At 47.1% G+C, this 122057-nt stretch overlaps 1 protein-coding gene and 1 pseudogene across 1 annotated transcript; both read left to right on the plus strand.

Annotated features, from left to right (window-relative positions):
* The first annotated feature begins 9272 nt into the window (after positions 1-9272).
* On the plus strand, positions 9273-35975 carry LOC146191630 (glutamate receptor 3-like; annotated as a pseudogene).
* Positions 35976-54479: 18504 nt separating this feature from the next.
* On the plus strand, positions 54480-120004 carry LOC146191631 (uncharacterized). Its single transcript, XM_084600357.1, has 19 exons — positions 54480-54641; positions 55816-55968; positions 56376-56578; positions 57465-57656; positions 61947-62037; positions 71125-72409; positions 73406-82054; positions 83774-90243; positions 94717-95177; positions 95241-95317; positions 96608-96720; positions 98680-100062; positions 100186-101751; positions 102299-102494; positions 107307-107423; positions 110567-110750; positions 114461-114661; positions 118782-119011; positions 119808-120004. Exons 1-19 carry the CDS (start codon positions 54480-54482, stop codon positions 120002-120004), a joined length of 21930 nt encoding a protein of 7309 aa, XP_084456483.1.
* Positions 120005-122057: the final 2053 nt, after the last annotated feature.

The raw sequence follows: 122057 nt of genomic DNA on the forward strand, positions 1-122057 counted from the left end.
GTGTCTCTCTTCCCTCTACACTCCCATCTTTCCGCCGCGTAGCCGCGGGGCCCGCAGCGTCGCGCAGCGGCGTATGAGGGGACCGCTGCCGTAAGAATGGATCCGGGAAAGCAAAGGGAGCAAAGGGAGCCGCTTTCCTTTGCATCGGATCGTTTTATCGGCCGCGACTGTTCTCCCGGTCTGCTTCCACAAGCGTTGGAAGCAGCTATGAGGGGCGTGAAAGGATGGGTGTGGCGAGGGAAGTTGAGAAGCCGGGAAGCAAGCTGCGGAAGTAACGGGTGTGTTCCTCGCCTGTTTTAATGTAACTTAACACTAATGACAAAGGCGAGGTGGAAGTGTTTGCATGATGTCAGTGCACTTGTTTAATTTAACCGGTCGGTGGTATCAGTTCCAGCCGCAGCGGTGCTCCACTAATCGACGCATTGGCTACCGTGTCAACACGGAAAGGATTTTCTAGTGATTTCAACCTCATGCCGCCCTCAGTTACGATCAGCTAATTTTCTCAAAGGAGGCACAGATATTCGTTTGCTTTGTCTATAAGAAATACACCTGAAGTACATAAATAATCTTACCGTACAACTGCTACAATGAGTTTTATAAAGTTGATAGAATTAATTTTAAGCGCCAATAAATGTGAATAAGGCAGACATCACGAAATAATTGGGTCGCCAGTGAAGTCAAGAGTGGGTAGAATTGCATGTACTATGTACATTATTCTGCCACATCGCTATATCAATATACCGTTAAAAAAAACTAACATTGCAGTCAACGTAGTAACCGTTCATGCACAATGTAGTTGGGGTGTCAAGTTATCTCATTCGCGAACTAGGTGCAAATTAAGAAGAAAAAATATTATTTGTAATTTCAATTTTCACACAACACTTTTATTTCTATCATAAGAATGTGCAGCCTCATTAGATCTTGTTCTTATCATAGCAAGAGCTCACTGTCTTTCTGTCATTTCTGATTAAACATCAGCAAAATGTACCAGCTGTTGTATGGAGGAAGCATTTCAGTATCAGTAACTGCTCAATTAAAGGGAATAAGATTACTGATAACTCCAACATATGCAATGCCGCCCATCCTCTAAAAGCGTGCTTTCCTTTTATCGTGCCGAAAGATCACGACAAGGGCAGCTTTAAAATGTTATACCTATCTGCGGCGATTCCTTTTATTCTGGCTTCCACAAGAATGCCTCATTTTGTAATATGTGTAGGAAAATATCGAACACAATATGGGCTTCAATAGGGCTAGTGCCCAGCACACGCGACAAGAGTCGTGATCAGTGGTAAGGGTGCTCGACTATTAAGCCGAATGACCTATAGGTTAAAACCCGACTGCGTTTTGATAGTGGTAAAACGCAAGACGCGTGCACTTTGCGATCTCTGCACCTAAAAACCCCCACATGGTCGAAATTATATCCAGCACTTCACTAAGATGTCCCTGATAGCCTGAGTCACTATTAAATGTCAAAGCCGATTACCCAAGAGCAAAATGCGCAATAATTAAATAAGGACGGCTTTAAGCGCATGCCTAAATCTTTTTCAATCCACTATCATAATCGTGTTCATAAAATTGTCCATTCAAATTGTTTTAAGTTAGGAGTTCCTCAGTTCAGTAAAGAACGCTGAAGCCTGAATACAGCTGCTCCAGATTTATGACGCATTCGGTTGGGGGGACGAGAGCATGAGGCATCGAGCATTGCAGAGCAGTAGAGGAGCACGCCGAGCGAGGGTGTAACGGTCCTCCCACGGGTACGGGAACACTCTCTGCTTGTCGAGAGCAGCTCGCCACGACCACGTGACCGCACTTCCCTTACCCGCATTCAACGCCTGCCCTGCAGTGGCGGAAGTTGCAACCGAGGACAGGCCAACGCTCCGTGTAGAACCGCTTGTTTTGTATTCCTTTGTTCTCACAGCGGGGCGATCTGCCTCCTTTGGCCATTTCGACGCCAGCAGCGACTCTCAACCATTCATACTGCTCCTGAGCAATGCTTTCCGCTCGCCGAGTCCGATGCTTTGCAGCCGCCATTTTAAGCGTCGCCGACTCAAGTGAAAAAAAAAAAACAAAAACGATACGGATATGACGCTTTATGCCATGTGACTTCATCTACACTCGCTTTAGACGAGGGAGCAGCCGGGAATGCACTCGGGTGCTCTCAGCGGAGGAAACGGCCTCCTCCTCTACCATTGGCAGCCAGCGATTCTACTCCTGCTCTCCCACTGGAGGGCACCCGCTTGTCTGAGAGCACTTTCGAAGTGCTCTCGAGTGCTCCTGCTCTCCCACTCGAATTCGCCATTAGAAGCAAGATCGTCTGTTGTTTCGGAACATGGCACCGTATCGTTAATATCATATTCCGCACTTGGTGTGTAGTCAGCAAGCGTGAATTGCGCCTAAAGATAATTTTTGTTTTGATTGTCCCTAAGCAGTATACAGTTGGTAAGCAAATATCGTATTTTCAAGCAGTAAAACATTGAGTCTTTCAAAGTCAGATTCACAAAAAAAAAAGTCGTCAACATCACTTTTCTTGGAGACGTCGGAAGCAACCAAGCCAAGCATGGATTCAGCGAACGACTTTTCAGCCTCCGGAATCCAACGATTCCGCTGCAGGAGTTTCCGGTCCCGCTTTCGTGAAGACACGTTTTTCGGCAGCCACGGTAGACGAGGCGTTATTTCGCCGCATTTGGGTTACTCGTCGACCTCTACCGCATGCGCTTTTTAGTCCAAGCACTGAAGAACAGCCACCGTGAAATTCCTGCCTTATTTCAGATGGGAGCTGATGTTCATAAGACCGCATTCTAAAATGTAGTAGGCGCAGTTAGGCCGCATATTTTTTCTTTTACTTTATCTGTCGAGCAGGGTTTGCTTGGCTGTGACGAGAATTCTTAAACAATTAAATAATATGCGTAGTCAGCACCCAGAGATGGACTGCAGGAAGCAAAATTTCAGCTTTTAAACATGTGTTCTCCGCGGGTTGTTGTCCAGGAAATATGGCAAACATGTTTATACCGAGAGAATACATCTTTATGTGCTATCGTTGGTACAGTTTTATTTCGAGCAGGAACTATTTTATTAATTCAAAATCTGGTGCAAGAACCTTGTTGATACCATCGAAACTAGATGTACTTGAGCTGGTTGATACATAGCCTGGGTGACGTCAGCACAAGAATAGGCAGAAACGCATTAAAAACGAAGCACTGCTCCACTTTTATAAACACCTGCACTTTGAATAGAGGACACCATTATTAAATATGAAATGACAAAGACGCAGAAGTTCTGTTTTGCCACCCTCAATGTACGACACACACACACAAAAAAAAGAAGTCATTTCGCTTTTATTTATGTTCTGCTTCCCGTAAATACAGGGGCTACTGTCCGCGTATGGTACTTCGTATTTAATGTGTTTGATGTCTATTCAAGCGCTGACGTCAGTGCAGTTGGACTCCACTGAAATTGCAAAATATCGGGGTTAATTTGAATTGAAAAGCATTTATTTTCAGCTTGTTGAACGTTCGCATTTCTTTCAAGCAGCAACAAGAGAAATGGATATGGCATCGAAGTCGTATTTTAGGCTAGTACGCAATTATTAGCGTGCTGCCATTATTCGCCGAGGAATACCGTGCCCCAGAGCGCGTGGCAAGGCAAACCAGACGGAAAGTAAGGAGTAAAGTTTCAATACTAATGTCAGAAAGTTAAAAATTGCCTGATTTCGAGCTCAAGGGTGCTCAGATCTCAAGTAAGGTATTTCCGGCCTGGTTTTCTGACTAATAGAAATAATGCAGCATTATTGCTATTAGTCAGAAAACCGGCGGAAATACCTTTCTTGTGATTGTGCACATTGAGCTCGAATCAGGCAATTTTTTAACTTTCTGACATTGTATTGAAACTTTACTTTTTAGAGCGAGTTTTACTTTTCCTGAGGACGCCTAAGCCTCCACATTTTACGGGTATGATGCGAAAATGTGAGTGGCTTCCGTTGGCGGCCACACTTTTTGAGGATCCTCGTACATGTACTTATTTAGGTTTGGTTTAGTTGGTGGGATTTTACGTCCCAACTCTTTCCGCTTTCACTTCAGATTTCTTCCCTTCCCTTACGGTGCAGTTCAGGTGTCCACAGAACAAGTGTGACAGATACTGCGCCTTTCCTTTCCTGCGAACGATTCAGGCTATGAGTGACGCCGTAGTGGAGGGCTCCAAAAGTTTCGACCACTTCGTGTTTTTTTAATGTGCACTGACATCGCACCGCACAAGGACGCCTTGCGTTTCGCCTCCATCGAAAAGCGGCCACCACGGCCGGGATTCGATCTCGCATCCTTAGACACAGCAGTCGAGCTCCCTAACCACTGCACCACCGCGGCGGGACACATTCACTCTTTTACTTGCCTAATTCCTAATCACTTAATTTGTGCTTCCGTTATCTCGCACACACTCATTAGCATATTCGTAAAATAGTTCATTATGTTTAACCCCCCCCCCCCCCCCCCCCCCCCCGCATATATATAAATTAAGCCCGGCTTTATTCGAGCCGTATTAAAGTGCCTGCGTTGCCTAGCAGTAGCACCTTTTACTCGGAACGCTAGCATCCTGGAGGGTTCGATTCCGTCTTAAAGCAGCCACCCGATTTGAGGCTCTTGCCAACACGCATGTGTGACGTCACACGGTCAGCGGAGCAATCAGTGCCTTGTCACCTGCCAGAGGCATGCTCGTTATTTGCTGCCCACGCGTTTAAGGCTATCGCTTTAAGATAAGGAGCTCCCTGACAATCACCCGCCGCAGTGGATCAGGCTTTGGATTGTTGATATCAAAGTTTCAATTTCGATACCAGCTGCGGTGGCTGTATTTTATGGAAGCGAAAACAAAAACAAAAAATCAAGGGGATACTTTTCAGCGGCTCGCTCCGCAAATCATCATTCTCGTACGTGCACCTTCCTATTAATTTATCGCTGTATTTGCTTTACTCATGCAGTCCACTCTCATTACCGCTAAATACGAAACATCATAACACACAACAGGACACTTCACTTGAATCAGCCTCTGCCGACAACTACAGCACGAAAAAATCTTGCACAATATCGACCATAATTTCCATCTGAATTATCAGCTTTCGTATCGCTTCAATAGAATTGCGGGCAACTAGAGTCAGCAAACCAAATCGTAGCAGATATGTTTCTGTAGTCGGATGCCACTAAAGAAAAAATGAGCAGATCCGCCTCAAAAGAGACCCTTCAGCCAAAGGAGTCGACCAAATTTCCATGACGCCGCGTTTAATACGATACAGTCGTGGTAAATCTGTTTTGATCCATTTTACTGTACAATGTCATGTTAGCAAGTCCCGGGACATTATCCACGACGTCATATGTATCGGTTAATGCCATGGCCTTCTTTGAGTAGCATTAGCCGCTTCGTTATTGAGTTGTATTCGAGTGTAACACCACCCTAACAAACCTGCTTATTGTTCGTGGCAAGATTGGTTTGGTTTGGATTGTGGGGTTTAACGTCCCAAAGCAACTCAGGCTATGAGAGACGCCGCAGAGGAGGACTCCGGAAATTTCGACCGCCTGGGCTTCTTTAACGTGCACTGACATCGCACAGCACACAGGCGCCTTGCTTTTCACCTGCATCGAAAAGCTGCCGCCGAGGCCGGGATTCGATCCCGCTTCCTTAGGAACAGTAGTCGAGCGCCGTAACCACTGCGCCACCCCGGCGGGGTTGTTCGTGGCAAGAGTACTACGCCCTAGATTGTTCAAGGGGCAACTCTATTACACAATGCAAACCAATACCTGTAAACATTAAAAAAAAAAAAAAAAACTCCTTTCAGCTTCGTAGTTCCGAGAGCGCAATGAACGTTCCTCGAGCTTTCCGGTTCTCGCATGTCGATGCGCTACTCTTTTGTTTTTTTGCTTGAGTGTGCTGTCGCTTTTCGTGATCAACGCCACGCTGATCACACGTCTCCATTGACATATGTTCTTGTTTTCAATAATTAGCAACATTTTTCTTTCTTTTTCAGAGCTTGCAACGTGTGCGCTGTTTTATGCTCTTCTGACAGACAAGAAAACGAAGTGTTCGTTTACGTGTGAGTGGAAGGCCTTCATCAAGTTGCTTCCTTTGATGATAATAAGGGAGTAATTACTCATTGCATCCACCCAAGCGCAGCCATACAGTTACAAAGAAAAGCCAACAGCTTTCTCAGAAACTTCGTAGTTAAAGAAAGATTCGTTCTCGCCCTACCGTCTGATCTGCTGACCGTCCTGGTTAGCTCAGTCGGTAGAGCGACTGCCCCGGAAAGGCGGTGGTGCCAAGTTCGATTCCCGGATGAGGACGAATTTTTCTTTAACTACGAAGTTTCTGAGAAAGCTGTTAGCTTTCCTTTGTAGCCGTATGGCTGCGCTTGGGTGGATGTCAATGAGTAATTACTCCCTTATTACAATTCTACTCCACCTTGGGGGATTCCCCTAAATGTTTTCCTTTGATGATCTGCCACATGTATTTCATGGCAGCTCTTCAATGCACAATGAAGAGTGAAATGACCCCTCCTGGTATTTGGGGCACCATCGTGACACCGAGTGCATGCGTTTTCTTTTTTTGTTTTTGGTGTCTTCGCATGACACGAACCATGCCACTCCTCTCGGTGTTCTCCACATACTAATATTAATGTGTTCCGCTCTTCTTGGCTGCCGTGGGTGGACTCTGAGGTGCACCCAGTGCCTTTGTTCAGGTTTACCGCCCACATTTATGCAACCTTTCAAATCTCATATGACATCACTTTTTCACTGCAGCCATGCATTCATCGCGGTCTGAACCTTCTGCGGAATTTGCAATGAGATGCAGAAAACAACTTTTCCATCTGATTATTCTACACCAGAACCTTCTTGGGACGACAATCTGCTTGTTTTTCATATTTCACAGAAGTAATATATCACACGATTTCTCAAACGTGGATTCTTCATCGAGCTGTACCATGCCCCATAAACAGGACCTACCTTGTGGTACCACACCGTGTCATACCACGCCATATCACAACATACGCTATACTATGTCGTGCTGTGCGATGCTATACAATATCATACCATATCATATTCTACAAAATCATATGCCACGCCATGCCTTACGATACCATACAGTATCACACCATACCCGTTTTTACTTCGCTCTCTTGCCAGCTGTAAGTAGTGTGATGGCATTCTTTTTGCGGTTTTCGAAGTTGTGCGCCAAGAACAATTTGCGCGACGACAACTAAACCCTACGACCGGCTTTCTTTAGCTTCTTTCTACAAGCGAGGTCGTTGAACTGTCGCGCGAGCGATTCGCCTGCTATTTGCCCGCTTGGCAAAAGCCCCGCCGGCTAGCCGTTCATTACCTTCGCCCTGCTCGATTCCCGGAGATTCGGGATGATCCCTCTCTGCGCCTGTGGGCCTGGTATTGAAGCCCCATACCCTGAACGGGCCCCCACTTCCAGCCTCCCTCTGTGCTCCCGTTCACTCCTGGTTAGGGACGAAGATTAAGCGTCGGCGCTCGCTGGCATGTCAAATCCCCTTGCAGGCTTGAGTTGCACCTACGAGGCTTCAGAGTCACGGTGGTTAGAGAATTTCTTTCATCATGAATGGGCGGAGGAGAGCTAATTCTGAGCATACGAGTTCACAGTTTCCTCTCATAACAAGAATCATTGCTTTATGCGATAACTGAAGGAAAGGGACTGGGGAGGAAAATTAAACGGCAGAAAGTTGCACCATCCACTTTCTCTGCCGACTGCTTGTTGTTTACTTCGCAGGTCTGGTCGTTAAGAGACTGCTGCACTTTGTCCTGCATTGGGGAAGAATTAATTTGCATAGCAACATTATGAAGCATGCATTTATCTCTCCCTCGTTTAAGCTCCCCTTCTTGAGACGCAATGTTGGACGTCACAATGGCCACCCTCTTGGAAAATATGCACTACATTCAGGAAGGAAGGACGATTTTCGCAGTCGATAAAATTTGCTCACATTATATAAATATACAAAAAAAAGAAAAAAAAATCCCATCCAGACAGATAATGGTTGCAATGACGGATGGTAGCTGACAAGTGCAAACGGAATGCCTAGAAGAGCCAAGCTAGTCTCAAGGACACATCAAAAACGCAACAGAAAAACTCCCTGCCACCAACGAAACAAAAGTACCGCACGCTTATGTAGAGTTATTATCGGCGAAGAAAGACAAAAAGATATGAGAAAAACTGGTACCATGCAACAGACAAAAATCGTCGACATTTGCCGCGACAGCGGACGTGACTCGTATAAGCGGGAGAGCTTTATGCCGCAACTGTTTTTTGAGCAGGCAATAAAACAGGCGGGGATGACGCGCCCGCCAACAACAATAATGCAGCGACCGCCGTCGCGCGCATTACGAGCGGACGTGTGAAAAAAAAATACAGCGAAAGGACAAAGTTGCACCAAAAAAACGTTTCGTCTTGTTTGTTTGAAACAGAGCGACGACGCTTGTTGAGCGGACCTGCAAAGCGAAAAAGCAACCCGATCGCCGGCCGGGATCGTCGCGCGACTGCAGTTCAGCGTCAGAAGCGTGCCGCCACCGCCGCTGCCACCTACCAGCCGGCGCCATATTGCTCCGGCACGCCCCCTTTCCCCAAAACTCGCCCTTTCGGGATCGCCACCCTCCCCCTTTTCTCCCGATTTTTTTCTCCTCCCGAATCGGGAAGCCTCGCTCTCTCTTCAGCCACACCCACGAACAGTTGGAGCTCCCGCAATGGCGGCCATCGTCTCCCCAGTTCGCCGCGGCGGACGCCACTGAAGCGAGCCCGAGCGCTTCTGGGATTTCGAGGTGCGCTTCCGTGCATCGTCCAGGCCCGCTGTCGTCCTGGGATTCAGACCAAGCGTCGTTGGGTTGGACGCGGACCTTTGTGCTCGGAAGAAGCTTCCATCGTTGTGCTTCGAGCGTTTCGTGGTGAAGCTTCGGGACCGAGAACAGGGGTGAGAGGGAAAGACGGGCAGCCCAGCCGTGCCGGTGGTGTGTGCTCGTGGCAGGTCTGGTGCGCGCGCGCCGCGCCGTCTTCGTCGGACATGGGAGGAGGCAGCACGCTGCTGAGCCGGCCGCCGGTGGCTGCGCGGTGACAGCGGTCGACCAGGTGCGCTCTTCAGCATCCTCTTCCCAGTCGCGGGAAGAGCAGGTGTGCGGTGTGTGAACGTGTGCGCGCGCGAGTGTGTGAGTGGGTGCCGCGAAGGGAAGAACGCTTTCACCGTCGTTCGCACACGCTGTGTGTGAGCGGTCCTCACGCTGGCTGACATGGGATGCTGCGGAGCTCGCCGCTGGTTGGCCAGTGCGTGGCTTCCAGTTTTCTTCTTGTTCCTGGCGCTGCACCACCGTGCAGAGGCACTGAAGATAGGTAAGAAACCTTTTTTCGCATGTGCGTCCAGTATACCAAATGTGCAGTGCAATGCACCACACATTTGTCCCCTCTGCACGAGCTGGGCCCTGCACAGAGCTTAGCGCTGTGCAGTTTGGTTTATTTGTGGTCTAGGTTTTGGAACATCGTAATGTGCATGCACTTAGTATGAATCGCGAGTTTTACTTCATACTCACCAGAAAGCTCAGCACTGAAGAAGGTCGAGTGTGTCGCTAACGCACACCGCAACTTGCTGCTGTAGGGCTTTAAATGAATGCATTGGAATACTGTACGATAACATTTGCACTTTAAGAAGTGCCAGAGCATGCATTGTTCGAAACAATATTAAAAACTTCTGAATCCATCAAACTGCATTAACAAGCACAGTCGACGGTCCTGTTCATGAGAATAGAGAGTTCTTGAACTCTCGGTCCCGCCCAAGCGTACCAACATCCTTTAAAATGCACATTTCGTTAGTGAAAAGACAGAACCTTCAGAGAATTTATATATTAAGGTCGCTTTAACGCGACAGTGCTACGTTAATATGACGCATAATAGGCGGAATTGCTACGAGTGTAGAATTGATAAGGAATTTAAACTTTTTTTTAGAAGCTTTGGGCATAGTTTATCAATCTAGAGGTTCATTAATGTCCCTAAGGACTGTATTGCGCTGTTGTGTGGATGAGAAATGTCTTGTGCCTCCTGACGGACTGTAGGATCTAGATAATTCATGATTTCCATTCTATACTGCACTAGTCGGATGATGCTCTCAATCTACAGACGTTCAATTTAAGATCACACATTTCATTGAGGTAAAAATCCTTAAATGCAATTCCAGTAAATGGTAGATTTTGCAAAAGTTAAAAAGTCTGTCATTCAGTGACAAGGATCAAAGCTAGGCCACAAACCTAGCTGTGTAATTTGTAAATCTTAGGTATAGACTGATCGAATGAACCCATAAATACGCACTGTACGTTTAAAAGATAGCCCACGCTTAACAGAGGCCTTTTTCTCCAAATGGGTACACCATCCAAGGAGGATGTTTATTTCATTTTTCACGCTTTGATCTCCGCTGGGTTCGGCAAAGTAGGACAACACCATTATGTATACGTTCGTATTCAGGGAACCTGATATACAAGCTTAATTACCGCATATCCACCTGGAGCCAAGTAGTCAATGGACGCTGACACGATATGTTTGAAATGGAAGATTTTTCCCTGGAGCTCGGTCTTTCGCTTTTCTCGCATCAGTGTTGTCGATTCCGTCTTAGATCTAAGGCGCTCGCGGCCGGCTCCTTCGCAGCCCGCCTCTTTTACGAGGCCACATGGAGGCAATGCAGTGCGGTGGCGCTGCTCGTCAACGGAGCAGAAAGAAGCGCTCCTTTCGACCCGGGGTCAGGGACCGCGTGAGCCTCCTCAGGAAAAAGATCCGCCGTTGCAGCGCGTGTCTACATCAATGGCAGAGCCGCTAAGGCAGCACTCTTCGATTTAACTGCATATATTGAGAAAACCGAAACCGTCTTAATGCTGCAGCAAATGGGCAAAGAGTCCTTGCTTGACTCATTGCGTTGCGCTGCTGCTTGGGGCTGGTGCTTCGAGCAAACGCTCGCCCAAGAGAACAACCGACTTATATTCCCAGTGATGTGTTCCTTCTCAGGTTGCAGCAGATTTTTACTGTATTTCGCCCTCGTTCGGTCACTGAAAGACTGATTCATTCATCCGAAAAAATGAGTTGTTAACCTAACAGGCAACTTTTTTTTTTAATTCTTACCTGCGTGGGATACAATGTATAGAGGAAACATTTAGTATTATTTTTTAACAAATATTTGTGTTCATAGCACGTCTGATGCCTTCAGAGGTCTTTGCAGGCGCTAATTATTTATAACACACTGGCACAAGGAATCAGCTTGCTGGTTTGTTTATTTTAAGTGATTTGCCCGTACTTGGATTTCTCCTCGCAATTTTTGTTGCTCTTCGGCGATATAGCTTCTGTTCAGCTTCATGTCTTCCTTTTTGTTTTTGTCGCTCATAAGCAAAAGGGAATAACTACAAGCGGTTTCTTCTCAATATCCCTGTCCGTTGTCGCAATCATTCTTCCACTGCCTACGGATGTGCTCGAGCAAGAACCGACACTGAGTATTCCACTCCAGCACGGCTGGAAAACAACAGCCCAAGGAAACTCGAGAAGAACACTGAACTTCATTAGTTTGTCGTTACTGTCACACAAATCTTCATTAGCTAGCTCTAACTTTTCAAAATGTTAATAGCGAGTCTTAAGCATCATAGTCTTTTTGCTTGGGGCAGAAGCACTGAATGCGCTCAAGCTGTTTTCTTCATGTCGCGTAGCATTGCGCTCACAAACACTCCTTTTTTATCGGTACTTTTCTCTGGCTAACCTTCTCGGCCTTGCTCCCTCATTTTTCCCTTTTGCGCCTTGAATAAGTAACGTCCAGGTTTTAGAGAAGAGTTACCTCTAAAGACTGTTTAGCGAAAATTGTTGCGCTCCGTTCATTGGTGTCAGCCAAACTTCTGGAAAACAGTTGTACGTTAGGACTAAATGCTGGGACGTCATACGGAAGGAATGCTTTCTTTTTGTTTTGTTTGATTTGAAACTACACTGCTCAGCTTCAAGTTGCAATTTAAAATTTTAAAATTCCTCTCAATGTCTACATCTGCATTGCAGCTGTAACCTTCCAGAGCAGAAAAACAGGAAACATAACGTTGCCTCCACACACACCGTTTCTAGTTTATTATCTGCGTTTAGGCCTGAGAAAGCTTGGAGTGTAACAGAAAAGCTATTTCTTCCGCATAGTAAAAGCATTAAAATGGAAAAAAACTGGCAGCATTTGGTAGATAGAAAACAGTATTTGTGTATTTTCGATTTTGCTTTATGATACGCCCGAAAAAATAAGTAGCTTGTGTATAGCTTTTTTTTTTTTTTCAACAAAATATAGAAACAGTGCAGGCTAAGTTTAAAGGAAAGTGGACTGTTTCCAGAAACAAGCCGTATGTTGAAAACTTGGTGCCTTCTCACCGGCAATGAAAGATAGATCGAGAGACATGATCAGGTGTTTTCAAAGAAAGGTAACCAGTGATGATTCTTTGCCCTTATGTGCTTCCTCAAAACAAAATGCGCCCATTTTCGTCCAAAGTATCATTTTATCAGCCAAAAACGTCTGTTATCACATGCTGAAAAGGCACTCAGATCACATTCCATCCAGAGATAAGGTACTCAACTTTCACTTTGAGGGCATACTTCGCGCTATGCTGCCTCTTCTGCTAACTATTCGCGAGTCTTGCACAATTATTCTTCCAGTTACGACCAGCGAACAATTATACAACGGCTAAGGGACGAAGGCGTTGCAATGCTAACCACGACTTCATATGTTCCCTCACTTCAGCGCCTGCTGCACTCCCCTGGCGGCACACCAGAGAGAGAGAAAAAAAAAACTGTACATGGAATTTCTCTGAGCCTTAAAGAATCCCATCTTTTCGTTCTCTAGTCAGTTCTCAGGTCGTGACTATGGCGGCGGGTGCGTGGAGTGTGCATTTTTCCGTACGTTCTATCGGGGACTATTCTTGTGCAAGTCTAACTACGTGTGGGAAGTTTTATAGCGTGCGGTGAATTTAGCTCATATTCTCTGGTCAAACCAGAGAAACTATCAAACCAACTCAACGTGGAAACATTATTTGTTTACAACGGTGCAATATTTCAACTTGCCATCGCATGAACTGTAGAGGAGAAATGCTTTGCCAGAGAGTTCGATAGTATTAATTTTAACTTTTCTCATTGCTCGCGAACACTTCCTGTAACCATCAACGAGTCCCTCCTCACAACAGGGGCTGCTAAAGAAACAAATGCGAAGTTTATACCAACTCCTGATGGTGTCCTGCAACTATAGTCACGTGAAAACTGAATGTTGTTTCCTTCCTCTCGGGCCCCACTGCAATATAACAAGCGCCGTTTCGCCACGCTACCAGATGCTCATTACACCCTTGTTCGGCCCCAGTTGGACGTTTCGCACCAACCCTTAGAAGAGGGCAATGAGTTGGAAATATAAAGGACAGCCAGGTAGATGAGGCAGGAGATCATTCGCCATATAGTGCACTGAAGCACCCAGAAATAGGAAATCAATTCCTACGAAAGGTACTTGAGACTTTACAAGCCGCGAGGCTTCGAATGCGCTGTACAACTTTTTGAAAGCTTTGACCTTTTTAGACGTAAAGCTCAAGCTACTTGAGCATAAGGCTAAGAGCCTGAGAGGCAGTTCTTCGTTAGTTTTAGTCCATTTCTGGACGCTATAGAGACCTCCGATAACCGATATATGTGCCGTCGTTTTTAACCACGAAGCTCTTTGGAACTTCGTTGCCAAGACAGAAAGAGCACTCTTTATTGCAGGTATACCTCCAATATGAAGTCGTCTCTCTGTTTTTCTCTTTCTGCAATAAACTAATGTTAAAATGTCGGAAAGGTTAAAGGAAATATGAGCTGTGCACACTATTGTGGGTTCAGGCACCTGCTAAAAATAACGGCAGTAAACACAGTCGACATTTCGAAAGAAAACGTCATCATCCCATCCGCCTCTTTATTGAAGGCACCTCTGTGTGTATCAAGCAATGAAAGCAAATAATTCAAGGCCACGAACAAAATAACGATGCGGGAAACATTGCACTTCTGAGGCGATTTAATAACGCTAAACGACTTTTCGGTAAACTGCTCAGCGTGATTTTTACATCAGGTAAATCTTTTGAACACCGTTGTTGACGCGAAATGCAGAATAGAGGATGGCAGCGCTTTTTGCCTATTGCGAAAGAATCCCAGAATATTCTAGATGCGCGAATGTATTTTTAGAGACAATAGCGTGTGTATGACTAGCCGAGCAACATCGTGGATATTGTCGGACCAGCTGAGCTACAGGCTGACCTTGGTGACCCCGACGAGAAAACATCATCTACGTTTAGTGCTCCGTTGTTTCTCATAGTTTTATTTTCTTTAACTCTGTCTGGACAGTTCAGCTCACAACAATAGCAGCAGTCCATAAAGTCAGGTTCAACCTCGCAAATATAAAGCAAAAACCAGAATTTCTCTGCGCGATTAAACTTCGAGAGAAAAAAATCAATGTAAGGGTTCTTGGATTCAAAAAGCCCTTTTTGTCTACTGCAGCGTAATTTATGCTGGTACTAGCTGTCTTCGTCTATAGCAATGGTTACGTTTTGGGAAATTTAACAATTCTAATAATGTTTTATTATCTGCATCCCTTTAATATAGGAATTTTATTTTTCACCTAGCTGTTGTTTTCTGTACACCTGTCTGACCCTGAACCATTACATTAAGCCGCACCTGAGTGCATTGCTTGGCTGCGCAAAACTAATGCATGGATATTCTTCCCTCACAGGACTGGTGATGGGAGTTAATCAGCCACATCGTGTCGTCACAGCGTTTCGTGACGTCATTGAGTACACCAACCAACGTGCCCCTGGAGATCGCTACAAGATCACCCCACTAACAACCAGAGTGTTCGACAATGACACATTCAACGTCACCAACGACGGTACGTTGCTGTCTGAGATTAGGATGCTTGAATTTTTAGCATCCTATCATGAGGTCTCAGGGTTCTTTTTTGTGTTCTAAAACAAACAATGCGCTTGTCGGAGAAACCATTGCCATTTTACACAATTAAGGGTCACGAAAATTGCAGCTCTGCAGCTATACAACTACCCGTCAAACCCTGAATACAAGATCCTCCACCAATCGCTCCAGTCTATGCGGTGCAATATGGAATGATAGAAAAGAGCACAGATGACCCTCGCTGAAGTTGCTCTTATAATGACTGTCGGAAATTTGTGCCGTTGAATGGAATATCAACGTTAAAAAGAAGTTCAGATTAGAGTAAACATCACTCATTCACTTTATGAAACAAAACATGTCGTCTAGATTTTTGCACCTTACCTGCTGCGTACTTCAACAAAAAAAAAAAAAAACATTAGAAAAGATGCCCAATAAAAAATAATTCCTCTACAACCAGGACAATGGGCGAGAAAATAAAAGCTGGAAGCAAGTGTAAACTGGATACAATTCATCACAAGACGCTGCTGCTATAGTCAGCCTCTCGGAAATCGATCGTTTTGAATTCTCTTCAGCAGCTGTCTCAACCTGTTTTGATACAGTGTAATTGCAAAAAAGAAAAAAAAAGTGTTTCACTTCATTTTCTTAAAATTTCGAACCGCCTACTTTGCAGTAACAGCCTCACTACATTGCCTAGCAGCAGCTGTGTATGCAAGCCGTGGCCTTACACACTGCAAGGCCACGCCGGTTGCAAAAATCACATGTCACTGTTTTCAAGCTGCGTAACATTCCATTCAACCTCTCCCATCTTCACGGATTGAGAAGCTCGAGTTGGGGACTCCTGCCAAATGTGTCCTGTCACGTGGTCGCGTGAGGTCGCACAACCCTATTTCTAATCAATGCCCGGCCCCATCAGCTGCCAGCTACCACCTGCCACAGACATTCCGCGACGCCAACAACGCCAACGCCAATTTTTTTTGAAAACGGAGCTGTTAACACTATCGCGCAGAAATCGCAATTAGACACTAACCTGATTATATTCCGGTAAACTGCAGCCGTCGCGCCCCCCTGTCTTGCATATCTCCGCACGCGCGAGCGTTACCTCCAGAGCCAAGTACCCGAGCGCGCCACACGAGCTTGACCCCGATACGCTTACCCGAGGCCCTGTTACCTGCTGCATATTCAACATCAGTATAAAATAGTGTTACAATAGTGTTCACGCCTGAATGGCAGCGCTTCTCTTGTCGCTGTCTGAGCTGCCCTTTCGAACGACGCAGCCTGCGGTCAGCTGAGCTCTGGCGCCGCTCTGCTCGTGTCCCCGGACGGCGGCACGGTGCTCGAGGCACTGGCGGCCGTCTCCTCTCGGCTCCAGGTGCCCCTGCTGAGCGCCTCGGGGATGCGAAGCCCAGCCTCGTCACGGCTCACGCGTTTCGGCATCACCCTCAGGCCACAGGCACACGGGGCGCTCGCTGCCTTGGTGCACAGCCTGCGCTGGCCGCGTATCTACTACATCTACGACGCTGCCGAAGGTAAGTGAGTGCAACACTTTCGCTCTATTTTTTTCTGCGCAAGCAAAAAAAAAAATTGACGGCATATACCCCCCTACACATCCCTTTTATTTCTGCGAGTATGTATCAGCCATTCCTGCATGTAACTGTTTTCACTTATATAAAAACTATGCAAACTAAAACCCACTGTACCTAATTAGCCCACATTGAGCCTTCACTGATATCGAAAGTAACCGCATGACTAATCTACCGTCATAAACGTTCAGTAATAATCGCAGCTGACGAGCGAGGTTAGTAATACTCCCGACTATCTAATGCCGCACAAGCAACCACCTCATCATGCACATGCTTCAATTGCTGTCCATCGTAGCCCTGCAATTTTCGACAAATACTCTAAGCCCATCTTGATTGATGAAATTAATTTCGTCGGGATGGCTCGAGACGACCTACATAGAATAGGGTGCGGGTTGAGAAGTAATCATCACCGTCCCGCCAGCATCATTAAACTTTGCAAGGACTTGTGCCACCTGTTCGATGGCCCACAGCAAGTTTTCTTTGGTGCTCCTTAATGAGAGGTGCGGCGTAGCCACTTCAACAATGCGTCTCTCCGCGGCAGGCCTGGACAGACTGCAGGAGATCCTGGCCGCGCTGCCAGCCGACTACCCTCTGGAGGTGCAGCACGTGCGCCGGATACGCGGGGAAAAGGCCGCCTTCGAGTTCCTTCAGGAGCGGGAGAACCAGGAGTGGGACACGGACAAGTTCATACTGCTCGACTGCAGCCTGGAGACGGCGCGCCGCATCGTGCAGTACGCGTACGGCAAGCGCCGAGCCTACTACACTTTCCTCTACGCCAGATACGTGAGTCGAACCCGAACTAAATAGCCGTATGCGTCCGGCAGTTTCGATAGTTTCTTCTATCTTCCTGGAAAAATATTACTTGCCCCCCCCCCTCCCAAAACAAAAAAAGAGAGTGAAGAAAAGCGCTGATCAATCGCTTCATTTTTTCCTTTACATTTACTCAAAGATTCTTTTAATGATCGCTCAAGGCTCTGCCTTTAAAAGTCATAAGGCAAAAAAAAAAACGTATTCAGGTGTTTGTTTCAAGTCACTAGCTCATATTTTAAGGTACTGCCATCATCTTTCTGTAGTTACTTGATGCTCGTGACCAAAATTTTGGGAAGAAGGCATTATTTCGTTGACATTAACATATTTACAAGCGCAGTTATTTCTATTTGATAGCGAATGCTGTAAGCTCTGAGCTGGGCTAGTTTTAATCGCCGCGAAACAATCAAACGCTGTGAAAACAAACCTCAGACCAAGCAGAACTCATTAGATAGTTTTATTCCGCTAATATTCGCCTGTGTGTCACAGTCTTTATAATAACCACAGTCTTTAGTGTTTTTATTTCTTTTAACATTTCATTGTTGGTATTCCGACATGTTGATCTTTCCATACCCTCCACACGGGCGCTCAACAAAGTGTCTCCTCTGCAGACGCTTCCCGAGCACTGGCAAGACACCAAGGTGTACGACGAGAGCAAAGTGCTGGCGCTGCGAATCCTCCAAGAGGAGGCCAGCAGCCACCACAGCGCCGTCAGGGCGGCCAGCAGAGACTCCTACTACAGCTCCTCCGAGAGCGTCACGGTAAGCGAGGCCGAACCCCAGGACTTCCCCTTCGGACTAAAACGTTTCGTGTATGGCACGCAGAACGTCGAGCACTGCCACAACGAAGACTGGCTTAAGCTCCTGGTGAAATGTGAGACCGATAGAGTGCGTAATATCAGAAAGCTGGTCGCCCAAATGTTTCGAGCGATTCATTAGGCCATTTCAACTTCCCATGCAGTCGAAGTTGAGGGTATTGCCGCAGGAGTGCTTTATACCTTAGTCTCGAGCGTAATCGCTTCCTACAAACTGCACCTGACGTGCTGTCACTGAAAGTGGTTGGCTCTTGGACAAGTCTTTCCGTGTTTATTTTGTACAAATTCGTGTAGACATTGCGACACAACGTGCTACAACATTTGCTTTCTTTGCGGCTAAAGCATCACGGGATAGCTCCTGGTGATGGCACCGCCCCCTTTCTGCAGCTTTCAGTGGCGCCCGCTTCATTTACTTCGCATGGTCCCTGATTGCTGCTCGCTTTTTCTCCGGATCTCCATGCACAGAAAACTTAAGTAGGCTTTCCCTGAAGAAGCGATGCAAGCTACACTAGTACTGAAGAATTAATTCTCCTATCCCGTTGCATACATAAATGCTATCAAGACGGCATGCTGTTGACAGTATCATTAATGTACCTCCTGTCCTACCGAATGGTAAAGATACAGAGTGTGAAACATTACTGTAGAGGCGAAAGAATACACTGTAGGGTACAGGATGTGGCATCGCTCAGGCTGTTCATAACGTAAATGTCACCTGTTGATACACGGGAGTCATTGATATATGAGTGCCGCTCCCTTTTTCTTTCTGCGACAGATGTCAGCAGTTTCATATTTGTCATATTTTATTTCCTTTTTGACGTATTCTTATTTTTATTTATTTTCAAATTTTTGCTACACAAGTGCGATTCATAATTCATCCTTTATTATTCTTATAGACTTTAATTTCAACGAGGTATCTTCAGTATTTTGTATTCATTTTGATGAACATTAAATTTTTCGTTCCTTGCCTCTTTTTGTTCATACAATGTAGTGTTCTATTTACTGCTACTTATTTCAACGTGTAATGTATATTGGAGAGCACCGTTTAAATTCGCGACTCAGGGACCCTTGGCTGCACAGTTACTCTTGGTTGTACATTGTATCACGTATATTATTAATGAATGAAATGTGAATAGTGTGGACTGAAGGCCGTGAAAAGTTGTGCCACTTTTGATGCCTCAATGTGGCGTCCTAATTTTTCCCTAGGAGGAAGAAGCCCTGGCATACGATGCCACGCTGGTGGTGAGCGACACACTGACACGGCTGTCTCGCGAACGCCCGGAACTGGGCCTCGAACTCTACCAGGACGCCACTTCGGGCCAGAACTCTCAGTGTTACGGCTCGCCACTCGTGCCCTACAAACATGGCCAGACAATTGCCGAGCTGCTTAAAAAGGTGAGTCGGTGCTTCTACCGTACATTACTATATAATGCCGTGTGGTTTCCTTTACCGTCCAAACAGCCTAATACTTCGGCCGACTAGGGTTAAAAGAAAGGGATCTATCTTCCATAGTTTTTTATTTCTTCATAGCGGGCTTTTTGACCTTATTAAAGTGAGCACAACATTGGCACTCGACTAAAATTTTCTGGAAAGATTGGCTCAGTCTTATCTCTTCTCTGAATTTAAGGTGCCTTGTGCTTATCCAGTATATGACATTCGATAACTGCCGCAGCATAAAAGATACAACTGACTTGGAGAGTGTCTGAACTTCAGTTAAGCCTTACACACGCAGCTACAAGCCCTTTCCTGTCCTCGTCAATGCCCTAGTGCTCCGTTCTTTTCCTTTTCATATATAATGTTGCTACCCCCCCCCCCCCCCCCCCCATCTAACTTTCCAAATGGTACTTAAGCAGCGGCCAGTAATCGAAATTCACTCATCGGCTATATTTGAACGCAACCGGTACAAAGATCTATTGGGAAAATGGAAGAATGAAAACGAATGCGTGTTACTCATTCCGTTGGCAACATGTGGAGGGATAGCTCCTACTTTTTCAGTTATTTCAATGGCATAATGGCATATTGCCTGCAGCTTAGAGCTGCAGGCAACGAATTCATCATTATAGCAGCCAATAACCTAATAATCGTGGCCTGTTCAACTGTATAAAATCTATATTGTTTGTCGCTACAGATGTTTTTGTTTATATTATCCTGCCCTTAACAAGACAACGTGTCAGCTACTTTTGCTGCGATGCAGCTGGCATCTTTTCCACCAGCAGATGAATCACGTGACCATCGATTTTTAAGTAAATCTCAGCCCCGCTGATTGTGATGCTACCATAGCGATTCTTGTCAATCCTCGTGAACGCAGACTTCTGTCAACGGCACCACAGGACAGATCATGTTCGACGAGCAAGGACAGCGAATAGGATACACGGTCGACGTCATGGAACTTACATCCCAGCAAAAAATGCAAAAGGTACCCTTTCTGCCTCCTTAGCCCTAGTTCTCTCATACGAAAGCACGAGCATGAAACCTATTTCTTTTTTCTTCCATTCGCCCTTTGTATAAAGGCGTAAAAGACCTTCATGTACGCTTTCGCAAAGTGGGCTTTCTGGAATACATTTTATTTTTACGGCAACTATGGAGTATTGTAACAATACTTATGCTAATGGGGACAACCTGATTAAGCTTCTCATTCGTAGAAAAAAGTCGTCTGCTTTTCGTGTTTCCCCGCACTCCCACTGAGTAGCTAAAACTGCCATACACACACAAAAAAAAGCAATGGAGAGTCTTTTCTGAAATTAATTTCGAGACAGCAACGGAATAATGTAAGACAGATTTATGAAAAAAAAAAATGGTAAGAAATGGTCTTTTTCTTTTTGCCATGTAGCATAAGTTTGGTTCTTATGGTTCTCTTGCGCTCAGCCCGATTATTAGGACTACTATAGAAAACCAGTAAGGGATGCGTTTTTGAAAATAAATAGGGAAACGCTACGAACCTGTCAAGGGAGGATCTGCAGATACATAATTAGTTACGATGCAGTTATACACTAAGCAAAAAATCCGGTCCAAAACTGTTTACTAAAATTTGTCCAGCATTTATAAGTCTGTTTATTCTTTGTTTTTTCTGACCTGCTGGAATTCACTGCATGCTAGGGATGCTAGGCTCTTTTATTTGGCAGATAACATAACTAAAGAGTGTAAAAAAAGATATATACGGTTACGTTCGCATATAAAAGAACTTTCAGGTGTAATTCATGTCTTCGATGCTGTCATGTAAATCATGGACATCTAAAGTGCGGCAATTCGTCATTGCTGTTAAGTATAGCATGAACATCTCCATCGTAAAATATTCAGCATACCCCAGGCAATCATACCTCTATAACATGTTCAGGACATTATAACAACTTATTCTCACGGGATGTAGAGCTTTCATTAACATGCATGAGATTGAGTCATACTGCATCCTTCTCAGTTTATCTTTTCTTTACGTTTTGACCTTAGAAATCATCTTTATTCAAATTGCGTTTGTGTTTTTATTACATTTAATTTCCCCTTAACACTTTCGTCAGACCACGTAGATTTCTTCGGATGGCAGTAATAACGAAATGCAATCCCATTTTGCGTTCCTGCAGATCGGCTACTGGTCCCAGGCAACCGGTTTCATAAAGCAGCCAGATCCCAGAGGCTATCAACCAACCTGGGCGGAGCCCTCGATGAAGAAGCTCGTGGTCACTACCATTGTGGTAAGTGGTACAACGGGTCAGCCAAACAGTCTGACTGAACTGGCTTGTTAATATGGTTACGACGCCAAAAGAAACCATCCATAACATATAATCTCGCTTTAGGGACATTATCCAAAGGCTGCGTAAAGCGTGTGAGCGCATATGCCTCAACGCACGACAGCAATGGTACTGCCAGCTATGTTCAGCAGCGGGATGCGTTTTTACCGCGGAGCGCGATTACGCGTCTTCAGCTGCGGAAGTTGTGGTATGAACAGTTCTCTTTGCAAAGTATGTATAGTGCCGCTCGTATTAAGGCTTGAAAATAAGCCAAAGTGGCCTATGTGAGGGCCAATCGTTGGAATATATCAGCCATAGTCCAAATTTCCCGAAACTTTACGTCAAACATGTTTCCAGTGAGCAACACATAAGAAGGTCAGCGAAATCGAAGGCTGCGATTAATTTGATCCATCGGGTGTTCTTTATTTTGCATTAAAATAGCAGCAAGCATTAAACTTCGCCATTTGTTCGGATCAAAACACGACCGCCAAAGCAAGAAATTGAAAGGCTTCGTTCTCGAGAGAAACTTAACGTCCACTGGACCTTGCCGGGCACTAAATGATAGAAACCGAGTTGCAGACCATGTAGGCCATCCGATGCATGCGATTTTGCAGGAACCCCCATTCCTCATGTACAAGAACGCCAATGACACCAGCGAAGATGAGGACAATCTGGAAGGCTACTGTAAGGACCTCATCGTGAAACTGATGCGGTCGATGGGCCGAGACTACAGCATTCGCATCGTCAAAGACAACAAGTACGGTGTGCGGGACAAGTCGTCGCAGTCTGGATGGAATGGAATAATTGGCGAGATCCTCAGGAAGGTGAGCACATACGTAAAGGGTCTCTCCTCTTTCCCTGCATTTGCGTAGCAGATAAATAACCGCAAAATGCATTATAAGCCGTACAACTTCTCAATATACAGCTTAAGTGCGCATTTCTGCTCTTGTCAATTTTGGCTTTTTTATATGAAACCTATAGTCTTGTTTTCAAACAAAAGTATTGCCATACTTCATATTTCGCTGCAACCCGCTGCGCTGTATCAGGTGTTAACGCACTCGGCTGTTGAGCATAAGAGCACAGGTTTCATCCTGGCCGCGGCGGCTGCGTTTTGAAATAACCGAAACGTGACCGCACCCGTGTACCTTGCGATGCTCTGCAGGTTAAAAAAAAAAAAAAAAAAAAGAGTTGATTCCGAGTTCTCGCGGCGTCCCACATGTCGCTTGGACGCGTTGAAGATTGACAACTCAATATAAATAACCGCATAAAAAAATCGATTCCCCGGCTTTTTCCATCTATGATGTTTTTCCGGCTGGAATATGTGCATATAAAGGCGAGAAAATTGAATTTAAAATATTTTTCTATCAGTGGATTTAAACTGGCGTCATTCTTTCCGAGATGAATGGCATGCCACCGTTTCGAGATGAGTTGCAGTGTACCATAGCGTCGACTGATGCACTCAACTTGAGAAACGTTATGTTATTCACTGGCCTATAAGAGGTCCGCTTTAAGTGGCAGTAGTCTTCCTGTCTTTAATTAGAACACGGTGTCCGATCGATAGAGGTGACTTTCACTCTGTCTTCAGTATCTCTTTAAACCCCATATGTCATACCCTACCGTGCCATACCATAACACATTTTCCTGCAAGTATATGCAATAAGGACAACGGCGCGTTAGGATATGACGTGCAGCGTCACGGTCATGAGGAGAAAGTGCAAAAGAGGCAATAAGTAGCCAACATGGCATCCATTTTGACTTCTCGGAGCGACAGACTTGAAAATTAGGCGGATCAGATTATTTCAGTTCGCAGCCCTACTAGCTGCAATCACAGATTTCGCCGATGTCTGTAGGGGGCGCCTCTCTCTCTCTCTCTCTCTCTCTCTCTCTCTCTCTCTCTCTCTCTCTCTCTCTCTCTCTCTCTCTCTCTCTCTCTCCTCTCTCTCTCTCTCTCTCTCTCTCTCTCTCTCTCTCTCTCTCTCTCTCTCTCTCTCTCTCTCTCTCTCTCTCTCTATCTATCTATCTCTCTCTCTCTCTCTCTCTATCTATCTATCTATCTATCTATCTATCTATCTATCTATCTATCTATCTATCTATCTATCTCTCTCTCTCTCTCTCTCTCTCTCTCTCTCTCTCTCTCTCTCAAAGTGAACTTGAAGAGCGAAAGGTAAGGTAGCGATACGTGCGTCACGCAGCCTAGCCAATGAGAGAGCGCCACGTATCACAGTTGCAGTCATCGCAGCTATCTTTGGACAGTGTTGAACAAGTGTGTTTGACTCTGAACTGAGCAGCAGCAGCTTGTCGCTCGCTCGCCCTCGACTTTGGCCTCCCTCTCCATGTCTCAGTCACCCTTCAGCCTTAACGGCCAACAGATTTGTACCCGCGATGCTCCCTAGACCTCGGCTAGGCGACACTCGCAGCATCACGCAGCAGCTTGTGCTAATCTCCGTGCGTTAAAAGGAGCTCTCATTCGCACAGATCACAAAAACTGCGTTCATCTGCATGCAAATGTAACAAATGAAAAGGAACAAGAATGAATCATGTAGAGAGAGTCATCTGGTAGGCATGAGGACCTTTAACACCAAAGTGAAATGAAACATAACAAGGTGTAGAAATGCACATAATCAAATAGCAGGGGTAAGAACGCGCACCTACTTCGCAATTGATTCACTATGCAAATCGGCTGTAATTGTTTATGCTTATAGCCACGTACTACAGTATAGACATTGTGGGGATATCTGCGGAAAAGAATCAGTGTATGAGAAGAGAAAACTACGAGTGCGATTCGCCAGCCTCAATAAACGCGTTTTTCACTTGCGAACCCCAGGTATGTCCTTAAGCTCACGGCGCACATTCTTGTGCACTGCAGCAGAGGCTAGGTATGAAAGGAGATGGCCTTTCGTCCCCGTCCTCTACCTCTGCGCCAGCAACCCGCGCCGTCAATTCTCCCCTTCCCGCTTCTGCACCCATGGTCCGAGCAATACACTCAACGGCACAGGAACAAACGCCCATCTCCTCCCTCTCTCTAACTAGCCTCTGCTGCAAGGCCACGGTCAGTCGAACATATCATAACGTCTCCTGTTACATTCGGTCCAGAAACAACCCGAAAGTCTTATCTCCTGTAAAGCGTGCTTTGTTACATAGTTACCCTATATGTGGGAAAGCGACAAACATGCGAAGGTGTGATTCTAAAGTTGTGCTGCTGCTCCACCGCCACAGGAGGCTGACATCGCCGTGGCTCCCCTGACCATAACTGCCGAGCGCAGCCAGGCAGTATACTTCACCGAACCCTTCATGAGTCCGGACTTGCGGTGCTGGCGCGGCGGGCTGACATTGAACCGCTGAGCGTGTTCAGTGTGTTCAGCTTCCTGCGGCCCCTGTCGTGGGAGGTATGGCTCTGCCTGCTGTCTGCCTACGTGGCCGTCGCGCTACTCCTGTTCTTCATCAACCGGCTCAACTGGCCGTGGCCACGCCCCCGCGCACGCCGCCCGGAGCCTGCAGCCACTTCTACAACAGTCTGTGGTATGCGCTCGGGGCCTTCATGTCCGAGGAGTGCAACAATTGTAGACCCAAGTACGTCGTCTGCCGAAATTCTTCTCCTCTTTCAACAACATCACAGAAACAGATCTCACCTCTAATCGTGTCATCAAAAATGCCACCAATTAAATACGTAAGGATGCGAAGGGCAGTTGGAGGGGATAAAGCACACGACAATGGCAAAATGTTTTACTAATGCATTATAACTTCCATAAGTAACTAAGCCTAGATTAACAGGCTAGGTTGCATGGATGTCAGATATAATATTTTAACAATAAGCCTCTTGAAAAAGATGATGACAGATGTGCCAAGTACTTCCGGTCGTTCATATCGCGCGGACGATTTCGCAATATGCGAGCTCAGTCTAAGGTAAGGTAGACAGGAACGCCAACCAAAAAGGGGAGAAAAACACAATGTTTTGGGAAGCTTTTGAGAAACAGTGTAACTGTAGTCAACTTGCAGCTTGCCTTTTTAACCCCTCGATATGTCATCCACCGGATCATTGAACGTACCCTGCGGATGTAAGAATATCGGAGGGGGGGGGGGGGGGGGGGGGAGGAAGAGAGATTTCAGGGATTGGTTTATTTTTCCTCGCGTCTTTTGTATATTCCATGATTCCAGCAAGAGTAGCAAGAGTCCCCTGCGTTAGCGCGGCTCTGTGTCCAGCTATTCCGAGCAGCCGGGACACCATGTAAACCCCGCCTTGAGTCTTTTCTCTTGGATGTCGGTCTTTTGGGCGGTGGACGAGGAGTCCTATGGCAGAAGCCGATTTTTGTGATTATTGCAGCCCTTCGTTTCGGAATATACGATCCGACATTTCACAGACACAATTTACATACAATATAAAAATACATTTTTCTTTTTTTTTATTTGGCAGGCGCATGGGCCAGATGCGAAATTATTTCTGTTCTTGTTTGGTCTTTTTTTTAATTTTTGGTGATAAGACCCATGAAGGAGGTGGCACACCAGTTTTTCCGAAGGTCATAAACGATTCCTCTCTTTATGCTTCTCGTTTTCTCCGCAGAAGAACAGGTGGCGCCTGCTCCCCTCAGTAACGCTCATGTAATACATGCGTTGTGGGGACTGTGGTGGTTCGAGCTTAACTGCAGGTATCGTTCTTTGGGGGTTAACTTTCTGTATACACAAACTTAAACTGAACATTAAAAAGACAAAGATCATGGCGTCTTGCCCTATCAAGTCCTGGAGCATCAAGGGACAAGAAGTGGAAGCTGTGACAGATTTTCTCTTGTTGGGCTCCAAGATTACCTCGGAAGGAGACTGCAGCCATGAAATTAGGAGACACCTGCTTCTGGGAAAGAGAGCAATGGTTAGCCTTGACCGCCTAGTAAAGAGCACAGACATTAGTCTGCCAACCAAGATCCGTATAACTCGTGCTATGGTCTTTCTTGTTGTGATGTATGGATGCGAGAGTTGGACTGTGAAAAAGGCTGACCGCCGAAGAATTGACGCGTTTGAATTGTGGTGCTGGCGAAGACTCTTGAGAGTTCCTTGGACTGCCAGAAAATCAAATCAGTCGATATTGGCGACCATAAACCCTGACTGCTCATTGGAGGGTCAAATTCTAAAGTTAAAGCTCACCTACTTTGGTCATCTGATGAGAAGAGAGGAGTCGCTGGAGAAAGATTTGATGTTGGGAAAGGTTGACGGTCGCCGGAGAAGGGGTAGGCAGCGAACGCGATGGTTAGATGGCATCCTCGAGGCACTGCAGATGAAGTTATGTGATGTTAGGAAGATAGTGAGAGGCCGGAAAGCGTGACGTGACATGGTCCATAGGGTCACGAAGAGTCGGACACGACTGAATGACTGAACTGAACTGATCCAGAAACCATGATCGTAAACATGGTCGTAAGCAAACAGCAATCATCCACGCAATGGAAAAGGTTTCTTGTGTGTGATAAACACCTCAATAGAGAAAAAGCTTCTCTGGCACCTAGATTCAACAAAACCAGCTAAACAGCTCACAGTCGAGAGCGAGCAACAAGGCAGCGCTCCTTTTCTCGACGTCCTAATCTCAATGTACGGGAGAGGCTTAAACAGGAGACCATGGCACATACAGTAGATGAGAGGAAACATAAACCAGCCCCTGGAATCCCCCCCACACACACACTTTACAACCCCGGGCTACGTTCAATGATCTAGGTTTTGGTTGGCAATCGAAGTTTTAAAAAGGCAAGCTACATCTCTCCCGCTGCTATACGCAATGAACGAACCGAGTAGGTTCCGAAGCACTCTGTTTTTCTTTCCTTTTTTGTTGGTGTTCTTGCCTATACGTCACACAATATTCATTTCCCAAACAAACAGATTTCTTGCGAATGATATCTTTTGAACGTAAGGTTATTGCTTCAGCTTCGTAAGTTATAAGCAAAGCAACACTAAAGGCATAGCCAAACAAGGCACTTTGTGGCAAATTCTTTTATTTTTTATTTCTTTTTATTTTTTTTTTTTATTTTTTTTTGCTGATGACGAAGTAGCGTGTTCGGTTCAGGTTGTTGCGGCCGCGTTTCTATGGAGGCGAAACGCAAGGTGTACCTGTACTGTACGATGTAGAAGCATGTTAACAACCCCATGGAGTCGACATTACTGGAGCACTCCACTACGGCCTCTCTTAAACTGTATGTAGCCTAGGGTCAATAAATCTCATACACCAAACCGTAAGTTTTACGCCACTCTTGGGTACAGAAGAAGCTCAGAAACTATAAAAGCGGCGTGTAATAAGTTCCCATGAAGGCCACCGCAGGCGGTCAGCTATCTTGTGGTGAGGGTCCTCACATCATCTCGCCTCACAGCACGCATTAGATTTCTGTGGCACGAAAACTGAATTTGAACGTGTTTTTTTTTTTTGTTTTTTTTTTTTTGTCGGCTAACGCGAAACCTGAAAAAACACGTACAAATCTGAGAACTCGACCACTTGATGGCACTCACAGAATTAAATGCGTGAGATGAGCGTATAATATATTCAGAGCTAGGTTTTGGTTGACAGTACGATTTGACCAGGACGGTATTAATGAAAGTACTTTGGACTGAAAACCGTAAGCGGTACGGGACTGCTGCTTCGCAAACAGAAAAGTTGTCACATAGTTTCGTGGTGACTTGTAGAGCAGCGCTTGGAAGCAAATCTTTGTTATTTTTAAACGCTTAGAAACATCTGTTTCCCTCGCGGTGAAATTCGAATAGAACGCTTTCATTTCTATTCTTATGCACGATCGTATTTTAGAGAATGTATATGACACAATAATATGTTGAATGTTTTCACATGGTTACCTCGTATAGCACACAATTTCAGTGCAGAACATCCACTATTTAGCGCCTACCTTTTCTCATCCTCTTTGTGACTTTCGTGAGAAGTCCCGAGAGCCGTTCTAAAGCATCACACCAAATAGCTTTGCCAACATTTGTTTTTATTTTATTTTCTACCAAAAGGTCAGTTCATCTAATGGGAGCCGTTATCTGTGCGTTAACTTACGCATTTTCCTTTCATCACTCTATTACTGTTGTTAATTTACATACTCTGCAACATAGCGCTCGTGACTAATATGCATATGTACAGTGACTTTTGTCGTCATTAATGTGCAGATTAGTGCATTCGACATCGTCTTAATTCTCTACCACCTCTCTTTCCAGATCCGTTGGGAGTCGGCTCATCAGCCTAGGCTGGTGGTTCTTTGTCCTGGTGATGTTATCAATGTACACGGCGCAGCTTTGGGTGAACCAGCCATTTAAGCCCCCCTCGGGACCAGTAAAAGATGTCAAGGAACTGGCCATGCAAGAGAAAGTGGAGTACGGCATTGTCCGGGATTCTGCAACTGAAGAATTTTTCAAGGTGAGAGCTCTCACCCCCTACTAGCAGATTTATTTCTTTCCTTCCTCCTTCGCTTCTGGTATACCTCTGAATTCATTCCATATGAGAACTTTGTTGTCACCAGCCCACTAATACTGTATCATCAAGCGCCATTGTATTCAATAGTACGGTGACTATCACTACCACCATATAGCACTCCATTCATGCATTCTAATAGGTTTTTAATCGAGAGAGTAATGAACGTTATCGCAATAGCATTTTAAGAGTAATAAAAGTTGTTGAAATAGCATCTTAAGATTATTACACTATTAGGTTGTGTTATGGTCTGCCATAACTCAATTATGCCATTTTCAGTTCATTCTTTGCAAAATATGACAGAGCATAATGTTTACATCTTACCTTTCCTTTTGTTGAATTTATATTAACTCCACAACATTAGGAATGCTTATTATCCAATAGCCGCCCGGTAACACCTTTTTTAAATCACAGGAATTCTAAAACACTATAGCTCAGGTGCTTCTGATAACCAATGCAGTGAACAGGATTAATTTAGCCTACCTCGACCCCAAACCCGACCAGGAGTATGTTACCGATGTTTATTTACTAGGCGCTTCCTCGTGTTACATCTTTCCAATGCTGCCACTTCCCAGTGCCACGCATTTTGACCTCACCTCCTTCCCAGCAACACTACCTCTTAACATTTTGATCAATCTTGGCGCAAAGCACACTTTGCGAGTTTAAATAAAGACGACCGTCCCATACACCTTCTGCATAAACCTCAATATCGTGGCCGCCATGGCGAGACAGACTCCGTCACAGTAGGGAATTGACTTGGCTAAGACCTTTCTGGTACACTTGATAAAAAAGAGAAGCCTCAGTACCAATTCAATCCAATATCTCTAAATAAGAAAAACAGCTCGTGTTAATCGAATGAACAATTCCTTCGGCAGCGGCTGTGAGACATGCTTCTGAAACAAATATTAAGAACTGCACCGCAAAGAAAAAGGGCAGGAAACAAAAAGAGACGTTGCCCTGCGTGTAGTTGACTGTTGCCTTTGTGTCGTTAGTACGCTGCTGACAGCTCAAAACTGCTGGTAGTAAGCGATAAGCTTGAATAGCCCTAAGTAAGAGCACCCAAATCTATTTTCACTTACAGCATACCAACGACTCCTTCTACGCGAAAATGTGGGACTCTATGGCTTCTTTCAACAACACAATGACAGTCACAAACGAAGAAGGTGTCAACAGGGTGCGAGAGTCAGAAGGAAACTACGCTTTCATAGTGGACACCACGAAGATTCACTATACCACGCAGAAGGCACCCTGCGATCTCGTCCAAATCGGCGATACCTTTCAGCCGTCCGGGTACGGCGTCGTGGTATCGCACAAATCACCTCTCAAGTGAGTGATATCTCACGCGGTTTTTCCTACTGCCCTGTTTTGTTTTGTTTCTTTTTTTCTCGCACGGCTGCCTCTTGATTTCTACCTCAACAGCGAGGCTGCTGTGAAAGTGTAGATTTTAGGCGCACAGAAGAGCACGCAATTCTGTTCAGAAACCGTTCAGAGTCTATACTGGAGATGGCGATGAACGAAAGCAAAGCAAAAGTGATGATTAGAAAACGTTCTAGACCGCAATATTGTCCGTTTACTTAGCCAATCAGTGCGTATGAAGACAACGCCGGACAGAAGTAAGTAAAATGTTACGACACAAAAGTACGAACTCGTGCGACGAACATGCGTGAGAAGTTGTAGAGCGACTATCTTGAAGCTTAGAGTGAATTTCACCACCCACCTGGCGTTTATTATGGTCATATGTAAAACTACTTATAATAGTTTAGTTTAGTTTGGTTGGTTTGGTTTGGTTTACGGGAACGTCCCAAAGCGACTCATACATTGAGAGACACCTGACTGAAGGGCTCCGGAAATTTAGAGCACCTGGGGTTCTCTATAAAACGTGCATTGTCATCGTACAGCACATGGGCGCCTTGTTTTCGCCTTCATCTGAAAGCGGCCGCCGCGACCGGGATTCCAGCAAGCATCCTCGGGTACAGCAGTCGAGCAACCTAGCCGCTGCACCACCGCGACGAAGCATTATCTATAATGACTTGCAACCAAACGCGTTAATTATGTTTATGAACGTAACCAGTATCTACTTGAAATGCAACTGAAAGAAACCGAAACCTTTTTATGGCTTTTTTTCAGAAAAATTTTGGACGTCACTATAGCAAGGCTCCAAGAAGATGAAGAACTTGTTGCTCTGCACAAGAAATGGTTCGGAAATGAAGAATGCCCCAAACCAAATAAAGTGAGATGTATTTTTATATAATCTATAGAGAGAGAGAAAGAGAGAGAAATGAAGGAACTTAAGATAGAAGAAAAGAAACAATAGCAAAAAGTGGTATCGAACAATCGGCGTTTTTTGGACGTGAAATGACTCTTTAAGTGATACTAGAATTCATCTTGAGCTAGTAAGGGATCAACAGATGAGACTGAAACACGTATGCAGGTGCATGAAAGTTTTTAAGGCGAAAGCCTTTAATGGCTCATGCTGTCGTGGACAAAATGTGTCCCGCTTTTGCGGCGTTCTGATTGGATGAGGCGGGATGACGTCATAGAGGTGTCGACCAATCACAGAGTACCACCACAGTATGCGCGAATGCGTGCCTTATACGATTATATGTCAATAAATGATCAATTAATAATTACTTATTTATCAATTAGCGACTAATTAAGTAGTTCATTATTGTCACTAATCAATTAATTGCTTCAGTAGTAATTAATTACCTACTTAATTATTCATTACTTTTTAACTCATCAAATAAAATAAAAATTAATTACTAATTATTGCCAGTTGCGTAGCAGAATGCGGCACTTTCGCCTTTCACTACTTTAGTCGCAAAAGTCTCTTATTTTTTTTTTTCTTGCCGCGGTAGCACTTTTAGCTGGCTGCCTCTGATTTTAACACTGCCTGCGTGAAGCCCTTGTCGAGCTCTCTGATATGCTTTACTATGACGAGCAAAGTCTTGCATTGCAATACAAGGCTAGACTTTGCCCCGCTGTGCCTTGTTACGACTAACCGCAACTTAGCATATTTACTATGACCTACAGCCAAGGCTACCAAGTCTAATAATAATCTACTAAGGATTACCATGACAACTGTGACTTACCGTGACCATCTTTCTTGTTTCTGTCACTACTGTGCTGCATACTTATGTACTAAGAATGACTGCCAAGACTCAGCGAGTTCGGTGACTGAGTAAACAGGAGTCGACCTCCAGGACAAGTTCTACCGCACGATATTCCGCGATATTGTGTGGTTGGCCGAGCTAAACAGTCAGTGAATCTTCTTTCAGTAGTTTGTAAAATGCTTGACTAGCTACTGATACTAACATTTTTGAATATTCTGGCTAAGGCCGTCATCTTCTGGCCAGGAACCATCAACGTCAGTAAGAAAATAATTTTCCAGTGGTCGTCTTATTTTGAATCCAGCCAGGTACTCCTTAGTCGTGCAGTCCATTTTAGCTATCGAACTGAGCATTCAGACTACGTGATGTAGCTGAAGCTTAGCTTTTCTTAGCCATTCGCCTCCCCGAGTGCATATTTCGAAAAAATTTTACAATGCCACCCAACTGCATTGCGTGTTGGCAATGCGAACCTATTGGAAGCTTTGATGCCTTTATATAGAGTTTGTGTCATTCTTTCACGATTGTGTTTGCACACACACACACACACACACACACACACACACACACACACACACACACACACACACACACACACACACACGCACACGCACACGCACACGCACACACACGCACACGTACGCACGTGCACATTCATTCACTCGGTTCGTCTAGCTGTTGGTTAAAATTTCCCCAAAGTTGTCTAGAGGCGGCGACACGGACACACTGACGGCCCGTCGAAACGTAATAGCTGTCTCTTCTAGGCTGGCAACGGCACTTCCGGCCAGCCAATGGAAATAATCCGGTCTGATGGCGCTAGTTGCATTCATTCAATCACATAAAGACACATTTTCCCCCGATAAGGCTTGTATTGTTAATTCAGCGAGAATTTGCTTCGGCTTAAAGAACAAGCACCGGCATTTCTAATAGAAAGGCCATGGTTATCAGCTTAAAATTATCAATTCTTCAATATCGCTTATAGGGAGCGATTCTCACGCCAAGCAGTTGTCACTGTAGTCAGAGACATAACTAGTGCAAGTGTACTCGAGTACCGCCGTGGCATCAGTTTCCGAACTAGTCATCTTGGAAAGCAGTGCACGTAACTGGCAAGCAGCTTTGATTTGCATGAAAAGGCCGGAAAGCTCGAAGAAGCGTAAGCCCGGAAACTTTAAATCTTGCCATCCTATTTGCTCCGCATATATATTTTTTACTGGAGCTGCCTGTTCTTGTTCGATGCAGAAGGCGGTGCCGCTTGAAGTTACCAAGGTTGGCGGCTGGTTCGTCATCCTGGGCGCCGGCCTGCTGATAGCCGTGGCCGTGGCCGTGGCCGAGGTGTGGTGCAAGTCTCCCGCCAAGCCTAAGAAGGAGAAGAAGCCCAAGGAGCCCAAGGAGCCCAAACCCAAGAAAGAGAAAAAGAAAAAAGATAAGAACAAGGAGAAGGACGACGAACAGATCAAGGTGATAGCCTCTACGCATAGTATTTACTATATAGGATACTATATACCCGTATATAGTTACTCTGTCTCCATACAGCGCAGTGCACCCCATTTGAATGGAACTAGGCAGCGGCACAATGCGCACGCAACACACCGGAAAGAGAATCCCGTGGTTTAACTTGAATGTCATTTTTCAAGCTTCCCGGCATGCTTGGGGGACAGTGTTGGTGGTATAGTCCCGTACGAAAATGTCAAGATATACAGTTTCTGTGGGCGCAGTCGTTACCTAAGAACTATGGAGCATGCACCACTTGTGCACGAATCCGTGCGCTGCCAATAAACTCGAGCCGCTCCTTTCTACTTAAATAGGAATATCCAATGCGTCGCTGTAAGTTACTTACGTAGACGTTATTCATACGTTGTGCACCTCCATTTTAATTGACTCAACATTAAACTTAACTTCGTTTATGAGCAATAGATAGAATTTAAAATATCAATTTATTTTAGTTTCATTTCAGGAATTCAGTTTGTTTTTGCGCATGTGAGAGGACTTACACTGTCAGTCCGCCATGAAACGCCCTCCTCAGCCGATGATGTTGAGGTCGTCAGAGCCACTCGTCTAGCGCACAGCGCGTTCCGTTTCCAGTGTTTGTCATCGTGTTCACCTTTGTTCCCGACGTCTGTTAACATTCAAGGGGCAGTATGTGTCGCAACCTTGTAGTCATGCCGGGCAGCCCGCTTTAAGCAGCCGCTTTCCCGTGAGATTCACGGTGTGTGCGAGAAATGAGGAAGCTGGTCGAATGGTGACGCGAGTTAATGACATCCTAGTAGAAATCAAGAAGCAATTGGCACGGAAAGGACGTGTAACGCAAAGGGATGACAACCGATGGCCGCTAAGGGGGACAATGAATTTCAAAGGAAGAGAAGCGTAGCAGCCGGCGGCAGAGAGATAGGTCAATAGACGAGATTAGAAACTTTGTGGGAATCGAATAGATGCATCTGACACAGAACCGGGTTAATCGGGGAGATATGGAAGAGGCCTCGGCCCTGCACTGGGTATAGGTCCGGATGATGATGATGATGATGATCTAACGGCCTTCACGTGCTGTCCGCAGGAGGAAGGCGTGGAGACGCAGCTCCTGCAGCCGGGCACCAACCCGAGCGCCTATACGGGCAGCTACGTGGGTGGAGCCGACCTCACCATTGAGGAAGTGGGCGAGGAAGAAGAGGAAGACGAAGTGGTCAAGGTCAGGGGCACTTTATCACTTCCTTACTGTCTTCGGCAAATAGATTTCCGCTGAAGCTACGATCGCGACCTGCAGGCTCAACTTTGTGCATGGTTCAGTAGTAAACGGCCGAAAACGGCACGCTATAGAGGCAGTTGCGGAGTGCAGTCGAAGCTCCCACTAGAAGTCTATAGAAAATGTCGGCAATCGTTGTTTCTCAAAAACTGAGGCGAGGGTTCGAGGATTCTGAAAGTGGTGAGTCGCACACGTTGAAAGTGGGGGATTTTTCAGTTTCCCTCTAGTCTAATACAGATTACCCTCACTGGAGTGAAGATTAACTTCATTGCGTAATGTGTAGTGATGGGTGGTGGTGATGATGATAAGATGGTGGTGAAGTTAGTCTTGCGATGATTATGTTGACTTCTGCTTCACACATGCTCCATTCTCAATAAAGTGCAATTATTTCTATGTCATCAGAAACACTTTCTTATTAAAAGCTTCGGGAGCAACTTTGTTATTGAGCACGTATCAGTTCGTGATCACCTATGGAGTTCATCTCGGGTGACGTTTTTCGGCGGAACTGCTCATCGTAAGCTACACATAGCTCTAAGAGAAGTAATCGCCGAAAACTCCGATTTCTGAGAACTGCAACAGTGCCTGTACATTGGCCTCTTCCGCTGAAGCGACCGTTCCCAACGCACTATTCTACGCGACCACAGGTTCCCATCGCCGACGTGGAGAACCTGACCGACTCGGCGGACGACAGCCGGGACATCACGCGCGACGTGACGGCAGACCGGATCGTGCCGCTGGCCGTCAACCCTCTGGAGAACCACCCGGAGATCAAGTCCATCGACCACAGCCCCGTCGAGTCGCCCAAGGGCGGCGGCGGAGGATACGAGAGCTCCGAAGTCTGAGCGTCCCCCGTCGGCCTCGCGTCCCCCGAGCAAGCCGCTGAGGCCTCTGCAAGTCTGCGTCACAATGCGCAGAGCTGATTATTATCTATACGTGCTCTGCAGAAACGTCACAAAGGAGTTAAATTCTGGGATTAATGATCGCTAGTCGGAAGTAATCGGCTATGTGGTAACTAGCTGTGTTACACTGCGCCCAAGCGAAAGGTGCTGAGTGGTCTGTTTTTCTTTTTAATGCTTTGAGCACTTGAGAATTACACACTCTTTCATTGAAAAGAACTTCTTTGTTATGAAAACACAAGAATTTATCCCTAACCACTATTTCTTAAGAAGAGTTTCGTCAATTAGACAAAAAGCCTCATTTTCCTGCGGTGACGCCCTGGCAGCCCGAAAAAAAAAATTCCTGATTGTGCCGTTTCCGTGCTCAGAGGTTGAGGTGGCGAAGTGATGGGATTCAGACCTCCGACGCAATTTTGTGATTCGCTGGGTAGCCTCGGTCCCAGTGGCCGTAATACTTGAAGGCGCTCAGCTTTGCATTGTGAAAAAAGAATCCTCCATGTAGGACAAAGCCGCCTGTTCTTTCATAGGAGCCGTTTTTTGAGCGTTTATACAGTCATGCAGCCTTTTAAGAGCATGTTCCGTACGACATCGCTTGCATAATAGGGTCGACCCGCTTAGCTTCGAACGTCTTCTAAGGCTCTGAAATAATCCGACGCAAGCGAGCGGTTCGAACAAGATAAAAAAGACAAAAGAAAAAAAAACGGGTTCACAGTATGTACTAAAGAATCAAAAGGAAACCTTTGACGCGTTATTTGTCAACAAGTAAAAAAAAAAAAAACCAAGAAATTGTTTTTACCTTACAAGGCGACGGATTTAGGTGTAGTAATTACCGACTGGTTAAATGTGTAGAGCTAACCAAAGCAGCGGCAGCAAGGGAGGCCCGCCGTTTACGGAGCAACGCACACTGCCACTTCCGTAGGACGGTTCCGAACCAAAGCGTGTCCATATCCGAGTCAATCGTGCTGTGCACTACTTTCCCCGTGTACAAAGAATTCCCGCTTCTCTCGAACTCTCTTAGCATGCGTTTCTCGGCGTAACAAAAATTCCTGCACTGAGCACGCAAAATCGATCGTTTCCCGCACTTACGGAGATTCGTCGTTTCTGACTAAGCTTGCCGCAAATGTCAGTGAAAAAAGAGGCTGATTCTCAGTTATGAAATGTAACGATGTGAACAAAGTATTCTTACTGCTCTTTTTTTGCTACGCTCTACAATTCGTTGTTAATATTCTTTGTCGCTTACACTGTACAACGCCGGCAAGCGGTATGTAAATTGGTGCTGTGGCAAAGCATCAATCTTTATATCGGCGTCTTAACAAGAGCCCACGTATTTTTCGCTGCCGCAAAAGCACCCTTGGCATGTTGTTTACAAAGAACCATCCCGAGTGCAAGATATGCCTACAGTATTAGGAATGTGAATCCCAATTTATCTAGGTCATACTATGGTTGGTCCCTGAAGCCGTGATGAAAACGTGTCCTCTTGTTCTAGAAGCGTAGCTGAACTTAAACTTCAGACTGACGCTTCCTTAACAAACACCTAATGGTTGTAAGCAGTTAAATAAGCGTTACTCTCAGAGCAGTTGATCTATACGCCCGTTCACGCTAAATATGTGATCGTAACCGATTTTGGTCACAAACGACGATTAATGTACAGTGATTGGATTCAGGCCATTGTAGGTCGCCGTTAATTGGTAGCCAATGTAGACCATTTTATTGGACGCTGTCTATTTCCGACAAATCCGTGTAAATTGCATTCATAGTACTGAAAAAGAAAGTGGGCACTTGAGTTTAAAAATATAAAAGAGGCCATGTGAATAACGTATGCTATCGCAGGGATAAAGATCTAAATGCTTAGAAGACGAAGAACGTCAACTGGCCGCCATCTATAGGCATTTGCAACGAGGGCACCCATCTCTATAATGCTCGCTGGGCTGTTGCGTGCGCCTGACGTCAGTACGGTGGGAGCGGCAGCAACAGCCCAGTTTGCAACACCGGTTTGCAAACCGGTTTGAACCGGTTTGCAACAGCCCAGAGAGGAGGTCTTTTGACCTCCTCCTCACCCGATGCAAAGGTCTATAAGCGTGCGCTGTTTACATGTCCGTGGACATCACTCAGTAAACGTCCAGAGCTAGTCTGGTACAGCAGGGCCCGATTTTGTGAAGGTGTTTTTATAATCCTGCCTGCGTAGGACTACACCAATTTTCTAGGGAAATTATTATACTGGCAGAGAAGCGGACAGCGACTTTAAAGCTTCAAAGTTACCGATAATTGGGCCCAAGCACATGTGCTCTCAGCGTGTCTATGTACTCTGAACGCACTGTGCAACTAAATACTGGCAGCGAGGAAGTTGCAAGTGTAAAAGTTTGATGTCAACAGTGGCGTCGGGTTTGTACGAAGTGCAACTATTTTGGAAAGCCTTGATCCCAATGACTTAACCGATGCGTAAAGGTGATGGTGCTTTCAATAACAGCTCACCTCCCTTTATCGCGAGCCTCTAATTTTTACACCGGTGGAGACGCGTAGCCTTCGTCGTACAAACGACATAACCACAGCCCATAAGTTACGGCATTACCCGCGAACAAAGAGACGACTCAGCATTTAAAGTTAACCAACTCTCACTCTCCTGTCCTCCCCGAGTTTCGGGCACATCTTTCAGATCACGCCAGTTGCTAGGATCCGCTTTGGCGGGACGAGTGTTTCGGAGCAGTGAAAAACGGGCTAATTACTGCGCACCGGTATTAACGTTTACAAATAGTGGCGACACCTTGCGAAAGGAAAAAGTATTGGAACCTAGCAGTGATAAAATACTTATGGCTAATGCAACAGGTAGCCTGATGGCTACTGTATGGGGCTGACGGGTGTTGTATTAAGTCAGCTAGCTCCACAGTCCAGCCATTCGTGATGACCGGACTGTAAAGAGCAGTTTTTTGCACTTGGTATGGGACAGAGCTCCGGCTCTGAGCGATTGTTGACGTCATCGCACGCTGTTTGCTCAAACGGCCGCCGCACGGAGCGCTGCTTTCAGCGCATCGCAGCTCTTGGTGCGCGTTCCACTGCAGTCATATTCTAGAAGTAGGTTATTCATCGTAGAGTGAGTGTCGATCATGTTCCACCCCTACGTTACTCGACGCTACGTTAACGATCTTGTGCAAGGCACGCAACCTGTTGTGGGAAGGGAGAGAAAATTTTATGTGCATCGAAAAATGTTTCAGCCTATGTCCAACTATTAACCACGCTAAGCAGCGCACGTACGTTACGAAAGAATAAGCCGGGTATAATCAGCTGTCATCAAATCAATATTTTCTTTTTATTTTGCGCCATCTCGCTTTATTGTTTTTCAGTGTCGCGGAATTTTATCTCCTTCAGGCAAGAAATTGTAGACTATATTAAAGACAATCCAGCTGTCTTAACATCGGCTTCATGACTTCAGTTTGATAAACTAAATGTATTTTCACACGGCGGAAAGTGTCGACTGGCTGTCGTCTTTGACCTAAAGCCATTCTGTGGGTAATACGTGAACGACATATTTAAAGAGCGCAGATTATGCTTCACACCCTGTACATACTTAAACACTGTGGAAGAGAGTTAAATATGTGCTTTGGTTTTTTCACGCTACTCCTTACACATTTGAGCATGCACTACTTTTTAAAAATTGCCAGTTCATGGAATGTTATGTTCAAAGATACGATCATATTTTTAGGATCGAAGCAGCACATAGCTTGGAAAGTAAGCTTTTAGTGACTATTATTGGCTCAGCTGGTAATTATCTTTTCAACTTGGAAATGTACAGGGTGAAAAAGAAATTCGGTCGGAAGAGCCAAAACGAACAATTTTTGCATGTGCCAAATTTTATGCGCTTTCTGGCAATTCGTCTTTTATGTTGAATGGCGTGTTAAAAAAGAGCGTACGTGTACGTATTAGGTCGCGTTCGAATATTATATTGCGGGGGCCGTTTCATCTCTCAAATTATCAGTGGCACGTCTAGTCTTTCTCCCTGTATTAATGTTTCTTCTCAATTTGCTTATCTTCAAAAAGTAGCCACATTGTCAGTTTACTTTCTCGATACGAGGCTCTAACAGTTAGTTCCTGCTTCGAGCATGCCAACTCATTTCATTAGTATTTTTTACTGCAAAGTACTCACTGTTTGCGTGTGTGTGTGCGTGTGGCGTGGTTGCAAAAAAAAATCCACTGTTTGCGAGAACGTTGCTTGTCACCTCCACACCACGTGTTCTCCTGATGCTCGCATGTGTCACCCGCGAACGAACATTCTGCTCGCTATTTCAGTTAAGGCAACAGGTTGTAAGTGAAGGTGATAAAATCAGCGCACAAAAGCAATCATTCACTACGTGGCGGTCTGCTAGCTGCGAGGAGTTCTGGGATAATAGAAACATGGCTAAGCAGGAACTTGATCTCGTATCCTCAACTGCACTTAAACCCATTTAAATCCTGCTCTTCTGAAGGTCGACTACGCGCTTTCTACTTTTTCGTGCATGAAATTTTCACTCATTAGCTCGTCCGTAAATCATCCTTATGTGGCAAAGTTCTATATGAGTCCTCAATGTACTAGGCCCCATAGTGTACAGCACGCTTTCCATTGGTATAAGACGGGCCGTGCGTTCATAATCGGTTACAACTCAAGAAAGGAGCTGCAAATACCCATCAAAGAAGGCCCTCCATCCAATGTCATTGATCGTGGTTATTGCGGTTACTCTGTGGCCCTAGAATGGAAGCTAGACAGAATAGGCAAGGAGGCACGCCTTTGGTACTGTACCATGGCACGTATTGTTTGGAGTAGGGTGGCGGTGGTGTGAAGGGTGGAGCTGTAGACATGGTCGGTAGGGCCCATTCTCCACGGGATGGGTACAAAAGCCCGTCACCTACTCTTTCCTGCCAGGCCTTCGCAGCATAGCCACAGAATGTTGTCCTCGAATGTAGTAATCACTGCGGTTTCATGCTACGTGGTTAACCATCACGTCAAGGTAACCGATGGACGTCACTGGTGGAGGGCTCTCTTTGATGGGTATTTGCCGTTCTGCTCTTCAGTTAATTATAACCGACTACACTGATTCTCATTTTATTAAGCCACTCATTTATGGTTTTATCTGGGTTTCGACCGGCACCAGTATTGTGTGTACGTAAAAAGTAGCAGCAAATGCATAGAATAACTGACTAGGCGCAAATATCGCTGACGAACGGATGATGTGGCATCGACGAGCAGAATGTTCGTTAAGCGCACTTATCATTTTGGAATATTGTTACCCAACAGTGAAGTGAAAAGCAAGCCAGCCTCAGCGGCCTGCTGGCTTAGCAAAACGTCGCACTACAGAATCTCATAGCGAAAAATAAAGCATTTCTTGACGTGAGTGTGTGTTTCTAAGTGTAACCCTGTAACGCAGCAGCCACTAAAAGTCCTTTCGGTGTTCAACTAAATGCTCTCCAGCATTGTCGTCCCAGGTTATATCTATACTCTCTAGGTACATGGTTGCTTCCGGGCTGCTCAAGTAAGTGCGTAGGCTGTTGATTAAATCCAGTGAAGAGGGTTTGCTTGTTAGAGAGCATATAGAGAGTTTTCGAGGAAAAGACTGTGCCGATTTCAGAAAAGGGGATCAGCGCGCCCTTTGCGCTACAAGACTGACGCGCGAGGAAGACTCAAACGCAAGGCTGTGTAACCTTCTTTAACGGCGTCGTACGACCATCGTAGGTTAAGGAAGAGTGTCTTTTTGTTCGTTTTTTTTTCTTTTTTTGTGGCCACAGTTATCCGTTTCCTATCTCGTGGTGTGCAATCGCGTTGATTTTTTTCCTTATATAAATACCTATACATATATTATACATATATCTTACAATGAAAACCGTGCATACCGTGTGTGTATCACTACTCTGGTGTATACCTGTATATTGCGTACGTGAGGGTGTGCCATACTGGGATGCTACGACACTTTTGTAACTGTTCATGTTTCTCTCTGTACATTTATAAATGGCATCGGTTTTACAAAAATAAAGTGTCCAAAAGAGGCCCGCTCGAGTGTTCTGAGTCTGTCGAGTGACGGAACAACCCACTCTTATGGCTGCGGATGCTGGGGACACTGCTCTTCCTTCCTCGAGAGGACAATTTTTACGGTGAAGGTGTTCTTGCCTCACGCATGACGTGAACAGAAGATGTCACAAGTAACGGCGACCAGAAAATGTCCTTCTCACTGGCACTTTTGTTTCTACCGGGAGTCTAACCGCTATTCCCTCAGATACCCAGTCAAGCACGCAAACCACTACACCACGTCAGGCTCGTGAGAAACAGTACATAACTCTCCTTGTCTAGTGTAAGGACGATAGTAGTGATGACAATGATGCTGCAGTTGGTGATAAGGATAAAAATAATAGCAGCGATTACAATTACGGTTCATTTAGTTTATAAATATAATAGTAATAGTGATAGTAGGGATGACAATGACGATGCAGTTAGAGATAATGATTATGATGAAAGCATTGATGACAATGACGGTGCATTTAGCTAATTATGATAATAATGAACGTAGTGATGATTATAGCAACCTACGATGAACATACAAGAAAGAAAAGCGCTGTAAGCGCATTTTACAGTAGATTCAGATTTGTTGAGGAGAGGCGAGGTGATGAAATACAGGAAGTTATAGAAGGAAAAAGGAAAGAATCACGTTCACTGATTTGAATGTAGAGTATATCACACGATGGTACCAAAAAGTCATGGAGCCAGCAGTGCAATCATTTTTTTCTTGTATACTTTTTTACTTTTGCATTGGTACAGGAGGTCATAGATATTTCGGTTCTCATTCATAAAGGCAATACCTTACCTTTCTTACCTGTGTTAGCCTATGGGGTTGAAACGTGGAGGCTAACGAAATGGGTCCTGCTTATGTTGACGACAACGCAGACAGCTGTGGAACGGAAAATGGTAGGTATAGTATTAAGAAATATGAAGCCTGCAGAGTGGGTCAGAGAAATTACTCAAGTTAATGACATTCTAGTCGAAATCAAGAAGAAAAAATGGACATGTGGTGCGAAGAGATCATAACCGATGGTCGTTAAGAGTTGCAAATTGGATTCCAATGTAAGGAAATCGTAGCAGGGGGTGGTGAAATGTTAAGTGGACGGATGGGGTTTCGAAGTTCGCAGGGCTTAGGTGGATGAAGCTAGCACTGGACCGGGTTAATTGAAGGAATATGGGAGTGCCCTGCAGTGCGTATAGTCCGGCTGATGATAATGATGATGACACAAGCAGAGGATGGGGGGAATGTGGTTGCTTTAGAAACAGTTAACCTTTGTTGTCACCGTGGAAGCTGACGTACTTCACGATCACCATTAGGAAGAAAAAGGAGCACAATGAGGAAGGAAGCATCACACGATGTGATTCCCACTCGTTTTAACTATCACAAAGCTCTTGTTTTTGCGCTGCCTGAAGAAATAAGTGCTTATTAAAAACGGGTGTGGGTGAATGGCTAAACAAAGACCATAACAGCTCTCGCTGAATACTATAGCTGAGCCGGCGTCCTTAGGTCGACAATTGTATTGTTGTTGTCTCACTCTCCTCATTGATATCCCCTTTCTACATTGGGCATGTTCCCACTTTCCCTACACTATCATTCATGAATCCTTCATTTGGGAAAGGGAGCGACGCCTCCACGCGGGAGTCGCTAGGAATACAAACGACGGCCTAGCAGACGACGCTCAGTACAGGGAAAGACGAACGCAGGGTAACTAATTAACGAATTCACGTTTGTGATTACGTGTCAAGAAACAAAACTAAAAAGAAAAATTCGGCTCATGCGCCGTCTGCTACACTGACGTCGCCGCTTATTTGGCGTTGCTTTGCTGAGCCACGGACATACTCGTGGCAGCGGTGACGTAGTTCTAGCAGGATTAGGGGCACAGCCGACAAGGTTTTCCTACCACCACAATGTCGCGAGAACATCATTGTCCGTCCTCTCCCCCGCAACATGCACCCAGAATACCACAAGGAGAGACGGGAGAAGAGAGCAGAAGCACTGGTTAAAAGTGCAAAAGAATTCAGAGTAAAAGAAGTTGCCTACGTAGACGCTGCAAGCGGCCTATCAGGGGCGGCAGTCGCCGCGGTAGTCGATAGTAGCGGCGCACCAGTCGTCTCCGCCACCATCTGAAGTAGAAACATAGACACGGCTGAAGAGGTACCAATAGCGCTCGCTTGCGTCGGAACGAAGGCTAGATTGATCTTTAGCGACAGTAAAACTGCTCTCTGGAATATCGGAAAAGGCAGGGTCTCACAAGAAGCCGCCCGAATTCTAAAAGCTGCAACTAAAATTGATCGCAAAATCACCCTAATTTGGGTCCCAGCACACACGTCCGTCCCCGGCAACGAGGCGGCCCATGATTTAGCCCGAGATCTCTACTTCCGGGCAAACGCGGAGCCGCCCGACTGCCAGGCGATGGACGAACGTTTGCAAACCTATAAAGAAATAATCGAAAATTATAGATTAGGAAGACGTCTGATGCCGCCACCGGATCCTAGCTTAAATAATAAAGAGGCCATAGCCTGGCGGCGATTACAAGCCGGAAATTTCCCGAACCCTGTCTGGTTGTTTCACACCCAGATAGAGGAGAGAAAAAACGATAAATGTAAAGCCTAAGAAGCGAGGGGGACCCTCGACCATATAATTTGGGAATGCCCTAAGTCTCCGGGCGCTAGGGACAACATTAAAAGTAGAGAAGCCTGGGTAACCCTGCTGCGAAGCGACGTCCCCGCTGACTAACAGAAAACCGTCCGCCTGGCGGCTGAGGCCGCGAATAACCAATGTATATTCGCCAGTCCTTAGTCGCGGAGGTTCCAGCCCCCGTTCCTCAGGCCTGCGTGCCAGGAGCGGGGAGTAGGGGGCCTCCTAAATCGGTGGAAATTAAAGTTTTAAACAATCATCAATCAATTGCATGCCTTTCTTAAGAGAGCGGCGCAGCAGAGCGGCGTACATAATTATTCCATCGCGTGCAGCTGGGGTATACGCTTTGCACATGTGCATGCAACTCGCGCAAAAGGCTGAGTCTGCTGTGCTGCACGCGGCAAAATGACAACCGCTTCATACACTGCGGTGGCGAGAAAGACGTATAGTCCGCCTTACGTTGAACATCCCGGGTATTAATGACCTAAGCAAAACATTATTCCCCCGCCGGGGTGGTGCAGTGGTAAGACGCTCGACTACTGTGCCGGAGCACCCGGGTTCGAACCCGACTTCGGCGGTTGCGTTTCGATGGAGGCGAAACGGAGTGGCGTCCGTGTGCTGTGCGATGTCAGTGCACGTTAAAGAACCCCAGGTGGTCGAAATTTCCGGAGTCCTCCACAACGGCGTCTCTCATAGCCTTCGCCGCTTTGGGACGTTACACCCCACAAAACCAAACCAAACCAAAATATTACTCCTCACTTCTCCAGATCAAGAGCCAGACTTCTATAAAATTTTCCAGAATGAACTTGTATATTACTGACTGCAGCGATTATTAGTCCTCATGGAGCCAGTATATTTGGCGAGCAAATGATTTTGTGAGGAAAGTCTTCGTCGATGGTTGCTATATGTGTAATTTTCGGTGTACGTGTTTACTTGCAAAGCGGACGATTCTCCAGCGGACCTCTTTCCACGGTGGCCACTTGTGTCAGTACATGGAATCTGTGTAAGTAGAATGACAGATTATTTTAGAAGCAAACCCCGGGGTCCCGACAAGACCAGCTTCAGTTGCGTAACCTGTCTTTCTCAGTTGGCTTTTAAGATGCTCTATGACGAGTAGTAATGAAACAAATTAATTAGGGATGGCTTTTAGATGCTGATGATGAAACCTCAATTTTACTTAGCAGGCTTCCAAAAGATTGTGCGGTAGTAATTATTGAAGGATATACTGATATCTGAACTCTCTTTTGTTGTTGATCCCTAGATCACAACGAGATATGCCTATCAGACTTAGATACATGTGCCTTGCCACTCAATAAACAATGGGCGATTTATCATCCCTGCACGTGCCAGACACTGCCCTCGAAGAAGAAGACAAGCACAGTGTGCTACGGCCGGGGAGGCGATGCCCGCTGCTTGCGGTTGGAGTCGCGGTGCGGAGGCAACCAGGGCGGGGCCTACTTTATCATGCGAGCCAATCCTCGGGCAGCAGGTAAGTGGCCCGTAGCCCGAACTCGAGATGGACGACGAGTTTGGGCAAGGACTCGTGCTTTAAAACCTTACAAAGCTAGTATAGTTTGTTCACGTGGTAGACCGTCCAATAATGACTCAAGCTGTGAGGAAGGCCGTTGCCGGAGGGCTCCGGATAATCGCGACCACCTGAAAAAACGTCTTATTGGACGAAAAAACACCCTATAGATATAGCCCTAAATAGACCGATAATTGAATTCTCGCTATATAACCGTAATGTGAACAAAAAGCATCGTTTCATACCCAGTCGTTGTCCACCAGAGCTCGCTTTCGTTTATGGTCTCAGCTGCGCCCGTTTAAGGTGGGCTCTATCCACCTGCTTTTTACGGTGAATTTACACACTGAAACTGACTCCAACGTCGCCTGCATCGCAATTTATATTCGAGCTCTTCATATGTAACGATCGCGAGGTTCGAGTCAATTCTTTAATGCTTGGGTACCTCAATATGTTGCCCTGCGCCTCATGCCTTTACAACTAGTGTGTGTGGCATTCTGTTAGCGAAGAAATGCATAATCCGCCCGCTCTTATATGCCCGCTTGTATCGTCCATTGTATCACCCACTCCTGCCTAAGGCCTACAATTATGGCTGGCAGTACTTCTAAATAAATAAATAAATGTAACATGTGCTAACTGGGAACATGTAAACGTTTTTACCTTTTCTGATAAAAATATCGTGCTGAGAAACTCACAGCACGCGTTACAGTTCGGTTCGGTACGGTTTATGGGGCTTGACTTCCCAAAGCGACTCGGGCTGTGAGACACGCCGTAGTGGAGGGTTCCGGAATTTTCGGCCAACTGGGATTCTTTAACGTTCACTGACATCGCACAGCACACGGGCGCCTTGCTTTTCGCCTCCATCGAAAAGTAGCAGCCGCGTACGGGATTCGATCCCGCATCCCTGGGCCCAGCAGTCGAGAGCCTTAACCCCTGCACCATCGTGACGGGACGTAGTATGCGTTAACAACAGGTGACTAAGTACGAAGTTGGCAAAGTACAGCGATAGGCTTGGGACGCTTAAGCTCTACCTCAAGGGCAAGACGCGACGGCGCTAATGATTCCGGCCTGCGGTTCCCGGTGCCCCTCGTGGTTCCACGTACGCGTGCATACGCTTTGCTGCTCGCTTCATCACTATTCTATTAATCTGTGCAAATTTTATCTCTCTCTCTCTCACCCACACACACACACACACAAGTTACATTATCGGAAGAAGCATCCCACTGACATAAAGCCACGCTTTATATACAAGCCATATGAACGAGCCTGTGTGGCCTAGGAATAAACAGCTTACGACCAGCAAGAAGATAATGTGGCAACTTAGGACCGTGTACTGTTAAGAACGTATCAGAATTTAGAGGTACAAATGAAGGGGTTAGTAATCAAGCGAGCACAGGCTAACATGTGCGTGAACAATGAGAGCCGGAGACGGGAGCCATAAACGCTATCGTGTGGCCCCTGTAAAAGCGGAACTCAGATGCCCCAGCGATTTTTTCTTCTACTTTCTAGAGAATTATCTTCAGGATTACATTATTATTTCACATCGGCTGCCACTCCGATTATCCGTTTTCCTCGGTGTCAGTGGCTGTTGGCTCGATTTGCATATAGAGGTAGGTCAGTTATACTACGCCGATTCATTTTGAATTGAGCAGGAGCTTGACCAAAAACACCTCATTCGCTAATCTCAATGTTTCTGGGAACTTTCATAAAACTCGATGGGTCGAAATAATCGGAACCCTTCACTAATGTGCCCCTCATAGCGGATGTCGCTTGGAGACGTCAAACTCCATATGCCATGCCACACCGTAACAGCTGATTAGGATTCCCGCTTTTTCCTACACGCCAGGGCTGTCGCACTCGCCGCCAGCACTGATGACCGCCCAAAGGCCTGCTGAATTCCACGGCCATCCGACGGCGACTTGAGAATTTTCAAAATTGTCCCGGGAAGCCATTCTCCTCGTCGCCTGCAGCGATCCACTTTGGAGGTGGGCTGGCGGCGTTCGGTGACTACATGAAGCGCTTCACAGCGACGCAAGAGCCCACGCAGATGCCGTTGTCGTTCGGAAAGCCGGCTTTATTCAGCGCGGCGTCCATCAACGACGTCGAGATGAAGGACGCCGACGGAGCCGCCTCTGCGACAGCCTCCAATCAAGACGTCGAGATGGAAGACGTGTCGGCACAGCCGGTCCCCATCGACCCTGCGCAACCATTGGTGGTGTGGCCCAGGTGCCGCCTGTGCACCCTCCTTGCGGCCGAAGCCAACCGCGCAGCTTTCGGAACCGTTCCTGCAAAGATGGCAAATGGCTCGACGAGGGGCACTGTCAGCCATCAGGTTAACGGCCAGGACGTCGGTGGAGTCCCCGGTAGACCACTCTGTCGACCTAAAATTAATAGGTCTTGGACCTAGAGAAGAGCGCTAGGTTTCTTTAGCGCCTTGCTAGTCCCTATAATGAACAGAAAACAATGCGTCCGGGAAAACCCTGCGAAATTCCACAAAATTCCCTGCTTCGCGGTATGCATTCGCAGCGGAGCACATCTGAATGAAAATATATCATGTGGTCTTGATATCATTCCTCATATGGGCTTCGTGTTGTAGTACTTTTGAGTGCGGCAGCAAGCATGTGCACATAGTCTCTGCGTATTGGTAGCCCGAAATCCAGGAGCTGAAAATCCCCACTTTTCTTAACTCTGCACTGTCAGCGAGATTGGCTCTCCTTTCCTTTCGAATTTTTAACGTGAATTTATCAAGCCGTACTGCAGAAAATCAGGCTTTGTCGGCGTGGTAAGCGAAAAATGATGGACATGGGCTCTGACAAGTGGTAGTTGGTAGGTGACATGACCGTGTACGATTGGTCGGTGGTCCGTGTGACGTCGTTATCATCATCAGCAGCAGCCGCAGCATATACCCACTGCAGGGCGAAGGCAGTGTGACGTAGAAAGAACAAATGACGTAACAGGTGCTGGAAAATCGCGCTAGTCGTTTGAACAGGAAGGGTGAGATGAAAATCGAACTTTCCGGGATTTCTGGACAAAGCTTAAAACAGACAACGCAGTAGCATCCGCGCGTCTTGGCTAAAGCGGCGGAATCAACGTAAGCGAGCACTTAAATGCATGTTTGGCAAAGCAAGACGCTCAAAAAGAAACCACACGCACACGGAAAGGCCAGAGGGCATATTTCAGCGCTGAAGTAATGAACAACATTAATGGTGCTGAAACAAGCTGACGAAACAAAAACAAAAATTCGTCACGGCTTCTTTTGCCACCTCGCCATCATTTCTCGTTGTTTCTTTCGCGGAAAAACGATTGGTTAAATTGGCGCAATGCAATTACAACTTTTGCTGCGGCCTAACAAAAAGGCTCGATGTCAGGTTCAGGACATTACACCAGCTGTGGTAAGAAGACGAGAGGTGTAGCCACAACGCCCCGTCGACCAGAAACCAGGTGAGAATAAATTTCTTAGGATGTGTTTAAAATCGAACCAGCATTGCCGAGTATGTTTGCTTCCCAAATGGAGCCGTTGCTGCTGAAAACAATGTGGCGCGGCACTTTACAACTGCTGGCGGGGGAAAGCACATCAGTCGTCAATTTCTATGGGGAAAATAAGCATTAAAGCACGAGGACTCACGCGGAGCCGTTTAGGTATCGGCGACGTCAGCTTTAAAGCATTATGTGGCCCTTTTATTAACGGTGCCGTCGTATTGTTGTCTAAGGCTCAACATCGCCAGCGCCCCTAGTGGCATGTGCAACATTCGCAACAGCGATTCTCCTGTTTTTATTTACCTTGAAGGGCCGAGTGGGCATTACAGTGAAGGGGGGGGGGGGGGGGCACCATCGATCGAAGAAATCGATGAACAGATTACAATTTATGACGCGGTACATGACGTCATCGCAGATGCCCACTGGCGCAGTAAGAGCACGTGAGACGCGCATGCCGTTTCTTGATTCCATGATAGCGCGATAGCCGCGAGTGTCACAAGTCTCTAGTCGCGACGGCTCCTCAGCGCTGCGACAACAGCCGCAGCGCTCGGTGACGGCAATAGCAAAGCATTTCACGCCAGTGCCAACCGAAGAACTGGACTTCGTTTAGTTGCAGCCACGCCGAGAAAGGATTCGACTCTGTCACATGTTTGTATATTACGTTCTGTATTATATAGTCCCTTAGTTCTTTGTTTGTTGTTGTTCCGCGATCTTTTCTTACCTTTTTGCAAACACCCGGCGCGATGCTAAAAAGGTGGCACAGACACCTAATTTTGGCTGCGTGTTTTCTTCTCTGCAATCGTGATACATGGATCCCAAAGAGGTATAGGAGGTATTCAAGTGACGTCAGGGACGCCATTTTGTTCTGCAGAGCCCATCTTCAGCAGTGCAAGCCGGAGCAGGCGATTATAAGACAATTAGATATGATTGCATCCATTCGCCATTCAACATGTACTTCTAAGATGGTCGCCATTGTGGCGTAGGAGAAACTACTCCCTATTAGCATATGGTTGCAAAATAAATTTAATAATTGAATTTATCGCTTGCGCTATTTGGTTTTCGTTTGAGCAGCTCTCAAGCTACTCCTTTTCGTTTATTAGACTTTTCCTCCTCATCAGCACCTCTGTCACGTTAAATATCTATATAGGTCATGTGAGTCATGAAAAAGTGCATTATGATCGCTGCTTCTGTAATCAAGACGACCCGCGTAGTTTTACATATTGGGGGGGGGGGGGGGGGGAACAAGTAGACCGGTACAACTGACGATGTCAGAAATATACCTTGCTCGAAAATCATCATAACCTCGAAATTCCTTGCCGTGGAATAAACTGCCATGACAGCGGCTATGGTCTACACCAGAGCCACCACCATTGCGAGCGACTGTAATCATGCGATTACATCAAAGGCAGAACCTCCAGCATTGCCCGGGACATACTCTTCAACCTAGACACGACTGAACAATTATGGGAAATCGACCCAATTTTTGGATGCCAGCGCACGCGGGGAACTCAATTGCAACTAGGCAGCCCACACATACGCTCGAGTAGAAGCCATCCGAGCTGTGGACGTCGCCTTAATCCTGGAGCTCATCGGGCAGCCGCTTACCTCATACCACGATTACACCAACACTACAGACTTGAAAGAGGAGCACCAACATTATCTCGAAGCGAATAAGCACCTTTTTGAACATTTGTGGCAGGAGACTTTATTGTAGACATTTCGTCCTGTCGGACACAAGAGATCGTTCCAGTGTCTGAAGCTTTGCGGACAACCTCTTTTGTTTATTTGCCTTTTTTTCTTGACCATGCAGTTGGCTTCGTGGTCTCCCCATTGAAAGAGTACAGCAAGTATCGCCATAAGCATCACCTGGCCGCCATTTGAAAGAGTATATCCATTTTCAAAGTCATCATCGACTTTTTATTTTTCTTTCTCGTCCGTGTGATACATCCCCATGTTGATGTACAGCACCGGAAATAGAGATATCAAGCAGGAGCATTTCTATGACAACTTCGTTGGAAGCTCACAGCTTTTCGAATCCCTCACGGGCTTGCTGCGGATGAAGCTTCGGTGGCCGAAGTGTGGTGGACGGAATGCATGATGAGCAGACGTGATGTGTGCGATGTGCAGCAAGAAGAGACTATACAGGACATGTTGTTCTAATGTGTCCAATGATTCAACCCTATAATATCAGGCTGGTATGACTTGCGAAAAGGCGCTTTCCTGCCTTGACGACTGATTTATGTCGATTTCGGATGCCGGAGATGCGGTGATATCAGGAGAGAGAGACAGCCAACCAACCGTGTAAATACCAAAGCGACGACTTGCGTTGCGGCGAAAACTATCTGCGAAGAATAATAACTTGTTGGGTCGACACCTCCTTACCGAAGACACTTACTGAAGTTTTTTCATGAGGACTACCCGTTACAGCCACATATCTAAATCCAAAACCAAAAAAACAAAGAAAATGATGTTCTTTGTTGCTGTTGCAAATATTTATTTGTCCAAAAAAGAATCCTTATTTGAGGACATCAATAGTCACTGTTGTAGCTCTGTCCTGTAACACATTTGTTCTCTCGGCAAGGAAGGAATTACAATTTTATCATGAAAAGAAAAGGGTGGGATAGGGAAGATGGTCAGCACGTGCCTCTGAAGCCATGAATATCCCGGGTGATGGCGCAAGCGCCTATACGATGGCACTTGTACTGGGGTCCACGACCGACAAGAACGTGGTAGAAACGACAAAACGACGCCTGGAAGTCTGGTGGCGGACAGGTCATTAATAACAGTCGTCATTTATGCCTCGACAACGTTTTCTTCCTTTTCTTTTATCTTCTCTTTGTATCTTTCAAACACATCCGTGGTTTCTAATCCGTGTTTGTTATCCCCCGGTACAAAGGAGATGGGCTATACATCATCATCAGCATCAAAGAGACCGTGCGCATTGCCGCGTGCCGGTGGCCGGGCCAGTGTCGCGGATACGTTGTGCAGCGCGTGGCGGCGATTTGGAAGCTTCGGTGTCAAGATGGCCTGGCCTTAGCCGGCCCCATTCTTGCGCCCATGGTCCTAGTCGCCACCTAGGTAAGCAGCGTTCCGTTTTCTTTCTCTGGTCACGATCCGTCGCGATGGTCGGAGGCGCTCCACGCCAACCGGTCGCACAGCGCAGCAGGCCGCTGAAGGTCCCTCATGTACGCGCGACGGTTATTTATACGTGAGCGCTGTCTATCAGAGCCGCCTAAACGCGCGAAAAGTGTGGGCAAATAAGGACACGCGAGCCGCAGAGACTGCACCCTCAGGGTTGAAGATTTGAAGTCGTCTCGTTACTGCATCCCGTCTCCGATTGGCGCTGCAAGCGATGACTTCAAGTTCCCGTTCAAGTTTGTTCGGTTGACAATGCACGTAGAAAAACTGACCGATCTCAAAGCGACAGTGTACTATTGCGCCGTATGTGATTAAAGCCCACCTCGTCCACTCTACGGAGCCTGCCCTGCTTGTACAACGTTTCTGGCAGAATGCCACTGAATGTGTCAATTACGAAATAATGTGGTAGAGTAAGCGCTAGAGAATTGAACGTCAGTGATAGCAGTCGCCTAGCACTGCTGTTCAGCTATGCACACAGCCTTCTTTCGCGAATATATTTGGGATTTGCAATGCGATAAACCACGTCTCAAAATTTTACAGTGCACTGCCACTACACGTACCCCACTCACCGATTTCGCCGATTTTTGCTTGAAGCCTCCATTTGAACTTAAGAGGCTCGAAACCGGAAGCGAAATGAAACGTGACGTGCTCGCGCACATGCATACTTCGTATCTGGCCAACGTAGCTAAATCGGCTGCAATGTTTATTGCGAAAGCAATACTACTCGCACTTTCAAGCCTTCGCGTGACCCGGCCGCAGTTACGTCTTACCCACGTGACGCTGTGTCGTCGCAGTCACGTGACACACGGGCTGGCAGGAGCTTCCAACTTGGGTCTCTCGTTTCACATCGGACGGTTATGTCAGAATCAGCCTGCTAGGACCCTGGCATTCACGTTACCCCTATAAGCCACTAAGGCACGTTCATACGCCTTGGTTAAAGCGGGGCTTTATATGTGGGCTGAGGAAGACGAAAAGGGGAAGAAGAAGAACGCTCGGTCACCCGCAGCTAATGTATTCGCTCAATATTTGGTTCAGCAACGTTGAACCCTTGTAATGTTTTTTTTTTTTTTTTTTTTTTCTATCCTCTCCTTTCTTTACTCGCTTTTTTGTGGCTGGCTCAAGTGATTCCGCGACAATCGGGCCATGACATCACTGAATCTGGCTAGAACAAGAGAAGACAAAATTGAAACAGAATGTAAAAGAAACAATTGGCAATCCTATATCGACATTTTGATCTGCAGCCTACCATCATTCCTCGTGGCATTGTAACCGAATGGTCCAAGAAACCAATTATCCTGTTAAAACCACCCATTGTATGCTGAAGTGAAAGACGATACGCCATATCGCCCGAAAAAGAACAAACGTTGAAGAAATTTCTCTACGCGATTGTACTTTCGCGTTAGTCATGTGTCCACAAGGTCGGCGGTGTCCCGAGCTCAAAGTCCGCTCAGTGAAGCAAGCGCGCGTCGCGGCTCTTGCCACTATAGGGTATCACACACACCACGTCACAACATAGCGAAGCAGGGAAAGAACCCCAGCCATATGCTGGAGCAATGATAGGACAAACGTCCAATGTGCAGTTTGTTATCTAACGCTACCCTACTCTACAGCCTCCGCGAATAACGGCTGCTCATGTGCAGCGGGCGCGCGACTGCCGCCATGGCGTCGTTGCTGTCCAACGGGGGCAGCAGCGGCCAGCGGAACGGGCTGGTCGTGTTCGTCGAGGGCCAAGCGTTCCACGTCGACCGGCCGCTGCTCACGAAGCACAGCCAGTTCTTCAAAAAGACCCTGGAGAAGCAAGAGAACCGCAACAAGCACAAGGTAGGCTGCAACCTACTCTTTCTTGCAAAAAACTTTTGTTTTTCTACAATGCAAAATTTTCATTTTTGTCCATCTTTTCTTTTACATGAGTTTAAGCCGATTGTGCTTTTGACGGTGCGGACTGAGCAACGTTATAGTTATTTCTTTTAAAAAAAATTGCCGACGCTAACTTCAGTAGGTCACGTATGTCACTTGTATAAAACTTCCTTCCTGGAGCAAGTCGCTCTTCTTCGACACTTTAATTTCGCCTTCGAGAAACATGATCCCGCAGCGACGATGCCAAACGAAGGTAGATGAGCATAAAAAGTACTCAAAATAAAAAGGGCAACCTGACCTTTCACCCTTTCTCTTGGCCATTTCGGCCTGTCGTGACCCCCCTTCGCAATCTTTGCTTCATACTAGTCAAGGGTTCATGAATGAAAATAAATAAAAGTTTTCTATAGCTGCTCATTTTTGTATCTGTTCGATATTTTTGGCCTTAACGCCCAAAGATCTGAGCGCAGTTTCCTTCTTTCCTGGAGCCATATTTCTGCTTGGCGCATCAGATGGCCACAGAAGTGTTTAGAGAGTGGCAGTCACTAAATGAAGCTGAAGCCTAATTTGTTTTGTTAACTAGCATTCATCTGGAGTGTCGATGTGCAAGTTGTTCAGAAACGTTAAAAAAGAAACGCTTGTTTGTTTGATGTCTGTGTGCTTACACTGCCAAACAATCGGGTATTTAGGTCTTCATGTTCCACAAAGTTCTGTATGAACCAGTATATAAGAGTAGAGTAGAACGTTGACTATGTGACGTCATTAAACTCGCTATTATGTTGGCCTACGCCACATGACATGAAAACGGTATTTGCCTGTCGAAGCAGTCGTGGTGCAGTCTTTATACACAGCAGCCAAGCATTTAACGGTTTTAGACAAAGCCACCGCAGAGCGACACAACCTAACCTAAACTAACCTAAGCTAACCTAAGCTAACCATACCTAACATAACCTAATCACCCTGAAAGAAAAAAAAGTATCCGAAGGGTTTCTTGCGCTCGAAACGAGGAACTTTTAATTCTCGTAAGATGTGGTGAACACGCGCATGTTCACTGTTTACCTGCTGCTGGGGCTGGCTGAACAAGCACTCAAAGCGATACCGCCTACTCCGTGAGGAACAATCCGCTTTTTACTCCTTTCAGCTAAAATTGTCAGGTGTTTCGGCAGCGACTTTTGCCGTTCTACTCAAGTACATGAGCACGGGAAAGTTGGACGTGACGCCGGAAAATGTACACGACGTTTTCAACGCGGCCTTCCGCCTCCACATGTCGGATGTCGTCAAGCACTGCATTCAGGTGAGGTTAACCATTTGATCGCTATTTCACACATGGAGGGTGCTGTATGCAATAGAATTTCGGGATTCAATTAAAATGAGATGAATCGCAATGAAACCAGATAGAGGAAAGAGGGAGGGAGGGAGGGAGGGAGGGAGGGAGGGAGGGAGGGAGGGAGGGAGGGAGGGAAGGAGGGAGGGGGTTTAGCTAAAACACATTACGCTTCAATGATGCATCACTGATTTATAGCCATTTACACTGCATCAAACCCAACATGACTAGACACGCCCCTCGTGTACCCGATTTCTCTCAGATGAAACTAGCCTCATGAGCAGAGGAACTGACAACTGAACGTGCGCAAAGTGTGCGTGCTTTCTTGCTCGCCGTTCGTCCAGCTGTTCTTTACGCCCCCTACCTTGACTGTGCAGATGGAGACAGAGACTACGCCCACGGGCCAGCAAATTCTCATGTTCTCAGCGGCAAGGAGACTCAACATGGCCGAAGAGGAGCGCCGCGCGTACCAGTTTCTCACAGCCCACTTTATGTCGGTGGCGGCCACCCGGGAGTTCCTCGAGCTGGACGTCGAGGACGTCATCCGCCTCCTGTCAGCCGACACCGTCGGGTGCCATTGGTGAGCTCGTCTGGCGTCTTTGTCCACGCCTTTGCAAAACCAGTAGCTGAATTCCCGATAAAACAGAAAACTGTTCGGTGTCGTGGTTAACATCGTATTCATACACTAATACTTGGTCGAATTGAAGTTCGGCTAGGTTCCCCTTGCCAGTGTAGAGCCCAGAAAGGGATATTCGGGCTCTCACAGAGCCTCATCGCCTTCAATCCTGACGCCCGCTTAGATAATGAAATATTGTTCGCCAAAAGCAGACGCGATGCCTGAAACATACACACGCACTCTGCTGAAATCTCTGCAAGACCTCTAGCTTATTATAACATCGTTATGTTGTGCACTTTGTACTTTGCAGTATGTAGAACCTGGCCATAGCTCGATGACATATGCACCCCGACACCGTTAACAGCATGAAGCATGTCAAAGAAATGACATCTTTACTGCGAAGCCTTCCCACGTCCGAAGCCTTTGTGAAACATTTAAGCCGAATCACGCAAAGAAACACACACATACAGTTGCGATAGCTGTGGTTTTAGCGTCATGTAGCTTATGGGGCGAAGTCCGCAGTTGCGGCGTAGAAGAACCAATTTGCGGCGCGGAAGAACCAAGCAAATATCATTACCCATGGTGTCCACAAATCTATTTCACCAGGCCAGCTCAGCCAGGCGAACACAAGACTGCGCGCCTTTAGAATTCAGTTTTGGAAAAGTGTAGAATTTCAGCATGCCCCCGCACCACCCGTGAGCTAGCGCATGTCGCCGCTGTCTTCGACCGGCCCTTGTAGCACATTATATAGGACGCAATAAGCCGAACTGGTGTTTATCGTTAAGCCTCGCCATGGGCGAGCACATGCCTGACTTCATGCTGCAACTTGGATGCGCTCGTTACGTTCCAGCGAGGAAGAGGTGTTCGAGGCGGCGATGCGATGGCTGAACCATTCTCCAGAGGAGCGAATAGTGCACTGTGAAAAGCTTCTGGCCGCGGTGCGTTTCAATCACATGAACCTGAGCGAGCTGCACCACTGCCTCGAGATACCTGGCGTGACCGAGATGGAGCCCGTCAAGAAGATCGTTCTCGAAGCCATCTAGTGAGTACAAGCTAAAACCAGGAAGTATCGCGTAGGCACGGAAGAGAGAAGGTGTGTGCATTGATCCATGCAGAGTTAAATGCAGCAGCAGGCCCACACCCATGGAGGAAGGAAACAACTTAGGAAAGGCCCTTGCCATTCCCAATGCATTGGAGAAAGTGTGGCGGAAGTGACGTCAAAATTTAGGGTTAGCCAAGTCGGGCCATTAGCAACGGCGAAGCTGTTGCTATGAAAACTCGGGCCACTAGCAACAGCGTTGCTAAAGGCCCTAGTTACGTGAGCGTCGCGGAGAAAGAAAAGCGGAGGGTAAATGAGGAGGAGAGACGGTCGCGGCGCGGCCGCGCCGGCTTCAAAAAAAATGACGTCAGGGCCTCTCCTAAGTTCTTTCCTTCCTCCATGCCCACACCTATGCACGCCCTGTGTGTCTGTAAAGCAGTTTGGTGGACATCGGTACTGCAAGCGCCCCACTGAGGTCCAAATACAGCAATGCATAGCTATTTTACGACCATCTTCCAAGTATACGTGCTTTTGATTGGTGCATTAACATGAAGCTCAAACTTTGAAAGCATTCCTGCAGAGATCAGGCTGCTCACGTGTACAACGCTTACAAAAGCAAACAGATGCTAACTTGGCATCTCATTTTGTTTTATAAACCTAGTCGAGCAAAAATAGAATAGTTATAGAATCGAACTGAATAAGGATTGAATATTTCATTTCATAATTTACTAACTGAGCGAATATTCGTATTAGACGAATAATGACCCTGCGATACGCCACTCTTAATTTATGGAGATTTATATATCGCAGCCAAAAGAAGCAACACTGATATCTGCAAGGGTAAGGGGCAGTTTATATTAACATTATACCGGCCATCTAATAGCACTAGGTTTTGGTACCGGCGACTGCATACAACTATAGCACCGCACCTCAGTATAAGGGGGTATTTTCTAAATATTTGCAGATTTCTATTTTTAATGAAACTTTGAGAGACGTGGCCATGCGGTCTCCGCAGGTGAGTTGTACAGCAGGGTTGACATGGCGTACTTTACAAAGCTTAATGATTCGATGACTAATTAAATAAACTTAACCAACAACCTTGTTTTATCATTGATATAAAAGGACAGCATTATACTGCGAAAATATAATGCCATCAAAATCAAAGGTGAATCCTTGCTTTAAAGAATTTCTTGCTCGACAATGTTGCTCAGAATATACAACATTCAAAATAGCATTTCCCATCTATATTATGGCGTCATTTTACCTTTTATGCCTAAAATACACACATCATTTGTGCATTTAGTGATAAGTTCACATGATTTTTGCTAGAGTACCAGCAACAGCGATGTTATATTGCAATAGTACATTGTTTGAGAGCAAACTTGCAAACACACATATTTTTGGCGTTAGGCATTTATAGTCAGATTGCCGATCAAGTCGCAAAGAAATATAGTGAAAATGAAGGACACATTATGAGATACACTAGAAGGGAGCTAACAGCCACTGGCACCAACGAATGGGTGAACAGGGATACGATTAACATATTACCGATTAAAAACATAGCAGTAGTTAACTAGTAAGTCCTCATCCCGTAAAAACTGTGGTTTACGAAGAATGCAAGAACGTTTGAACGAATCCCCCGACATACTAAGTCTTCTGCTAAATAGAATCTCCGTGACACAACTTAAAAAGCAAGTTAAACTTATATTTTAAGGTTTTATAGTTTCGAGCTGAGAAATCAGTCTTTCGTTTAGCACAAGATCAGTGTTTTGCTTTGGAAGCTATGTTTTCATCTGTAACAGTTCTTTTATTCGTATATTTTACCATTGTTCCTCTTTTCTCCTCTGTTGAAAATTAAACGCTGTATGTAGCAATGATTGTTGCTGCTGTATTTTGTTTTCATGAAGCTTATAGGGTAATGGTATGACGAGTGAATGATGTGGAGTGTTGTGGTAGAAATCGCGATTCCTGCGAGTGCTGGCAGGGTGGCATAGCCGCGTCTTGCGGCTGTTCCCTACGCGCCGTCGTCTCTATTATTAAACTCTCGCCTGCGCGCAAAGGCTTTCGCGCGTCTTACTCAGTTTAACTACTTTAAAACTCTATCATTCTTTTTTGTTAAATGCTTGTTGAAGAAAAGTGAGGCGAGTTATTCGAACCTCGCGCCCATTAATCGTTAACTGGTCGTAAACTAGCCAACAAATAGGATTCGCTTCAAACGGTTTCGAACATCCACTGCTCATATTAGTGTAACGAATCGAAAATTGATATTCGGTATTCAGAAAATTATAATGTTCACACTCCTCCAGATAGCATCACAGAGCTCTATACCACAACCTCCCATCCGCACTTTTACTTCTTCACCCCCGTGTCCACACAAAGAAAAAAAAAAGGTTAACTGCTGCAACAAGAGAAAAAGGTATACCAGACAGTGCTTGGGCAACTTCTACGAACCCTGCTGTTGTTTGCAAGAAACCAACTGCTTATATTTGGATTGTTGGTCGCATTATTTACCTTTACCTGCGAGAGGTAACTGCAGCGTATGTCGATGAAAACGAGCAATAAAAAATGCGGATGCTCTCCTTCAGCTTTCTGGGGGCTTCATGTTTCTCGACACCATGTTCGAAATTAGACTTTGTTCGACGAAGAGAGACAGGTCACTCGACGCTTAGTTCTGGTTCAGCGCTACTACCTGCTCCTGTTCGCCAGGGGAACATTTCAACATTTCTACCCAAAGAAGGCTGTCGCGTTTAGTTCGCTGATCTTCCGACATGTTCTTGCCTCTTCTTGATTTTCCTTTTTAGAGGAAGTGCCTTGGGAAGTCGGATAACTACAGCTTAAAGATCGAGTCACATATATACAATTTGCAAAGAATGCAGATCCAAGATTGATTCCAGCAAAAAAACTCGTGTATGACTTGAAATTGCAGATGTGGTTATGATTGCGTTAAGATCTGTGCTTTGGTGCCTTCAGAATGGCTGAGGATAACACGCGTTCATAAGCAGAGGGACGCGTGACGTTACGGGAGACAGAAGCTTCCATCCACCACAACTACCAGCGTACATCCAAAAGATCACGACATTGCCGACTTATCGAGAAAATGCATAACGGCTCTTGGACAATACAATGGGGACAGTTGTGTCCGCGAGATGTGGTAGTACCATACTGAACACACTTTGATATGACCAAAATTAATGGCTACCTATAACGGCAGGCTTAATTAATTATACAGGGCGATAAAAATTAAGCTTTTACAGCCCTAGGGAGCGTAAGCCAATACCTGCTCATAAACTATACGGCCAGTGGGAAATGAAGTGAGGCATTGAAATAAGTAAATGACGCTTAAAGAGAAATTTAGAGCCAGTCTCATTCCTGTGCCCCGCCGTGGTGGCGCAGTGGTTAGGGCGCTTGACTACTGTGCCTAAGGACGCGGGATCGAATCCCGGCCGCGACGGCCCCTTTTCGATGGAGGCGAAAAGCAAGGCGAACGTGTGCTGTGTAATCCTAGTGCACGTTGAAGAACACCAGGTATTTCCAGAGCCCTCCTATATGGCTTCTCTCATAGCCTGAGTTGCTTTGGGGCGTCAAACCCCATAAACAAAACAACAAAAGCCTCATTCCTACAAAATTTTACTTCGCATAAATTTCATAGCACTAGTGTAATTCGATTGCAGCATGAGTCACGTAGTTAGTGTGGAAGGCTGCGACGACCGGCGCGATATTTCTGCCGGAATTGGGCAGCGTTTCGCCTGTCAACGGCGAAGAGCGACCGGTGAACGTGAGAACTGCTTCCAGCTATATAAATGAAAAACGCCCAATGAAACAGCTGCGTCACATTAGGAAGCAGTTTCTTGCTGATCCCTATCACCTTGAATGCACAATTACGCTAAATAAGTTATAATATTGCAAGGTAATATCTCACGCATGTTCCAGGATCCCAACATATGATGTTATATATTATAAATGCATTCGTCCTATTTTACAGTATAAACGTTGACACTGACCACAGCAGCAAAGAATTTCGTTATAGCTTATTAAACTGCCGGAAGGGTGAGGAATATCTCACTGTGTGTGTCCGCCGCCACATAGCTTACTGGCAGAGGTGGATTGCACATATTTATCAGCGCAGAGTTTTTAATAGACTAATAAAGGCTAATGTTTTCACCCTGTATAACATTTTAGTTTTTTAAGCTATCACTATTGCATTTTTAGTCTAGAAGATCTCGCAGAACAAGGCATTTGTAGTTTTATAGGTAGTGACTTTTTCTCCAGCACCAATCTTGGCTTGTCTCGCAGCTACTGGGTGGCCAACGAGAGTGGCTCCAAGGACATAGGCGTTGACAGAAAGAACCTACGACAATACTCACCATTCCAAGAATGCTCCAACGTAAGTAATCCGGTATCCACCTTCGGGGCCATTCATATCTACTGACATGTTCTCGTCTAAGATTCGGCAGCAAAGTGATTCGTGTCTACTGATGTGTTCTCGTCTACGGTTCGGCAACACATTGTGCATTGTCATATTCGCCTCTCTTCTTGCTCATCGACGCTAGACCTACAGTAGTGAGCAAATCAATTATATTTCAAACTTTCGTATAAACTGAAAATGTTTTCAAAATGAGAACCAGTTTGCTATTTCTAAATATATTCTTGTATAATAATGTCCTCTTCAGCCAGGTGTTTTTTGGGGAGCGACTGTGTTGTTTGGGTTAATTTTTCATCTTACTTCATTCTTAGTAGCTACCCATTACGCTCGTTTTCAATATCTACTTCAATTGCTTCTGGTTCATGCGAGTATGTACCACAGCACGCCTAAGCGATAGAAGTGGATTGCAAGCTGGACGAGGCATCCCGAAAGGGTTGAAATGGATATTATCTGCGGGTCCAACTCAGGGATGAAACACGTACATACGACTTCGGTGTTGAATGGAAGTGATTTTATTTTACCAGTACAACTCAAGGGATTTCCTGTCAAAAAGCTGCTCTTGCAGCTTGACGGGGCCCGCCTTTGCAAAGCAGTGACATCGACATGTCAAGTCATACAAATACTACTACTGTTAGGAAGATTATATATAAGACGTCCGCGATAATGACACGCGCTGTGCAAGCAGCAGACGGACGAACGGAATCTGCGCTGGCGGCGCGAAAAGAGTACAGAAGGCGGGGTGGTGACTTTATGAAACGAGCAGCAAAAGCTTTCGCTAATGACGGAGAGAGTGGCCCCTGTATCGGTGAATGCAAGTGCACGAACACCGTCAACAAAAACTTCGAGAACATTCGGCGGAGACAGAGGAGGACTTGTGGTAGGCGATATGTGCGCAGTTCGTGCCCCAGGAACTGCGGCTGCTAGTTTTCTGAGTCTTGTGTCACGCTGCTACGCCGCATTGGCGACAAGGACCGACGGCGAGGGGACGGCGAGCGGTGCAATGGAGTGTGCTGGCGGCCCGACGAGTTGTGCAGCTGCCCTGGAGATGTCACCGAAGGTGGATACAAGATGTCGTACTGATAATTGCAGTCAGCCATAGAGCGTGCAGGGACAGAACACAGAGTACGACGGCACAGGTGGGTGACGTGACCTGGAATACCGCAGGCATAGCAGATAGGCCGGTTGTCATTCGTGCGCCAAGGATTGTAGGGACCCGTCGTTAATCGGAACCGTGGAGCGACAGACGGTGGCGCCATAGTCAGCACGTACGCAAAGGACTGTGGCGGCGGAGGGCAGGCGGTAACTTTTGCATACGTGGGAGGCATTTGTACTGGCACAGATAGAGGCGGCACGACAACAGGGGTGCTGTAACCTAAAGGTGCTGCAAGAGGTGTTGGCTGCAGTGGGACAGGGTCGACATGAAGTGTCACAGGCGCTGGCTGGCCAAAACTGGAAAGTGCATCGGCAACCTCCTGCGTGATGGTGTGTCGGATCGTAGGGGTAAGCAGCTGAGCTCTGGACGACAGACGTGGGCCAGACAAAAGCCCAAGCTGTTGGGCGACCTCATCTCGAACGAAATCTTTGATGTGAGCCAAAAAGTCGCTGCTCACAACCAGGCCGGAGATGGACGCAGCAGGTGCGGGAGGGCGATGAGTGCAGATGCGTTGCTTGAGCAACTCGTCGAAACTTTGACAAAGGTTGTATAGTGAGGCCACCGTAATGGGGCTCTTTGCCCACAGCATGTGAAATGCATCGGCATCAATGCCCTTCATTATGTTCTTCATCTTGGCAGCCTCATCTATAGACGGGCCAACACGCTTGAATAAATCCACGACGTCTTCAATGTAGCTTGTGAAGGTTTCCCCTTCATGCTGAGCTCGTAAGGCTTCTTCAGCGCGTAGTTTCCGCACTGTGGGACACCGAAAACATCTGTGAACTTTGCCTTGAAGGTAGCCCAAGTTGGTATGTCGGCCTCATGATTTCGATACCATAGGTTAGCAACGTCACTCAGGTAGAAGATGACGTTGGTGATCTTCATGCGGTCATCCTAGTTATGACGACTCAAACGCTCGTACGAGGCCAACCAATCTTCAACGTCCTGGTCACCCTGCCCGCTGAAAACTGCGGGGTCTCAATGCATCGGAGCATGAGATGGACTGCGAAGGGGCTGCCACTGGCTGTTGGCCTACCTCGTTTGTCGTCGTAGGTATCGCACTACTGCGGAGCTCCACGGTGATCGTGTAGGAGTCACACTCAGCGCCTCCATCAAATGAAGAGGGATTTATTGGGGGTTGTTCGGAGGACTGGAGACGGCGATCGGTGACGCAAGACAATCGTAGAGCGAACCACAATCTCGTCCGATCAAGACAGCCCGAGCTTCCAGTGGGCGCGCCAGCTGATCGGCCAGGAACCCAGCAGTCTTCATCGTCGTTTGTGTCGGCGCTGTATCATCTTCTTCCTTACACTACGTAAAAAGGGAATACAAGCTACAAGAGGCATTATACGAAATACGCTGAATAAATGCAAATGTTTTTTTTAACTATATAGGCTTTAACTCACCTAGTACAAAAAGTATGTAAGTAGGAGATACCCGCAGACATGCTTACTCATCTATAATGCATAATATAAACAAAACTACATACATACAAGCAAAATACAAGCATCAAATAGTACAAAATAATCAAAACGTCAATGTGTACCTAGAAAATTAGAAGTAATAAATACGAAAAAAGAAATCTCAGGACTAAACAAAACACTGCCACAGTTCATTGAATCTAAAATCTGCAGTGTGTTTATATTTGTTGAGTACGGGTAGAACGTTATCTTCCATGGTTTAAAGTTTACAATTAGTTCTGAAATGAGGGACAACTCAATTATCGATGCTTCGATTATTAGCAGAAGTATTCTTGCTTAATAATGACGCTGTTTCAGTAATAAAGGTCTTGTAAAGGCAGAGAGAGAGCAAGAAAACAAACTTAGCATCCGGACGTCATGTATACGGTGATTTCTGATAATTTGATAAATTTGAAATAAAATCTTTGCAGAGGATAAGTAATGTGCGTTTCCTAAATGACGAAGCATTTTCTTTTGCAGGCCGAGAATGTGGTGTTTGGTTTGGTAGTGGTTCGACAAATTAAGCTGCAATAATTAATGTGCATAAAAATTTGAAGCTTAACCTTTGAGAGCAGCATCGTTCGGCATCGTCACAATGCTCCAGCTGTTGCAGCGAGCTTTTTACATATGCTATATTCGCTTGCACATAGGGGAGAAAACCTGGGCCAGGGGGCGCTGCGCCGCTCTGTGCGTCAGCGCCCTCCATGGAGATCCCGTCAAAACCTACGCGCTGTGCGGCCGCGTCGTCTGCTCCCCGCCGCATAGAAAAGCATGCTGTCGTCTGCTTCTCGCTGCTCTCCAGCACGTGTTTGCGCGCGCGCGCTCGGTTGTTTCTCTCCTCCTCCGGCCGCATTCTGGCCATGTCGCGCTCCAACAAAGGTGGCAAGAAAAAAAAAAACTGGAATGAAAAAGTGACGGCGCGCTTTTTCGCAAAACTCGTGAAAGTGTTTTTCTCTCTTCTCTCTTTCGTGTTGAAACGATGGTTGTAAGATTTTTTTTTTTTTTTAGGTATCTCGTACCGCTCGTATCTCGCACCTCTGTTTGTAACTGGCGGTGCCGTAGCAGCCATCGCAGAACCAAGTCGGCCTCAAGAAACAGATATATGTCATTAATGCCATCACTCGGCGCTTATAAAGGGAAAACACATACGTTAATCGTCCTATCCTCATACGCGATCCTGCTTCGGGAGCTCAAAACTGCGCATTCGCTAGAGGAGATAACTGAACTAGGGATTTCACAGCGTAGCTGTGGAATTAAGAATACAAAGGTTTACTTGGAGAGATGTCCCCGCCTGCATGAAAAGTCGTCAGGCATTTCCTCGCTCTTCGTCTCACGGAGAGAGGAAACTGCCGAAAGATGGCATGCCTCGGCTTCTCGTCAGGGATCCAGGTCGTTAAGAAACCTCTCATCGTTAAAGGTAGATAAGTCATTGATTTCGGATGGCAGCGCCACAGCACCGAACTCCCCCTGACCGCTGTCAGCAGGAACCAACGGGTAAGGCGGCATGCTTTGTGCCTTTGTAGGAAACGCGTCCTAAACGCGCCGAAAGCAGGCACCATGGCGCCGGCAGCATCGCCTAAAACGTCTGTCCCCAAAGAGTTGAATAGGCCCCTTTCAAGTGAGCAGTCACAAATGGAAAGGAAGCTTCCCAAGCAGCGCCCGGAGCACTCGTCGCTGTGTACACGCGTATCAATTCTCAACGAGAAGGCTGGACCCTTCATTCTCTGAACAACATGGAAGAGACATCAAGAGGTGCCGCCTCAAGTCCTTCAAAATACCTGTCGCTTGACTCTGCCTTCGAGTACCGAATTCGCGTTCATGTTTTTTTTTTTTTTTTTTTTTTTTTGTCTGAGCCTGCCAACAAGCGCTCTTTGAAAACAATGTCCGCGGCGATCAATTAATCATAATTTCTCACTTTCGAAAGCACCGATAAAAAGCGTGCCTCCAGCCAGCCTCTATGTCAGCCGGGGCACAGAAAAAAGCAAAAATAAGAAACACCACTGGCAAAGAGCGCCGGCTTTGCGCGCACAGACGCACCACCATCCCCCCTCGTCCTCACTCTCCTTCTCCCGCTCCGCTTGCACGTGCGGCTGCCTGTAGCACGCGCTCCCGAGCGAGCGGGCTGCGCAGACTCCCCAGACAGCCGCGCGCAGCGCGGGCGCGGATGCGCGTAGGTTTTGTAGTTCCTCTCCGCTCCGCTGGAAACCGAGCGCTGGCGTCGCGGAGCAAACTCCAGCTTTGGTTCCCTATTCCAGTTCAGCTTAGCTGAGAAGCAACTTCCAAAATTTTGTACTCGTACACAACTTCAATTTCACCCCCAGCGTGCCTAATAGCGTTTTTAATCTCAAGTAGTTCTTTTTTTTTTTTTTTGCTCTGTTTGCTATGACTTCTGTTTTGCTGCATTATTATTTATCTTGTTTCGCTGCTAACAGAGCAAAAGCTTGTCAAGCATAACATTACATTTTATTACTAATTCAGGTACACTTACACCAGAAAAAGTGTCCTAGCTGTCACCTGAATAAATTATGAACTTCGCTGCTTGGTCTAGTGTAACAGTGCCATGTATATATAGATTACATAATAAAGACCACAAAACACTCCTTTGTGATGCACCATGTGTAACTGTTAAAACATTGACTACTCGCTATCGACGTATACGTACTGAACTGTCGCACTCATATGCGATTCGTGATTAAGGCAAAGAAACGAAGTCGTGAAGTCAATAAATAAACCCAAGGTGTAATAATCATTTTCTGTGGTTTGCAGTATATTTCTTTCAGAGAAAAAAGGCTGCCTCAGCTGACCTAGGGTTTTTTTTTTTGTTTTTTTTTTTCGAAATCCAGGTTGGGCATTGGTTAGCACTTTATGCTTATATAAAAAAAAGTATTACACGATGATACATTAGCTTTTTTTAGCCCCTTTAGTTGCATTCGATAAATTCGATTATTTACTGCAATTAACCTAGCTTTCTTCATAGAAGCTGGAAATACACTAGCCTCGAATACCAAATTTTATATATGTGTTAAAACAGCAAGACGGTTTGGTTTGTAGGGTTTAAAGTCCCAAAGCATTAAACAGGAAGAAAAATCTTCAAAATATATTTAATGTCTTATTTGTATATTATCAACATATGGTGCAAGTGAATAGACGTTAGGCAGATTACCTACTCACTGGTTGGCTGCGAACACAGACTTTAAGGAACACTATGCATAGACGCATCCAAACCTACTGGATTATCGTCTCGTGGTATAGACGGAATAAAATGTTAATTAAAATTCTCCGCGAGTGCCTTTCCAGTCAACTCTGGGTTGGGAAACGTAACTGATTGGCTCGGTGCTTTTCTTTCTGCGATCTAAGGCCTTATTTGCTACTTTCCAAACAATACCTAGGCCCTTTCGTCCGATATCAGTGAACAGTTCCGATAATACACTTTCCTCACCCGCCTCAGTATGGAATTACATTCCCCCTTCCCCTTTTTCCTGGCTGCTTTAAACCTCTATAGATCGGCAGACGAGCGCAAGCGCAGAAAATTATTATAAAGCTTGTTTTTCTTTGGGATCATGCTTATAAGATCCCTAGTGGTTCACGATTTCCGTATCTTTTTTTTCCTAAAGCTCCTAAGTGGAAACATTTAAAGTGAAATATGAAAGGCCAATCATGAGTGAGTATATCATGTTTGGATGACTCTAAATTAAGGTCTGTTATGCAATGGAATATAGTTGGCTTAGAAGAATCAGTTTCAGTTTTTGCTTCTGTGCTATAGATCATAAAGACCGGACAGGGATAACTGTAATGTCTGATATGAGAGTTCCGCCTCAGAAAGAAGTCTCTACTTTTGTCAATAAATCAAATATAGACTTACTGGATGTCAGGACACGAGTCGGCGTTTCGTCTACATCTGGAAAACTGAGCGGTGAAGCGTTGTAATGAGGTCATTTGCAGCATTGTTATGTTGAGCAAAGTGAATGTCAAAATCACCTCCGCAGATTAGCCTAAGGTTTTAAATCCCCACGTATTCAAGGAAAGTCGCAGAATTTGAAACATTGTCATCCAGGCGTCGGTACGCTACTGTAACCACTTCCTGCTTATATTTCAATGTTAATATTTAAAAATCATCACCAGATCTTTAAAACTCTGAAACCATTTCGTAGTCATGGGCAGCATCAACATATATAACAATACCACCAGCGCGTTCACCAGACCGATTAAGAAAAATAACGGTTTTATATGCATTCTAGTAGAGCATATTGCAGTGTTTCCGTTAACAGTAGTGTTTTAAGCTTGGGGCTAAACTCATCCTGACCGCAGCAGTGGAAAAGGTCAGACTTTGGCTTCGTGTATGCGTCCGCGCGGTGGCCAGCCCGCCCAGGAGTTCCTGCGGGCCTCGGCTTTAGGGCGGAATAGGTGGCAGTGGGAGATCCCGCATGCAGTTGAACATAATGGAACTCTGCTCAACATACTCCTTCACCGTCTTCATTTCTTGCCGGAGCTCCTCCTTAAGCTTAAAAAACTCGTATCGCATATCATCTTTCAATTTGGCTATGCTCCTCCAATATTTTTGAAAGACAAAAGATTTCAGCTTGGCAGTGGAGATGGTGTGAACCACCTTGAAGCAACAGCAAAAAGCTTCAAACGCTAACCTGCGGCAAAGCAGAAGAGCGATATTAAGTCGATCTGGATTCACGTGGTCGCCACTGCCATGTGTCTTCAATCTAGCTGTTCATTAAACTATTTCAGCGTGCGGATTTGAAGAGCAGAAAGTTGGGCAAGTTGGTTGATATTCATGTCGTTCTTTCTCCGTCCTTGTTTCCAGTTCAAGTTTTTTTCAGCCATGAGTGCGGATTTGAAAGTTTGAAAAGATATACTTTTAATATTTTCTATTTTTCGATCATCACAGAAAAATGACCAGATTGCAAAAGGGTATTGCTAGCACCAGCCGAAAAAAAAAAATCGGCTCGTTTTTTTATATTTCCAAACATATGTCTGCTATTATCAAGATCTCAAGTAGCCTCGTGGGTTATGAAACGTCATGTGCCATGTTCTGAGCTGAACAACTGCATCCCGACTCAAAACCTGCACATCTCTGAAACGTATCGGACTCCCAATGTGATGTAGGCATGCTCCAGCACATCCTGTGGGCTAATGAAAGAATGATCTTGTTAGACGAATAGAAATTCCTCTACTCTGGCTCAATGACGGGATGTGTTGTAAACATCTCCTCGAGCGCACATTATACGGACCTCTTTATTATAGTTTTCCACTTCGATCGCAGAGGCCGGGACATTAAGTCACGGAGCTGATTCTCATCTCGTGGAGTTGTTCTCCTTCACCGATATGAAGGAGGCATCAGATGAGGAAAAATGTTTACCAGAGAACTGCTGGAAAGTCATGCTTTCATAGACATGCAAGAATCTGGGCTGTCATAATATGACATATAGTGGCAACTCGAAGCACTTCGGTATACGCTTGCAAGAAATTGGCATTACAGAGAGTGTTCAAGCCGGTCTGCTGAGATTATTTGAACTGAAAATATTTCCACGGGCTTCAGGTGTCGTCCGAGGGGCAAAAGAGACAGCGACGCCAAGGAGAAATGTGATAAGCTGCTGCAAGAGTGGAAAAACATAGATCACGTGTTTATGTACAGCTCGGACTCCATGGCTTGTCAGTGTACAGCAGTTATCGACGGATGGGACTTGCTTACGTATAGGTCAGACGACTTTACACAGCTGGGAAAAGACGATGTTGAAATTCGTGCCTCATTTCAATAACGCATATTACTGCCGATGCCTCCACGGAATGCAAAAATGTAGTTGTGCCGTCCCGTCAAATTGCTAAGGAAACAAATAAATGGTGCCTTAGTATGGTGATATATACTGTTGCCATTTTTGTACAAATTCTGACATCGTTTTCCACCGAACTCATGCGCAAGTATTGATGAGGTAAACAAAAAATAAATTCGAAGAACTCAAACCTATATATTTGTTCGCGACTGTACACGACTTGTGTACACGCCCAGAGCCAATAGAGTTCTGCTGGTAGAAAAAGATGACACCGTTTTATTCAGTGCATCGCTCGACAATGTGGCACAAAGTTTTCAGTTTTCTTTTCTTTTTTTTTTTTTTCACAAAGCAGTAACTAGGTATACAGTCTGCAGATTGAGCCGTTAAAAAAAGACCCCAAGTTTTTCAATTACATTTGCGTTAACGCGACATTTTCTGTACACAATTTGTTTTACCGCACATGAGGAATAAATTAATAAATATAATTTTAACAGAGTACGTGTATTATGAGATCAAACCTTTGTCTAACTGTCGTCGGATATAATTTGAAAAATGCTTACTTTTTCCTCAAAGCTATTACTCCATAGAAAATGGCGTAATAATAAGCTGCGCTTGAAGAAAGCCACTAAACTAAAGCGCCATTCCCCTATTATAGGTGTCGATAACCGCGGAGGACGACGACCTTCCTTCCAATTCTGCGAGCATGATGCCGCAGTCAGTGGATCCAACTAGCGGCACCTATACTACGTCCGACAGATCTATAGCCGACAAGCCAACCTACCGACCAGGTGGCGCCTTCTTGGTGCTTAAGGAACCGGCCAAGACTACTGCTAGCGCAAACTCCCTAGGTGCCAGCCAGGGCGACGACAGGGACAACATGTCGGCCAGGTTTATCGGACCTGCGTTCCACGGAAGCAGCAGCAGCTTCTTGCATGGTCAGAGTGGAGGCTCGACGCAGAACTTCGCGAGTGGCCTGGGTGACAGCTCGGGATCATTCATTGAGGAAGAGACACAGGAGCGCAGGGTTATCGAATCTCGGACCGAGGAAATAAGGACGGTGCGCAGGATTCGCCGCAGTAGGTCGCGGAACCAGGGCTCGGCAACGCAGGGTCCGGTGGCGATTGAGGAAGTTGTGTGGCTCAGGACCGACAGCGGCCAGAGGACGACGTCATCGACTAGGGCGGCGGGACAACCGGTGCCGGCTATCGGCGCGCCACCAATCACGGATCAGGAGTCAGCATTCAGTAAAACTATGATGAGTGGACCCAGCAGGACAGTGAGCGAGAGCCAGTCCACATTACACCAGACCACAGAAGAGCACACGGAAACAGATCACATCAACGAACGGGCACTAAGTACAAGCTACGCGTCTTCTCAGTTCTCTTTCGGTGAAGTGGCGTCAGCCGATCAGATGAGGCTGATTGAGGGTACGACGCCTGCGCCTGAGGACACCTCGTCCGTCGCCTCTGCGCGCCCTTCAACTGTGTCGGTCGGCGAGATTGGCGCGTTCTCGGACAGAGCTGACTCAGCGACGGGAGCGAAGCCAGTGAGCAGTACTTCCTCCATGTACAGCCTCCCAGCCGAAGAGCAGGACCTGAACGCAATCGCTCCTTGGAAAGCTGAAGCCATCGATGCTTCGATGCGCAAAGAAAGTTGTGGATTTGAAAGCAAAGCGTCCGACAAGGACGTCTCTGAAAAGTCGTTCCCGGCTGTCTCGGCGGAAAGCATTGAGGTATCCGACTACAAAACCATTTACGGTAAGTCTCAAAGCGAAGAAAGGCTTGTCAAAGATGAGCTGGCGACCATAGATGAGTCTCCCGCGGCTGTCTCAACTCACGAAGAATCCGTGCGCCCATCTGAGCCTTCAGATCATGGCGAATTGCTTAGTGAAACCCATGCCACTGAAGAAGAGAGACGAAAATCAGGCACTGAGCTTCAAGGTGAACTGTCCACATTAGCGGTTCCGGAAACAACTGAAAAGAAAATAATAGAAGACGAAGCTGGACTGATGCCTCCTTCAGAAACAACTGTGGATAGAATTGAAGCAAAAACAGCTGCCGAGCCTGATATTGGGACTAGCGAAAATATGATTGTTGAAACCACGTTTCCTGTAGCAAAATTGGTCTCGGCGGAAAGCACTGAGGTTTCCGACTACAATGCCATTTATGGTAAGTCTCAAAGCGAAGAAATACCGGTGAAGGACAAGCTGGCTACCATAGATGAGTCTTCTACGGCTGTCTTAACTCACGAGGAATCCGTGCGCCCATCTGAGCCTTCAGACCATGAAGAATTGCTTAGTGGAACGCATGCCACTGAAGAAGTGAGACGAAAATCAAGCACTGAGTTTAAAGGTGAACTGCCCGCATTAGCGGTTCCGGAAACAACTGAAAACCAAATAATAGAATACGAAGCTGGACTGATTTCTCCTTCAGACACGACTGTGGAAAGAATGGAAACAAAAACAGCTGTCGAGCCTGATATTGGGACTGGCGAAAATGTGATTGCTGAAACCACGTCTCCTGTAGCAACATTGGTCTCGGCGGAAAGCACTGAGGTATCCGACTACAATGCCGTTTATAGTAAGCCTCAAAGCGAAGAAATACCGGTGAAGGACAAGCTGGCGACCATAGATGAGTCTTCTACGGCTGTCTTAACTCAGGAGGAATCCGTGCGCCCATCTGAGCCTTCAGACCATGAAGAATTGCTTAGTGGAACGCATGTCACTGAAGAAGTGAGACGAAAATCAAGCACTGAGTTTAAAGGTGAACTTCCTGCATTAGCGGTTCCGGAAACAACTGAAAAACAAATAATAGAATACGAAGCTGGACTGATTTCTCCTTCAGACACGACTGTGGAAAGAATGGAAGCAAAAACAGCTGTCCAGCCTGATATTGGGACTGGAGAAAATGCGATCGCTGAAACCACGTCTCTTGTAGAAACACTGACTGACGCGCAAGCTTCAAGGGTTGCAGACGACATACCTGCGCCAGTAACCGATGCCGGATTAAGTGTAACCACGGCCACCGAGGCGAACTCTGCGGTGTCGACACAACCAAAATATATTGGAATCCTAGAAACAAAAACTGACGAAGAAACACTGTCCTTCGAGCAAAGAACGCTGAGGTCCTCGGAGGCGGAGAAAGCCGATAAGAGCCAGGCTAGTGGCGCAACCACCAGTGAAGCCTTACTGCAGCTCCCTGAAGAGGTCAAGACTAGTACCGAGGTTGAGATCGGAGTTTCTGCGCAACCAACATACGCAGAAGAGGATAGAGGTGTAGAGCGCCCCGAAGCTGGCGTTTCCCAAGGAGATGAAAGTAGTCTGATTCCAAAAGTTCCTGAAGTCGAAAAGCCGAGTACTATAAACGAAACCACGACGGATCCTGGATACGTGCTCGCCTTTTTGCCGGTAAAAAGTGAGCAGGTCGAACAAAAATCGGAAGGTGGCACCGAGAGTGAAGAAACACCTTACCTTGAAGTCGAGTCACCAGCTAGCTCAGACAGCGGTGCCCAAGAAAACGCCAACGTGTCGTTGCCCGACGTAAGTGACAAAGGTAACGAAGGCAAGGAAAGCGACCGCGATGAGGCTTTGGAAAAGACAGTAGCACCTGGAACTCTGAGCGAACGCTCAAATCAATCTGAAGGCGAGCAGCCACGGAAAGCACCTTCTAATGAGTCGCTTAGGCGGCAGGAAAGCACAGGTGCTCCACTTACTAGCGATACAAAGGAAGAAACTGCCCCCACTGAGTACAAAGAGAAGCCAGTGGCCTATTCACTTGAAAGTGCCCTTTTGGAAGTGACTAAGCACCCCTCACGGTCAGGATCTCTGACCGGAGTGTTCTCAGGACTGTTCGAATCCGATGCGACAGGGAAAAGCACACCTTCTTACGAGAGGACCGAGTTTGGAGCCGAAAATAAGATTCTAACTCAAACGAAGACAGATCTTGGAGACGAAGCGAGTGATATGAAGCCAGACGCTCCTTTTAGCGCGTCGTCGTATGAGCTATGTGAAGCAGCGCGTTCAGTCGGACCAACGACCCAGTCACTAAGTGAGGCCAAGGATTCTGATGATGGAGCACGTATAAATGTGCCTTCAAGTCAGTCCCTTGCGCAGGAAGAGAAAGCAGAACTGCAAGAAAGGTCTGCAAGTTCTGTCAGTGGCGTGGCGGAAACAGTGCCATCAAGTGAGGCGATTGTTGCCTTTGACGAAGTAGCTTCTGGGGGAAACTTGATTGAGAGGGAACCTAGTCATGAGAAAGTTTCTTATGAGAAGAGCGCGATTGTTCCCTTCGAAAATGTTGCTTCTGAAAAGACACTCGCGGATGTGCTAAACGAAATGAGTGGGCCTCGAACCCTAGTGGGTGCACTGGAACCCAGCACAGAAGCTTCTATCAAGATGATTGTTGAGACAACTCCGCAACTGCTGGTAGCTGTAGACAAGAGTGAGGAAAGTCCTGAATGGTCGTTTCGAAGAGAGCGCAGTGATAGCTGCTGGCAGTGCCAGGTGACGGCAGCTTACTCGCAAGCCCAGCAGATGGCAATGCACTACAGAGCTCCCATTTGCCAAGAGGCGAGCCAGCAAGCCGAGTCTATCGACGCAACAGAGCGAGAAGTTGTGCCCGCCGAGGAATCATACAAGTACATCGCTCCAGACAGAATGATTATCGCAAGTCCCGAAGGGGATTTGGCAGATGTTAACGACGTTATCATGTCCAGGAAACCTTCCAACGTGAGTGTAGGGAGTGTCAAATCCGCACCCCTGTCAGACCAAAGTGCAGCAACAGTAGAGACCGAGGTAGGTGCCCTTCAAGTGGTAAATTTGGATGCCAGTGCGGTCGAGGCAACCAGGAAAGAATCCGACATTAGCGCAGAAAGTGCCAAGTCAGCATCAGATCAAGACAAAAGCGAGAAAAAACCTGAGACCGAAATCTTCTCAGAAGGCTCAGAAGGGCTACCCGCTCCGGAAGGCGTCTTACAAATATACAGTCCAGAACAGGTACCCCATGATCCTGCCTCCAAACCGGTCGAAGTTTTCACTTATCCTGAGTGGGTGTCCCGTAGGCTCAGTGAAGGGAAGAGCAGTTCTGTGTTTAGCTCTGATGCCGAGATGCAGTCTGGGTCTTCCATTGTGCCTACCATAGGCTCAAATGGATTCTCACTTCCAGTGGGAGACGTTCATTCTGACTCGGGTGAAAGCATGTCCATTGCGTACGGCAATGCCGTGCCACAAGAGGCTGGAAGCATGATTGTTAGCGAAACTACGTACACTGCAGACGTCACTGCAGAAACTACTGCAGAGGCCACTGCGGCGACCGGCACACTAGCGCCATCGGCTGTGTCAGTGGCTTCACTGTCAGGCACAACTGGTACATCTACTTTCCTCCCGACAGCTACTGTTACAATTGAAGTCTCCAGCGCCGAAAGCAAATGCGCACCTACCTACGTACCTAGCGCAGTATCTTTATCTGACGTGCTTGAAAAAAATAATTTGATATCTAGTGCTCAGACTTTATCTAACATTGTCGACGGTGTCACGTCTGGCTCATCCCTGCCGCAAGATGGAGTAACGGAGATGCTTTCAAGCCAGAAGCCAGATACTGACCTTACCACGCCTGTCCAAAAACCAAACGTGCCGCTGAAAGACGAGACAGAGGGCAGAAAGCCACGCTACGTGTTGCACAAAACACGCATCATTGCGACAACTCCCACACAGTCTGTCGAGCTTGTCGAAGAAACAGTAACACAGGCCTCTGAACCATCAGACAGCGCATCTGCTTCCAAGGATAAGCCACCGGAACCAAAGCCTTCGGCAGGTATAACAATGGAGGCAGCGGAGATTACTCATCCATCTTTGGGCGGCCCTGCAAAACCAGCAACGACTGGTCAGCTACCGGAGAAAGAAGTGCCGCTCAAGAAAGACTCGTCGAATGTGGGAGGCAACGAAGAAGAGAGCAGCATGAAAGAATCAGACTCGCAAATTCCGCCGCATAAGGATCGCGGCACTAAACGTAAGCTCCCTCGTTCGCATCGTCGAGCTGCTTCAAAGCCGCCGTTGCTGCAGCGCACTCGAATTTACGCCGAAGGCTTGACCCAGTCTGTTGAACTAATCAGCGAGAAATCTTATGTCAACGACATTGACAACGCCGCTAACACCAGCTTCGTGCGTATCAATACTCCTGGCCGAGAAAGCGCTGGTCGTCTCAGTTTTTTGAGCAAGCTACCTACGCTCAAGGACGTCCTGGATATCAGCAGTGTGAGCGAGGAAGACGAAAGCGCTATTAACGCTACAATTAAGCGAGACGTGCCCAGAAAGATGGAGAAGATAAGCAAAAAGATATCTGAAGTGAACTTCAAAAGGGCGCTACTTCAAGAGGCATCTGGCAGAGAAAAGAATCAGAACCGAATCGACAAAATAAGGAAAATGGTCGAGGCGCTAACACGAACAGAGAGTGCGCTGCAAAGGAATCTAAGCATGTTGGCGCACAAGAATGCTTCTTTTGCAATTTTTGGAACCAGATCAGAGGAAGTTTTCAGCGCTACTAACAGAGATGACACGATAAGGGAGTCGGAACCAGTACAGAACTGGCTTTCATCAGATGTATTCCGCGATAAAATGGACACGCTCCCTACGACCGTCAACACGCTGAAGTCCGGGAATGTCTACGAAGATACGGTCACGTCCTCACATGAGTCATTTCAAGTTAGAACGACAGCTATAGGTTATGGCAAATTTCAGCAGCAGGTTGAAGCTACGCCAGAAAAAAAGTCGCTTAAATATAACCTCACCGGTCCACTTGGCGACAGAACGAAATTCCAGAGAACAGCAGCCGCACCCAGCGGGGCTACCGAAATTCAGAAGGCGGGTGAAGCGAGCAGTGACTCGGAGGCGTCGAAGGCTGTCAAGGACGTTCCTGAAAGGAAGACAGTGTCTGAACCCGGTTTTTTAACCTCCAAGCATCCCAACCTCGACGGTGAAATGGATTCATTTGGAAGTGGCGCTGCAAGTCAGGGGCATGGGCAGAGCCCGAAAACTGAAATGGTTGCAGCGATCAAGGAAGAGACGTCGTTCACCGACAAGGAGACGTTCAGAATGCCCAACGAGCCAGAGGTTTCTTCAGAGAGGTCATACACCCACATCAAAGTATCAGACTCTCTGGCTAGCTCCGAAGGTCCCAAAGAACAGACTATCGTCGCTGAAAACAGAGCTTGCTCGCAAAGCAGCTTCCCCGTAATCACACAGTGTACGACATCGATGCCTGTCCAGACGCCATGGACTTCTCTGAGCCAGGTTCTCTCGCAGCATCCGCTCAAAGTACTGAAACGGAAAGTGGTCCTCGAAACAGTCACAAAGACGGTAACGGAGAAGAAAGAGAGCGTTAAGGCGGTCACAGACAAAAACACCGGTGTCGAGCACAAAGACTCTCGCGTAGAGTCTACGACAAAGGAGGAAGTCCAGAGCAAGCGAGAAGAGGAAACCATTGAATCGTACGATTCGGCTGCCACTGTTGTACCGCAAGGCACTGTGTCCAACCTAGTTATCATGCCCACGGTGGATGAAAAGCAAGGAATCATTGTCAGTAGCCCCGTCTTGGTCAGCAGTCCGAAGAACGCAGACGCCTCAATACCCAAAGAAACAGTGGCATCCCAGTCCGCTCCAGACATCAAGACAGTTAAGGAACAAACGTGTCAAACGCCAGAAAAAGTAAAGCGAGCCAAGCAGCCCGTCGCCATACGAGTGTACGACGAAACACTGGCACATGACGAGGAAGTCGAATCACGCAAGGGAGATCACACACCCTCGGATCATGAGCCCAAGTCGATCCTGAAGCCGCTCGCTCGATCCACGGCGCCGCCAACGCAGGATGCGCCGGATAAGAAGCACAAGTTGGAATTCCAAGAAGAGGACAAACCGAAGAGCGCGCCGCCACCGTTAGTGCAGTCGCCCGCGGAGTCTAAGAAAGAGGATGACGATGTGGAAGAGGAGGAGCCGGCGCCGCCGCCATCGCGTTTCAAGTTCAACCGCAAAGATTCGATCGCTGTTACGAAGCTTCGAATGCTGAAGCAGGCTGAAGACTTTTCGGAGGATGAGGATGATGAGAAAGAACCTGAGAGTTTTTTAGCCAGTAGTGCGGCTGCGGATGACAAGAGCGGTTCGCATCACCCGGTGTTCAAGCCACCAGTTGTGATTGAAATCGAAGAGCCGCAGCCGGCGAACACCACACGCAATGCTCCTGTAGGGCAAGAAGAAAGTCAGGCTTCAGTGTCCCAAACTGTGAACATGACGCAGCCTTTTTCCGAAGTGACTTCCAAGGAACATAACCGCAGCATAACTGTCACGCTTTGGGACCAAGATAATAACCCACAGGAGCCGAAAAACAGTTCAACCAACGACATTAATGAACGCGGTAATATCAGCCAAGCTGAGGATACTAGTGACGTGAAAACAAGCTTTTTGGTAGCCTCAAAGGACGCTGCAGCGGATGAAAAACCAGGGCAGACAGAATACAGCTGCACCGACGCTGACAGCAGGCGTGATATAGGGGTAAAAATGACCGAGTCAAGCCTTTCTGACTCCAAGAAGGCAAGCCCAAAGGCAAAGCCAAGCTTTGCGGATGTTCCTAGCAATCACAAAGAGCCGAGACAAATGGAAGTCAACCTCGATAGCAACCAGTATCAGAACGAAAGTACAGGAAAGGGAGATCTCAGTGGCTCCATAGCGCAAAACAAAAGCGGACAAACGGAGACGCCTGCGTTGATGTCTCGTCCAATGGATTTGCTGTCTGTCAGCTCAGACGGATATCAGACTAAAAACCCAACTGTTATCGACGAGAAAGCCATCATGGAAGCTTGTATGAACAGGTCCGTGAAAGAAGTGAAGAATGTTGAGAACTCTGTCATTACGTCCGAAACGGAGGAGGTATTCTACTTCCCAAAGGAGAAGGTAACCAAGAAGCACATATCAGAGACGAGGGTTCTCACAGAAAAGCGTTCTTACACAGAAATTTTAATAGAGCCCAATTTGAGCGGGTCCTCATTGATGCCAGCTATTCCCGAGGAAATCGACTTGCCGGCGGTCAAAGCTGCACCGTCTGGAGAAACGCAAGTTCGAAGTTTGTGCAGTGGTCCTGAAGCGACTAGTAAAGAAGCGAAAGAAGGTAGTGTTTCCACAGAGGATAAAGAAGTGGAAGGGTTTCGAGCTGTGGCCTCTGTCCGCGAAGCTTACTCTGGAGAAAAAGCGCCAGTGGACATGCAAAGTATGCTTCCACTGCAGGAACAGGTGGCCCGCAAAGATAGCAAGAGTGACGTTAAATTGAAGAGTTCTATGCAGACTTCAACCGATTTGACTCCTTACGAGGCAGAGAGGCTTCTTTCTTCCCAATTTACCGACATAAAGGAAATAATCAAGCCGACGGAGCCTCTCAGTAACCAGACAGTGATGGAAACTCCTTCGAGCGACTTCGACACGTGCAAGGCTCCCTCTGACGGCACTCGTGAGAAGCCTTCTCCATTTCTTTCTATTAGCCTCAGCGCTACTAAAGATGACGATGCCTTGTCTGGCCCCACGGAGCTACTATCGACAGTCATGGATGATGTGGCCATCAACGGTCTGGAAACAAAAAGAGATATAGACAGCTCTACAAGACGTCATCGGGACTCCAGCAACATCCCCGCCGGTCAAGAGCTCAAGGAAATCGTCACCGCTACTTCTTCCGATCTAGCTAGCCAAGCAAAGGAATTGACAATCCAGGAAAGGTTTGCTCCCAGCGGCACGGAATCGGATAAGCCATGGCGCACATACGAGTCCGAGAAGGGCAGCGTCCAGGTCGATGAGGATACTTTTAAGAGTTATGGTCGAATACCAGCAGCAGAAGTCGTCACAAGTGCAGTGCTGAATGCACAGTCCGCTGAAGGGCTCCTGAACCAGACCGACAGCATTGGTCCTGAGGCCGCTAGCGATCTTCAGGAACTCAACCTCCTCGAAAGTACCCCGAAGGCCGGTGATCATGAAAAAATACAAATGTTATCAGAGTCAGCATCCCAGCCGCTGTCGACTATGCCTGCTTCAACATCTGAAACACAGGCACAGAAAGAGCGCAAAAACGTTCATGTCAAGGCTGGCCAAGCAGCCTTGATGGACGCTGCGGAAGCTACATCACCGACAACGAAAGTCTCATCTCTGACTCTTGACACAGGTGGTCATTGGTCAGAAACAACAGGAACAGCTTCTGCTGCACGACAGCCTGATGTGCAAAGCTTGAGTGAAGGGGGGAAAAGGTGGGCAATTGAAGCTCTAGACAATATGGCTACCGCCAGTGATGGCGGTTCGCAAAGCGCACTTGCAAGCGTGGTATCCAGCGGCACGATGACTGCTTACGAGTCTGCGGCTGACCTACTTGTTGAAAGGAAGGATTCGCTTGCCGTTGAAGTAATATACGATTTAGACAAAAAAACAACTCATGTTGGAGAAATTTTCCGCGCTGTGGCAGCAAGAAATGAGCCATCCGAGAAGACAAAGGAAACGAGCGAGACGGAAAAAGGGCAGCAATCGTATAAACGCTCCTTTCCCGAGATTGAGCCAGAATGCGAAGGTCATACAGAGGTATATTCTGCGACCCGTGCACTGTCTCTCGACAGATTAGACGCTTCGTACGGTATACCAGCACTTGCGATGGGTAATGTGTCGGAAACTATACCGGCTATCTGTCCAGGGACTGCTCAGGAGGAGGAATCGTCTGAAAGATATTTCAGTAGCAGCTCTCGGGAATCAGCAGCCGTCTTCATCGGGCAGGAAAAGAAAGGCGTGAATAAAACTGATAACATATCAGAAAAATTAAAAGTGTCTGAAAGCGAAGAAAAAACCATGGTCATAGAGAATTCATTAGTGCCATTCTCGGGATCCAAAATGTCACCTTTTACAGAATCTGCGCCATTTAAAGAAGTGGTCACTGAGACGTCAGATATCAAGCCAGAATCGCTTACAGCTGAACCGATGTTTCGAGATACTACCTCTACAGATAACGGTGTAACTTCTGCACTTAAAACGCTGCTTGGCCCAGATATATCTGTTGCGTCAACCACAGCTACTGGAGAATCTGCACGCCGCTCATCGCCGGTGGAGTCAGCCTCGATGACAGGTGGGCACATTGCGCACACAGAGTCGCTCCAAGACGTGCGTGGACGCACTCTGCTTCTGGAAGACGCGATTAATGCTTCACCCGGAGTCACAACAACTATAGACGAGTTAACGACCAACGAGACCACTTACGAGCGACGCTCTGATATCACACTTATCGAAAATGCAGCAGTAAAGAAAGAACTTGTTTCTTCAGAGACAGCAGTTCCAAAGAAAGAAGAAAGCACCGAAGAGAGACGAATTGTAGAAATAACGTCCACTTCTTCATTGACAATAAGGCAGGCGTCTCTCGTGGAGCAAGAGTCGACCGATGTTCACGAGATGAAGAGCACTGCGGAATTTGTACTTTCTTCAGCATCTTCTCAAGTCGCCCCGACTGAATCAATGACAGCCGTCGGCCAGTCGGCAAACGCTGCTTCCATGGAATGCCCACTCACCAATACGGCGACATCAGGTGCTACTTGGCAAACAGCAACCGGTGATTCAAAAGACGCGCAGTATTGGCCTACCTCGTCGACAACAGATTCTGCAGCCAAAGAGAACGTAACTGAAATAACCACTTGGAGCTCCAAGACACCAACAGCAGTAAGCGAGGCCTCGCCAGTGCTGTCCACAAACAGCCACGTGTTGTCCAAAGACGGAAACGCTGACAGAATGCTGGTCGCTAGGCACGTAATGTGGACCACAGAGGCAACGTCTCCAACTGATAATACAGTGAGCACGTCTACAGAGGCTACACCAGAAGTATTTAAAAAAGATGTGCTCTCTGCGGAGTCAGAGGTTACCCGGACAACGGAGGCGTCCGCTACAGAGAGCAGAACGACAGATGTGCTGGTATCGGACTCGGGCATAGTGTCAAAAACTAGTGGTCCTACAAGCGCTTTAAAGGAGGCAGAAACTCTGGCGCTATTACCTGCTCATTGCGAACCGTCGAAATTCAGCTTCACTTCAAGCCAGGACATACAGAGCAAACGAAAATCGATTGTCGAATGCACAGACAATGTTGTTACCTCAAAAACAAGTCATATAGAAAGCTACGGGGTTACTAATACGGCAACCGGCCCTGTCATGTCTCAATTTGACACGACGCTAAGCCATAGTGCTGATTCAAGGCTTGGACAGGAGAACTTGACAGCAGCTGTAACGAGTTGGACGAAAGCGGACGTCGTTCAAAAGACAAGCGATTACGACAGTAGCCCAATTAACAAAGCGTCTAGCGCAAGTTTTGAGCCGACAGCAGCCCTTTTGGCGCCGCCTGCTTGTGTTGCAAATATCTGTGAAGAAAAATCGAATGCGCTTCTCGAGACGCCAGAGATTAAAGTCGTGAGAAGGCCGAGTGTTGAAGGAGGCATCCTAGTTCGTACACACAACACAACTGTAATGTTGAGGGAAGAAAACATCTTGCCCTTCAGTGGTGCAAGCCAGGAAGATAGCGCCGGTCGAATCATCAAGGTTCCCAGCACGCCACACGCTGAACTTCAACACAGCACTTTGCCTAGACTGGTACAGGAAACACAGTGCACAGAAGTCTTCTCCGTCGAAACATCGCCTATTAAAGCAGCAGAAGCACGTGAATCAAGAGAAATCGTAGCCTTTGATTCCGCTACATCCGCTTATCACGAAGGCGCCCAAGTGGTGATTCAAAAGACAACTACTCATGAAGAGCAGTGTGCACTGCTTCCTTTAGAAAAGATTGCTGTAACCGAAAACGAGACACGAGTAGGAACAGAGACACTGAACACCCTAAACGATAGCGACGAAATTGCCACAGTACCTCGTTGCTCACTCGTACAAGCTAATTTATCTGCCACTGAAATGCCCAAACAGGAACACAACGTTTCTGAATCAATGCATGTCGTTCCTGATGAGCTTATATCTGGGGGCGAATCGAGCGAAATGGTTATTTCAGACCACGCTGTACTAGCACGTGACAGTGACACCCCACTGGTGATACGGAGCGCAGCGATTGAAGAAAAGCAGCCGCCACCACTTCCACGTAACAAATATCTGGAAACCGTTGCTGTAACCGAAGTGGAATTAGGGGAGGTTACTGGGACGGCTCGAAGTGAAAAAGCCACTGATGAAACAATCGCAGAACCTTCTTCGTCGCTTGTAACATCTCATCCTGCTTTACCTGATTTTGAACTGCACGCCCTTGAGCATAAACTCTCAGAAACGCCAGCCATTGTGCCTGACAAACGGGTGTCTGGAGACGCCAAGGATCACGCAATGCAGGATATACAGCATCTAGCTAATGTCAAAGCTGAAGCAGAGAAGAACCTAAAGTCAGTTATTGATGTCTCAAGCTCCCCGTTGCAAGACAAACCTTTATCCGATCATAATATTATATCTGAAGAAGGCGCTGAAAAGATTCAGATGTTCTTTGAGAGGAACATTCAAACACAACAAGAATACATAGTGGCGGGTGTCCAGGTATGCGAGATGGAACGCGCTGCTCATACTGTGTCAAGAACCAGTTGTGAACTGAGCGCTGCAACTGACAACGCTTCGACGGCAGTTTCCAAGTTTACAGAAAGCAGTGCTCTACAAGGTCCCAACGCTAATGTGAGTAGCACAGATAACGTGTCGAGCTCTACTTTAGGCCAACCGGGAAGTACTCTACCAAGTTCAGGCGACGGAACAAGTCTCGTTGGCGAAAAATCGTCCGTGGCTACTGTCTCTGCTATTGGCAGCGTACCTCAAGCGACCTCCGCCGTGACAGCGAATAGCAAACCTGAAAGCACTACAGTACTGACAGCTACTGAACCAGGAACAGAGCGAAGCGGCGCGAGTAGACCAAATCATCCGGACACGCTGTCAAGTGAGAGGTCGTTTGCTAAAACTGAAGGCGTATCTGAAAACAAGCACCAGGCTCCTGTCGGCTATGATTTGCCACATCAAGTTGTAGAACAAGACGTTTCATCGCAGGCGTTCATCATTAGAAAAAAGGAGCTAACAGCGCTTTCTTCCGAAAAGACAAAGACTCTGGAGGTCACCGAAACGTTAAGCATGCGTCCAACTGACGACGATAGCATTGCAGAACCTCCATCGTCAACTGTTGCTGCCGATGCCTCAATGCACACGCCAGTATGTTCCGATGAGGGCAAAGAGAGCGATATGATTCCATACGCTGTGAACGTCGACGGGCATCTCAGCCCGGAGATCACAGATGCGTTGGAACAGCTGCAGCGCAGTATCGCCGGCGTGGCTTGTGAGGATGCCAGTTACCTATCCCCATCGGCTGAGGTGAGACCAATGGCAGAAAGGCCGGGAGTGCCGCTACTCCTGGAAATCGTTGAGAGACCGACAGCCAGAAGCACAGCCACAGTTCAAATGGACCAGATGGCGAAGATGCAATCGGTATCATCGGGGGGAAGCGCTGCTCGTGAACCCTTCTCATCTCGAGCAGTCGTGGAGCATGCGGCAAGAACTCTCGCCGATAGGCCACATCCGAGTGAAATTAAAAACATAGATAGGGACGTATCAGGTGCGCCCTCGAAGGGGCAAGGAATACCAGATGAAACGTCCTATTCGAGGTTGTCATCCTGCGAGCAGACAGAACAGAAAATGATTGACTTCACGCCATTGAACCGATTCACAGCAGATAAAGTGGGGATGTTCGCGGCTTGCCGGCAGGACACTGCTTCTCTCATGCTCTCACCTGGTACCTTCGGGCCCCTTGTACCAGGACCGCAGATAGACGCGCGTTCTATTACAGAAACTACGAGCTCCCCGGCAGGTTCCGTGGTTATGCGTAGCATTGATGACCCCATAAAAAAACTGCGCAACGCAGACCTCTTTGCCAGAGAACAAAGCGAGTCGATGTCATCAGGGCCCTACACATCATCGGCAGGCATGCAGCAGGACAGCTCGTCAATATTCGCGGTTAGCGAAAAGCCTGTCTTCTCAGACAACTTCAGATCCTTTAACACCGAGGAAAACAAAGTTGGCACTGCCAGCCGAGCTACGGAGTTCTCGGAGTCTAGAACCGCACCAACGCAGTTCAGTGACGGCAAGAAGCCGCACATAATTGTAGGGCGATCAGGACCCCACGCACTAGAACCGAGAGAAGAGAAGCTCGCCCCCATGAAAGATGACCACAGAGGAGAGGTGAGCAGCGAAGCCCAGTTTAGCGACGCTGAACAGCCCAGAGCCTCGTCGGAAAGTGCCCTACCGCAGCCAGCAAGCTTCTTTGATCTCCAATGCGAGCCGTCCACGAGCAAGAGTGGAGTTGAGGGTGTCATGGCTTTCCCCAAACAAAAGAACATGACCTACGGCTCCCCGGCTGTTGCGCAAAGTGAGGAATACGCTTCACGTTCCGCTCTTGCACCCACTTCACTATGGGCGAGCCGAACATCCCTAACGTCAGAAAGTATCGACAGGGAGCCGGCGATTGCTGACATTCGTGGTTTTGTTCCTATGAATACAGCTTCCGCAGACGAAAGCGTCCCCTATCTGAGCGAGACGAAAAAGTCGGCTTTACCCATCACCGATATCCGGGATTTCGTTTCTACCAAATTTCACTCACCGAAAGAACAAGGACACTCGGCTAAGAGCTCCGAAGACGAAACCGGCGACAAATCATTCGAGACAACGGAGACGCTTCCGCCGGAACCGACTGTTGGTGACATTCGTGGTTTCGTACCAATGCCCGATGCAGACGAAGAACAATTGCCTGTCGTTCAAATGAAGCCGTTGACCGAATCGCGGGCGGTAAAAAGGACCATCAACGAAACACAAAAAGAAGCCGAGGACGAGCTAGCAGAACTTCCACTGGTCACATCAGGTCGCCGCGCGCCCCCGACAACTCGACGCGAAACGTTCGCCGGTTTGGACGCAAGTACTTCTGAGAGGAAGATATCTACGTCTCAGATACTTAAAGCCGCCTGCGAGAAGGTCGAGGCACTTTCACTAGAAGAGCCTGGCGAATCTGACAAAGAACAAAAAACGGTGCCAAACGGTGTCCCGATCAGTGTACGAGCCTTAATACGCCAGATGAATTCGCAAAATCAGCCGCGAATTATTACCCCTGCTCCGAAGGACATGGTGATCAGTCGTCAGAAAGACGAAAGTGTATCAGAGGTAGCTCTGCAACCCGAAGTTCAACAACCGGCGCCTGTCGAAGAAGCAGCGTCACATGGAACATCAGAAACGCAGGCCCCTACAGCACAGACTTTGCTTGAGGATGCAATACCCGTTCCACCACCGGAACCGCAGTTCAGAACCTACACAGCACCTCGTTTTAAGCCGCTTGCGAAAATAGACAAGCTTGAAAGTGGTGCTGCCAAATCAGATGGTGTGAAAGCCGATGTCAGCGTGGCTATCAAGAAACCGGAACCTCTTCTCCCTATGGCTGACGAGAAGTGGAAGCTGATTGGCCTACTCGCATCAGAGGAGGCAAAAAAGAATGCAAACGGACGCCGGGGCTCCGATGCGGCGGGAGGCACGCCAACTTCGGGCTCTATAGATGGTAAAGACTCAGAGGACTCCCGGTCTCCGTGGAAGCTTAAGCCAACTCCAAAGAAGGGTTCCGAAGATGAATACTTTGATAGCCTTAAAACTAACAAGAAAGAGACAATTCCATGGAGCACAAAGCCTTCCGAGAACAAAGCAAAGAAGAAGAAACCTCTAGAAGCGGAGCAGGCGGCAGCTGCACAGCAGGAACTAAGCTTGCCTAAGCCTGAAGAACGCAAAAATCAAGAGCTGTCCTCGGAGCCTGTTGCTAATGAATATGAGCCTGAAGAGCAGACTGCAGAAAAGCCCATCGCCAAAGAGACCATGACAGCAGCGGCCGGTGTGTTAGAAACAATGCCGATGACACCAACATCTCTGACAACCATACCGTCGGTGAAACCAAATACGATTCAACCGCTTGTCTTGCAGCTCGCAACAGAGTCACGCGAACCGCAAGAACAGTGGCCAAGCCCAGCTCCTAAAGAAATGCGGCCACCTTTGCTGAAGCAGCCAATTCAACGAGTACCCCGAGAAGCGGTTGCATTTCCCCCTAAAGGTCAATCAATAAGGCCGTCGCCATTGGACGCGCTCGGCGCTGCTTCTGAGCCATCTATGATGAAAGACCAGAGAGCGCCCTCTACTCAAGACAAGCTCATGGCGGCATTTGAAGCATCGGCAAACTTTCCGCAAGAAAAGGATGCGATACCTGACATTTCGGCCAGCAGCCGAGAATTAGCCATTGAAGACAGCATTGAAACTTCCGTGAAATCAGTAAAGAAACTTATCAAAGCTAAAGACCGTCAGCTTATGATAATGCGGTCTAGCCAGGGACAAAGTGCAGGACCAGAAGATAGCTTCAAAGTTGTTTTCACCATAGATACTCCAAATGCGGAACGCTTTGTTTTTAGACCGGAAACAGTGTCGACAAATCTCACAAGTGGCTCAGTGCATTCATGGAATCCAAAGATCGACTATGTTTGGGAAGCGATACCAAAGCACACGCCAGGACCTTTCCATGATTCTGACGACTATAACCTCGCAAAGGAAAGCAGCACAACTGAAAGTGTGGTTGCCCGTTGGAAATACTCGAGAAAGTTGTCTAAGTCGAGGAGTGCCACGGAAATGAATGAAAAATCAAATCATTCGCCTAATGTCCACAAATCTCCAGAAATAAGGCCTCCATCAACTGCGAAGGCTAGAGAGGAACAGCGCCACACTCAGATAAAGCGGTCGCCTGTCGAAGCCGGCTCTCCTACGAACAAAGCGGTGAAGACAGAACAGTCACCATATGTGTTTGTTAAGACTGCAGGTGCTGTAACGGCCACCACTACAGCGGCTGGTGTTATGTGGGACAATGACAATGGTACACCGCAGGCGTCCGATAATCCCACAGGTCATGAGCAAGGTCACGCTGTAAACGATAACGCAGAGGGAAATGCGGAGGGGAACGCAGACGCCGAAATGATAACGAAGGAAGAGCTGGAGCAATACATGAAAATCGCGAGAGACCTGAAACTTAGACGCGGCTCATTAATGCCGCCTTCCGGAACGTTTCAATCGAACGACAACATGCCAGTGGGCAGTAAGAAAAAGCCCAGTGTTATAATGGAGACACGGATCGAACTTTACGGCAAAGGTCGGGTAACGTTTTCTTTCGACGCGGTTGCGGAGGAGGGCACAGGAAGCGTGTACCCAGATGACTCACAGGCGAGCCTCGTACGCAGAGGCGGCCCCTCAACGACGCACACGCCGAAAAGGATGAGCATCGATGTACGCGCGCCGCCAGTGACACCAGCACCTTCCATGGAGGCGATCTCGAAGCGCTCCAAATCGGTTGACTTCGGCTACAATCGAGATGAGGAAAGTATGCAGTACGAGCCGCAGGAACCGCCCAACGCAGTAAGCCAGGCGGCCAGAAGGCGCCACTCGGAGCACCTGAAACCTCAGCCGGGAGAAGAGCTCAAAAAAAGGAGGCACTCTGAGCCTGGAACACTGTCTGTGTCAAAGGACGCGACGGAGGACGCGTCAAAGGTGCTGTCAGCCACCGACTATCAGTCGGAGCCAACAATGGCCGCGGAAGAATACAATGCACCGCGTGCACCATGTGCGCCATGCGAAGTGCTGCAAGAAGCAGAAGATATGGCCAACGCAGCAGTGGCCATGGCGGCTTTCGAAGCACAAATGCGCAAGGCGCCACGTAGCGCTGAGGAAACCATTTCCGGTGGGTCGATTCCACCTTCAGAGCCTACAAAGTCTACGCCGGTGCCCCCGTCGTCGCAGCTGGTGGAAAAAGTGGAAGAGAGGCCCGTCTCGGCGCTCTCCATGCGAACGTCATCACCTGGAGTCGCAAGTGACGAAGACCTGTCCGGCTACGCAACCTGTGAGTCTCGAATGGGTGTCAAATCGTCCGAGGTGCAAAGCGCTGAAGATCTGATATCGCAGCAGCGCAAGATAGCAGAGTCACCTACTGGCCCTTCTGCACAGATGGAGCCAGTTCAAGTTACGCAGGCCGAGGCGACCATACCAGCGGAAGTGGAGAAACGTGAGCGCGAACCAGAGGTAGTTGAAAAATTCGAAGGGCAAGTTTCCAGCGCCCAGAATTTAGTTCAACCAGCTGTGCCTGAGACCGAAGTTGAGCTCAAACTTGAAAGTTTTGAACAACCGTCGTCGGAAAAGCCGATATCAGCAATGCTTGCCACTGAGGAAGCGAAGCAGATGGTACAACCAGCCGCAGAGCAAGCCCAACGGGAAATGGAAGTAGCATCTGCTGCGGACAAATCAAAGCTTGAAGTGTTAGAGACTCCGGTTGTCGGGGAAATCGAGCCGGAACTATTACTAGCGCCGTCAGTGGGAAAAGAACAGATATTGGAAGGAGCACAGATCGCAGAGGCACCACGAGACGAAGAAGCTCTGGAATCAAAGCCGCCATCTGCAAACATAGCTAAACTTGAGGCAGCTGAGTCAGCAGGTCTAGAAGCGAAACCAGCATTAGGGGTCCCTGCCCAAGAAGTGACGAAATCAATAACTGAGGCATTTGCTGGAGAGGAACATATATTAGAAAAAGAGAAATCTATGATTCCCGAGGCACTGGCTCCAGAAGAGCCTACACAAATAGCTGAGAAGCAAGACGCAGAATTGCCAAAACAGATATCTGAGGCTCCAGCCGAAGAAGCATCAGTAACAGAGAAAGTAAAGATTGAAGAGCCGGAACTATCCGTTCCAGAAGGACTAGCATCGGTAGTGGAAAGGCCAGGTGTAGAAGCAGCGCCGAAACAGTTATCGGAGGCTATAACAGGAGAGAAGCCGCTATTGGAAAAAGAGCAAGTTATGCAGGAAGCATTGGTACCAGAACCAACCCAGGTAACTGAAAAACCAGCTGCCGAAGAAGTGCCGAAACCCATATTCGAAGCTGCAGCTGAAGAAGCACCTGCAATGGAGAAAAAAGAGAGAGAGGTGCTGGAGCCACTGGCTCCAGAAGTAACTGACTTAACAGAAAGGCCAGCTGGCGAAGAAGCATCAAAACCAATATTCGAGGCTCCAGCCGAAGAAGCCCCTGCAATAGATAAAGAAAAGATAGAGGCGCCGGGACCACTGGCTCCAGAAGTAACGGATATAGAGGAAAGACCAGCTGCTGAAGAAGCTCAAAAACCAGCATTCGAGGTTCTAGCCGAAGAAGCTCATGCAATGGAGGACAAAAAGATAGAGGCACCTGAACAATTGGCTCCAGAAATAACAGACTTAACGCAAAGGCCAACTGGTGAAGAGGAGCCAAAACCAATATTCGAGGCTCCAGCCGAAGAAGCTCCTGTAATAGAGAAAGAAAAGATAGAGGCACCGGAACCATTGGCTCCAGAATTAACAGACTTAGTAGGAGGGCCAAGCGCAGAAGAAGCGTCACGACCAATATTCGAAGCTCCAGCCGAAGAAGCCCCTGCCGTAGAGAAAGAAAAGATAGAGGGGCCGGAACCATTCGCTCCTAAAATAACCGACTTAATGGAAAGGCCTGCTGGCGAAGATACGCCAAAACCAATATTCGAGGCTCCAGCCGAAAAAGCCCCTCCAATAGAGAAAGAAAAGTTAGAGGCGCCGGAACCACTGGCTCCAGAAGTAACGGACTTAGTGGAAAGACCAGGTGCCGAAGAAGAGCAAAAACCAGCATTCGAGGCTCTAGCCAAAGAAGCACCTGAAGTGGAAAAAGAAAAGATAGAGGCGCCAGAATCATTGGCTCCAGAAATAACGTACTTAACAGAAAGGCCAGCTGGCGAAGAAGCGCCAAAAGCACTATTCGAGGCTCCAACCGAAGAAGCTCCTGTAGTGGAGAAAGAAAAGACAGAGGCGCCGGAACCATTGGCTCCAGAAATAACAGACTTAACAGAAAGGCCAGCTGGTGAAGAAGCGCCAAAACCAATATTCGAGGCTCCAGCCGAAGAAGCTCCTGTAGTGGAGAAAGAAAAGATAGAAGCACCGGAACCATTGGCTCCAGAAGTAACAAACGTAGTTGGAAGGCCAAGCGCAGAAGAAGCGCCGCAACCAATGTTCGAGGCTCCAGCCGAAGAAGCCCCTGAAATAAAGAAAGAAAAGACAGAGGCGCCGGAACGATTGGCTACAGAAATAAAAGACTTAACAGAAAGGCCAGCTGGCGAAGAAGCGCCAAAATCAATGTTCGAGGCTCCAGCTGAAGAAGCTCCTGTAATGGAGAAAGAAAAGATAGAGGCACCGGAACCCTTGGCTCCAGAAGTAACAGACTTAGTAGGAAGGCCAAGCGCAGAAGAAGCGCCACAACCAATATTAGAGGCTCCAGCCGAAGAAGCCCCTGCCATAGAGAAAGAAAAGTTAGAGGCGCCGGAACCATCGGCTCCAGAAGTAACGGACTTAGTGGAAAGACCAGCTGCCGAAGAAGAGCAAAAACCAGCATTCGAGGCTCTAGCCGAAGAAGCCCCTGCAGTGGAGAAAGAAAAGATAGAGGCGCCGGAATCATTGACTTCAGAAATAACGTACTTAACAGAAAGGCCAGCTGGCGAAGAAGCGCCAAAAGCACTATTCGAGGCTCCAGCCGAAGAAGCTCCTGTAGTGGAGAAAGAAAAGATAGGGGCACCGGAACCATTGGCTGCAGAAGTAACAGACTTAGTAGGAAGGCCAAGCGCAGAAGAAACGCCACAACCAATATTAGAGGCTCCAGCCGAAGAAGCCCCTGCCATAGAGAAAGAAAAGTTAGAGGCGCCGGAACCATCGGCTCCAGAAGTAACGGACTTAGTGGAAAGACCAGCTGCCGAAGAAGAGCAAAAACCAGCATTCGAGGCTCTAGCCGAAGAAGCCCCTGCAGTGGAGAAAGAAAAGATAGGGGCGCCGGAATCATTGGTTCCAGAAATAACGCACTTAACAGAAAGACCAGCTGGCGAAGAAGCGCCAAAAGCACTATTCGAGGCTTCAGCCGAAGAAGCTCCTGTAGTGGAGAAAGAAAAGATAGAAGCGCCGGAACCATTGGCTCCAGAAATAACAGACTTAACAGAAAGGCCAGCTGGCGAAGAAGCGCCAGAACCAATATTCGAGGCTCCAGCCGAAGAGGCTCCTGTAATGCAGAAAGAAAAGATAGAGGCGCCGGAACCATTGGCTCCAGAAGTAACAGACTTAGTAGGAAGTCCGAGCGCAGAAGCCCCACAACCAATATTAGAGGCACAAGCCGAAGAAGCCCCTGCAATAGAGAAAGAAAATATAGAGGTGCCGGAGCCTTTGGCTCCAAAAATAACAGAATTAATAGAACGGCCAGCTGGCGAAGAAGCGCCAAAACCAATATTCGAGGCTCCAGTCGAAAAAGCCCCTGCAATAGAGAAAGAAAAGATAGAGGCGCCGGAACCACTGGCTCTAGAAGTAACGGACTTAGTGGAAAGACCAGCTGCCGAAGAAGCGCAAAAACCAGCATTCGAGGCTCTAGCCGAAGGAGCGCCTGCAATGGAGAAAGAAAAGGTAGAGGCGCCGGAACCATTGGCTCCAGAAATAATAGATTTAACAGAAAGACCAGCTGCTGAAGAAGCGCAAAAATCGGCATTCGAGGTTCTAGCCGAAGAGGCCCCTGCAATGGAGAAAGAAAAGATAGAGGCACCGGAACCTTTGGGTCCACAAGTAACAGACTTAGTAGGAAGGCCAAGCGCAGAAGAAGCGCCGAAGGAGTTATCGGACGCTCTACCAAAGGCGCCGCTGGAAGAGAAAGTCGTGATGCCGCCGGAACTGGCTGCAGAAGAACCGGCGATAATAGAAGAAAAAGCAGGTGCAGTGATGCCGGAGCCAATGGCGGAGAGTCCAACCGATGAGCGGTTGGTAATGGAAAAAGAGAAGCTTAAGGTGCCAGAAGCACTGACCTCAGAAGAACCGGCAGCGATTGCAGAAAGGGCAGGCATAGAAACTCCACAACAGCTGTCAGAGACCCTACACAAAGAGGGACAGTTAACGGAAAGAGAGAAAGTTATAATGCCGGAGGAACCCGCGCCAGAACTGCAGGTGGAGGCAGAAGAAAAGCATGGAGCACCGATTCCGGAACCAATATCAGAGACTTCAGCAATAGAACCATCAGTAAGGGAAAAACTAGAAATTGTCGAAATACCTGCACCAGAAGAGCCGACACAGGTAGTAGAGAAGATCAGTGTAGAAGAGACGAAACCGATGTCCGAGCTTTTGGCCGAAGAGGCTGCGGTAACGGATAAACATGGAATTGAAACGCCAGAAGAGTCAGCTCTGTTAGTAAAACGAGCTGCAGAAGACCAGGCAGCAGTCGTCAAAGAAATGAAACCAGCTCTTGAGGCAACAGCTGAATATCAAGTAGAAGAAACAAGAGAGATTCCAATTGCTGAAAGCAAACAGATATCTGAACCTCCGACCGCGAAAGATGAACTGAAGTTAGCAGAAACATCTGCCATGGGCGAATTGGAAAAAATATCAGAAATTCCGGCGATAGGGCTCGAACCAGAAGCCAAACCGGTGTCGAAAACATCGGAGCAAGTAGTTGCAGTAGCAAAAGAGGTTGTAGAGACAGGGAGCGCAGAAAAAGCGGAACCAGGGACAGAACTGGTACCTCTCGCAGACCAGCTGGAAGAAGTATCACAGCCAGCGCCAGCAGAAATGAATGTGGCGATAGAAGTATCAGTTGCAGGGGAAGAACCACTGTCAAAATCATCTGCCACTGAAGCGCAAAAAGAGCTGGTTGGTGGTGCTGCTTTCGGTGAAGAAGAAAAGGAAACGCCGGAACTTCCAATCGCGGGGTCGCTCCGTCTGCCAATAACGCAGGAACCAGCAGCAGAAGTCAAAACAGTGTCAGTGCCGCCTATCGGGGAAGAAGAAAAACGGGTATCAAAAGCTATCGTTGAGGTGTCAGAGGCACCGGTCACTGAAGCAAAAGTAAGTTCGGAAGAGCCACTTTCAGAGTATCAAAAACAAACGATAGCTGAACCGCCTGCTCCAGCAGAATCAAAACTAACATCGGAGTTAGATAGAGAACTGAAACCTTCAACAAAGTTGCCAGTTGCTGAATTAGCAACTGCATCGGAGGCACTTCCAACAGAAAGGAAAATTGAGGCAGTTCATGTTTATGATGTGGGAGAAGAGACAGAATTGCCAAAACCAACAGTCGCAGAAGCTGTACAGGAAATATCTGAAGCGCCTGCATTACAGGCACCAGTTGGCCAAGAGACAGAACTATTCCTTGAGGCGCCCGCGTCGGAAGAAGCAAAGGTGGCAGAAGCACCGGTTAAAGAAGCAGAAGTCGAGGTGGAGGCCGCAGAAACACAAGTAGTAAAGGCAAAATCAGTGACGGAAGCTGAAGCTTCAGAAAAGGTGAAGCCAATATCTGAGGCGCCTGCTGTTGTAGAAGAAACGCATATGATACTAGAAACGCCAACACTTGAAGTGAAGCAGGAACATGAAAAATCGGTAGCAGAACTTGAAAAACGCGCAATTGCGAAAGAAAGCAAAGAGGAATTGAGAGAAATAGTTTTACGGCCAGACGAAACGGTCGTCCAAGCAGATACCACGCTAGAACGAAAACGATCCGAGGAAGTGGTCGGTTATAAACCATGGTCCGAAGAAATGGAGATACCAGAAACGCTTCCCGGTCAAATGGAATCCATTTCACCGCCTCTTCCAAAACCTGATGAAGCCTTAGAGTCCAAGCTTGGGACAGTGTTGCCTGAAGCCAGCTCTAGAGCGCCAGAAGAAACAAGAGACGCCTTCAGGGCCTTTTCCTACAGCGAACCAGAGGAACCAGGCCCAAGGCGTCCGTTGCAACCGTTTTATGCTCACCTTAGCAGATTCCCGTCCTCTACGTCGGTGATGAGGAAGGAAGCCGGAGAGGAAAAGGCACAGCATACGGGCGAAGAAACCATGGCTACTGCTGAAGTAGGAATACTGCGTCTAAGCGAAGAAAAGCCCGAAGCTGCAACTAAAGTTGCAGACAGGCCACAAAATGAAGAGAAAGAACTTGAGCCCGTTGTTCCTACTGAGGCCCTTAAAAAGCCGCAAACACTGTTAACATCATCTGAGGAGCAAGAGACTGCATTTGAAAAACCTCAAGTGCCACAAGAGACAAGAGACCCTTTCAGGGCCTTTTCCTACAGCGAACCAGAGGAACCAGGCCCAAGGCGTCCGTTACAACCATTTTATTCTCACCTTGGCAGGTTCCCGTCATCTACGTCGGTGATGAGGAAGGAAGCCGGAGAGGAAAAGGAACAGCATACGGGCGAAGAAACCATGGCTGCTGCTGAAGTAGGAATGATGCGTCCAAGCGAAGAAAAGCCCGAAGCTGCAACTAAAGTTACAGACAGGCCACAAGATGAAGAGAGAGAACTTGAGCCCGTTGTTCGTACTGAGGCCCTCGAAAAGCCGCAAACACTGCTAGTATCATCTGGAATGCAAGAGACCGCCCTTGAAAAAGCTCAAACGCCAGAAGCCGTTGTACCCATAAAGGCAGCCGGAACTGTTTCGGAAACAGTCACGTCTCGAGAAACAGCGCTAGCGTCTAAGATGTCTCGGGAAGACTTCATACAGCCACAGCTACCGGAAATAGCTGTCGTCCGCCAAATCAGCAAAGAGATCATAAAAGCTGATTACCAAGATCGGAAACTAACTTCCGTTGAAGAAGCTGCGAAGCCTGAAATAGTTGAAGTAGCCCCGACGGATGTCAAAGAACATTTGGAAGCGCACACACCACAAGAGACTGCGCTTGTATCTAAGGGGTCGAAAGAAGGTCATGTGTTACCACAATTAACGCATGCGCCTGTCTCCCATCGAGTGAGCGAAGAAAAAGATCAACAAATCGCTCCATTTGAGGCAGGTGCTAAACACGAAGCAATCGAGGTAATCGAGAGACCTGAGGCAGCGTCCGAGAAGGCGATCGAAGAGCCTTTGAAAACTGCTCTTGTGCCGAAAATGTCACAAGGAGCATTTATAGAACCAGCGCCCCCACGAGTACCCGTCGAGAGCCAAGTCAGTGCAGAACCGGAAAGTGAAGCAAAAGTTCTTGAAGTCATGCCCTTTTTAAAAGAAACTGCGCATGAACCTCGTGAAGTATCACCGAAACCAGAAGAAAAGTTCGAAGAAGCTGTACCCACAGAGGTAGTTGAAGAGCCCGAAGCGATACCACGTTTGGAAACAGCTACAGTTCCTGAAGTGTCAAAGGAAGTTGGTATAGTACCATTACTCCCTAAAGGGCTCGACCGCCGCGTGAGCGAAGAAACACCGAAAGGCGATAAGGTTACGGAAATCGAGCCTGAAATAGAAGCACCTAAGGAGCCAGAGCGGGCATTGGAAAAAGAAGTTACGCCAGCTAAAGAAGAGAGGGAAGAGCCTTCGCCAAAAAAGGTTCTCGAAACCGAAGCTGGAGCCTTAACAAGTGCAGAAAGGAAACTTTCACAAGAGCAATTGGCTGAAGGCATGGTTTCTATTTCTCAATCACTGCCTCAAGAAGCAATGAAACAGCTTCAAGAGCCAGGCTATCTTACGGATTTAGGAAAACCGGCTGGAGAGCTGCTAGAAGAGCCAGTAAAGACACTACAACAAACTGAAGATAAAGAACTGAAGCTTCCGGAAGCCGAAAGGGCTGCGGGTACTGCTCCGGCTTTGGAATGGGCGCCTGAGAAAGCAGTGCCGAAGTTGGAAGAACCAGGCTATATTACAGAAGAGAAAACAGCTGCAGAAAAGCCGGTAGAGCCTGCATCAACAAAGGCACTTGAGCAACCTGAAGACCAAGCTGTGAAAAGTAAAGCAAAACTTCCTTTAGAGGAAAGCGCTGAAGGCGCAGCCCCAGCTTATGAACCAGTGCCTGAAGAGGGAATGAAGAAACAAGAAGAATCAGGTTATATGCCGGCAATGGAAAAATCAGCGGAAGAAAGCGAAGGCATATTACCATCCGCGAAACAGGAGGCTCCTATGGAGGAAAGGGCTGAAGGCGCGGCCCCAGTTTATGAACCAGTGCATGAAGAGAGAATGAGCGAACAAGAACAACCAGGTATTATTCCAGTAATGGAAAAATCAGCTGAAGAACGCGAAGGCATATTACCATCCGCCACGCAGGAAGCTCCTTTGAAGGAAACGACTGAAGGTACGGCCCCAGCCTATGAACCGGCGCCTGAAGAGGGAATGAAGAAACAAGAAGAATCAGGCTATATACCGGCAATGGAAAAATCAGCGGAAGAACGCGAAGGTATATTACCATCCGCCGCGCAGGAAGCTCTTTTAGAGGTAAAGGCTGAAGGTGTGGCCCCATCTTATGAACCAGAGTCTGAAGAGGGAATGAAGAAACTAGTAGAACCAGGTTATATACCGACAATAGAAAAAGCAGCCGAAGAACGCGAAGGTGTATTACCATCCGCCACGCAGGAAGCTCCTTTGGAGGAAAAGGCTGAAGGTTTAGCCCCATCTTATGAACCAGCGCCTGAAGAGGGAATGAAGAAGCTAGTAGAACCAGGTTATATGCCGGCAATAGAAAAATCAGCTGAAAAACGCGAAGGCATATTACCATCCGCCACGCAGGAAGCTCCTTTGAAGGAAACGACTGAAGGTACAGCCCCAGCCTATGAACCAGCGCCTGAAGAGGGAATGAAGAAACAAGAAGAATCAGGCTATATACCGGCAGTAGAAAAATCAGCGGAAGAACACGAAGGCGCTTTACCATCCGCCACGCAGGAAGCTCCTTTGGAGGTAAAGGCTGAACGCGTGGCCCCATCTTATGAACCAGCGCCTGAAGAGGGAATGAAGAAACTAGAAGAACCAGGTTATATGCCGGCAATAGACAAATCAGCGGAAGAACGCGAAGGCGCTTTACCATCCGCCACGCAGGAAGCTCCTTTGGAGGTAAAGGCTGAACGTGTGGCCCCATCTTATGAACCAGCGCCTGAAGAGGGAATGAAGAAGCTAGCAGAACCAGGTTATACGCCGGCAATAGAAAAATCAGCGGAAGAACGCGAAGGAGTATTACCATCCGCCACGCAGGAAGCTCCTTTGGAGGAAAAAGCTGAAGGTTTGGCCCCATCTTATAAACCAGCGCCTGAGGAGGGAATGAAGCTAGTAGAACCAGGTTATATGCCGGCAATAGAAAAATCAGCTGAAGAACGCGAAGGCATATTACCGTCCACCACGCAGGAATCTCCTTTGGAGGTAAAGGCTGAAGGTGTCACCCAATCCTATGAACCAGCGCCTGAAGAGGAAATGAAGAAACTAGTAGAACCAGGTTATATGGCGACAAAAGAAAAATCGGCGGAAGAACACGAAGGCATATTACCACCCGCCGCGCAGGAAGCTCCAGAAGTGGGCAGAGATGAGGGCACAACTCCAGGAACAGTGCCATCTGTGCCACCCGCAAGTGGTGAGGAGGCACTGTCTGGTACACCTCCACATGAGCCCGCAGTTGCTGCAACCGAAGAGACTGTGCATGTAGGTCCTGAAAAACAGCTATCGGTTCCAGAACCTCAAGCAGCAGCTCCTAAACCTGAAGAACCTGAACCCTCTGAAGTTCCAGCTGAGGATATACTTCAACTCAATGTTGTTATCGAAATAAGTCCCGCAACAATGACCGAGGAGCCGTCCGAAAGAAAGACTGAAAAGCCTTTAGCTGAGCTTGCAACAAAAGAAGGCGAAGAACCAACACAAGCAAAAGCTGAGCCTACCGAAACGCCCGAAGTTGTCCTCGAAGAAGAAAAACGCGTGCGAGAAATACTGGAATTTGAAGTTACGCTGTGCAAAGCCCGTAATGTTGGCAGCACGCTGCCGAAAGCAGAAGAGCTGTTGCACGTCGGCACGCCAGTTAGCGAGCCTGCCGAGTCTGCAGAGCTGGCGCTGCTTGAGGAGAAACTTGCCCATCCCCCTGGGTTGTTGGCGGCGGCTGCCGTGGAGTCTCCGAGAGCCGATCAGGCCGCAACGTCGGCTGCAGAGGCTGGTCAGCCTGACACGGAAGCTGCAGAACCCATTCTCGATGCCTCTGATTTTAACAAAGGGCCCATGTCAGATTGGGAAACTGAACTGCAGCAGCTCAGAGACTCGAGACTTCACGGGGCACCGCATAGTGCAGGCGAGCGCGACAAAGCGCCACCGACTGACTCTGCTAGAAAATTCCTTGCTCCAGGAGATGTTCAGAAAGGTCCTGAGGAGAGGCAGATTACGATCCCTTCTCATGTTGAAGGAAGCGGACCAGGACCCTCTGCTCAGGCTGATATATTCCAACGAGAACCAAACGTCCTTGTTTACGAGAGCGACATTCTGGGCCTGGTAACTCCTGACTACGAAATTCGGCTGAAAAACGAAAGGGAAATTCGACTTAGAGTTCCAGAACTGCCAGGAACGTCTGCTGATGAGGGTCCACCGCGCACGTTCCTGCGGCCGGAAGCGGATACTGAGGGCGGTTACGCCAAGCCACCTGAAATTCATCATGTAAGCTTTACCAGAGAGGGAGCACCACCGCCGACTGGCGGCGAAAAACCACAGGCTGCACAGCCACCCATCGATCATGCAGCAGTTGAAGAAAAAGAAGTTCAGCCAGAACGCAAGCCAAGCGATGCCCGTATGGGCCCAGTGCCACCCGATTCAGAGCGTGAAAAAAAGCCAGCAGAGCAACACGAGCCAAGCAGCATCGAGTTAGAAGAAGGAGGGAAGACAAAAAGCCTTGCCGAAGGTACGCTGGATACTGAACCAGCCGCTGAACCGGCGCCGTCAGCATCATCCTTTACTTCCAAAGAAGGTGGGCCTGATGACAAGAGAACATTCCTTGGAGCCAAACAGCAGCCTTTTCAGAAAGGGGTCACCGAGACTGATGCCATGCCAGAACAACGAAAGAGTGAAAGTCCAGAAGAAAGGGAAAGCGCTGAGCCGAAACTGGAGGCCGCTGTTTCCTCGCGCACCTTTCTTCCAGGCCAGAAAACATCAAAGGAGGGCCCCGAATCAGAAAAGCTTGAATCCGGAATGTTAGTGCCATTAGATGAACGGATGCTTGAGCGTCGCGAGACACCGTCGGAAGAAGCTGGGCAGAGAATTGTAAGTGAAATGCCTGTTATTGCGTCTGACAAGCAAGCGGAAGAGGGAACCTCAAGCCTTCCGCGCACTTTCCTGTCTCATGAAACCCAGCCTGAAGATCAACTCAAGGAGAAACCTTTCAAGCTGGAACGTAAGCCAAGCACACTTGCCGAGGTACCCACTAAGCCTGGGGAGTCTAGTCAGCTAGTCCCGAGAGAAGAGGTAATCACTCTTGAGCAAAAGGCACCGCTCCACGAAATTCAGGCAAAACCAGGGACAGAAGGCGCACCTGGTCAGCTAGTCAAAAAGGAAGAGAGCGAGCCTTCCCAGGCTGAGCCCTTAGGAGCAAAGCCAAGTGAGTCCAAGGAGCTAGTTGCGAGAGACGCGCCCGAGGAGCCAGTGACGAAGGAAATGAGAAAGACTTCCCTTGCCATAACATCAGAAATCAAGCCAAGTGAGTCCAGTGAGGTATTGGCACGGGATGAGCCTGTGGAGTCAGTAATGGAAGTACCTTCAGAAGCCAAGCCAGGTGAGTCCAGGGAGATACTGGCACCTGGTGAGCCTGAGGAGCCACTAAATAAGGAAGTGAGAGAGCCATCCCTGACTGTGTCCTCAGAAGCCAAGCCAAGTGAGTCCAGAGAGCTAGTATTGAGGGACGCGCTCCCTGCTGCAGCCCGTGCTCCAGATGAACTCGAGAAGCCGCTCGAGGAACCGGCAACCCTGTCACGTGTGGATAAAAAGGATGAGACAGCTGTTCTACCAACCGACCTCATTATGGTGCGTGAGGAACCCTCAGAAATGGTGGGCACCAGGACCCCAGTGGTGGAGCAGACTGTGGTTCCCGTGCACAAGAGACTTTCAGAGGTCGAGCCGCGTGACATTTCGGCCCGTGGCCTCGAACAGGAGCTGGCGTCAGCGGCGGGAACTTCCATGGATGAGCCCAAGAGAAGCACGCTCGCATCCAAGGAAGATATTCGCCCTGGAGCCAGTTCTGACTGGGATGTGATGTCCAAGGAGTCTTTACACGGAAGGCCGAGTACCAGGACGGCGGATACACAGACGGAGCTGTCCACGGAGGCTCTTGTCAGGAGCAAGGATGTGCGCGAGGCTTCAACGTACGCGTTCCTTTCCGAAGAGACTGACGAGGTGAGAAGGGCACCGGACGACTACCTGCCACTCTACTTGCACCGGGTCACTCTCAACGATAAGGTAAGCCACGGCTCAAAGTATCTGCAGTCTTCTTTCTGAAAATGCTACAACTCCATGTGTTCTTAGCGTCATTCGCGACAGCCGGCCAGTTATAGCGTGGTAAAGCAAGGAGCACGACGAAGTTTTTAGGACTATTAGCGTAAAAAGTTCTAATCTGATTTTGGTAAAGAAACAACAACCAGGACAGGGCCAGGACATAAATACAAGCTCTTATGGGCTTCAGTAAAGTGTACAGACATTTCAGTACATGTGCCTTCACTTAGTTTCGTCAGTAGCGAGTAGCGGCCGCCATTAGATATGTTCCAGCCGACAACCCCAGGGCAGTCAGCATCCACAGCCCATGAGCCGCCGCAATGAATGCAAACCCGTTAAAGTGTGAGCTCACAGGAAATTTTTACAAGTTCACACTTCAACACGGAGTTTTTTTTTTTAATGTCGTCTAGGACGTCAATGTAGCGGCAGCAGCATCAGATGAACTTACGTGCCGTTGCCAGTCCTTTTTGCGCTAGGGTTGTGACATGTTTGTTTCGTGGTCCCACACATGCAGCCATCAATAGCGGAGATGATGCGCAAACTTACTCCGGCGAGCGAGGAGTGGGAAGAAGCGGTTCCCATGAACTGGAAGATAAACCCAGCCAAGGAGCTAGAAAAGTGGCCGTCGCACTGCATGCAGGACGTCAAGACACCCACTATCGTCCTCTTCGGAGGCATCAACTTGTCTGCACTTGGCGAAGTTCTCACCGGTGAGTCGCAGGTCACAACACTTGAAGCTGTTCCTAAATTACCTGAATCTAAATGTTTACAGGGATGCACTTAAGTTTCTTTACGTGCGGAAATGTGCGTAAACATTGCAAGTTCCGTGCCAATTTTCGTTGTGAGCTCGTTATGTATTTTGTTGCTTTTCTAACGTCATTTTATTGTTACTTTTAATGCTTTTGCATTAAAATGTACAGCCTACGATGTGAACCAATCAAGGCTAATTTGAGAGCCATTTGCAACTCGCTGGTGAGCTGCACGAAATTTCTGTGTAGTGATGTTTCGTGTCAACCCCGCCAGATGGCACCCCGCATCTGCTTTAGTCCAATCTAAACGGCGAATAAATGCCAGGATAATGAAGCATAGGGCATTGTGGGGATACAACAAGTATGAGGTTTTGAGGGGTATTTAGAAAGGATTTATGGTGCCCGGAATTACTTTTGGAAATGTGGTTTTGTGTCTAAAATCAGAGGTACAGTCGACATTAGTAATAACTCAGAGAGCCGTTGGACGATTAGCACTAGGTGCCCACGGCAAAACCACAAATGAGGTGGTACAGGGAGATATGGGCTGGGCATCTTTCGAAGTACGGGAAGCTCAGAGTAAAATATTATATGAGGAACGCCTGAGGAAATTGGACAGTAACAGATGGGCAGCTAAAGTATTTAAATACCTATACTTAAAAAGCGTTGACTCACAATGGAGGAAAAGAACTAGGAAACTAACCAGTAAGTATGCTAGTCACAAGGACGGAGAAATAAAGAGCGTTAAGCAACAGGTGAAAAACACAGAAGGTAAAAATTGGATAAATTCGATGGAAAAGAAACAGAGTGTGGAATTATACCGAAAGTGGAAAAAGCAGATCAGGAAGGAAGCTTTCTTTGATAACTCAAGAGGCAGTGCCCTACTTTTTGAAGCTAGATCAGGGTACCTTAGAACACGCAGCTACAAAATGAAATATAACAATGAATATGACGCATGTGCTGTATGTGGTAACTCCAGTGAAACAACTGACCATATTATACTCGAATGTAATGGTATCCATCCGGAAGTTGATGCAGACGCAGTCACTCTTCCTGAAGCTCTGGGGTTTAGAGATACCGGTGGCCGGGTGAATAAACCGGCGGTGGAAGCTAGCAAAAAACTACTGGAAATATTGGTGGCTTAAAAGCAGAGAAGTGACATAATGTTAGTAATGTAGAAACTAAACTTTAATAAATAGAATGATGGTATAGTTAACCAATCTAAAACAATAATTAAGGTATAGGGAGAAAAATGAGCATGATAGCTACTGCTACCACCCCGTTTCAAAGGTGACGCTCCTATACTCCATCCATCCTTCCATCCATCTATCACGGCCGGACTCTGAGAGAGCGCGCGCTCTCCCTCGAGACCGGCCGTAGTCCAACGTCTATCAATGCCTAAACCCGCCTTTGACGTAGCAGAGCAAAGCTATACCACGCAACACATAGCTAAACGGGTGATAATAATGATTATGCATGTATATGCACTTTTATCGTTTTAATTTTTGTTATTTCTTCTTTTCGCTGCGCGTTAAAGACCTTACATCACAGCCAGCGCGCCGCGGAACAGTACGATCACGTTATTGTGTCATGCTGCAGCGACAGCCAGCTGCCATGTCATATTCGAGGGCGCAATAAAAAATATTCATAAAATGAGGGGCATGAGATCCGCATGGTTTCTACGCCAATCAGCATTTTCGTGAAATGGAGCGTGTTACACTGAAGTAAGCCAAACCGCGTCTGTAGATAAAAAAATAAGTGCCCCCATCTGCTGCTCTCGGTCCCAGATCTAGCCTGTAGAACGTGTGGAAATTCTGATTTGATTTTGGTTACAGCGCAGTAAGGTTCCTGTACCATACACCTCGTAATATCAGTTAAATAAATTGTGCAAATATTTTTGTAGATGCGGCGTGCTCCCTAATATTATGGCCAGCACTGTGCCTCCATAATACCGCGTCCCTCCAACAGCGCCGCTAGGTTTGATTTGCTTTGGTTTAGCTTATCGGGTTTAACATTCCAAATCGACTCAGGCTATAAGAGACGCTGCTGAGGAGGGCTCTGGAAACTTGTACCAACAGGAGTTCCTTTACTTGTCTCGCATCACAAAGCACACGGGGGCCTCGCTTTTCGCTTCCACCTAAAAGTGGCCGCAGCGCCGGGATTCGATCCTGCATCTTTGGGCACAGTATTCGAGCGCCCTAACTGCTGTACCACCGCGGCGTTTGGCAGCACTGCCATCGAGGCAGTTGTGCTTCGCTGCGTCCTCCGCCGAGTGTACCATTACTGGGTACATGAAGGCTTTTTCTTAATTGTTACCATTCTTGTATACTTGAATTGCATGTACCTAAGATGCAAATATCGCCGAATGCATTCCTGCAGTAAGTTTAGTTTGGTTTAAGGGGTGTAACGTCCCAAAGTAACTACTAAGAAAGACGCCGTAGTGGAGGGGCTCCGGAAATTTCGATCACCTGGGATTCTTTAACGCGCACTGAAATCGAAGGAATCCAGGCGCAGCACGATTAGGCCGCGAAAAAGTTAGCCCGTTCTTCTTGCGTTTCAACAGCTCGCACCACCTGCAGCCTCTCATGTTTTCTCATAAGTTCTTGTTGCTTGACTGTTCTCCTTGGCGATTTAGCTTTGAGACACTGGCCTTGGTGACTCTGGCCCAGGACATTCTCGACGCTTAATAGTGCGTTGAATAAAGTTGTTTCCTCCTTGTCCTCCTGGCCCAGAGTTTGGTTAAGCGTTAAACGTGTTTATTTCACGGCATGCAATTGGAGATGCAAACGTCATTGTGTCAAATTTTCATCGCGAAAGAGAGGATATCTGCCGCCGCATGTGATGGTCCATCAGTGATGCCGTACGAGCAAATGGAGCGCAAGAAGCGATAAGGGAGGGGGACCTGTGTCAGACACGTATCTGGTGTGCATGCATTCATCCCACGCGCCGCTTCGGAGGCTCGACAATGGTTGGCGTCACATTACAATTGTAACCAGCGAGGCGGTGGGCGTCATAGTTCCTATGGCAATGGCTGTCGTAACAATTGCTATGGCAACAGCTGGCGTCACAATTTCGTACCATCTGTTGCGAGACTCCGCCAGTCGAGCGCCTACCACACACAAGGTGACGCTGAGGAGAGCACTACTAACGATTGTGGTGTGGAAGAACGGACGGACCGACGCAGATCTGCGGACAAACATGGGTTAAAAAAGTATGGCCGTAAGGTGCATTCCTGCATTAAGGCGAAAGCCTTTAAGATCATGAGTGTGGACAGCAATTGTGCATCTGCCGAGTTCGTCACACCGTTATTGTCGAAACGTGAACTGACTGATGGGTAAAATAATGGTTGTATGAGGTAGACGGTGAAAATATGTACCTGCGTGCAACATTTCGTTCATATGCAGTAATAAAATAATTAATTAGAGCCAAAAATATCAATTCGACGTTAAAATAAACAGAGACGTCGATATAGTGCGTAGACGTCAAAATTGTGCAAAAGACATGGGAAAACATTGGAAACCTTTAATGTCAGGCCTCATCACTGCGTTACATCAAAAAACTTTCAGTCCAGAGTAAAAGAGGAACAAACTAGCAAAAGAGAAAAAAAAACTAGAAACAGTAAAAAAAGCAATAAAAAAGAAAAAGAAAACGGCGCACAAAAAAGAACTAAAGGGGAGATAAGGCAAGTGAGTGAAAATGCGGCAAAAATGAGTGCAAAGAGGCACACCATACACCATACTGCGAAATAGCAGTCCTCAGATCTAGGAGCATGCATGCAGACGTCGGTGAGAGCCACTCGTTTTACTAATCAGAGCTCTATTATGTCACGCCCACTAAGATGTTTTTCCCCAAGAGTAAGCGCATACCAAGAGAAAAGGCTGCGTTACACGCGGGCGTTTTCGGGATACGCCGTGCCTCGTTAATACGACCCCCGTTAATATGACTCGAATTATGGACAGTTGTTCTGGGGACCAAATTTTTTCCATGCATTTACGTCTCGTTAATATGGAAACTCGCTGTCTGGACAATGGACGAGGAGAAAATGCACAGATACCATTACGGTCCATGTATTTTTGTCGCGTTGATATGGACAGTCATGAAAACGAAATCGTTGCGCTGCTTCGAAGATAATTTCTCTTCTAGATTTTGTTGACAGGCACCACATGAACAGTAGTGCCAACGACTGATTGATTGCCCTTGTCGCTTGTGGTTTCATATTTTACACTGCGAATTTACGCAGCCAATGCACGTTATGGTTCTTTTTTATTGCATGAATTCACTTGAACAAAACTCTGACAGCAGCTTGCGCTTTATAGAAAGTTGGATTCAGCAACTTTCAGCCGACTGATTGTTGATAAGTAGCAGGGGTTCGTGGGAGAGGAAAAGTCGAAGTCTTGCTAATGAAACGCCATCGAGAACAATCTGCAACTTCATCATACCTTCAATTGCATCGAATTTCAGCCATAACAGTGACTCGGATAATATTCTTGTAGCACCTAATGCAAACTTCGCAGGCCTACATTATGCTCTAAAGCGGACCTTACCCTTAGCGTTTTTTTTTTTTTTTGATAGATGTTTTTTCGTTTTGTTTTTTCGGAAAATTTCTATTCGTTGTTACGGACGACTCGCTTTATGGACAGTTCTGTGTGCAAACCAACTCCGCATGTCGCAGCCAAGTATCTGGAGCTCACTCCAGAGACCTCCATATATACGTCCCTTATGCGTTCACTCTAATTTTCATTGCAACAAGCCTTTGCTTTTTCCCATTTCGCACAGGCTGTCTTGTGCTACGCTACAACCTGGAGGAGAACGAGTGGCGGCGCTGCAACATGATGCCGCTGCCTCGCTACGGTCACCGGTGCGTGTTCCTGAACAACGAGGTCTACGTCATCGGTAAGCGGCGCAGCAGCGAAACTTGTGAAACCCTTACTGGCTAGCTGAACAGTCAAAAAAGAAGTTCGAGGGTCTCTCAGATGTCTCTTAAAAAGAGAATGGCGAAAGCCAAACTTTTCTCTCCTATTTGCCTCCCATCGTTTCTCTCTTATCGGCGTTCGTTGCAGTGCTACACATAATTACGATTGGGTTACAGGAAAGGAAAGGTGCCGTATCTGTCACACACTCTCCGAAAAGTGTGTTTGGACGGTGTACACACCATCGATCTCGGAGCGTCCAATAGAAAAAGCAGGGCAATCCCATAGTAGATGAGATATGCCGCCTCGCGTTAGAGTCGTACGCTGGGGGCCCGTGATCATTTCCTCTGTATGCTGACGCCAGCGGGCCATAATACGTGGCGTTTAAGCCGTATGGGCGATGAGCTTGAACTACCGTTCCCTTCTAGAAACTGATGTTAAGACACAGATGATATTTGCCAAGTATGGCTCCCTTAGTGGCCTGGTCAGAGCAGTACGATTTGAGTGACGACCTGTGCAAACAATGAAGGTTGTGCCTGCTCCCCATTTGCCCCCATCAATGGCCGTAACCCTTCCTATTCAATAAAGGACGTTCAATCAATCAATCACACCATCGCTCCTGTCGCGTGGCATTCCTTGGCGCGCGTTCAAGTGTGGGATCGCAGACGATAGGAACGCTAGACAAGAACACATCTCGCAGAATCTCGCGGAATATGACATCTCACGCACAAATCTCGCGCACGGGATTTCTTTTTATGAGCATAGAAAGGCTTTCTCATGAATGACTCGATGACAGCCCCTAAATTGACAGGCACCTGCATGTTATGTGCAACGAGAAGTCGAATGGAACCAGCGGAACGCTGTACGACGAACAGTGGCACCACAATTGGAGGTAGTACTTACGTTTCCGGTTTGACTCCCGATCGTAAACTAGCCTTCGACCTGTCTAGCAGGTGGATGCCAAAGGAGAAATGAATGAAATGGTATGACACCACGTTGAATGTTGCAAAAACAATAGTTGCGTCACAATTTTCATACAAAATCACGTGATATCTTTCTTATCATATCTTGCTTACATTTTCTGCTCACGCCACTCATCGTGCAGATAAGGCTTTCACATGAAATTAAATTCTATTTTACCTACAGGCATGTGATCGGCGAGCTCTAAAGCAAATTATAACGAGGTTTTGTGTTTGTTTGGAAAGTAGTTTTGTTTTTGTTACAAGCGTTTTTAAGGCTGTGTAGCATACGGCGCATGCACTCGTCGGTGTGTCGCAGAGTTCGGAAACTTACCAGGTATGATGTGGGAACGGGCACTCGAGACGTCTTTCCTCAAACAGGGTCCACTGTGGGCAAAAGGCCTTCGGAAGGCATGCACTCTGAAACGTGGCTAGGAGATGGATTCTGGTATATTGTCCTTACGATATTAATATACGATGTATTGCGATATATTAAAAGTTGATCTGGGTGGATTTTAGTTAAGAGCGAATTAAGTTGGGTTAAGTTGGATAATAATAGCTACTGTGCATGGGTTTAACTGATTTAAGTTGTATTACTATGAATTTGTGTATGTTTCGGTGGATCATGGGTGAGTTAAAATGTATCGCGGATTATTGCGGAATAATTTTCATTACGGCGGACTCGGATGGATTGCGCTACATTGTGGTGGAATAAAAGAAGTCGATGTTTTCAATTCCACAGCACGTTATAGTTGTCTTTAGTGTGCTCCGTATTTCTGCTTCATAGACAGAAAAGCGACTGAAATCAAAGAGGTGAGCCCTGCGAATGAGTTGAATATGAAATTGAAATGAACTGATGCCTAAGATAAGATAATCGGTGTTGTAGGAAAGTAACAGAAGTTTAAGCGTGTCTGGACTCTGGGGTGGGGTTTTTCGTCCTTCAGTGAAAGCTGGCTACCACGGTGCCAGAAATTGACGACAAATGCAGCGAGGGCAACTCCGCGGTCATTTCAAGCTCACTAGGTACCGCAGAACTTGGTGTGATAGGCAGGACGCACAGCTTCTGACACTCCGTACAAAATAACCTAAAGGGCACTCCAGTTTCTTTTTGACGTGCTTTAGGCACGGTATGACGTTCTAGATTGCATAGTATGAACTACTATGCGTCGTGCTGAATACAAATTCTGAATAGACAGTCATTTCTAGAACTATGAGCAGTCAAATAGATCTTCGTGAGTATACAGTAGGGCAAAACACAGCTCTTTTAAGGCGAAAGCCTTTAATGGCTCATGCTGTCGTGGACAAAATGTATCCAGCGTTTGCGGCGTTCTGATTGGCCGAGGCAGGATGACGTCATAGAGATCTTGACCAATCACAGAGCACCACCACAGTATGAGCGAATGCGTGCCTTATATGGCCATATATCAATCAATGATCAATTAATAATTACTAAATTAATCGTTAGTTGTCAATTCATGACTAATTAATACATTATTTGACTAATTTATGATTAATCATAGCTTAAGTAATTATTTAATTACCTCCTTATATACCGATTACTGAATTAACTAAATAATGTATTATTTTTTATTGATTAGTGCCAATTGCGTAGCAGAATGCGGCACTCAGGCTTTCACCTTTCCCTAGTCACTAAAGTCCCTCGTAATTTTTGTCGTACCGTTCGTGAGTCTCGCCACAGGTGCCACGTATCACAAAACACCTCAAGAGTAAAACGCAATAAGGCCTTTTTTCTTGCTTTCCTTTTTTTACCCTTTTATCGTACACCATGCTTTTATCGTACACATTCTGCTTTGTCACACACACACACCACAACGCCTGAATTGTTGACTCCATTTTAAGGTTCTCTAATCGTTATTTCCGACGGACACAGCCGGGTTCTCTGCGCTAAGTTTGACGCTTTCGCGTTAAACTCGGAGGTTGGCAAATTTGGAGTTTGCACCAACCTCGACACCAAACTCGGAGTTTGGCACCAGCAGCGGAATTCAGAGAAGCTTCTCGGAGCTGTCCAAAGCAAAAATTAAGCTGCGAAACGACGAAAATACGCTGCCAATAGCTGAGTAGCAAGCCAAGGCGCCATCACTTGTTAACTTGGTTATACTGGTTATGCTGGTATCTCATTATGGTATTTGCTCTCGGTGCTGCGCAGGAGGCTTCGACAACCGGGATGCGACGTACGGCTTGCGCATGTCGACCAGCTTCTGCTTCCGTTACCATACTCAGACGGGCGAGTGGAACGTGGTGGCGCCTCTGAGGCATGCCCGGGGCTACCACAACGTGGCCGTGCTCAACAACGCCATCTACGCCGTCGGTGGAGTCGACGCTAATGACCTGTGAGCGAACCATTGCATGGATGGCACAGAGGCGACACACTACCGAAAACTACCATATTTCTTATTCTATAGCGCATTTGCGGTTATGAAGAAAAGTTCCATTCTGTCAGTGTTGTATAATCGACCAAAGCAGTAACGTCAACGAATCTTTTTCCTCTTGTCGGTCAGTTAAAAATAAAATGAACGACAAAAACAAAAGAAACAAAAAGGAAAAGAAAGGATCAGAAGTCTGACCACTGGTGAGTGGACGAATGAATAATTGAGTCGGTAAATTATTTCCTAGTCTGTACGAAACAAACGTCATCAGAGGAGTGCGTGAAAGAGAGTGTAACATGCGCTACTCAGAGCCTTACTAAACGAGGCTACCTGTGTATGGACAATCGGTGTGGGTATTAAGTGGTAGCGAGCCGTGCAATGAGTGGGTGGGTGAAAGCGAGTAGATCATCAACAGCAGCATCCTATAAGTACGCCACTGCAAGGCATCTGTCAAATACCGCACTAACCTGCTCCTGTACAAGTTATATCCACATTATTCCTACAAACATCCTAACTCGTCTCCCCCGTCAGATTTCGGCCTCCCCATAAGGTGTTCGTCTTCTCATGAAATCCAGTTTTTTTTTTTTTTTTTTCTCTTTGCGACGATCTGACAGCACCTGCCGACTGCGCTCCATCCCGATTATATTCCACTAGTCATTTAACTTCCGGGGTTCGATACTGCGGTCACTACCTCTCTTAACTACAAGTATTCCCTCACCAATTCTAGTGCCTCGCTACCTACCGTAAACTACTATTCTCTTCCGAAACTTTTGAACATTATTTTAGTTTTCTGCATATTTTGTTCTGATTTGCCAGTCTAGGCCATTGATGATAACTTGCAATTCCTCCCTTGAGTTACTCAGCAAGAAAATGTCTTCAGCGAATCGCAAATTAGTAATGGGGTACTCTTCCTTAACTCTTACCCTTAGCTGTTCTCAATCAAGATCTCAGAATACTTCCTGTAAGCAATCAGTGAAGAGCACAGAAGGACCGTGTCTCCTTGCTTAATCCCTTCGTTGTGGAGTTTTTATTACTTTGTTTATAGAGGACTCTCGTTGCTGCATAGCCGTAATATAGATATATTCCAAAAATTTTACAATGACTCATACACTCTGTTTTCGCAGCCTCTTCATTATTGCTAAGGTTTTGACTGATTCAAATGCTTCCTCGTAATCCATGAAAGCTATGTGTATAAAATGATTATATTCCATGCATTTTATCACTACTTGGTTGATCGCGTGTATATGAACTATATTCGAATAGCATTTACAAAGGCCTGTCTGGTCCTTGGGTTGATTAAGGTCTAAGGCATCAGCGATTAACTGAGAAAGTATTTAAGGCAACGGAGAGTAAGGTGGCCGGAATTTTTCATGTCTCGTTTCTTACGATTTAAGACGTTCGCCTTCTTCCGAGATCTCAGTACTCTACGGGCCATGAGGCACTTCATATGCAGAATGGCCAATTTATCAGCACGCACTCTCTAAGACGTCTTTCAAGAAATCTAGAGTCATCCTTCTCACCAACTTTTTCCCATTTTTATTAATTCTAAAGATTGTTTTACACCATTCCTCGTCCCCAGTGGAACGTATGTAATCTGCACTACTGCCACCCTTATTACCGTCCTGACTGCTTAAGCTGCTGTATAAGTCGGTTCGAACTCTTCGGCTGCATTAACTATCCTAATGTAACGTGGTGGTAATAAGGTCGAAGGCAACCAGCGTGAAGACTGGCGTGGCACTGAAATAAACTTTTTATCGAGCTGACTTGCGCCCGCAAAAGAATAAACCAACTCGTTGGTGGGGATGGCAGCAAGCGGGTTCCTTTGTCGCCGATCTACGAATGCCTGTTGCACATCACCAGCCGAAACATCTCGATAAGCCGCCAAAGGTGACTAGAACAATCCAAAACTTAGGTGGAAACAGATGCGAGTGGCTGCAATCATTCAAGATACATCTCGACACATCTTGCTCTACAAAGAAGGTGATAAAGCCATACTTTGGCGACAGTGAGTGTAAACAAAGAGCACATGACAGTTATGTGAGGTACAAGTAGAATGATAGGGTCACATTCAAACGGCGTCAAGAGCAACAAATAAGGGTTACAAGGGTTCGCTGCCTAATTCACATTGGTTATGGCATTGGCGGCTTTTTCCCTTAGTGCATACGTCTGATTCTTGCCTGCGCCTATAGTTTCTTCTTGACAACTTCGAGGGTATCGCAGTTCTTTAGAGGAGGCTCAATCTTCTCCATATTATACTTCTTTATGTCGGGTAACTTAAACTTGTTCAATAGCTTTGATAGCTGCTCCACCATTTCTATCCAGTCTGTTGGGTTGGGCGCTTTTGTGCTTTGGAGTTTCATAATTAAGTCATTTGTCTCCTTAGATATATATTACCGATATCCTGTCTAACTATATCCTACCACCTACTACTTCCACGCAATGATATCTCTGACATTATGGTTCGTTGTTTCGGTATTAGAGCTTGGGTTAAAGCCGAATATTTGTTCTCCAGCGAGATCCTGATTTCCTCTACTTTGTCTACTAATTATTCTATGGAATTCTTCCGTGCTACTTTCTCCTGTTTACTCTTTAAATCACTCTTCAAAATATGAATAGTGAATATGGGCGCAGCTCATTTCTAACAGCGTGGTAAAAATAATATGGGGTCAGACAGGCGTAATTATACAAGCAACGGTTGACAATGCGGTGGAGGTTAAAAAGAAGCGTTGTGGGAGAAAACATTACAGGGCCATCGCCGCAAATGCACATACCAACGAATGGCCTTCACATGATTCAAATTGACGCATGGGGTGCTATTATGCGAAGTCAAGAAGCGATCGACGTGCCGACATTAAAAAGTATATATGCTCAGCGAAAAGCAAGCCCGGGAAGAGCGAAATAAAGAATGGCGATGGGTGGGCGAGAGAACCTTTCTGGCTGTTGCCACTATGACCGCTCTTCAGCTTGCCGTTCCCGGGGGCTTGTCACTACCACGATTAACCAGACGTGATGCTTTAGTGATAAGGGTGAGGGCTCTCTTCTTATATTCACACTACTACCTATACCTAACTGCCAAAATTAACTGTAAATTTTAATTTATTTCAGCGAACGACGTGGAATGTCTCTGAAACCTATTTGAAATGAAGCGCACAACATGACTGTGGTCCAACCTTCTTACATCGTGATCGGCAAGCGCATAGGAACGAGATAATGCAGTGCGCGCTATCTTGATTGACCAGGTCGTCCTTAACTCTCATACTGCGACCATCTTGTGAAACTGCGGCTATACCGTCAACACGCCATTGTTATGAACCTTTGAGGCACAGGAAGTACGGCTGGGAAGGCAAGCTTCTAAGTCGCGGGGACAATAGCACTCATGGCGGTGCTGAGCTTTGCAGGAGTGAGGACAAGAGCTCCTGCTCGGGTAAATCGTGCTATCCGGAAAGCTGACGATGTAAAACAAAACTTCTGTTATAGTCTAGAACCAAACCCGATGGACTGTACTTTTTTACCTAGGGCTACCCATGTCCGTAGCATTGAACGTGCATCCCTGAGCTCGTGATAAGCAAGCCAGACTGCTTATATGCAGAACAATACATCAGTGTGCATCACCAGTGCGTGAACACTCGCAAGTATTGTCTACAAAAGTTAAAATTCCGTCTATTCCCCATCAGGCTCCTGTCGAGCGTGGAGCGCTACGACCGCACGGAGGACACCTGGGTGGTTCTGGAGAAGGGCCTGTATTGCGGCCGCATGGGAATGGGAGTGGCCGCCTTCCAGGGCTGTCTTTGGGTCGTCGGCGGCATCGTGCAGATCGCTGGCCTGCAAACATGCTCCACTGCCTACGTCGAGATCTACAACCCGGCCACGGACCAGTGCGTAAATAGTGAAAATCGGCAATTATCGCGAACCTCTGTTCCAAATATCACCCTAGTCACAAGTAGACAGCCAGACCACGGACTTCGGTATTGAGCCGTGATAGCGGATGGGGCACTTGCGATTCGTAATTTAAAACTCAAGAGGGATGCAACTACAGTTATTCCCCACCCTGTATAGAGGCTGGAAACTCCGCGGGTCCCGTATGTGCCTTTTACAGGTCTCACCAACAGAGTCAGCGGTCCTGACGATTTTGACCAAAGCTGTATAGTACGAACGACGAGGGTCATGCAACAATCTCTCTCGGAATTTGCGGTAGATATCGTGTTTCAGAGGGAAAAAATGTCGGCTGTATCGGCATTCTGCCAGCGAAAACTCAGCAGAGACCAACTAAACGCGCCCAGAGAAAGAAATGCCCAACAGTCACGCTGACTGAACTTTTATTCGCGCTAAGTCTGCCCCAGGAGAAGTTTGCACCCTAAAAAAAACGCGCGCGGTTCGTGTATAATCGATGCACAAAGCCGCGGGCTTCACCTTGAAGTAAGCAACTGGTGTACCCGCTTTCGCAGTGACCATGCAGTAAAAATTTTAGATTGGTTTTACGTGAAAGAAAAGGCGCAGTATTGATCACACTTCTCGGTGGACACCTGACCCGCGCCGTAAAGGAAGGGAGGAATGTGCGAGTGAAAAAAGAGGGAAAGAGGTGTCTCATTCATCTGAGAACCTTTCACGTGCACTGACATTACATCGCACACTAAATGAACGCCTGTGCGTGATTACAATTGGAGGGTGGCTGCTCCTGCCCTACGTGTCTGGGATTGTAGGTCTTCGTCGGTTGCCGTAAGCCTTCATTAGATCCGCAACCGCTTCTGTAGCGGATGACGGCTGTTGCGACGTGCGTCTTTCTCTTTCCCTCTTTTTCTTTCCTTCTTTTCTTCGGTACGCACGAGGCACCGGAAGTGGCTCAGCCACAGAGCCAGTAGCAGGCCTGTGCATTTTCTTTTCCTTCTTCCTACAGTCGCAACAACAACGCGCCTTTGCGTTTCGCCTCCATCGGCATCCATGTGCAGTGCGATGTCAGTGTACATTAAAGATGCCTATGTGGTCCACGTCCCGGCTTATTGCGTAGGATATTCGTTCTGTCACTGTAGCTTCTCGATGAGCTTACGTGGAAAACACAAATTACAACGCAAGGACCACAGCACCATGTCATGGTGAAACAAACGCAAGCTGTCAATTAAAGATGCCTATGTGGTCTACGTCCCGGCTTATTGCGTAGGATATTCGTTCTGTCACTGTAGCTTCTCGATGAGCTTACGTGGAAAACACAAATTACAACGCAAGGACCACAGCACCATGTCATGGTGAAACAAACGCAAGCTGTCAAGAGGCGGCCCTGCATTCAAGCGTGCAGAGCATTGTACCCGCCACGAAAACCTACCGAGACAGTGAGCCATATTGGTACCAGCAGGTTTTGGACGTACGTGACAAGGCCGAGAGACTGAAAGGATTGTTTATTTTTTGCGCGGGCTATGATCTGTAATTTATTTCTTGTTACAAGTAGTACTTCATTGTTCTTGTGTGAATATGCAGAGATTGCACCTTGTGTTCGTCTTTTCTGCGCGGGGAAGTACTTGGGAGTGTACCCGACGAACCATCTTGTTTCATCGCATCCGTTGTGGAGGAGTTGGTTTGACGCATTTGTATTTGTGCCAGGTGGTTAACCGTTTTATGTTATTTCGTGATACGAAGGACCCATTTTTGCGAAATGTGTGTAAGGTTAGGTTGAGCAGAGTTTCGCCAAATTTAGTTGTAAGTTCGGCGAGCATGCAGGGGAGAATTTTTAGAATCTTTAAAAAAAGTGTACATGGCATGTCGTGTCTTGCAACCTTGAATTTTTGAATATTTATCGGCTGTATTGCGAAACTTTATAAGGACTTGTGCGATGTCTTTCTCCCGATCCCATTGTACAGATTGTTGAACTGTGCAGGTCCATGAAATTGTCCTTAAACGAGTAATATGTATGGTACCAGGGGAAGCAAAAACTTATTTTCAAGCTTCATAATAATACACTAGAAGTTGTATTTTTTTTTTTTTTCGAAATGAAGGTTGGTTGTTGTTGTTTTGTTGTTTTTTTGTACCTTGGGGAAATCACTGCTTCACATGCCGCAAGCCAGAAACTATCGAACACGTTTTCTTAGACTGTTGGGAAGCCTTTTTCTTCTAGGCCATTCTTCAACGAACGATTAAAAAAGACCTACCCGTGGATGCATTCAGAATTAGATGCTTACCAATTGAAGAGGATGATGCGCTACCGCTGGACATGATCATGGTACTGGGCCTGCACAGTATTTGGCGATCCAGAATGTCTTTCAGGCATGCATACATTGGTGCGAGGAAATTGCGGCAGTACTTTCGAGAATCTGTTGCTAGCGTTACCGATGTTTTCAAGACACAAGACCAAGTGCGTGAGTGGCTTCCGAGAATGGAAGCGCTGCTACACATGCGTGAATTTCAATGAATCACGCAGTCCGAACTGGTGTGGTTTTATTTCGAAAGCAATACCTATAGGTTTTGAGCCTTCAGCGTAGCGCGGTGGTAGCCACGTCTTACCCACGTGACGCTGTGACGTCACACCCCACGTGACACTAGGCTGGGCTACCAACTCAAGCGGTCGGCGTGGCGCGGTCGGAGCCGCGGCTCAGTTTGCAGGGGCTGCCAACTTGGGTCTCTCGTTTCACATGGGACGGTTATGTCAGAATCAGCCTGCTAGGGCCCTGGCATTCACGTTACCCCTATAGGCCACTAAGGCACGTTCATGCGGCTTGTTTAAAGCGGGGCTATATTTACATGTGGGCTGAGGAAGAAGAAAAAGAGAAGAAGAACGCTCGGTCACCCGCAACTAATGCTTTCGCTCAATATTTGGTTCAGCAGCGTTGAACACATGTAAATTTTTTAACCGATGTTGTGTCTTTGTCACGCAATATTCTGCGTGTGTAAAATCAGGTTTTGAATTCGGCAACAAAGGAAAAAAAACGGTGGCTCAGTGGTTAAGACACTGGGCTACTGAACCGGAGTACCCGGGCTCGAACCAGACCGCCGGCGGCCCCGTTTCGATGCGTCCGTGAGCTATCAGAAACGGAAAGGCGTCCGTGAGCTATCAGAGCCACCTAGACAAGGTGGCTCATGGTGCTGTGCGGTCAGTTCACATTAAGGATCCCCGGGTGGTCGAAATTAATACGATGCCCTCCGGCTGGATTTTTTTTTTTTTCCACGTTCACTTCTACATTCCTCCCTTTAGGACGTGGTCCTAGTGTCCGCGGAGGTGTGACAGTTACTTTGCATTTCCTTTCTTGTAAACCAACCAACCAAGAGCGTTGTAAAAATCACCTCGTCGATGTGTCTTAGCGGTTAGGGCGCTTGACTGCTGAACTCGGGGATGATGGCTCAAATCCCGACCGCGGCGGCCGCTTTTCGAAGGAGGCGAAAAGCAAGGCACCCGTATACTGTGCAGTGTCAGTGCACGTCAAACAATCCCAGCGGGCTCGTTCCGCACACTGGAAATCTGCTTTTTTTTTTTTTTGCTCGTTCGTTGCAGTGCTAATTAATTAATAGTATCTGTCACAAACTTTTTGTGGACACCTGAATCGCGTATAAAGAGAGGGAAAAACGGAAGGAGTGGAAGCGGAGAGAAAGAGGAGCCGTAATAGAGGGCTAAGTAGTATCGACCATCTGGGGGGGGGGGGGGGGGGGGGGGGGGGAGGGGGGGGGGGTCTTTAACGTGCACTGACATCGCACAGCACACGGACGCTTCGTTTCGCCTTCACCGCGCTTATGTTAGTTTTTGTCGATGGTTCACCTCGAACTTATCCGCCACCCGCCGATTTGCCGCCAGCTCCATCTCTGGAGGAGTAGGAGGCCGTGCGGCGCTGCTCGGACCCGGCCATCCAGGCTAGGGTTACTAAGTGGGCCGAAGAGATCGCCGACAGGATGCAACTGGCGGTCAACAATTAAACTGAACCCTCCCCTCTTAAAGCTGATGAAAATAAATGTTTACCCATCCATCCATCACCTCGAGCTTCGAAAATGACAGCGCGACGTTCGCATGGACCCACGCAGGTGGACGTACGCAGCTAACTACCTGCCTTCGCCGCGCACCTGCGTATCGCTCCTGAACGTGGGCGACCGGGAGCTGTACTGCTTCGGCGGAATTTTCTATAACTGCGTGGGGCCGACGCGGAAACTGCTCACCATCGACGACATCCTCGTCTACTCGGACAACAAGAAAGTGTGGCGCCAGGTGTCTTGCATGCCGGCGCCCAGACACAACGCCCACGTCCTCCAGTACAGTGAGTGTCCGCGCATGCTCCTCGCGAGAGCTGCGGCAACGGCTGAATTGCGGACTGTTCCTACATGTACGCGGTTTATGCATGACCTGAAATAAAGAGGAATAAATAGCCTTGACCAAGTGACGAGTAAGAAGATATAAGCGGTAGTTCATTTAGGGTGACGTAATGAATTCCAATGAAATTAAAGGATTAAAGGTTGTAGCCACAGGGTGGCAGAAAGGTAGGTGGAGAAGCGAATTGGGGAAGGTACGCTAGAGGATCATCAAGTGGGACATGGCGCGAGGCAGGAGTAACTACTTCATTGGACCTTTTGTCCTGAAGAGACGTAGCACCTGCAGCTTATGAATATGATGATGACTAACATTTGAAGATAAGTTTTCGCCGCTGCTCCCCTCTCTCAATTTTTATCCTGCTTTTTGCATATTTCATTTGTCACCATTGTATTTTGTAGCAGTGCCAACAGTATAACTGTCAAGCCGCCCATAAGGACAGCAAGAAGAAAACACTTCATTACTGTATTTTGTTGGAGTGTGCAACGGCTTCATCAATTATAATAAATGGAGGCACAGAAGAAGGCAAGGTACAAAGCTTCTCGAGCAGTGTCGTAGCCTATGTTTAGCACAAAAATCATATTTCATTTCTACGGTGCATATAGCCACTTTTTCAAGCACGTGAAGCCTTAGAAAAACTTGCTTGCTTGCGAGCTTATCTTAAATCAAGCTTGTGGAGCCTTAAAAAAAACTTAATTGTTTACGAGCTTCTCCTAAAATTATCCTGTGAAACATTTTCATCGCAGAGGACCAAGCGTACATAATCGGTGGTCAAGACGTCGAGAAGCCCGACCACCCGTTAACGAGCGTCATCAAGACGCCCATACCCACCGAGAAGTTTAGCTGGGGACCACTCAAGGACGTGCCGCTGCCGATTTCGGCCTACGCGGCGTTGCTGCTGCCACCCGTCGAGGAAACGCAGGAACCGTCGAGCCAAGCCTGAGGAACCCGCCTAAAGATGTCCGCAAAGGGACAGAAGACAATGGACACATCATGGCTGCTGCCGGCACGAGCGCGCCCTACCGTCCGCGCCAGCCGCCTGCGGCGACGTTATCTCGAGGACACAAGACCATTCCATCACGCCAAACGACACTCTGCAGTAACATCGGCAAAAATGGAGGTTCGTCGCGCAGCACAGAGGCACTGAGCTGCCCGTTTCCAAAGCCGTAGACCCTCTTCTATTACAGTGTTACAGCCCGACGTTTGTAGAACATGAGAATATAAATTGTTTTCTTATGGTACAATCGTGTGCCGTGTGCGAGTGTTTGATTCTAGTTGAGCGCTCTTGGCCGCGGTCTTTGTTCCCCAGGAGAAAATGCATAGTTATTGAGTAGTCGATGCAGAGAACAGATATCCACCACCGGAACGCCTGACGCGGGCCACAATACAATCTCTTGTTTTACTCTGCGGAAATGACCTAGGGTGTGATTGTCCTCTTAAATTCTTCTTAATTAACGAGGCACTTTAAACAAAATGAATGCGCTTCAATTTCTTCTTAAGAACGTTGGTGATACTAAATACTGCCCAAAGTTGCGGAGTGTTGCTGTAATGCAATGTTCCTACTCAACTCTGAGGCAGCCGCACAAGTTCTCCCGTTGTTGCAACAAAGGAAGATCCTTTGGTGATGTAGATGTGGCGCGCATGGCTCGCGATCGAAAGGACAGCGGACCACTTTTCTCTCTTCACAAGCCCTCTGCAAGGGTATTCTTGCCGACATTACGACCCTTTGAATGACGTCATGCCACTGCAGAACCTGTGGACGTTGTCGATCTACGTTGAGGTCACGATCGATCTATCGGTGACTTGTCCACCTGGTCATCAATGAGAAATCTCAGTGTAACATCGGATTTTCGTCCCGGTGAGGTTTCTAATGCTCCCTCATTAATAAAACACCGACATTTACAAAAGTTCACCGCCACATCCGCGCTTGCATTCTGGTCACCCAGAGTAAAACAGCATGTGATGAATTAGAGCTGTCTAGTCCGATTCAGTTACTCTGAATCGGAGAAAGTATATTGCGATCATCAATAGTAAGCATTCTACTCTTCTATTGTTGATTCTAGCCTCAAGGAGGCTTCAATGATTGGTTCTAATAGCGAGCTCGCGCTGACGTTTTTCGTGCCTCCAATAAAATACTCCACCCGAATGACCGTCTTCGTTGAGGTCGGCGTGTGAAGCTATATAATAAGAAGGAGGGGCATTTTGTGCAGGAGATGCTTGTCTAGAAGAGTGAGCCTGGTGTGCTACTCCTGATAGGAATGCACAGACAAAAAAAAGTTGAAATAAAATCTTCCACTCAGACGCGCGCGCGCGCACAAACACACACACACACACACACAGACACACACACACACACACACACACAGAAAAAAAATAGATTTTAGTTTCAAAGGATGTGTACCAACCCCGTATCCTTGAGATAATAGGTCTTTTGTGCCTTACTAACTAGCAATACGTTTTCTGCTGTTACTATTTTTGTGTGCACGCTTAATCTAAGCCTCATTTCCGAATAGAGAAAGTAATTTAATGAACGAGTAGAGACGCGATCCAGCAGTAAGAATATCCTGGCCTGCTACTCCGCGCTAGGGAAAATGGAAGTAGTAATCGTCAATGAAAAGTCCGCAGCTTCAGATGGGTTGCTTACAGGAAAAACACTTCATTCCTGTATCACCTGTATCGCCAGAGGGACCCGGGTGAAACTGGCGCCTTTTCTTTATACCTTCATTGAGAGGTTCTCTTTAGCACAAACACCTTTTTGAATTGAAGGATAAATTTTGTTTTTGTGGCATATGATATATGATTGACACATTTATTTGTATAATTAATTATTTATGTAGAGATCTAAGGCAGAAAGGATAAAATTTGTTTTATGACATATAATGCCTGATTGACACATTTATTTACATAATTACTTAATCATTTACAGACTCAAAGCAGAGCATTGTGTCAGTGCGGCTAGATGAAACGAAAAAAGGAGATAGATTTGCAACAAACTA

The sequence above is a fragment of the Amblyomma maculatum genome, chromosome 4 (assembly GCF_055883805.1).
Source record: "Amblyomma maculatum isolate TAMU_Amacu chromosome 4, ASM5588380v1, whole genome shotgun sequence".
Taxonomy (NCBI): Eukaryota; Metazoa; Arthropoda; class Arachnida; order Ixodida; family Ixodidae; genus Amblyomma; species Amblyomma maculatum.

Excerpts from the sequence above, each read along its gene's own strand:
- LOC146191631 (XM_084600357.1), top strand. The coding sequence starts at position 54,480 with ATGGCGTCGTTGCTGTCCAACGGGGGCAGCAGCGGCCAGCGGAACGGG. Across the intron at positions 95,318-96,607 it reads AGAGGAACCAGGCCCAAGGC|TATCACCGAAACCAGAAGAA; the intron begins GTCCGTTGCAAC and ends AACCTCGTGAAG. Across the intron at positions 110,751-114,460 it reads GGAGTCGACGCTAATGACCT|GCTCCTGTCGAGCGTGGAGC; the intron begins GTGAGCGAACCA and ends ATTCCCCATCAG.